Source organism: Saimiri boliviensis, chromosome 12 (genome assembly GCF_048565385.1).
Source record: "Saimiri boliviensis isolate mSaiBol1 chromosome 12, mSaiBol1.pri, whole genome shotgun sequence".
Classification (NCBI taxonomy): domain Eukaryota; kingdom Metazoa; phylum Chordata; class Mammalia; order Primates; family Cebidae; genus Saimiri; species Saimiri boliviensis.
The window spans coordinates 21529228-21652538 of NC_133460.1; the positions used below are offsets into that span (position 1 = coordinate 21529228).

The following is a 123311-nucleotide window of genomic DNA, read 5'->3' on the forward strand; positions in this document are numbered from 1 at the left end:
CAGAGGAACTGGATGAACTTTCCCAGACAATCCAGTGGGATGGCAAATGAAGAGACACCATCCTCGTTGACCTCCAGGAAGGCTCTACACAGGAGCTGGTCCTGGAGTGGAGCTTCCTTCTCCAACGTCACCCTGGAGATGTCTGAGAAAAGATCACTCCAGAATTTCATGGGCTGGGCCTAAAACATTGGCTTGAAGCATGAAATGTCTGCATCATCTCAATCACGCAACTGTTAACTTTCATCCCAGGGAGTATCTGCCCACTTCAGTGTAAAAAGCTTTTTCTATAATTCACCAGAGAAAAATGAAGGCTCCCCATAAATGGAGGCCCTGTTAAACCATGGCCTTAACCCCGCTGTGCCCCAGCACGAGAAGCCGCACAGCAGGGGTGGCTGTGGAGTCAGGCAAGCGGGCAAGCAGGCAAGCAGGCCTGCGTCTGAATTCTGGTTCTGCCATATACTGGCTGTGTGACTTTGGGCAGCTTCCTTAACCTCTCAGAGACTCAATTTCTCCATCTGCAAAATGCGGATGATGATATCCATGCCACAGGGATGCAGTGAGGACTAAATGACATCAGTCACAATGCCTGGTACAGAGTAAGCCTTCAATAAATGGGAGGTGTTATTATTTTCCAGTACAACAAGCCCAACGGTGAAGTCAAGAAGTGAAGAGCTTGGTGAAGGGCCTGGGAACCACCCGAAAGGCTCACTCGCTCTGCTTCTCGGGCAAGGATTCTCCAGGTAGGTTAGGCCACTGGCTCTCCGCGCCAGAAGTCTCCGCGCCTCCACACGGTTCCGTACCGAGAGGCGGGCGCCTGCGCTGAAAGGCCACTGGTCTACGTGAGTTCTCAGGTTGGCCTGTGAGGCTGGCGCCCTGGTGGAAGCGCCTGATGCACGTCCTCGGGTGCAGGAGGTCATCCAGCGCTGGCGTCCCTAAGCCCTGGAGCGCAGGGCTGCTACAGCGCGGCGGTTTCTGCGCGTGCGCAGGCTTCTACGCATGCGTGGACCTCCGAGCGCCACGTCGGCGTCGCGCGGTGCAGCGGAAGGCGCGAGGCCGGCGAGTTTCGCGTGCCTGTCCCTGCCACGGTCCCTGTGCCCTATGGACCTAGAGGCTCAGCACCGGCGGTACTCCGGACTCGGCGCCTGTCCCGGCGTGGAAGGCGCCTCGCAGGGCACACTGGGGCCGCTGGGCGGGTGGCCGTGCGGGTGCGTGAGGAGGTGGGCGAGGCAGCCCAGTACTCGCGGGCGGCTTGGCCTCTTGCAAGGCGGCCTCAGGCGCTGGGTGTGGTCCGAGTTCTGTCCCAAGCCCTTCCCACGCATTCGGGTGCCGGTGGCGAGCCAATTGGTGCTGTGGCCTTAGGTTCTGGCAGGTGTAGGGCCGCTCGCCCCGCAGTTACCGCGGTGGGTGAGCTAGGAAGCTCTTTCCGCCCTTAGGGCACGGGTAGTGGCTGGATCTTGGGGCAACCAAGGGAGGCTTTAGGGGCCTTGGCTTGCTCGGGGAGCCCACTCACCTCCCCTTACCCTGGGGGATCGTCCTGGGTGCCCTCGGGGACTTGCTGCCTCCCCCAGGAGCTCTGGTGTCCGGCACCGCGGTGGAAGTGGGCCGGGCATTTGTTCGGAGGCCCCTCCTGGGCAGGAGCCTCCTGAGGGGCTCTGTCTTCAGCCCCTTTTCGTGGAGGGCTCTCCTCGTCATTCTCACTCCCGAATCCTGTAAGAAGAAAAGAAGAATCTGAGTAGTGTTTCCTCTTCTTCTCACCCCGCTGACTTTCCACCAAGCTGCCCCATTTAGGACTTCTTAATTGCTTTTGCAAGCGATTAAATTCTGTATATTTGACAGCAGGCAGAGTCCTTGTAGGAAACCTATAGAACCTCAGCTTTTGAAATTAGTACTGGGTTTGAATCCCGGTTCCAACCATTACTTGTAGTGTAATCTTGGGCAAGCTGAACTTGTTCAGCTGTAAGACGGAGACAGCGGTAACGGCAGCCTCAAAGGTTCTGTCAGTGTGGTTGGAGTATCCACAGGCCATCAGGGATATGTGAAATTGGAAAGATAAATATAAACCTTTACCTTTAAGAAAATTTTTGGCCAGGCGCGGTGGCTTATCCCTGTAATCTCAGCAGTTTGGGAGGCTGAGGCGGGTGGATCACCTGAGGTCAGGAGTTCAAGACCAGCCTGACCAATATGGTGAAACCCTGTCTCTACTAAAAATACAAAAATTATTCAGGCGTGGTGGCATGCACCTGTAATCCCAGCTACTCAGGAGGCTGAGACAGGAGAATCGCTTGAACTCCGGAGGTGGAAGTGGCAGTGAGCCGAGATTACACCACTGCACTCCAACCTGGACGACAGAGCAAGACTGTCTGGAAAAAATAAAATTTAGAAGAGCACGGTGGTTTAGCCTGTTATCCCAGCACTTTGGGAAGGAGGCCAAAGAAGGATGATTGCTTGGGTTCAAGCCACTAGGCTTGGTGGTTTATGCCTCTAATCCCAGTACTTTGGGAGGCTGAGGTGGGCAGATCATTTGAGGTGAGAAGTCCAAGACCAGCCTGGCCAACATGGTGAAACCCCGTCTCTACTAAAAATATAAAAATTAGCTGGGTATGGTGGTGTGGAACCTGTAATCCCAGCTTCTATGCTGAGGCACGAGAATTGCTTGAGCCTGGGAGGCAGAGGTTGCAGTGAGCTGAGATTGCACCACTGCACTCCAGCCTGTGTGACAGAGTGAGACTCCATCTCAAAAAAAACAAAAGGACCAGCCTGGGTAACGTAGTGAGATTCCATCTTTATAAAATATTTAAAAATTAGCCCAGCATGATGGCATGTGCCTGTAGTCCCAGCTATTGGGGTGGGGGATGGGGTGGCAAGGTGAGAGGATCACTTTAGCCTGAGAGGTCCAAGCTGCAGAGAGCTGTGGTCACGCTGCTGCACTCCAGCCTGGGCAACAAAGCGAGAATGTCTCTCTCTTTTTCTCTCTCTCTTTTAAAGACAGAGTCTTGCCCTGTTGCTCAGGCTGGAGTGCAGTGGTGCAATCATAGCTCACTGCAGCCTCAAACTCCATATCTCAAGTGGTCCTCCCACCTTAGCCTCCCAAGTAGCAGGGACTTAACAGGTGCACATCACCATGCCTGGTTAATTTTTGTATTTTTTGTAGAGATGGAGTTTTGCCATGTTGCCCAGCCTGGTCTTGAACTTTTGGGCTCAAGTAATCTGCCCACTTCAGCCTCCCAAAGTGCTGGGATTACAGGTGTGAGCCACTCACCTGGCCAAGACACTATCTCTAAAAAATTCTTTTTCAACTGTCATCACTGAGTGAGACTTTGCCACCCTACTAACACTTATGTATACCCTTAATACCCAGTTAGTTGTTGGTGCCTAATAGCATTTATCATTAAAAGAACAAGGAGTTCTTGGAGGATAGCTGATTACTTTTTTTTTTTTTTTTTGAGATGGATTCTTGCTCTGTTGCCCATGCTGGATGGAGTACAGTGGCTCCATCTCAGCTCACTGCAAGCTCTGCCTCTCAGGATCAAGCAGTTCTCCCACCTCAGCCTCCCAAGCAGCTGGGATTACAGGCACCTGTCACCATGCCCCCCAAATTTTTTGTATTTTTTTTTAGTTTCACCATGTTGGCCAGGCTGGTGCTGAACTCCTGACCTCAGGTGATCCACCTGCCTTGGCCTCCCGAAGTGCTGGGATTACAGGGGTGAGCCATCACGCCCTGCCTGATTACACACACACACGTATATATAGAGAAAGAGAGAGAGAGGGAGAGTTTTGCTCTTGTTGCCCAGGCTGGAGTGCAATGGTGCAATCTTGGCTCACCTCAACCTCAACCTCTGCCTCCAGGGTTCAAGCGATTCTTCTGCCTCAGCCTCCCATGTAGCTGGGATTACAGGCATGTGCCACCACACCTGGCTAATTTTTGTATTTTTTTAGGAGAAGTGGGGTTTCTCCATGTTGATCAGGCTGGTCTCGAACTCTCGGCCTCAGGTGATTCACCCGCCTTGGCCTCCCAAAGTGCTGGGATTACAGGTATGAGCCACAGTGCCAGGCTGGTAAGGATATTTTCTTTCTTCTTCTTCTTCTTCTTTCTTCTTTCTTCTTTCTTCTTTCTTCTTCTTCTTCCTCTTTTTTTTTTTTTTTTTTTTTTTTTGAGACAGAGTCTTGCTCTGTTGCCTAGGCTGGAGTGCAGTGGTGCAATCTCAGTGCACCACAACCTCTATTTCCCGGGTTCAAGCGATTCTCCTGCCTCAGCCTCCTGAGTAGCTAGGACTACAGGTGCCCACCACCACGCCCAGCTAATTTTTGTGTCTTTAGTAGAGATGGGGTTTCACCATGTTGGCCAGGCCAGTCTCAAAGTCCTGACCTCAGGTGATCCACCCGCCTCGGCCTCCCAAAGTGTTGGGATTACAGCCCTGAGCCACTGTGGCTGCCAAAGATGACCGCTACTAGCTGTAACAATTTTAATCATGCTTAAGTAAAATGTCTGGGAAACGATGTCTTTAAGTCCTTAAAAGTAGAACGTTATGAAAGAGTCTTCAAAAAGGTAATTGTACTCTCTAATAAAGGTAATAACAAAATATAATTTGACAACTATTGTCAGTAGGAGTGTTAATATATAGGCATTTTATTTCTTCTATTTTTCTTCTCTAAGGAATAAATGTAAACTTGTTTTTATCTGTGTAAAAAGGAAAGAATAGAACCAGAGAACTCTGTCCAGTAACCCTGGGAAAAGCAAATCTCCACCATGACTAGACAACACTTATGAATCCGTAAAGTGACCAGGTAGGAGATTTCAGTAGTTTGTTCTGAATAGTAGTTTGATGATGAATTACTCATGTGCCCTAATGAGAACTAACTTAAACACGACTCCTTATCGCCAGTATTTCTTTTTTTTTTTTTTTTTTTTTTTTGAGACGGAGTTTCACTCTTGTTACCCAGGCTGGAGTGTGCAATGGCGCGATCTTGGCTCACCGCAACCTCCGCCTCCTGGGTTCAGGCAATTCTCCTGCCTCAGCCTCCTGAGTAGCTGGGATTACAGGCACGCGCCACCATGCCCAGCTAATTTTTTGTATTTTTTAGTAGAGATGGGGTTTCACCATGTTGACCAGGATGGTCTCAATCTCTTGACCTTGTGATCCACCCACCTTGGCCTCCCAAAGTGCTGGGATTACAGGCATGAGCCACTGCGCCTGGCCTGTCGCCAGTATTTCTTTAAAGTTTCCCAGGTTGAGAAAATAGTTCTCAACTATTATAGAACTATTTTCTCAACCTGGGAAACTTTAAAGAAACATTGATCTTTAGGTCCCTTCACAAAAGATACCCATATAGAAATATAAAATGGTGCAGGTACTATGGGAAATAGGCAAGTTCTCAGAAACAATCCACAATGTATAAAGAACTCCTGCAACTCAACAACAAGAAAAAAACTCAACTGAAAAAATGGCAAATAGTTGGGCACAGTGGCTCACGCCTATGATCCCAGCACTTTGGGAGGCCTAAGTGGGCAGATCACTTGAGGTCAAGAGTTTGAGACCAGCCTGGCCAACATGGTGAAACCCCATCTCTACTGAAAATCCAAAGTTAGCTGGGCCTGGTGTTGCATGCCTATAATCCCAGGTACCCGGTGTTGCATGCCTGTAACCCCAGGCTGAGAGGAGAAGAATCCCTGGAATCTGGGAGGCGGAGGTTGCAGTGAGCTGAGATTGCGCCACTGCACTCCAGCCTAGGCAACAGAGCAAGACTCCATCTCAAAAAAAAAAAAAAAAAAAAAAAAAAAAAAAAAAAGGCCAGGCGCGGTGGCTCATGCCTATAATCCAAGCACTTTGGAAGCCGAGGCAAGTGGATCACGAGATCAGGAGATGGAGACCATCCTGGCCAACGTGGTGAAATCCTGTTTCTAATAAATATATAAAAATTAGCTGGGCATGGTGGCATGTGCCCGTAATCCCAGCTACTCAGGAGGCTGAGGCGGGAGAGTCATGTGAATCAGAGTGTTGGAGGTTGCAGTGAGCCGAGATAGTGCCACTGCACTCCAGCCTGGGTGAGAGTGAGACTCCATTGCCAAAGAAAAAAAAAAAAAAAAAAAAAAAAGCAAAGGACTAGACATTTATCCTAATAAGATATACAGTGGTCAACAAGCACATGAGAAAATGCTCATCACTAATCATTAGGGAAATGCAAATCAAAGCCACAGTGATATCATCTGACACCCATCAGGATGGCTACTGTCAACAGAAAATAAGTGTTTGGTGAGAATGTAGAGAAATGGAAACCCTTGTGCACTGTTGATAGAAATGTAAAATGGTGCAGGTACTATGGGAAATAGGCAAGTTCTCAAAAACAATCTAGCAATTCCAACTGCTGGGTATAGACCAAAAATAATTGAAAGCAAGGTCTCAAAGATACTGGAACACCCATAGCAGCAGTATTCACAGTAGTAAAAGGAGGGAAGGGCCAATTGACAGATGAGTGGATAAACAAAATGTGGTATTAACATACAGAGGAATGTTATTCAGCCTTGAAAAGGAAGAGAGTTCTGACTCATGCTATAACATGGATGAACCCAGAGGACATGTTAAGTGAAATAATCTAGCCACAAAAGGGTAAATACTGTATGATTCCACTTATATGAAATACCTAGAGCTGTCAAATTCATAAAAACAGAAAGTGGAATAGTGGTTGCCAAGGCATGGGTGGAGGGAAGAATGGAGAGTTGTTGTTATTAATGAGTACAGTTTTCAGTTTTGCAATATGAAAAGAGAGTCCTGGGCCAGGCATGGTGGCTCACGCCTGTAATTCCAGCAATTTAGGGGGCTGAGGTAGGCTGGTTGCATGAGCCCAGGAGTTTGAGACCAGTCTGGGCAACATGGTGAAACTCCATCTCTACAAAATATAAAAATTAGCCAGGTTCACATATGTCTGTAGTCCCAACTACTTGAGAGGCTGAATTGGGAGGATCACCTGAGCCCGGGGAGGTGAGGCTACAGAGAGTGATAATGCCACTGCACTGCATTCCAGCCTGGGCAATAGGCTGTTATCTGTTGGGAATCTGTTGCACTAACTGTACAAATCTCTGTTTACCTGTTGTTGTTGTTTTAAATGGTGCTAGGGCTAATGATCAGTGACTCAGGTTTGAAGTCGTAGAACTATGTAACTTGATTCCATGTCTCTGTCTAGATCCTGCCACCTCAGCTTTTTCAGAGACAGTTTCCTTTTTCTTTAGGGTAGAGTAGGATTACAAAATCTCTAGGAAGGTATAAAGATAATAACTGCAGCACTTCGGAGGCCAGGAGTTTGAGACCAGCCTGGCTAACATTGTGAAACTTCATTTCTACTAAAAATACAAAAAATTAGCCGGGCACCTGTAATCCCAGCTACTTGGGAGGCTGAAACACGAGAATCACTTGAACTTCAGAGGCAGAGAGTGCAGTGAGCCGAGACCCAGCCATTACACTCCAGCTTGGGCAGCAAGAGTGAGACTCCATCTCAAAAATAATAATAATAATAACCGGTAGAATTTCTGAAACTCTTGAAAGGTATACAAATTGGAACTCAAAAAGATGTCAGAATAAGAGTAAGAATAATTTGGGAGACTGAGATGGAAAGATCTATTGAGACCAGGAGTTTGAGACCAGCCTGGCCAATATAATGAGATGCTGTCTCTACAAAAAAATTTAAACAAATTATCTAGGGGTATTCCCAGTTACTCAGGAGGCTGAGGGTGGGAGGCAGGGGGTTGGGGAGAAGATCGATTGAGACCAGGAGTTGGAGGCTACAGTGAACCGTAATTGCACCAGTACACTCCAACCTGGGTGACAGAGTGAGACCCTGTCTCAAAGAAAAAAAAAAAAATCAGTGGTTTTTAGAACTTTATAACCAGTTTTGATGGCAGAGTTTTAGTAAATTCTATAATCATTGTATTTATGCTTAAAATTTATGAAGTAGTTGAAAGAACCAGCCATATTGAATTTGTATTTGCAGTTTAAATTATTTAAGATACATTAGTTGGTCAAATTTGTGATCAAAACCAAAATCACCTATGGGAAAAATGGCTTTTAATTTTTTTTTTTTTTTTTTTTTTTGAGACAGAGTTTCGCTCTTGTTACCCAGGCTGGAGTGCAATGGCACGATCTCGGCTCACCACAACCTCCGCCTCCTGGGCTCAGGCAATTCTCCTGCCTCAGCCTCCTAAGTAGCTGGGATTACAGGCATGCACCACCACGCCCAGCTAGTTTTTTGTATTTTTAGTAGAGACGGGGTTTCACCATGTTGACCAGGATGGTCTCGATCTCTTGACCTCGTGATCCACCCGCCTCGGCCTCCCAAAGTGCTGGGATTACAGGCTTGAGCCACCGCGCCCGGCCGGCTTTTAATTTTTTGTTGTTGTTAAATGGAGTCTAATAAATTAAGCAATTAAATGGTGTAGCAGGGAGTGGCTATTTCTTCCCAGCCCAGAAGCATCTCAGATATTAAATAATCTATCATTGTGTTCTTGTGAGGACTTTAAGAAGATGCAGATAAAGCACTTGGCACTGGGCCTGCAACACAGGACATGTGCAAATCCAATTCAAATGAGTTAGTTTATTGAATAGGGCAGGGGATAGAAGCAGGAACAGACATCAGAGAGGCATAGTGCAGAGAGGAGCTCTCCCAGGTATGCTGTCTGGCTGATCAGGTGGCCAGTCAGTCGACTGGCACTGCTAACTGAGCTGCAACAAGGTGCCAGCCACTGGAGACATGATGGTGAATAATTCAGGGACCTACCATTTTTCCTCCTCCATGGACTTATCTCAGGTCCTACTGGCTATTTTAGCCACAAACAATTCCCTACCACACTTTTCCCCTCTGGATTTTCATGAATAGAACGAGGACATTCCAGGCTTGGCTTCTTTCCTGTCCCAGGTTGGGCCACTGGCTTCGCCACAGAACAGCTCAACGGTCTCAATTCAGGGCGCAGGCACTCAGCTAACCTCCACCAATGTGGTTAGGAGCATGGGCTTTGGATTGGATGACAGAGGTTTGAATCCTGACTCAGCTTCTTCTTATCTGTGACATTGGGCAAATAATATAACATTACAAAGCCTCAGTTTTCTTATCTGTATAGTAGGGATAATATTCCCTACCCAAAAGGAATGTGATGTTTAAATGAGATTATGTGAGTGTATATGTATATAGTATACAGATATAGATCAGAGATAGATGGTAGGTAGCTAAGTAGGTAGGTTGATAGATGGTTGATAGATAGATTAGATAAATAGTGGCACTGAGTACATTAGTGGCTGCCATTATTGCCTTAATATTCCAGTTTCTTCAGGGATTGCTCCTTGGAGGATTTTGGATATTTGTTTGTTTGTTTTTGAGATGGAATCTTGCTCTGTCACCCAGGCTGGACTGCAATGGTGCAGTCTCGGCACACTGCAATCTCTGTCTCCTGGGTTCAAGCCCTTCTCCTGCTTCAGCCTCCCAAGTAGCTGGGATTACAGGCATGCGCCACCACACCTGGCTAATTTGTGTATTTTTGGTAGAGATGGGGTTTCTCCATGTTAGCCAGGCTGGTCTTGAACCTCACCCAGCGGATTTTGGATATTTGTTATAAACAAACAGATTAGGCTGGGTGCAGTGGCTCACACCTGTAATCCCAGCACTTTGGGAGGCTGAGGCAGGTGGATCACTTGAAGTCAGGAGTTTGAGACCACCCTGGACAACATGGTGAAACCCTGTCTTTACTAAAAAAATACAAAAAATTAGCCAGGCTTGGTGGCACTCACCTGTAGTCCTGGAAGCTAAGGCAAGAATTACTTGAACCCAGGAGGTGGAGGTTGTAGTGAGCAAGATAACGCCACTGCACTCCACCTTCAGCAAAAGAGAGAGACTCTCAAAAAAAAACAAACAAAAAATCCCAAACAGATTAGATCAGACCAGTGGCAGAATGTTTTTTTCTGGGTATTAATTCATAGTATTTTCAGGAAGTTTTAGCCATTTTATTTCACATTTCCCCCAAATCACAGATAAATCAATAAAGAATGTCAGAAAGATTCTGGGAAAAAAATGTCTCTTTTTTTTTTTTTTGAGACGGAGTTTCGCTCTTGTTACCCAGGCTGGAGTGCAATGGCGCCATCTCGGCTCACCGCAACCTCCGCCTCCTGGGCTCAGGCAATTCTCCTGTCTCGGCCTCCTGAGTAGCTGGGATTACAGGCACGCGCCACCACGCCCAGCTAATTTTTTGTATTTTTAGTAGAGACGGGGTTTCACTATGTTGACCAGGATGGTCTCGATCTCTTGACCTCGTGATCCACCCGCCTCGGCCTCCCAAAGTGCTGGGATTACAGGCTTGAGCCACTGCGCCCGGCTGAAAAAATGTCTCTATAGGCAATAGCCGGGGTGGGCAAGTGGTTGCAATGCACAGGGTGTATATGAGCCCACAGGATCTACTAAGATCAGGGCCACCCACAACTCCCAGAGGCGGGCGCCATTCACTACCAGGTAAACAGAGATCTGTATAGTTAGTGCAACAGATTTCCAACAGATAACAGTACCTTGTTTTAAGGAAAGGGCACCTTTTTTCCATTTAACACAAAGTTGCTAAGAATTTATGAATGAGCTGAAGAACTGATTGTGGTTTCTCTGGAGGATAGAGTGTGTACCACACTTACTTGTCTATTCGGCTAGATTAAGATCTAAGAAACCTGTGGCAGAGAGGGACTGTCTTCTAAATTTGGGGCAATGAATGGGATTCCCTGGTGTGATAGGCAGGATTCTAAAGATGCCCCCCGCCAAGATTCCTGTCCCCTGGTTATTCAGTCGAGCAGTGATCTAGGTCCTCCTACCTTTTGGAAACACTCTTTGTGTAGAATCTAAAAGGAAAGGATTTGGCAGATGTAATTAAAATTCCAAGTCAGTTGATATTAGGATACCGAGATTATCACCCAATCAAGTAGCCATTTAAAAGCAAGGTTTTTGGCTGGGTGCAGTGGCTCATGCCTGTAATCCCAACACTTTGGGAGGCCAAGGCGGGCAGATCACAAGGTCAGGAGATTGAGACCATCCTGGCCAACATGGTGAAACCCTGTCTCTACTAAAAAGACAAAAATTAGCCGGGCGTGGTGGTGCGTGCCTGTAATCCCAGCTACTCTGGAGGCTGAGGCAGGAGAATCACTTGAACCTGGGAGTCAGAGGTTGCAGTGAGCTGAGATCCAGCCATTGTACTCCAGCCTGGCTATAGAGCAAGACTCCATCTCAAAAAAAAAAAAAAAAAAAAAAAAAAAAAAAAAAAAAAAGGTCAAAAGTTTTCTCTAGCTGGTAGTAGAACAGGAAGTTATGAGAGGCATTTGAGGCATTGCTGACTTGAAGACGGAGGAAGCCATGTGCTGAAGAATGCAGAGGCCTCCAGAGAGCTGCCTCTAGCCAGCATCCAGCAAGGAGCTGAATTTGGCTAACAATCTAAATGAGCTTGGAAGTGGATTCTTCCTCAAAGCATCTGGATAAAAGCTCAGCTCAGCCAACACCTAGACTTTGCCCTTGCAAGACTGAGCTGAGATCCCGGTTAAGCCCATACAAAGGGACTTAGGGAACTGTGAGATAATAAATGGTTGTGGCTTTAAACTGCTAAATGTGTAATGATTTGTTATGCAGCAATAGGAAACAAATATATTTGTTTCATGAAAGAGCTCAGCTGGAGAGAACTTGGGAATCCCTCCAGGAGAGGGTTGCATTATGTTGGTGGTGAGAACACATTTTCCCCACTTAAGAAGATAGAGACCTACTGGTGTGACACTACTAACCTTTCCCCACCTCCCGACTTACTTAGGAAGGAATGGAGTTATTAGGAAGGAGAAATGATATATCTATATACTTGTTCCTTCCTCTGTTTTTCCCCTTGAGAGTGAACCTGTTGCCTAAGAACTTAGGTTCGTTCTACACCATCAAATTCCAAGTTGTTTTTCTTTTCTTCTTTTCTTTCTCTCTCTCTTTTTTTTTTTTTTTTTTTTTTTTTTTTTTTTTTTTTGAGACGGAGTCTCACTCTGTTGCTCAGGCTGGAGTACAGTGGCATGATCTCAGCTCATTGCAGCCTCTGCCTCCCAGGTTCAAGCAATTCTTCTGCCTCAGCCTCCCAAGAAACTGGGATTACAGACACATGCCACCATGCCTGGCTAATTTTTGTATTTTTAGTAGAGACAGGATTTCACCATGTTGGCCAGGACGGTCTCAATATCCTGACCTTGTGATCTGCCTGCCTCAGCCTCCCAAAGTGCTGGGATTACAGGTGTGAGCCACTGCGCCTGACTGTCAAATTCCAAGTCTTACAAGGGCCTGTCAAGATCTAGTACTGCCTGTGACCATGGATGGGTAAACATGGTCCAGAACTCGGGAAAAAGAGAAATGTGTTAGTTCTGTTCTCAGTCTGCTAAAGACATACCCGAGACTGAGTAATTTATAAAGGAAAGAGATTTAATTGACTCATAGTTCAGCACGGCTGGGGAGGCCTCAGAAAATGTACAATCATGGCAGAAGGGGAAGGAAACACATCCTTCTTCACGTGGCAGCAGGAATAAGAAGTGCCGAGCAAAGTGGGAAAAGCCCCTTATAAAACTATCAGATCACATAAGAACTCAGTCATGGTCCCAAGAACAGCATGGAGGTAATTGCCCCCATGATTCAATTACCTCCCACCTGGTTCTCCCATGAAACATGAGAATTATGGGGACAACAATTCAAGATGAGATTTGGGTGGGAATGCAGCCAAACCATATCAAAGGATATAATTAATGGTCTCCCTCATCTCTCCCACCCTGGCCAGAAACCACATATAAACATGCAGCCCTGGAAGAATTGACATAATCTGGTCACCTTTGAAAACTTAGAAGAGAGCTGCACCAGTAGACTGACTTGAGGAAAGATGCCTGCCTGCACTTCAAAAGCCCTGTAGGTAAGACTTCCCATTCATGACTTAATAGTTGGATGGTGGTCTGCAAATTTGTTTAGTACTGGTTGTTGTGGACTGAATTGTATTTCCTGCTGCCCACCCCAATTAAGAAGTCCTGATACCTCAGAATGTGACTGTTTCAAGAGGACTTTAAAGTGGTAATTGAATTACAGTGAAGTTGTTAGGCTGGGCTGTAATGCAATATGACTGGTACACTTAAGAGGAAATTTAGACACAGACGTATGCAAAGTAAAGATCACGTAGAGACGCAAGGAGAAGACGGCCACCTACTGACAATGAGAAATGCCTCAGAAGAAGCCAACCCTGCTGAAACCTTGATCTTGGACTTCCAGCTTCCAGAACTATGAGAAAATAAATTTCTGTTGTTTAAGGCACCCAATCTGTGGTGCTTCATTATGTTATACCTAACTAGCGAACACACTGGCCACTAAAGAGGAAACTTGTCTTATACTACTTGCCTCTGTTTGATAGAACCTAATATACTATTCTGACTGCTAATTGTAAATAAAATAATGAATAAAGAAAAGTTACAGCCCATCTAAGGGACTCAGAAACCAAAGGAGAGAAGATCAAGCCAGTCCCTGGATGAAATGGCTTTAACCAAAGTAAAATTGATTGAGGTCTGTTTCAAAAAAAAAAAAGTTACAAGAGCTCAAACTTCCTTGTCACCAATCCTGTTCCTTGCAAATCCATGACCATCCAGCCAAACCATGAGCAACTGCCCATGCATTAGTATAGGTCTATACTTCTGGCTATTTATCATGCCAGACATAGGAAACAAATGTACTACTCAAAATCGCATCCATCGAAAGGCCATGACAGCAGATTATGCAGACTCCTCTGTAGTGAAGGATACTCCAGGAGGTCATAGGGTCTAATGGAGGGAGAGGAAGACAATGTAGCAGGAGTTAGTGTTGGGCAGGCTGACATGGCTCATGCCAGTTATCCCAGCACTTTGGGAGGCTGAAGCAGTAGGATTGCTTGAGACCAGGAGTTGGAGACCAGCCTGGGTAATATAGTGAGACCTTGTCTCTACTAAAAACAAAAAAGTTAGCTAAGCATGGTGGCAGATGCCTGTAGTCCCAGCTATTTGGGATGCCAAGGTGGGAGAATGACTTGAGCCTGGGAGGTCGAGGCTGCAGTGAGCTGTGATCATGTCATTGCACTCCAGCCTGAGTGCCAAAGTGAGACCCTGGCTCAAAAAAAAAAGTTGGTGTTGAAGAAGTCTTGATTCTTCTATGTGTGCTTGCTAGAGGCTGCATGTAGCATCCCTGTTTGCCATGGACACTGAGTGTTACCGGATCTGCTGGAACTTAAGCACCACAGTAGAGCAGCATGTGATGTAAAGCATCCTGGACTTCCTGCAGAGCCTCCTCTCGCTCCAGTCCCTGCTCAAAACTAGCAGCATAGGCTGGGCACCGTGGGTCACGCCCGTAATCCCAGAACTTTGGGAGGCTGAGGTGGCTGGATCACTTGAGGTCAGGAGTTCAAAAGCAGCCTGGCCAACATGATGAAACCCCATCTCTGCTAAAAATACAAAGAATGGTCAGGCATTGTGGCACATGCCTGTAATTCTAGCTACTTGGGTTGCTGAGGCAGGAGAATCTCTGGAACCTAGGAGGCGTAGGTTGCAGTGAGCCGAGATTATGTCATTGTACTCCAGCCCTGGCAACAAAATGAGGCTCTGCTTCAAAGAAAGAAAAGGAAGGAAGGAAAGAAGGAAGGAAGCAAGGAAGGAAGGAAGAAGGGAGGGAGGGAGGGAAGGAAGGGAGGAACGGAAGGAAGGAAGGAAGGAAAACTAGCAGCTTTACAGGTAACCCCATCGAAGAAATATATTGCCTCCAAAATCCAAATAGGCCTGCTAAGCACTGTGCCTGTTTTAGAGGGGAGTAGGTTGCATGAGGTACAACTTGTCTTTCACCTTAGAGGAGATATCTGTATGTACTTGAGTCCACTGAATCCCCAGAAACTTGCGCAGGTGGTGGGTTCTGAAGTCTTGTGGGTTTGTCTCCCACCTTCTAGTTTGCATATGTCTCACTAAGCAGTGAAAGTGTTACTTGTTATTTCCTGCTCGTCAGATCCTATAACATCAACATAGTGACAAGATGATCAAGATCTCTGAAGACTGTATTATGGCAGAGCAGAACTGACAGGTTTGAAGCAACCTGAAGATATATGGTGGCTTTGCCAGCTGAAAGCAAACTGTTTCTGGGGGATGCTACATTTGGTATGGAGGAAAAGCCAGGTTGATAGCTGCATGCCACATGCCAGGGGCATACTGATTTGCTCCAAGAAAGATACTGTATCTGGGAACAGCAGCTACAATTGGAGTCACCACCTGATAAAGTTTATGATAGTCCACAGTCATTCTCTGAGATGCATCTGATGTCTTCACAGGCCAAACTGCTGGGTTAAATGGGTATGTGATAGGTGTCATCACTCTTGCTACTTTTAATTTTTTGGTGGCAGCATTAATCTCTGTGCTTCCCTCAGGAATGTGGTATTTCTACTAGTTTATATTCTCTGTAGGGAGGGGAAGTTCCAGAGGCTTTCGCTTAGCTTTTCCTGTCATATTGGCCTTCAGTCTATCATTCAGAGAGCCTATGTGGGGATTCTGACACTATGTCAGTTTTCACTTTTTTTTTTTTTTAATTTGACGTGTCATCCTTGCACAGGGGCCATGCTAATCTTCTCTGTATCGTTCCAATTTTAGTGTATGTGCTGCCGAAGCAAGCACACTATGTTAGTTTTCAACCAGTTGTCTCAACTCTAAACATCACCCTCTGATACCTGCCCTAAGATTAACGGGCTGGACTTTTCCTGCGTTTCTCCTTGCAAATACCATGATGTTATGCTTTGTTTGTCAGTAGAGGGCGCTGGAGGAACACTGGAAGAAGAAGGGATGCTCTTCCTGGTTCTGGTCCTGTTAGGTTTCATTTTTCTTGCTCTTGCTGTACAGTTTTTCAGGGGCAGATCCCAGTTGTTCTCTGCCCTAGATTCATGTCCAGAGTGAAAGTCCTTGGGGGGGCTCAGAGACCCCAGTTTGCAACCACTCTGCCACGTTCCCTCCCCCATTGTGGACACCACAAATCCCACACCACATGCTGCCTTTGCAGTGTGACTCCTGGCACTTGGACTGTTTTTGCACACCCACCACTGGTCCTGACCCTCATGTGGCTTTCTCTAGCACCGAAGTCTGGCAGAGCAAGCTTCTCCAGTACTTGACTTATGTAGCAGTCTAGTTTTCTCCAGCACTGTGCTCTCACCAAGTGCACTTTCACTAACAGGTAGAAAGCATGGCTTTCTCCAGCACTTGCTTCCTGTATGAGTACAGCTTCCTTGGGCACTGGGCTCTTGCTGAGCTTACATGCTCTTGTGCTTGACTCCTCTAACAGCCTGCCTCTCTTATAGTTACTTTTGCCTGGTATATCTTGTTACTCCTTTTACTTACAAACTATTTATCTTTGACTAGAAAGATGGCAATACAGTCATGTGTTGGTTAACAGTGCGGATACATTCTGAGAAACGTGTCATGGGCAATTTTGTCATTGTGCAGACATCATGGAATGTAGTTACACAAACCTAGAAGGTATAATCTGCTACTACAAGTCTAGACTATATGATAGAGATTATTGCTCCTAGGCTGCAGATGTGTACAGCATGTTACTGTCCTGAATACTGCAGGTGATACATACATATATATATGTATAATACTGTAACATGATGGTAAGTATTTGTATATTTAAACACAGAAAAGGTACAATAAAAATACAGCATAAAATATAAAATGGTATGCCACACTTGTATGCCATGGTAAGTACCTAGGGCACTTAACAGGAATGGAGCCTGCAGGCCTGGAAGTTGCCCTAGATGAGTTAGTAAGTCACTAGTGAGTGAATATGAACGCCTAGGACATTATGGTACACCACTGTAGGCTTTATGAATGCTGTATATATAGGCTACACTAAATTTACAAAAAATATTTTTTCTTCAGTAATAAATTAATTTTAGCTAACTGTAACTTTTGGTGCAAAAGTAATTGTGGTTTCAGACCATGAATTTTAAGTCATTATAACTAGGCTCAAACACATCTTTATTAATCAAAATAGGAACCATTACAATTAACACATTTTTTTCCAATGAGAAATAAGTATGTTTATTCCTGTAGCATAAAAATCTGTGCTTTGGGATTCAGCGAACTCTTGGAGAGCATTTTCTGCACCCTGCTGGTTGTGGAAGCATTTTTCCTGCAAAAGCTGTTGGGATGCTTGAGGAAGTGGTAGTCAGTTGGCAAGATGTCAGGTGAATATGGCAGATGAGGTAAAACTTCATAGCCCAATTTGTTCAACTTTTTTCCTTTTTTTTTTTTTTTTTAAGAGTCAGGGTCTCGCTATGTTGCCCAGGCTGGAGTGCAGTGGCTATTCACAGGCGTGATCCCACTACTGATCAGCACAGGAGTTTTGACCTGCTCTGTTTCTGACCTGGGCCGGTTCACCCCTTCTTAGGCAACCTGGTGGTCCCCCGCTCCCGGGAGGTCACCATATAAAGGAGAACTTAGTGTGGACACCCAATCGGCATAGCACACTACAGCCCAGAACTCCTGGACTCAAGCGATCCTCCAGCCTCAGCCTCCCAAGTAGCTGGGACTACAAGCACCATGCCCTGCTGGTCTCGAACTCCTAACCTCAGGTGATCCACCCACCTCATACTCCCAAAATGCTGGGATTATATGTGTGAGCCACGGTACCCGGCCTCAACTTTTGAAGCGTTGGTTATGTGTTGGTTGTGCAATGTGCGGTTGTTGTCATGGGGAATAGGCCCTTTCTGTTGACCAATGCCACTGCGGGCCTTGCAGTTTTCGGCGCATCTCATCAGTTTGCTGAGCATACTTCTCTGATGTAATGGTTTCACTGGGATTCAGAAAGCTGCAGTGGATCAGACCAGCAGCAGACCACCCAACAGTGACCATGACCTTTTTTTGGTGCAAGGTTGGGTTTGGGAAGTGCTTTGGAGATTCTACTCAGTCCAGCCACAGAGCTGGTTGTTGCCGGTTGTCATATAAAATCCACTTTTTGTCTTACGTCACAATCTGATCAAGAAATGTTTCATTGTCATTGTGTAGAATAAGATCACACTTCAATACAACAATTTTTTTTATTTCTGGTCAGCTCATGAGGCACCTGCTTATCGAGTTTTTGACTTTTCCAGTTTGCTTCAAATGCCAAATGGCCACAGAATGGTTGAGTTCCTTGGCAACTTCTCATGTAGTTTTAAGAGGGTCAGCTTCAATGATTGCTTTCAATTGGTCATTGTCAACTTCCAATGGCCGGACACTATTCTCCTCATCTTCAAGGCCCTCCTCTTCTTTGCAAAACTTCTTGAGCCACCACTGTCCTGTACGTTCATTAGCAATTCCTTCACCAAATGTGTTGTTGATGTTGTGAGTTGTTTCCACTGCTTTATTTTGAACTTGAATAAGAAAATCGCTCGAATTTGCTTTTTGTCTAACATCATTTTCATAGTTTAAAATAAACGTAAAATAAACAGCAGTAATAAGTCATTATAAAAAATAAAGTGAGAAATGCCCTTTAAAATGATGTATAACATAACCACATTTATTTAAGAATGTATTCCAGGTCAGGCACAGTGGCTCATGCCTGTAATCTCAGCACTTTGGGAGGCCAAGGCAGGTGGATCATGAGGTCAGGAGTTTGAGACCAGACTGGCCAATACAGTGAAACCCCTTTTCTACTAAAACTACAAAAGTTAGCCAGGCATGATGGCACTCACCTGTAGTCCCAGCTACTTGGGAGGCTGAGGCAGGAGAATTGCTTGAACCTGGGAAGCAGAGGTTGCAGTGAGCCGAGATCACACCACTGCACTCCAGCCTGGGTAACAGAGTGAGATTCCGTCTCAAAAAAAAAAAAAAAAAGAAACAAAAAGAATATTCCAAAACCAAATGGCAAATTCCAACAATTACTTTTGCACTCACCTAATAACTTCATTACTTTTCTTTTTTTTGAGACAGAGTCTCACTTTGTCACCCAGGCTGGAGTGCAGTGGTACGATAACTGGCTCACTGCAACCCCTGCCTCCCCGGTTTGATGATTCTCCTGCCTCAGCCTCCCAAGTAGCTGGGATTACAGGTACATGCCACCACGCCTGGCTATTTTTGTATTTTTAGTAGAGATGGGGTTTCACCATATTGGTCAGGCTGGTCTCCAACTCCTAACCTCAGGTGATCCACCCGCCTTGGCCTCCCAGAGTGCTCAGATTACACATGTAAACCACCTCGCCAAGCCAAACTTTTTAATTTTTTAAACTTACTGGCTCTTTTGTCAGTAAGCTTACTAATAAGCATTATTACACTTAGCTTACAGTACACATTGTACAGCTGTAAAAAAAATTTCCTTTCTTTATATCCTTATTTTAAAAGCTTTTTCTATTTTATTTAATTACATAATTAATTTATTTTTTGAGGTGGAGTTTCCCTCTTGTTACCCAGGCTGAAGTGCAATGGCACGATCTTGGCTCACCGCAACCTCCACCTTCCGAGTTCAAGTGATTCTCCTGCCTCAGCCTCCTGAGTAGCTGGTATTACAGGCATGCACCACCATGCCCGGTGAATTTTTTATTTATTTTTTTAGTAGAGACAGGTTTTCTCCATGTTGGCGAGGCTGGTCTTGAACTCCTGATCTCAGTTGATCCCCCCGCCTAGGCCTCCCAAAATGCTGGTATTACAGGCATGAGCCACTGTACCCAGCCAACTTTTTCTATTTTAAAAAGTATATTTTTCAGTATTTTAAACTTTTTGTTAAAAACTAAGACACACATATACACACACACACACTAGCCTAGCCTACACAAGATCAAGATAATCAAGATCACTGTCTTCCACCGCTACATCTTTCCCCACTGGAAGGTCTTCAGAGGCAGTAACATGCATGGAGCTGTCATCTTCTATAACACATTCTTCTGGGATCCCTCCTGTAGGACCTGCCTGAGGCTCTTCTTGAGGGACTATCACTCTTTCAGAAAATGTTCATCGTGGTTTGCTTGGTTTCTTTCTTTTTTTTTTTTTTTTTTTTTTTGAGACGGAGTTTCGCTCTTGTTACCCAGGCTGCAGTGCAATGGCGCGATCTCGGCTCACCGCAACCTCCGCCTCCTGGGTTCAAGCAATTCTCCTGCCTCAGCTTTTTTGTATTTTTAGTAGAGATGGGGTTTCACCATGATGACCAGGATGGTCTCGATCTCTCGACCTCGTGATCCACCTGCCTCGGCCTCCCAAAGTGCTGGGATTACAGGCTTGAGCCACCGCACCCGGCCTTGCTTGGTTTCTTTATGTTTTAAATCATACATTTGCTTGTAAACAGATAATGCACCATGAACCTATATTTCTATTAATGAAAACCTTTCAATGTTGGGGTCCATGTTTTCAGCATTTTAAGGAGTTTGTTGAGGTCTACAGTGGTTTCTGCTAAACCCTTCACTGCGAATTTTCTTCTGGGTTTTTTTTCTCCTGCAGTTTCTTTTTTCTCTTGCCTCTTCAGTTCCTGTTCCTGTTCCAACATCTCCTCATTAGTCAGTTCCTCAGGAATTACCTCTAGGTGCTCTACCATGTCATCCTCTTCCACGCTCAGGTTAAAATTATTTGCCACCTCAACCAAAGGTTTATTGATTTTTGACACTTCCTCATCCTTGACAAACACTTTGAAGTCATGGACCAACCTTTTGAGTGTCTTCTTCCGGATGGCATTCATACTGCATGGTGACATCAACCCAAGTCTAAGCAGGCTTCTTGATGCAGTCATAGACATGTTGTAATCCTTCCAGAATTGTCTGTGTCTTCTTCAGCTGCAGCAATCACCTGGGCAAAGGTCCTCCTCAGGTAATAGGCCTTAAAAGCTGCTACACCTCCTTGATCCATTAGTTGAAACAAAGAGGTGGTGTTTGGAGGGGATAGCAGCATCTAGATATTGGGATGAATATCACCAGTAAAAGGAGGATATACAGGAGCCTTATCAACAATAAGCAAAATCTTGACAAATATATTATTCTCCAAATAGCATTTCTGCATTTCTCTGGCAAAACAATTCAAGATTGCATATTGGAAGAGGACCTAGGTCATCTGTGACTTTATTTATTTTTTTATTTTGCCTAGGCTGGGGTGCAATGGCACCATCTTGACTCACTGCAACCTCCACCTCCCGGGTTCAAGTGATTCTCTTGCCTCAGCTCCTTGAGTAGCTGGGATTGCAGGCGCCCGCCACCACACCTGGCTAAGTTTTATATTTTTAGTAGAGATGGGGTTTCTCCATGTTGGTCGGGTGGTCTCGAACTCCTGACCTCAGGTGATCCACCTGCCTTGGCCTCCCAAAGTGCTGGGATTACAGGCGTGAGCCACCGTGCCAGGCCATCTGTGACTTCTTATTGCTCCTGTAGTACACTGGCCATGTACGCTCACTGATATGCTTAAAGGCCCTATGGTTCTCACTGTGTCAGATCACAAAGGGTTTCAGTTTATAGCCTACAACATTGTCCCCAAGGAAGACTGTTACCCTGTTCTTCAAAGCATTGAGACCTGGTATTGACTTGGCCTCCTTATGGTGAAAGTCCTCTTAGGCATCCATTTTCAGAATAGGGAAGTTTCATCCACGTTGAAGATTTTCTCTGTCAAGTAATTTTCCTGCATAATCAGTTTATCTTCTATAGTTTTCAAAAATTCTTCAGCTGGCTTCACATCAGCAATCACAGACTCACGATTCACTTTTCTTTTTTTCTTTTTGGAGACGGAGTCTTGCTCTGTCACCCAGGCTGATGTGCAGTGGCATGTTCTCAGCTCACTGCAACCTCTGCCTCCTGGGTTCAAGCAGTTCTCCTGCCTCAGCCTCCTGAGTGACTGGGATTACAGGTGCGTGCCAACAAACCTGACTAATTATTTTTTATTTTTTATTTTTAGTAGAGACGGGGTTTCACTATGTTGGTTAGGCCAGTCATGAGTTCCTGATCTCAAGTGATCCGCCCATATCAGCCTCTCAAAGTGCTGGGATTACAAAGGTGAGCCACCAGACCCAACCTCACCACCCACTTTTACATTATGTAATTAATAACAATTAATCATTTAAACCACTCAGAACTAGCAATAATTCAGCATAATAATTGGGTCTAGCCTTTTCTTTTAATCACAAGCAGACTTTTGCTTTGGCTGAGATCATCATGGTGCTGAAAAAGCTATGCTTGTGTGTCTAGTCTTCAATCCAGGTCATTAAAGTTTCTCCACATCTGATACAGGCTGCCCTGCTCAAATTTTTTTTTTTTTTTTTTTTTTTTTTTTTTTTTTTGAGATGGAGTCTCACTCTGTTGCCCAGGCTAGAATGCAGTGGCACGATCTCAGCTCACTGCAGGCTCCGCCTCCTGGGTTCAAGCAATTCATCTGCTTCAGCATCCTGCATAGCTGGAATTACAGAGATGTGCCCACCACTACACTTAGCTAATTTTTGTATTTTTAGTAGAGACAGGGTTTTACCATTTTGGCCAGGGTGGTCTTGAACTCCTGACTTCAAGTGATTCATCCAACCTCAGCCTCCCAAAGTGCTGGGATTACAGGCATGAACCACTGCACCTGGCCCTGCCCTTCTTAAATTTTTCTGAGTCTTATTGCCTTCAATGAAGCAGATCCTTTAACAGCTTCTGTTCACTTTGTTCTTGTTCTTTAAGATCATTGCTATGGGGTAGACATGGTGGCTCACACCTGTAATCCCAACACTTTAGGAGGGTGAGATGGGAGGATTGCTTGAGCCCAGGAGTTTGAGACCAGCCTGAGCAACATAGCAAGACCCTATATCTATTTAAAAAGAAAAGAAAGAAAGAAAGAAAAAGATCATTGTTCTGGTGGAATGGGACAATCACCATCACTGATTTTCCACCTTTGTAGTCCTTTGTCATTTTTAATTTTGTTTCCAGGTCAGTTACTTGACATGGCCTCTTACTGGCAATATTAGCTATGGATTTGGTACGCTTAGGGGCCATGATGAACAAAACAACACAAGATTAAATCAAGGACAAGAGAAAATGATGCAGTCAAGAGACTCGGAAAACGTGTAACACAGCATATTGTTTTATAGTAAACTTTTTTTTATACGTAGAGTACACTCTAAAATAATACCAAAAAGTATACTATAAATAAACACATAAACCAGGACAGGTGCAGTGGTTCATGCCTGTAATGCCAGCACTTTGAGAGGCTGAGGCAGGCAGATCACCTGAGGTCAGGAGTTCGAGACCAGCCTGGCCAACAACCTCATCTCTACTAAAAATACAAAAATTAGCTGGGCATGGTGGTGCACACCTGTAATCCCAGTTACTCGGGAGGCTGAGGCAGGAGAATCACTTGAACCTGGGAGACGGAGGTTGCAGTGAGCCAAGATTGCGCTATCGTGCTCCAGCTTGGGCAACAGAGCAAGACTCTGTCTCAAAATAATAATATCAATAGGGATAGTATCATGTAAAAAAAAGTAAAAAAATAATAAAAAATATATAAACCAGTAACAGTCATTTATTATTATCAAGTATAATGTTCTTACCTAATTGTATGTGCTTTAAGTTTGTTTACACCAGCATCACCACAGTCATGTGAGTAAGGCATTGTGCTATGCCATTACCACAGCTCCAGTATCACTAGGAGACAGGAAATTTTCAGCTCCATTATAATCTTATGGGACTACCATTATATATGTGGTCTGTCATTGATTGAAACAATGTTAATGCAGCACATGACTGTAGTTGGATCAAGATTATGATTATTATTTTTTTTAAATGGGGTTTCACCATGTTGGTCAGGCTGGTTTTGAACTCCTGACTTCAGGTGATCCGCCCATCTTGGCCTCCAAAGTGCTTGAATTACGGATCAAGTTTTTAAAAATCCATTATGCCAATCTCTTTTGATCCAAAGTGTTTAGTTCATTTACATTTAGTGTAATTACTAATGAGATAATCACTAATACGATTTTTTTTTTTTTGAGATGCAGTCTCGTTCTGTCGTGCAGGTTGGAGTACACTGAGATCTCTGCTTACTGAAACCTCTGCATCCCCAGTTTAAGCGAGTCTGCTGCCTCAGCCTCCCGAGTAGCTGGGATTACAGGTGTGCACCCTCACGCCCGGATAATTTGTTGTACATTTTGTAGAGACAGGGTTTCACCATGTTGGCCAGACTGGACTCCCAACTCCTGACCTAAAATGGTCCACCCACCTTGTCCTTCCAAAGTGCTGGGTTTACAGGTATGAGCCACTGTTTCCAGTTTAATAAGATTTATGTCTGTCATTTTGCTATCTACATGTCTTCCATTTTTTGTTCCTCTGTTCCTCCATTGCTACCTTCTTTTGTGTTATTTTCTAGTATTCTCCTTTAATTCCCTGTTGTTTCTTTCACTTTGTTCTTTTGAATTATTTTCTTAATTATTTACTGGGGATGGCACTTAACACCTTAACTTAAAACAATTTAGGCTGGGTACAGTGGCTCACGCCGGTAATCCCAGCACTTTGGGAGGCCAAGTTGGGTGGATTACAAGGTCAAGAGATTGAGACCATCCTGGCTAACATGGTGAAAGCCTGTTTCTACTAAAAATGCAAAAAATTAGCTAGGCGTGGTGGTGCACGCCTGTAGTTCCTGCTACTCAGGAGGCTGAGGCAGGATAATCTCTTGAACCTGGGAGGCAGAGGTTGCAGTGAGCCAAGATCGTACCACTGCACTCCAGCCTCGGCAACAGAGCAACACTCTATCTCAAAAAAAAAAAAAAAAAAAAAAAAAACTAGTTAATGTTAGTGCCAGCTTCATTTGAGTAGCATGCAGAAGCTTTGCTCCTGTGTAGTTCTGTTTCCTCTCTCTTCCTTTGTGCTGTTATTGTCATACAAGTTACATCTTTACGTGTTAGAAGTCCATCAACACAGTTTTATAATTATTGCTTTTTGCAGTTGTCTTTTAAAACATGTAAGAGGAAAAAGTTATGGTCAGGTGCAGTGGCTCACGCCTGTAATCCCAACATTTTGGGAGGCTAAGGCAGGCAGATCACTTGAGGTAAGGAGTTCGAGACCAGCCTGATCAACATGGCGAAACCCTATCTCTACTAAAAATACAAAAATTAGCTGGCCATGGTGGTGCAGGTGACTACAATCCCAGGTACTTGGGAGGCTGAGGCAGGAGAATTGCTTGAACCTAGGAGGCAGAGGTTGCAGTGAGCCAAGATTGTGTCATTGCACTCCAGCCTGAGTGAGAAAGTGAGACTCCATGTTTAAAAAAAAAAAGTTATAAACAAAACTTTGTATTTTTTTGCATGTCTAATCATTTTTGGTTAAAAGTAACATTTAAAAACCAAAGTGTGGCAGCTCTGAAAATCAGATTCCGCCCCTCCCCAGGCTCACTCTGTTCGCCCCTCCCCAGGCTCACTCTGTTATTGTTGCTGTGTGTTGTTTTGCTGCAGCTGCTGCTTGTTAAGTGACTCCCTAGACCAGGCGTCCCCAAACTACAGCCCGAGGGCCGCATGCAGCCCCCTGAGGCCATTTATCCGGCTCCCTGCCGCACTTCAGGAAGGGGCACCTCTTTCATTGGTGGTCAGTGAGAGAAGCACAATATGTGGCGGCCCTCCAACGGTCTGAGGGACAGTGAACTGGCCCCCTGTGTAAAAAGTTTGGGGACGCCTGCCCTAGACTAATTCGGTCGCATCTGTGTTCCATTCTGTGTGACCACTGAAGTCTGCTCCATTAGAGCAGCTAGCCCAGTTAGCCTAGTTGTCAGCTAATGATTTGACAGAGATTTTCTTAAATGCCCTTCACGAATGAGTCTCCCAGCTTTTCTGAGGGGTTCTATGTGACTCAGTGTTCTAGCAGGCAGTTTGCAGCACTGCTCTAACCTTCACTTCCTGCTGCCACTGAGCCACAAGGTCAGCTAGAGGTGAGAGTGTAGGGTCTTCTCAGGTCTTTCCTCGGTATGTTCACAACCCTAGACATGCTGGTGACCTAGGAATTCCTGGTTTTCTTTCCCTTTAAGTTTTTCGTCAGCCTGCTGTATCCTCAGCTGGTATTACCACCCTAGGCACTTGTGATGCTCAACAGTTGTCACTGCCTGTTTTTGTTTTCAACAAATGCCCTAGGAATATGGCTGTTAGTAAAGGGAAAGTTCTGAATCAGGTAAAATAAAGACAAACCTCCAGAATAGAGCTTTTCAGGGATTCACAGGATAACTCAAACCCAGACACTTCTCTGGGAAGGGAACTTTTGTTGAGGTTAAACCTGTTCTGCCCTCCAGTGGCTGCTGGTTATCGGTTCTCACGTCTCTAGTTGTGAGGCTCTTAGTTTTCAAGATTGCTGTGAACTGAGGGAGAGGAGAATGGGAGGAGGGCAAGTTAAAATACCACAAAGCTCACTGTCCTTACTAGGATTCAGCTGTTTTTTTTCTTGAAAAACCATGCCTTGGAGGCCAGGCATGGTGGCTTATGCCTGTGATCCCAGCACTTTGGGAGGCCATGGCAGCTGGATCACCTGAGGTCAGGGGTTTGAGACCAGCCTGGCCAACACGGTGAAACCCCATCTTTACTAATAATACAAAAATTAGCTGGGCATAGTGGTGCACGCCTGTAATCCCAGCTACTTGGGAGGCTGAGGCAGGAGAATTGCTTGAACTGAGAGGAGGAGGTTGCAGTGAGTCAAGATTGCACTTCAGCCTGGACAACAAGAGCAAAACTCCATCTCCAGAAAAAAAAAAAAAAGAAAAAGAAAAAAACCATGCTTTGGATTATGTAATAGCTGGCCTTTGGTTAATTTCTAGAGTTCTGAAAAACCTGATTTGGGCAATTTTTGCTAGTGTTCTCATTACTTTTATGGGGGAAAGGATTTTTGGAAGTCTTTGTCATTGCAGAGTATTTCTCTCCTGCTTGCTTTATACATAAGGAGAAACCCTAGGTCTGGTAGCCAGGATTCTGACTCAGTTGCCAAAGTGGAAAGTCCCAGCCTCTCATGCCTTTCCAGACCTAAGTCATTAGTGGACCCAGAGCTCCTTGATTGGAGATAACCAGTCCCCTGGAGGAAGGTCCTTGCAGCATAAATCTTCCAAGCCTTTCCCAAGTGACCTATGGCAATTTACTACGGTGCCTGTGCCCTGAGGAGAGGGAATATCCAGATTCCTTAGAGATTACTAGACATGGGCTCTCAGTTTATGCTTATTCCTACGGATCCAAAATGCCAGTGTTCTCTACCAATTAAAATAAGGATTTAGGCCGGGCGCGGTGGCTCAAGCCTGTAATCCCAGCACTTTGGGAGGCCGAGGCAGGTGGATCACGAGGTCAAGAGATCAAGACCATCCTGGTCAACATGGTGAAACCCCGTCTCTACTAAAAATACTAAAAATTAGCTGGGCATGGTGGCGCGTGCCTGTAATCCCAGCTACTCAGGAGGCTGAGGCAGGAGAATTGCCTGAACCCAGGAGGCGGAGGTTGCGGTGAGCCGAGATCGTGCCATTGCACTTCAGCCTGGGCAACAAGAGCGAAACTCCGTCTCAAAAAAAAAAGAAAAGAAGGATTTAAGGGGGTCAGGTGATAGATGGAATCTTAATTCCAGGCCTCCTTAGTGGGCCCCGCTGTTTCACAGACCCATCCTGTGGTTACTTCCTCAATGCCAGGAAAAACCTAGAATCAACATATTTGGTAGTTGGCATAGTCACTAATGAGACACTCAGAGATAGTGGAAGAAATCCTATGACATGTCAGAAATGTATGAGGAGGAGCCTTGCAGTTACATGTGAAACTCAAGGGCTGATCCAGAAGACCAACATGCAAACAACAGGAGTCCCAAGAAAAAGAACAGGAACAGTGTAGAGGGAAATTTGAGTCTGAAGAGTGAAAAGACTCATATGAGTAAAGATAAGCATCTATACATATCCTGATGAAATTCCAGAAATAGAGAAAAACATCTTACAAGCTTCCAGACAAAAAGATTCGGTTACTTATAAAGGAATGAGAATCCTCTTAAGGGTGCCCATCTACAATGCTACAAGCCAGGAGATAGTAGAATACAGATTGCTAAGCGAAAAGGAACGTGACCAAAGCATCAAAACCAACCAGTGTCATTTCCTAACTAAGGCAAAAGAAAGAGGTTTTCTGGCTTAACAAGAGTCAGTGCATATATTACCTACATGCCCTCTGAGGGATTTTCTTAAGAAAGTTCTCTTGGTAGTGGTTACGAGTTCATGATAATGACAGATGAAGAGGTAAGGTAGCAGAGTTGGCAATGAATTATGCAATTTATATAGAGAGTTCAACTTAAATGGTGGAGGATAGACTGGGAATTTGTACATCAAGTGCTTAGAGACTGTTTTGCAGAGTGATTAATGAAAATCCTAATAGTCCCAGCATGGTGGTTCACACCTGAAATCTCAGCGCTTTGGGATGCTGAGCTAGGAGGATGACTTGAGGCCAGCAGTTCAAGACCAGGCTGGGCAACACAGCGAGACCCAGTATCTACCCCCCAAAAAAAAAAAAAAAAAAAATTGAAAATTAGCCTGGCCCAGTGGTGTGCTCTTGTAGTCCCAGCTACTTGAGTGGCTGAGGCAGGAGGATCCCTTAAGCTCAGGAGTTTGAGGCTGCAGTGAACTATGATTATGTCACTACACTCCAGCCCAGGTGACAGAGTGAGACCTTGCATCTTTAAAAAATAAATGAATAAAAATAAAAGACCAATTCAAGATACTGGCATTAGGACTCTAGGTGGCAGGAATAGTGTTACTCTACTTTTTGCTCATCTGTATTTCTTGACTTTCTACTGTGCACATACATATGGCTTTTATAAGAACAACAACAACAACAAAATCCTAATAAGAGACTAGAACAAAAAAATTGTAAACTATCTCAGTAAAACTCCAAGACTGGGAAGAGTATGAGAGTCAGAAGCATACTAACGGCGGTGTCTTTCAGGGAGTGATAAGGAGGGGGCAAGCATAACATTTTGATGGAGGAGGATTATTTACCATGTATCAATAGACAAAGTAAGCATATGATTGTTAGGAAGAAGATAAACACTAGCAGGTTAGCAAAGGGAAGGCTGGGGTCGGTGGTCTGGGGACAGTGGTTCATGCCTGTAATTCCAACACTTTGGGAGGCTGAGGTGGGTGGATCACTTGAGGTCAGGAGTGTGAGACCAGCCTGGCCAACATGGTGAAACCCTGTTTCTACTAAAAGTACAAAAATTAGCTGGGCGTGGTGGCACACACTTGTAGTGGCAGCTACTCGGGAGGCTGAGGCATGAGAATCGCCTGAACCTGGGTGGCAGAGGTTGCAGTGAACCAAGATCGTGCCATTGCACTCCAGCTTGGCCAACAGAGTGAGACTGTGTCTGAAAAAAAAGGGGGCCGGGCGCGGTGGCTCAAGCCTGTAATCCCAGCACTTTGGGAGGCCGAGGCGGGTGGATCACGAGGTCGAGAGATCGAGACCATCCTGGTCAACATGGTGAAACCCCGTCTCTACTAAAAATACAAAAAATTAGCTGGACATGGTGGTGCGTGCCTGTAATCCCGGCTACTCAGGAGGCTGAGGCAGGAGAATTGCCTGAACCCAGGAGGTGGAGGTTGCGGTGAGCCGATATTGCGCCATTGCACTCCAGCCTGGGTAACGAGCGAAACTCCATCTCAAAAAAAAAAAAAAAAGAAAAAAGGTACAGAGGAAAACATTAATGAAATGTAAATAGTAAATATAAAATAAAGCAGAAAGAAAAAAACTATATTGCTTATTGAAATAAATATGAACAGGCTGAATTGACCTATTATAAGTCAGAGCTTAGCTGGGCGTGTTGTCTCATATCTGCAATGGCAGCAGTTTGGGAGGCCGAGGTGGGAGGATCACTTGAGGCCAAGAGTTTGCAACTAGTCTGAGCAACATAGTGAGATACCTTCTCAACAAAAAATTTGAAAAATAAGCTGGGCATGGTGGTACACACCTGTAGTCCCAATTGTTCAGGAGGCTGAGGCTGGAGGATCACTTGAGCCCAGGAGTTTGAGGCTACCATGAGCTATGATTGTACTACTGCCTGGCCAACATGGCAAAACCCATCTTTACTAAAAATACAAAAATTAGGCCAGGCGCAGTGGCTCATTCCTGTAATCCCCAGCACTTTGGGAGGCTGAGGCAGGCGGATCACCTGAGGTCAGGGGTTCGAGACCAGCCTGACCAAGAAAACCCCATCTCTACTAAAAATACAAAAAATAGCTGGGCGTGGTGGCAGGTGCCTGTAATCCTAGCTACTCATGAGGCTGAGGCAGGAGAATCACTTTAACCTGGGAAGTGGAGGTTGCAGTGAGCGGAGATTGCGCCACTGCACCCCAGGCTGAGTGACAGAGCAAGACTTCATCTCAAAAATAAAAATAAAAATAAAAATAAATTAGCCAGGCGTAGTGGTGCACTTGTAATCCCAGCTACTCGAGAGACTGAGGCATGAGAATCACTTGAACCTGGGAGACGGAAGTTGCAGCGAGCTGAGATCATGCCACTGCACTCCAGCCTGGGTGACAGAACGAGACTCCATCCTCAAAAAACAAAAACAAAAACAAAATAGAGAAAGAGTACTGTACAAGTAGAAGCATACTTAGAGGGCAGGGAACTGCTTTTAATTTTGTTATAAAAGCCATATTTGTGCGTGGTAGAAAGTTAGGAAATACAGATTAACAGAAATGAGAGTAACTTTATTCCTACACCTAGAGAGTCCCACTGCCAACACCTTGAATGGGTCTTTTCTAACTTTTCTTTTTTCTTTTGCTTTTTGTTTTTTTTTTTTAGAGATGGGGCTCTGTTTACCAGGCTGGTGTCAAACTCCTGGCCTCAAGCAGTCCTTTCATCTCGGCCTCCCAAAGTGCTGGGATTACAGATGTGAGCCACTATGCCCAGCTCATTTTTTTTTTTTTTTTTTTGAGATGGAGTCTTGCTCTGTTGCCCAGGCTGGAGTGCAGTGGTGCCATCTCAGCTCACTGCAACCTCCGCCTCCCAGTTCAAGCGATTCTCCTGCCTCAGCCTCCCAAGTAGCTGGGATTACAGGCTTGTACCACCATGCCTGGCTAATTTTTGTATTTTTAGTAGAGATGTGGTTTCACCATGTTGGCCAGGCAGGTCTTAAACTCCTGACCTCGTAATTTGCCCGCCTTGGCCTCCCAAAGTGCTGGGATTACAGGTGTAAACCATCACACTCAGCCGCTCTTTCTTTTCTTTCTTTCTTTTTTAAAAAAGAGACAGGGTCTTGCTCCATTGCCCAGGCTGGAGTGCTGCATCACGATCATAGCTACTGCAGCCTTGAAATTCCTGGGCTCAAGGCATCCTCCCACCTTAGCCTTCCGTGTAGCTGGGACTACAGGTGAGGACAACCACGCCAGGCTAATTTTTTGACTTTTTGTAGAGACAGGGTCTCACTGTGGTGTCCAACCTGGTCTCCAACTCTTGGCCTCAAGCAGTCCTCCAACATTGGCTTCCCAAAGTGCTGGGGTTACATGATGCCTGGCCTTTTTCTGTCTAAGAGTTCAGCATGGACCTAGCACAGAATGGCACCTCCATGATTGTTAAATGAATGAACAAATTATTCCTTGCCCTTAAATTAAAAGATAGAATTAGGTGATCTCTAAGAAAACTTCTGTCTGAAATTCTAGAAAAATAGAGTAGGGCATTGGCTAAAAGCCTAGAATATATATGTGTATAAATACCTGCATCTATCCATCTATCTCATATATCTATATATCTCACCTGTATCTCAATCACTTAGCCCAGGGCCTGCCACCTTAGGAAGACCCAGTAAATGGGAGCCATTGTTACTGTCACATTCCTGTTCCCCAGGGAGGCTCAAGGATTCTCATCTCCTTTTTCCAAACTCCAAGCCCCTCAGCCCAGTTGCTGCTCTAGAAACCTAGGCAGAAAATGGTTCCTTAGACCAGGCCTATGACTCCTGCCCTGCCAAAGGAGTGAGACTCCATCTTTATAAGAACACTCTTGGTTTTTCCCCACGTGGTGGGGTTGCACATGATCAGTAGCTGTTACACTGGAAAGATGGCAGAGCAAGAGCAAAGAAAAATCCCTTTGGTTCCAGAAAATCTCCTGAAAAAGAGGAAGGCTTATCAAGCCCTCAAAGCCACTCAGGCAAAGCAGGCACTTTTGGCAAAGAAGGAGCAGAGGAAAGGAAAAGGCCCAGGTTTAAGCGATTGGAATCATTCCTACATGATTCCTGGCTGCAGACACGTGGCAAGGTGCTCATCAGATGACTAGAAGTGAAGCCTCACGCCTTGGAATTGCCAGATAAACATTCTTTGGCCTTTGTTGTATGCATTGAAAGGATTGATGGTGTGAGTTTACTTGTGCAGAGAACCATTGCAAGACTTCGCCTAAAGAAAATTTTTAGCAGTGTCTTTGTAAAAGTCACCCCCTAGAACCTAAAAATGCTGTGTATAGTGGAACCTTATGTAACCTGGGGGTTTCCAAATCTGAAGTCTGCCCTGGAACTCATTTTGAAACGTGGACAAGCCAGGGTCAAGAATAAGACCATCTATCCAACAGACAGCATAGTGATTAGGGGGCACCTGGGGAAGTTTGGTGTCATTTGCTTGGAAGACCTCATTCATGAAATTGCCTTCCCCAGGAAGCATTTCCAGGAGATCTCATAGTTCTTGTGCCCTTTCCATCTCTCAGTGGTGCATCATGCTACCAAAAATAGAGTGGGCTTCCTCAAGGAGATGGGCACACCTGGCTATCGGGGTGAACGCATCAATCAGCTCATCTGCCAGCTGAACTAGAACCAGGTGCCAAACTGCAATAAATTTTTATCAATAAAGTGGAAGCATGTGTTTTTGGGTTTGGAAAATTTGTATCAAGTATCTTCAGAGAAGATTATTTCCTGTTTTATCTTTAAAAACTGGAAAGGAAGGGTCAAAGAAAAGACAGTAGCTGGCCAGGTGTGGTAGCTCATGCCTGTAATCCCAGTACTTTCGGAGGCTGAGGAGGGCGGATCACCTAAGGTCGGGAGTTCAAGACTAGCCTGACCAACATGGCGAAACCCTGTCTCTATTGAAAATACAAAAATTAGTGGGGTGTGGTGGCCCATGTCTATAATCCCAGCTACTCAGGAGGCTGAGGCAGGAGAATCTCTTGAACCCGGGAGGCAGAGGTTTCGGTGAGCCAAGATCACGCCATTGCACTCTAGCCTAGGCAACAAGAGCGAAACTCTGTCGCAAAAGAAAAAAGAAAAGAAAAAAACAGTAGCTTATATTCATGGCAAGCACCTCTCATCACAGTCCAGTTCCAAGGAAAAATTCCAGCGTGTTCTACATTGGCTGCTGCCTCGTCTGAAATCAGCACATTCCATGAATGAAGGAGTCCTGCTTTGCTGCATCTCCTATCCTAGGGTTTAATGTTGGTAACTGAGTAACTCTAGCATTTGTACACGGCTCTCCAAGACTCCTGCAGCAGTGGACAAGCCCAGGGACATACTGAATCTGGAGATTCCTGGGGCCTTGTGAGAAAGACTTGAAATACACATAGGAGGAAAGGTACAAAAATAAATGTTCACTTGTCTCTGCAAACAACAACAACAAAAAAAAAAAAAACACCCTTTTAATAGTGGTCTTTAAGTTTTATTCTGAGTTGCAAAAAAAAAAAATGAAAAAACCCTGCATTCATTAGAAAATTGGGGAAAGAGTCCAGGTGCAGTGGTCCACACCTGTAGTCCTAGCACACCTGTCCTCCCAGCCAAGGTGGGAGGATCACTTGAGCCCAGGAGTTTGAGACAAGTGTGGCCAACATAGTGAGATCCCATCTTTAAAAAAAAAATTTTTTTTAATTGGCTGGGCATAGTGGCTCACCCCTGTAATCCTAGCACTTTGGGAGGCCGAAGTGGGCAGATCACGAGGTCAGGAGATCCAGACATCCTGGCCAACATGGTGAAATCCCATCTCTACTAAAAATACAAAATTTAGCCAGGCGCGGTGGCTCAAGCCTGTAATCCCGGCACTTTGGGGGCCAAGGTGGGTGGATCACGAGGTCAAGAGATCGAGACCATCCTGGTCAACATGGTGAAACCCCGTCTCTACTAAAAATCCAAAAAATGAGCTGGGCATGGTGGCACATGCCTGTAATCCCAGCTACTCAGGAGGCTGAGGCAGGAGAATTGCCTGAACCTGGGAGGTGGAGGTTATGGTAAGCCAAGATCGCGCCATTGCCCTCCAGCCTGGGTAACATGAGCGAAACTCTGTCTCAAGAAAAACAAAAACAAAAACAAAAACAAAACAAAATTTAGCCTGGTGTGGTGGCACGCACCGGTAATCCTAGCTACTCAGGAGGCTGAGGCAGGAGAATCGCTTGAATTTAGGAGGCGGAGGTTTCAGTGAGTTGAGCCTGGGAGGTCAAGGCTGCAGTGAGCTGTGATCATGCCACTGCACTCCAGCCTGGGGGACAGAGCGATACTCCATCTCAATCAATCAGTTAATTAAAATAAAATAAAATAAAAATTAGCCAAGCGGGCAGGGCATGGTAGCTCATGCTTGTAATTCCAGCACTTTGGGAAGCCAAGGCTGGTAGATAGGAGTTCAAGACCAGCCTGACCAACATGGAGAAACTCCATCCCTACTAAAAATACAAAATTAGTTAGGCATGGTGGTGCATGCCTGTAATCCAGGCAATGTTGTAAGCCGAGATTGCACCATTGCACTCCAGCCTGGGCAACAAGAGCAAAACTATGTCTACAAAAAAAAAAAAATTAGCGGGTCACAGTGGCGCATGCCTGTAGTCCCAGGCATGGGACTTAATACTCAGGTGGATTAAGCAGGAGGACTGCTTGAGCCCAGGAGTTGGAGGCTACAGTGAGTTATCACTGTGTCACTGCACTCCAGCCAGGGTGACAGAGCAAGATCTTGTCCCCCACCACCCCGCCCCCCCCCAAAAAAAAAAACTGAGGAAAGAGATTTTGCAGATAAGGAAGTAGAGTTGGAGAGGGTAAGAGACTTGCTGGGTAAGAGGGTAAGAGACTTGTGGTAAGACATACTTACCACAGCCAAGTATCACCCCTCTCCTTTACATGGCTCTCAACTCCAGATGGTCACGAAGGAGTGGAAAGAGCAGTGGACTCAGGGATGGGCATCTGGGTTCCAGTCCTGCTGCTTCATTCACTAGTTGTGTGCCCCTGGGCAAGTCACATCACTGTCCTAACTTGTCTGTAAAACTGGGAGAATAGCGCCTTGCTGGGAATTAGGACCAGAGAAATTATAAATGTACCCAGCCCAGTGCTGACACATGGTAATTCGGTGGCAGTTGCAGGCCAAGGGAATTGTCATTGCCAGAGGGGCCAGAACTTGGCAGGGGGAAAGGTGTCCTGAGTGGGACATCCAGGTCTCGGGGTGCTCAGACTCTGAATCTCTGGGAAGGGGAATCCCCAATTCTGCTTCCCAAGCAGCTAGAGACTGACTTAGGAGGGGCCAGCATATAGGGAACACTAAAATGTTGCTGTAAACGATGGCTAGAGTTAGCCTCATCTGAACTCTGTGTTTGAGAGTACACACTCTGAAGTCAGACGATGTGGATTCAAATCTGCCTCTACTGTATACTATGGGACAAGTGACTTCACTTCTCTGTGCCTTGGTTTTCTCATCTGCCAAACTAAAATAATAAGAGTACTTACAAAGTTGTTAAGATGATTTATAAGATTATGTATGTGGTGCTCTGAGAATATTCACCTGGCTCAGGCTCAGTGTTAGCTTTTTTTTTTTTGAGACTGAGTCTCAACTCTGTCACCCAGGCTAGAATGCAGTGGAGTGATCTCAGCTCACTGCAACTTCCACCTTCTGGGTTCAAGTGATTCTCCTGCCCCAGCCTCCAGATTAGCTGGGACTACAGGCATGCACCACCATGCCCAGCTAATTTTTGTATTTTTAGTAGAGACAGGGTTTCACCATGTTGGCCAGGCCGGTCTTGAACTCCTGACTTCAGGTCATCCACCCATCTCAGCCTCCCAAAACACTGAGTTTACAGGCATGAGCCAGTGAACCTGGCTGCTATTTTGTTTTATATGGTCCAAAATTATTCAGATAATGCTTGGAGTTAGGATTGAGATTCTCACCCAACTTGAGTGAGGCCCAGTGGACCCTAATCACCCTGCCTGGAAGTGCTTAGCTTCAAGTTTGAGTTGAGTTGAATTGCACAGCTGTCAGAGAGGTGGACTGAGTTAAATCAGTGTTGAACAAGAGCATGGCAGGACCTGGTTGTTTTGCTTATCTTCTATATGCTACAGTTTCAAAAATTAAGGTGTAAAATTAAGCTGTCTCTGGAAAAGCATATTAGTGTTAATCGGAAATGGGCTCTGAATTTAATGGAGTTAAAGCCCACAGGGAAAGAATAAGATGAGGAATAGGGTCTGAGGGGAGGCGGCAGAGTTCTGATGAAGGTGACGGTAAGGGATGAGAAAGTCCTTGGCCAGGAAGGGGAGAGAGGACATCCTGACGAATGCCCTGTGGTTGTGCTCCAGAAAAGTGGCCAGTCCTGAGAGCAGGCAGTGGCCTGACATTCCAGAAACATGGGACCCTATATATATATATATATATCCAGGGAGCCTCAGGCAGAGGTTCTGGTGGCCTCAGGTGGAACAGGACAGAGGTCATGGAGTGTAAGGGTTCCCTGTGGGCTTGGAAAGTGACGCCAGCAGCAACCATAATGAAGCAGAGATCAGACTCTCCTCACCACCAGCATGTGCATGCCCACACACCCTCATTCTCCAGACAGGCAGCACTTCCTGAACTGCGGTGTGCCCTTGAGAGAGGGAGAAAGCCCCAACAGCGAATGAGATGAGATTTCTGTTTAGAGTCATACATTGTTTCATAGAAATATTTGAATATTTGTTAGAAGAGGTACCCAAAACAACTCAGCCAGCCCAGTGCCCACATGTTTTGGGTAGTGGCCAGAGTCCCTCTCAAGCCTGCCAGTCCATTCCCCAACCCCCATCCTACTTCCAGACTTGGTAAGTAGATAGTTTTGCCAATCAGACAGACTTTTGGTTAAGCCTAGCTTCAGTCACTAGCTTTGTGACCCTGGACAAGTTACTGTACCTGACTTCTCTGAACCTGTTTCTTTGTCAGTAAAATCATGCACTTCCTCACAGGAGTGGTCAGGAAAATGCAATGAAAGAATAGGGTGAGGGTGGTTTTCATGTGGTTACTTTTTTTTTTTTTTTTTTTTTTTTTTGAGACAGAGTCTCACTCTTGTCGCCAGGCGTTAGGCTGGAGTGCAGTGGCACAATCTTGGCTCACTGCAACCTCCACCTCCTGGATTCAAGCAATTCTCCTGCCTCAGCCTCCTGGGTGAGGGTGGTTTTCAAACGATGACCTGGAGAACCTTAAATCAGACAATCCAGTATTTGCCAAACTTCATTCATATCCCATCTTCCCAACCTCTGACAAATTTGTGGAGCACCTCTACTACTGTTTACTTAATTTTGTCCTTTAAAAATTAACAACTCACATTTTGATGGAAATTAGGTATATTCAAAAAGGAAACTTTAGTCTCTGCCATAAATGAGAAATTCCTATCATTTACCCTCGAGTCGTAAAAATACATACAACAAAACCAAAACAATGCTATTCATTTCTAGCTATGATTAGAGGCCAGAGCTTTTAGCTCAAGAGGTTGATTTTGTTAAAAACAACAATGAAAACGTTATGTAAGTCAAAAAAAAAAAAGGCCACATAAAGCCTTATAGGACATGTCCAAAGTAAGCAACTCTTGTAGGCTAGAGCTGTAGGAGGAGGAAGGCACGGGAGTTACTGATCATGAGTATTGTTTCTTTTAGGGGTAATGAAAATGTTCGAAAATTGACTGTGGTGATAGTTGGAAAACTGAAAATACTAAGAACCACTGAATTGTACACTTTAAATGGGTGAGTTGTATGGTGTGTGAATCAAATCTCTCAGCAAAAGTGTTATTTTAAAATGTTTATAAGTGGGCTGGGCGTGGTGGCTCACACCTGGAATCCCAGCACTTTGAGAGGCTGGGGTGGGCAGATCACTTTATGCTCAGGAGTTCCAGACCAGCCTGGGCAACATGGTGAAACCCCGTCTCTACTAAAATTAAAAAATTAGCCAGGGCCGGGCACGGTGGCTCACGCCTATAATCCCAGCACTTTGGGAGGCCGAGGTGGGTGGATCACGAGGTCAACAGATCAAGACCATCCTGGTCAACAAGGTGAAACCCCGTCTCTACTAAAAATACAAAAATTAGCTGGGCATGATGGTGCACACCTGTAGTCCCAGCTACTCGGGAGGCTGAGGCAGGAGAATTGCTTGAACCCAGGAGGCAGAGGTTGCAGTGAGCCGAGATCACACCATTGCACTCCAGCCTGGGTAACAAGAGCGAAACTCCGTCTCAAAAAAAAAAAAAAAAAAAAAATTAGCCAGGGATGGTAGCAGGCACCTGTAATCCCAGGTACTCAGGAGGTTGAGGCAGGAGAATCACTTGAACCCGGGAGGCGAAAGTTGCAGTGAGCTGATATCGAGCCACTGCACTCCATCCTGGGAGACAGAGCAAGACTGTTTAAAAAAAAAAAATTATAGATAGCTAGATAGATACACACACACACACATATACATAGAGAAAGCAATGTGTCAAATCCTTTTTTTTTTTTTTTTAATGGAGCCTCCCTCTGTCACCCAGCCTGGAGCGCAGTGGCCTGATCTTGGCTCACTGCAACCTCCACCTCCCAGGTTCAAGCGATTCTCCTGCCTCAGCCTCCCAAGTAGCTGGGATTACAGGCTTGGGCCACTACACCTGGCTAACTTTTTTATTTTATTTTATTTTATTTTATTTTGAGACGGAGTTTCACTCTTGTTACCCAGGCTGGAGTGCAATGGTGCGATTTCGGCTCACCGCAACCTCCGCCTCCTGGGTTCAGGCAATTCTCTTGCCTCAGCCTCCTCAGTAGCTGGGATTACAGGCACGTGCCACCATGCCCAGGTAATTTTTTTGTATTTTTAGTAGAGACGGAGTTTCACCATGTTGACCAGGATGGTCTCCATCTGTTGACCTCGTGATCCACCCACCTTGGCCTCCCAAAGTGCTGGGATTACAGGCTTGAGCCACCGCGCCCGGCTAAGTTTTTAATTTTAGTAGATACGGGGTTTCACCATGTTGGCCAGGCTGCTTGGAACTCCTGACCTCAAGCGATCTGCCTGCCTCTGCCCGCCTCAGCCTCCCAAAGTGCTGGGATTACAGGCGTGAGCCACCAGGCCCGCATGAATTCAATTCTTAATCTCCTTTTAAAGGTTAGACGGGGGGGGGGGGGGGGGGGGGCAGTGGCTCATGCCTGTACTCCCAGCACTTTGAGGAGCTGAGGCAGGAGGATCGCTTGAGTCCAGGAGTTCCAGAACAGCCTGGACAACATACTGAGGCCCTGACTCTACAAAAAAATAGAAAAATTAGCCGGGCGTGGTGACGCGTGTCTATAGTCCCAGCCACTCGTGAGGCTGAGGTGGATCACCCGAGCCCTTGGGAGGTCAAGGCTGCAGTCAGACGAGATTGCACCGCTGCACTCCAGCCTGGGAACAGTGAGGCAGTCTCAATACAAAACAAAGCAAAGCAAAACAAAACAAAACGAAAGGAGGGCGGGGAGAACACTTAAAGACCCCTTAGCCAGGGCCATTATTATTTAACTTCGCCGGAGGAAGCCTGGGTTTCTATCCTTTCCTACTGAGCCGCAGACCTGAGTCTTGACTCTGGAGAAATCACCCCAGCCAGTTTTTCTATCAGTGAACGGAAACAGCGGCTCCTGCCTCGAGAGGTGCAGTGAGAATGAGAAGCGCCGTGCGTGGCGCGCCTGACACGGTCAGCTCGCGGGTGGAGGCCCCCGTCGGAACGTCCTCGCGCGCCGCCGAAGCAGTCGCGCTGGAGACCGGGGATGGCTTTGGCCACGTCTCTGCCGACTGCAGCAGCGCGAGGGAGAGCTGCTCTCCGCGGTTGCAGCGTAGCGCACTCTTCACAGGTCTCAGCTTCCCTAACTGCATGACCGGCAGGCAGTGGGTTCCACGGCGCAGGGGAACTGAAGAAGCCGCCTGCCTCTAGCTCGCTTGGGATCCTCACGCCCCTATGACAGCCGGGGAAACCAAGGCCCAGAGGGGCCACGATGCCGCCCACGGTCCAGATCGCGAGTGCAGACCCTGCAGGAGGGCCCGGCCTAGATGAGGTCTCCCACCGCGGCGCAGGCGAGGCCAAGCGACACATTCCCCCACCCGCGCACTGCCGGCCGCAGCTGGACACAGCGCAGCCCAGCGTACCGCGGGGTCGCCGAAGGGCTCGGCCGCGGCGGGTGAGGAAAACGCGGCGCGCGCCCGCGTCCCAACCGGAAGTCCTCCACCAGCCGCTCTAGCACTCGCCAGGGCTGCGTCGGTGGCCTTAACCCTTTTCACGGCCGCGGCTGCACCGCCTGTCTTTGTTTCCTCGGAGCACCACAAAGGCTTGAAGGGCAGCGGGGCCTGTGGGTGCCGCGCTGCAGACGCCGCCACTGCGAGCACAGCCCTGAGCCAGAGCCCAGGCGCCTCACTGGGCTGGTTTCACCCGTGCTCTCTAGCAGATTTTAAGATACAGACATTAAAACCTCCGCCGGGCCGCGGCACAGGACAGCAGAGTTTTACTTTCTGTTTTTGGCATTGCATTTCCTCCATTTCCTAGAATCCACGTAATAAATACCGCCGGTGATTCCAAAATATAAAGGTTGAAAATGTTTACTTTACAAAAATTTGGTTTCCATACGGCTTTTAAGGGCTTTTAAGGCCATCCGTCCTCTGCACTTGGTTCCCGCTGCTTCTGTGGTTCAAAGATGGATGACCCCAAAGATGAGGAAAAGATTATTGGCCCCTATTTCAGATGAGGCGACGAAGGTCCAAACAGGAGAAGGGACTTGCCCTAAATCACAGGGCAAATTAGTCTGAATCAGAAATAGCTGCATTCCTATCCTGCATCCTGCCCATTCACTATGCCACAGCTGCCTGGGTGCCAGGAAGAACAAAGGAGGGCCAGGCAAGAACGCCATTACCAACTGCAAATCCACAGGCAAATGCAAGAGGATGGAAAGTAAGTTCCTGTGCTCTGCCCTTGTGCTGTCCCCGGTAGGGTACTGGGGTCACCAACCAGGTGTATCCCTGCCTTCACAGCTATGCACAGCGACACCGAGTTAACTGATGGGGGGATTCTGCCACTTGCTGGGTATGCCTATGCCACCAGTGCACTCACTCTGGACCTGGAGAAAGTACTACAGGATGAATCTGGGGAACCACTGGGCCCTCTGTGAGATGGACCTGAGCTAAAACTCCATTGATCACAAGACCTCAGAGATCTTTTGGGTCTCGAGAACAGAATTGGATGCTACAGGAGAAATGTAACCAGAAAAGGAATAGGATATCGCCAGTAGAGAAAGGGAGATGTGCTTGCTTTCATTCATTTATCATTAATGGGCACCTACTGTATGCCAGGCACCACACTAAGGCCCTAGGAAGAAAGAAGTTATGAGAGAGATGCGGCCTTATTCTCACAGGGGAAGTGAGATGAAGGAAGTGAGAAAGAGGAAGTACAGTGACTAACCAGGGACCTGACCTAGTTTGAAGGTCAGGGAACCTTGGAGGAGGTGAGATCAAACCCAAAGCCTGAGATAGGAAAGAGAAGGGGAGGGTGGAGGGAAGGAAAGGGCTTCCTCAGAGGGAGCAAGAGTGCCAACAGCCTGGCCAGCTTCCTCGTTTTAGAAGTTCTGTGCATGAGTTGGAAGAGAGCTTGGGGAAAGGGGCAGGAGAGGTGGGCAGGGTCCAAATCCAGCAGGTGCTTATCTGCATAAGGAACTTGGTGGGAGAACTCCATGGGCAAAAACGTGTGGAAAGGACCAAGCCGCCCATGTGGCTGGAAGTCAGGACATGAGACGAAGATGACTAGAACAGGGAGTAAGGAGGTGGAGAAGGTGAGCAGAGGCCAAGGCTGGAAATCCTGGCTATAAAACTCAGCCATTAGCCTGGAGGCCATGCAAGTGAACAGCAAGAGGACAGTGGGACACCAGGGAGCGGTAGGGATGGTGGGACTGGAGGGCTCAGGCTCCGCCCCCAGGGCAGTCAGTGTTCTGCACCCCCTAGCCCCCCACCTCCTGCCCCATGACCACTCCAGGAGGCAAACTCGGTATCTCAGAACGTCTGCTTTCAAGGGTAGCTGGAGTCCAGATTTCTTTTTTTATTTTTGGTAGATCTCGCTCTGTCGCCCAGGTTGAAGGGTAGCAACACATAGCTCACTGCAGCCTCAACTCTTGGGTTCAAGCAGTCCTCCTGCCTCAGCGTCCCAAAATGCTGGGATTACAGTGTGAGCCACTGCACCCGGCCTGAGTCCAGATTTTTATATGAAATCACTTGATTTTAATGTTTCCAACATGTTCAACACCATGTAAGCCAAACAAATCACATTCAAAGGCTGGTGGCTCCAAGCTTTGCAGCATGTTAGTATCACCTGAGGAGCTTTTCAAAATCCCAAGGCCTTGGGAGGTGGAGGTAGGTGGATCACCTGAGTTTGGGAGTTTGAGACCAGCCTGACCAACATGGAGAAACCTGGTGTCTACTGAAAATACAAAATTAATCGGGCATGGTGGCACATGCCTGTAATCCCAGCTACTCAGGAGAATTGCTTGAACCCGGGAGGTGGAGGTTGCGGTGACCTGAGATTGCACCATTGCACTCCAGCCTGGGCAACAAGAGCGAAACCCCATCTCAAAAAAAAAAAAAAAATCCCAGAGCCCAGGTTGCACAAGATAAAAATGTCTTGGCCTGGGCTGGGGCCGAGTGCAGTGGCTCACACCTGTAATCCCAGCACTTGGGGAGGCTGAGGTGGTGGGTCATGTCAAGCAATCAAGACCACCTGGCCAACATGGTGAAAACCTGTCTCTACTAAAATACAAAAGATTAGTCAGGTGTAGTGGTGTGCGCCTGTAGTCCTAGCTACTCAGGAGGCTGAGGCAGGGGAATCACTTGAAACTGGGAGGCGGAGGTTGCAGTGAGCTGAGATTGCGCCACTGCACTTTAGCCTGGGTGATAGAGCGAAACTCCATTTCAAAAAAAAAAAAAGAAAAAGAAAAAGACTTGGCCAGACGCGGTGGCTCACGCCTGTAATCCCCGCACTTTGGGAGCCCAACGTAGGCGGATCGCCTGAGGTCAGGAATTCGAGACCAACCTGTCCAGCATGGTAAAACCCCATCTCTCCTAAAAATACAAAAATTAGCTGAGAGTGGTAGCAGGTGCCTGTAATCCCAGCTACTCGGGAAGCTGAGGCAGGAGAATTGTTTGAACCTAAGAGGCGGAGGTTGAAGTGAGCTCAGATCACACCATTGCACTCCAACCTGGGCAACGGAGCAAGACTCTGCCAAAAAAAAAAAAATTCTGGGGTGGAAGGCAGCCATTAGAATATTTATATGATTCCCCAGGTGACTCCAATATGCAGCAGTTTGAGAACCAGTACCAGAGACTTATATCCTTTGAGTTGCCAGGCACAGCCATGGAGAACCATGGGAAGTTTTAGAGCAGAGGAGAAGCCCAGTTTAATGTTTAAAGAAAATCAAGGCCGGGCGTGGTGGCTCAAGCCTGTAATCCCAGCACTTTGGGAGGCCGAGGCGGGTGGATCACGAGGTTGAGAGATCGAGACCATCCCGGTCAACATGGTGAAACCCCGTCTCTACTAAAAATACAGAAAATTAGCTGGGCATGGTGGCGCGTGCCTGTAATCCCAGCTACTCAGGAGGCTGAGGCAGGAGAATTGCCTGAACCCAGGAGGTGGAGGTTGCGGTGAGCCGAGATCGCGCCATTGCACTCCAGCCTGGGTAACAAGAGCGAAACTCCGTCTCAAAAAAAAAAAAAAAAAAGAAAATCAGTCCTTAAGAACAGAATGTAATCTTGTGTGAGAAGGGTCCGGAAGCCCCACGGGCAGTGGCAGGATGCTGCTAGGGTGACAGTGATCCACCATCCCAGTTTGCTCAAGACTGAGGGTCTCCTGGGACACGGTACTTGAAGTGCTAAAACCGGGAAAGTCCTGGGCAAACAGGGATGGCGGATGGTGGAATCTTGGTCATGTTACATTCTCCTGATGTAGTTCTGTTTTCCCAGATTTCTAAGGAGACAGATGCCACAGACTCCCCATTCTAGAAGTTCCTGGGAAAAGTCCGTCCATCTCCCTGGGTGAGCCTGTGCCCTCCAGTCCCACTCTCCCTACCGCTCCCTGGTGTCCCACTCTCCTCTTGCTGTTCACCTGCATGGCCTCCAGGCTAATGGCTGAGTTTTATAGCCAGGCTTTCCAGCCTTGGCCTCTGCTCACCTTCCCCACCTCCTTACTCCCTGTTTTAGTCATATCCCTGGGGTGCATTCACCCGAGTCTCTGAGCCCTGGGCTCCACAGGGTGCAGGGAGCTGGAGGCAGGGCCCATCTTTTCTCCACCCAGCAGAGAGGTCCTGGCCTATGGAATAAAATGTAGCAGCAAAAAGGAACAAACTACTGATCCACACAAGAATCTGGATGACCCTCAAGAATATTAGCCTGAGTAAAAGAAAACAGATGCAAAAGAGTTACATACTGCTTAATTCCATTTACATGAAGTTCTAGAACAGGTTCACTTAATCTGTTATTTTAAAACAATCAGGCCAGGTGTGGTGGCTCATGCCTGTAATCCCAGTACTTTGTGAGGCTGAGGCAGGAGAATCCCTTGAGTCCAGGAGTTCCAGACCAGCCTAGGCAACACAGAATGAACCCCTTCTCTACAAAAAAAAAAAAAAAAGAAAGAAAGAAAGAAAGAAAGAAAAAAAGAAAGAAAAAATTAAATTAGTTGGGTGCAGTAGCACATGCCTGTGGTCCCAGCTACTCAGGAAGCTTAGGTGGGAGGATCACTTGGGCCCAGCAGTTCAAGGCTGCAGTGAGCTATGAACTAAAAAACAAAAAAAGAAACACTTTACCCAGTTACTTGGGGGAGAACAGACACTGTGGCATCATTAAAGTCATTTGAACAACAACAGCAAGAACAAAAAGGTTGTGTGCAGTGGCTCACACCTGTAATCCCAGCACTTTGGGAGGCAGAGGCAGGCGGATCACTTGAGCCCAGGAGTTCAAGACAAGCCTGGGCAATGTGGTGAGACCACATCTCTGCAAAAAATACAGAAAAAAATTAGTGAGCTGTGAACATGCCACTGCACTTCATACTGGACAACAGATAAAGACCCTGTCTTATAAAAAAAGTTAGAACAGTGGTTGACTCTGGGGAGCTGGGGTATGAAGGGGGCAGTAGGAACTTTCTGGCCAGTGATAGTGATGTTCTGTATTTGAGAACAGTTTCCTTATGCAGAGGTATGCATTTGTTTTGTTCTGTTTTGTTTTGTTTTTAGAGACCGGGTCTCGCTATGTTGCCCAGGCTGGAGTGCAGTGGCTATTCACAGGCACAATCCCACTACGGATCAGCATGGGAGTTTTGACCTGCCCTGTTTCCAACCTGGGCCAGTTCACCCCTCCTTAGGCAACCTGGTGGTCCCCCGCTCCCAGGAGGTCACCATATTGATGCCGAAGTTAGTGCGGACACCCGATCGGCATAGCCCACTACAGCCCAGAACTCCTGGGCTCAAGCGATCCTCCCACCTCAGCCTCCCAAATAGCTGGGACTACAGGCACGTGCCACCGAGCCCGGCTTTTTTTTTTTTTTTAGACAAGGTCTTACTCTGTTGCCCAGGCTGGAGTGCAGCGGTACAGTCATAGCTCACTGCAGTGTTGAACTTCTGGGCTCAAGCAATCCTCTCGCCTCAGTCTCCCAAGTAGCTGTGACTAGAGGTGTGCAACACCATGCCCAGCTAACTTTTTTTTTTTTAAGTTTTTGTAGAGATGAGGTCTCACTATGTTGCCCAGACTGGTCTCAAACTTCTGGACTCAAAAGATCTTCCTGCCTTGGTCTCCCAGTGAGCCACCACACCTGCAGTATGCATTTGTTAAAATTCACTGAATCGTGCATTTAACACCTATACATTTTACTATATGAATATTTTACATCAAAGAGGAACAGAAAACCTGTAAATGAATACCGGGCTCTAGTGAACAATGTGCATGCAGGCCAAGCCCGCGCAGTGACTCACGCCTGTCATCCCAGCACTTTGCGAGGCTGACACGAGCAGATCACCTGAGGTCAGGAGTTGGAGACCAGCCTGGCCAACATGGTGAAACCCCAATGCTACTAAAAATACAAAATTAGCTGGGCATGGTGGCAAGTGCCTGTAATTCCAGCTACTTGGGAGGCTGAGGCAGGAGAATCGCTTGAACCCAGGAAGTGGAGGTTGCCGTGAGCCAAGATTTCGACACTGCACTCCAGCCTGGATGACAGAGTGAGACTCCGTTTCAAAAAAAAAAAAAAATGGCTGGGCAGGGTGGCTCACACCTGTAATCCCAGCACTTTGAGGCCGAGGCAGGTGGATCACAAGGTCAAGAGATCAAGACCATCCTGGCCAACACTGTGAAACCCCGTCTCTACTAAAAATGCAAAAATTAGCTGGATGTGGTGGTGTGCACCTGTAGTCCCAGCTACTCGGGAGACTGAGGCAGGAGAATCACTTGAACCTGGGAGGCAGAGGCTGCAGTGAGCCGAGATTGCACCACTGCACTCCAGCCTGGTGACAGAGCGAGACTCCATCTCAAAAACAAACTACGAACAAAACCTAATTCTGATTATGCTTTTCTGCTCAGAACCCTCCCTGGTACCCAGAAGAAAAGCCAAGTCCTGTCACTAGCCTCTAAGCAGGTCGATCATAAGTTCATCTGGCCCAGCTTTTGCCTGCCTTCTGGGCATGATGAGTACTGCCCTGGTTTTCGTTCCCCCAGTGTAAAGGATAAAGTGCTTGCCCTGCCTGCAAAGCCCACTGGACCTGAACTCACTCCCACCCCCCGCCTCCGCTCCAGCCACACTGGCTCTCCTTCCCACTGGCCATTCCCTCTGCCTGGAATGCTCTTCCCAGATACTTGCAAGGCTCTTTCTCTCACCTCCTTCCAGCTTTTCTCCAACCACTGCCTCAGTGAGAACCCTCCAACCCCAACTGCCCGCTTAAAGTCGCACCCTGCTCTCTCCCCATCTCTCAAGTTCTCTGCTTTCTTTTTCCAGAGCACTTCTAACTTCCTACTTAGGATATAATTGCCTGAAGGCAGGTGCCATGAGGGCAGGGATTATTTTTGTGTCCTGGCTAATTTTTTTGTATTTTCAGCAGAGGTGGCCAGGCTGGTTTCGAACTCCTGATCTCAGGTGATCCACCTGCCTCAGGCTCCCAAAGTGCTAGGATTACAGGCAGGAGCTACCACACCCAGCTGTTTCTTCCGTGTTCTTTATGCTGCATCCTCAGGTCCTAGAACAGTGCCCAGCAAATAGTAAGTGCACATGAGTACCTATTGCTATGAATAAAGGGAATCTCTGCCCTCCTGGGGCTCCTAGGCTGGTGCTAAAGACCCAAGCAGACATGGACCATTACAAAGCTACAGCCACCGCTCCACAGCACAGCAGAGGAGGGGTGAGAGGCTGAGGGAAGGCAGAGGAAACACCCCAGAAGCTGAGGCTTGAAAACTGCATTGGCATCTGCCAGGTAAAGTGGGAGGGGCTTTCCTGGTGGAGCAGCCAGTGTTAGCAAAACCCAAGGGGTGAGAGACGAGCAGCTGAGAGAGTGGCTGCAGGTGTGGGTACACAGCAGGCTGTGGGCTCCATCCGGCAGGTAGTAAGGACAGGAAGGTTCTAACTGGGGGCAATGGCATGGACAGATTTGGGTTTCTGGAAGATTGCCCAACTACTGAGTGGAGCATGGATTGGAGGTGGGCAAGAGGGAGGAAGGGAACCCCACCAGGAGGCTGTTAGTTTTGTTGGCACCTAGTAAAGCAGCATTGCCCTGAAGAAAGGGGCCAACTGGAGAATTACTTAAGACCTAATAGGACGTGGTGGTTCCTGGAAGGTGACTCTGACTCCTGGTGTCACCATCTTGGCTGGCTCCTGGGATGGTAGGAACAGGTTGGGAGGAGGATGAGGCTGGGTCTCTGGGACATCCCAGTGGAGATGTGATGCAGCCATTTGGCTCCTGGAGTCTGGAGGTGGGGGAAGAACTTAAAAGGCAGAGAATGAGGAACTGTTTATTCAAAGCGCAGGTGGGACCCAGTAGGGAAAGTGTGCACAGAGAAGCAAGGCCAGGGCAAGAGACAGTTCCCGGACCAGGAAGATGGATGGACGAGGGCACAGATGAGAGGAGTCGGTGAGTCCTGGAGGTGGGGCCGAGAGCCAGGGGTAGAAGGATTTTCACGAAGACAGTGTGGACTTGGGAGGAGGTGGAAAGGGGACAGCAAGGTGATAAATAAGGGCTGTGGCTCTGGAGAGACAGCTTTTTAAATTTGCCATATTTACTTTTTTTTTTTTTTTTTTTGAGATGGTGTCTCACTCTGTTGCCCAGGCTGGAGTGCAGTGGCGTGATCTTGGCTCACTGCAACCTCCGCGCCCCACCCCGGGTTCAAGCAATTCTTCCGCCTCAGCCTCCCGAGTAGCTAGAATTAAAGGTGCCCACCACCATGCCTGGCTAATTTTTGTATTTTTAGTAGAGATGGGGTTTTGCCATCTTGGCCAGGTTGGTCTTGAACTCCAAAGTGCTATGATTACAGGTGTGAACCACCATATCCAGCCAAATTGTTGTTGTTGTTGTTGTTGTTGTTTTTGAGACGGAATCTTGCTCTGTTGCCCAGGCAACCTCCACCTTCCAGTTTCAAGTGATTCTCCTGCCTTGCCCCCCTGAGTAGCTGGGACTGTAGGCACGCACTGTCACACCTGGCTAATTTTTGTATTTTTAGTAGAGATGGGGTTTCACCATGTTGACCAGGCTGGTTTCGAACTCCTGACCTAAAGTGATCACCTGCCTCAGCCTCCCAAAGTGCTGGGATTACAGGCATGAGCCACCAGGCCTAGCCCAAACTGGCTTTTAAACCAGGTCAAAGAATGGGTCATAGAGAGGGTAGGGGTATGCCTGGGCCCAGTTTCCTGGGCCCCATGACCAGGACAGAGACAAGAATGGAGGAGACTCAAACTTTGGTTTCTCAACGCTGCTTAGAAATGGACACGCTGTCAGGGGCCAGGCTTCCGTCCCCAGCCTCAGTAAAAGGAAAGTCTCTGGTCTCTATCCCCCTAGTATCCTCATCTGTAAAATGGGTCAATACAACAAAACCTGCCTTTATTGAGCACTTATTACATCCCAGGCCAAGGGCTGTCTCTCCATGTGTTGCCTCATTTAACCCTCAGAATACTGTCACTGACAGGCTGATGTCACTATTATCTCCATTTTATATAGATGAGAAAACTGAGGCACAGAAAGGTTCAGACATTTGCTCGAGGTCATACAACACATGAATGCAGATGCTGAGCTTCAAAGCTGGAACCTGAATTCTGAGCTTTAACACTGCACCACTAACACATACAAGGCACTTTACATCTACAGAGCACTCTCTTCCCTCGGGAGTGGCTGAGGGGAGTCATGAGGTGGCCGAAACACCCAGCAAACCGACATTACCACAAAGAATGGCCCTCCAAAGATGTCCACATCTGAATCCCCAGAATTGGTACATGTGTTGCTTTATATGGCACATGGGCGTTTGCAGGTATAATGAAATTGAGGATCTTGAGATAGGAAGAGTGTCCTGGATTATTTAAGTGGGCCCAGCATCATCACAGGGTCCTTGGAGGAGGGAGGCAAGAGAGTCAGAGAAGATGTGACAATGGAGAGAGAGAGACTGGAAGATGCTGCACTGATTTGAAGATGAGGGAGGGGCCACAATCCAAGGAATACAGGCCACCTCTAGAAGCTGGAAAAGGCAAAGAAAGAGACCCTCCCCTGCCTCCTCTGGAGGGAACTACTGCTGAGACCTTGGTTTTAGCCCAGTAAGTCTAACTTTGGACTTCTCCAGAACTGTAAGAGAATCAATGCCTGTGGTTTTTTGTTTGTTTTTTGAGACAGAGTCTTGCTCTATCACCCAGGCTGGAGTCCAGTGGCGCAGTCTCGGCTCACTGCAACCTCTGCCTCCTGGGTTCAGGCAATTCTCCTGTCTCAGCCTCCTGAATAGTTGGGACTACAGGCACGTGCCACCATGTCCAGCTAATTTTTGTATTTTTAGTACAGACAGGGTTTCACACTGTTGGTCAGGCTGGTCTCGAACTCCTGACCTCAGGTGATCCACCCACCTTGGCCTCTGAAAGTGCTGGGATTACAGGTGTGAGCCACTGTACCCGGCTAATGTCTGTAGCTTTAAGCCCCTATAAGTGTGGCAATTTGTTACAGCAGCGATAAGAAACAGTGACACTACATTCAGCAAGCCTGGCTTCCCTGGACGGCGATGGCTCCACTGTTACCACTGCAGATGGGAAGCATCCTTACATTTCCTTTGTCTGTTTTGACACAGGGTCTTGCTCTGTTACCCAGAGTGAAATCCAGTGGTGCAATCACCACTCACCACAGCCTCGCGTTCCTGGGCTCAAGCAGTCTTCCCACCTCTGCCTCCCAGCTAGCTTGGACTACAGGCACACACCAGTATGCCTGGCTAATTTTTTCATTTTTTATCTCGCCATGTTGCTCAAACTGGTCTCAAACTCCTGGTCCTGCCTGTGCCTCCCAAAGGCCTGGGATTACAGGTGTGAGCCACCACACCTGGCCTACCATTTTTGTTTGTTCGTTTGTTTTGAGATGGAGTTTCACTCTTGTCACCCAGGCTGGAGTGCAGTGGCGTGATCTCGGCTCACTGTAACCTCCGCCTTCCAGTTTCAAGCAATTCTCCTGCCTCAGCCTCCTGAGCAGCTGGGATTACAGGCGCCCACCACCACACCTGACTAATTTTGGTATTTTTAGTAGAGATGGGAGTTTCACCATGTTGGCCAGGCTGGTCTCAAACTCCTAACCTGGTGATCCACCCACCTTGGCCTCCCAAAGTGCTTGGATTACACGCGTGAGTCATGGCGTCCAGCCTGGCCTACCTCTTTTAAATGCTTCTTTAAAGTTCTAATTTGGTCCTCTCTGAACCTCAGTGTCTTTCTTTATTAAAAATGAAAATAGGGCCAATATACATGACTCTACAGGCAGAGTGAGAGGGCCTTATATTACTTGAAGTTACAACAAACCCCTGGGGCAGATGAGGCCTAGTTATTGTTCCCATTGCTCAGATGAACAAACTAAGGCTGAGAGTAGAAACAGCCTGCCTAGCCGGGCGCGGTGGCTCAAGCCTGTAATCCCAGCACTTTGGGAGGCCGAGGCGGGTGGATCACGAGGTCGAGAGATCGAGACCATCCTGGTCAACAAGGTGAAACCCCGTCTCTACTAAAAAAAAATACAAAAAGTTAGCTGGGTATGGTGATGCGTGCCTGTAATCCCAGCTACTTAGGAGGCTGAGGCAGGAGAATTGCCTGAGCCCAGGAGGCGGAGGTTGCGGTGAGCCGAGATCACGCCATCGCACTCCAGCCTGGGTAACAAGAGCGAAACTCCGTCTCAAACAAACAAACAAACAAACAAAAAAAACAGCCTGCCTAGAGCCACGCAGGGAGTAACAGAGCCAGGACTTGAACCAAGGCTGCTGACTTGAGTTCTAGCACAGAGGTTCGTGTCTCAGAGCCCAGCTCACATGCTACCTCCTCAGAGAAGCCTGCCTGGAAAACCCCAGCACATTTCATGTATTCACTCATTCCTGAGGCCGCCGTTGGGACTGTCCTGTTCCCAGTGTTGTGTGAGGACCCCTCAGGAACCCACAGGCTCGTAGACAAGACAGACACACAAACCACGGATTCCAGAACAGCCTGATAAATGCTGAAGCCAGGAGAACGAAGCCCAGGGGGTTGCTGGAGCTCAAAAAAAGGGGAAACTGACTGAGCCTGGAGTCAGGGAAGGCTTCTCAGAGGAGATGCTTATTGAGCTGGGGATAAGTGAGACCCAACAGAAAGGTGGCCAGGCATCCCCTGTGGAGGAGTGGCTTCCTCAGGGGAGGGAATGGGTTGGTCACCCAAGGCCTTCTAGGCCTCTGTGTTATTATGTATGAAATATGAATAGGCCAGGTGTAGTGGCTCACTCCTGTAATCTCAATACTTTGGGAGGCCAAAGCAAGAGGAACACTTGAGCCCAGGAGTTCAAGACCAGCCTGGGCAATATAGTGAGACCCCATGTCTACAAAAAATGTAGCAGGCTGGGCATGGTGGCTCACGCCTTTAATCCCAGCACTTTGGGAGGCCGAGGCAGGTGAATCACCCGAAGTCAGGAGTTTGAGACCAGCCTGGCCAACATAGTGAAACCCTGTCTCTACTAAAAATACAAAAATTAGCTGGGTGTAGTGGCAGGCACCTGTAGTCCCAGCTACTCAGGAGGCTGAGGCAGGAGAATTGCCTGAACCCTGGAGGTGGAGGTTGCAGTGAGCTGAGATTGCGCCACTGCACTCCAGCCTGGGCAACAAGAGCAAAACTCCATCTCAAATAAATAAATAAATAATAAATAAAATTAGCTGGGCATGGTGGCACGTACCTGTGGGACGTCAAGGCTGAGGTGGGATGTCAGGGCTGCAGTGAGCCATGATTGCACCACTGCACTCCTGCCTGGACAACAGAGCAAGTCTCTGTCTCAAAAAAAAGAAAAAAAAAAGAAAAGAATCATGGCCTACCTACCCAGAGCTCTGATACTTGTTAGGCCCAGGTGAGGGCTGAGCTGGAAGAAGAGAGAGGTCCTGGGACTCTCCAAGGAGGAGGTGAAGGTTGGGGAATAGGGCCGGCCTGGGAAGTGAGGGAGAGGCAGGGTCCTGGCTCAAGCCCCCACCCCACTCTGCCTTTCGGTATGACTACAGGAAGGCCTTCTCAGAGCCTCAGTGACCCCATCTGAGCAATGGAGCATGAGACAAAACTGTCTCCAAAGACCCTCCCCAGCCCTGACGGGGAAATGACAGGACACAAAATTACAAAAGGGTCTTTATTTGTAAAAAGCCAAAGGGGCCCCTGGGGCGACAGGACAGGCAGGCCGGCTTCTCAGGGGTCGGGGGTATTTGGGCAGATGCGCTTGAGTGGGGGGGCGCCCTCCGAGTCCTCTGTGTCACCCTGGGCTGCCTCAGGGACAGGTGGCACTGGCTCAAAGACGGGGTAAGCTTCGGGGGCCTGGAGAGGAAGGGTGGACAGGCGTGAGCTCCACCCAACCCAGGCGTCCAGCCTCCGAGCCTCTGCCTTCTCCAAAGCCTCCACTCCCCTCCCCTCCCAGGCGGGGGAGGCAAGCCCAGGGCCAGGTGCCCAGGACGCAGAGGAAGCAGGCACCGAAAACAACCACAGCGACACTGTGTAGGGGAACAAACCTGATATTTGATATTTCTGAAAATGCATCAAGGTCGCCTTGTGAGAAATGTCAGAGGTGTATGAGGGATTTTCTTACACTAATTTTACAGTTAAGATATTTTTTGAAAATACATGGAGGAGCACCGTGATACTGTTGGGCTTTTTATTTTATTTTATTGTTGAGACAGAGTCTTGCTTTGTTGCCCAGGCTGGAGTGCAGTAGCATGACCTTGGTTCACTGCAACCTCCGCCTCCCAGGTTCAAGCGATTCTCCTGCCTCAGCCTCCCGAATAGCTGGGACTACAGGCACGTGCCACCACGCCCGGCTAATTTTTTGTATTTTTAGTAGAGACAGGTTTCACTGTGTTAGCCAGGATGGTCTTGAACTCCTGACCTCATGATCCACCTGCCTCAGCCTCCCAAAGTGCTGGGATTACAGGCGTGAGCCACCGCGCCTGGCCTCTCAGGCTTTTAATGGTCTCAAATCGGCAGTGAGCCAGCCCTCAGCACTTTGTCTCTGAAACACCCTTTCTGTTTCAGTCCCAAGAATCCAGCCCCTAAACCTTCAGCTTGGTCCCAGGTCTGCCTCTCCTCTGGGGTCTCAAGATGCAGGCTCCAAGCCTTCGCTGCCCAGAGCCCTCATTCCCTTCAAGACCCAGGATTCCAGCCTTCTGGCCTTTCTCACCTCAGCCTCCAGCAGTTCTGGAACAGGCTCCTCCTTGGTCAGCATCGGGGGTTCATCGGTGCTGCCTGTAGTTATGGCCCCGGGATCTGGAACATCAAGGTAACAAACATCCCCTGAACAACCACTCTGTGCCAGCAGCACAGACAGTGGGGGAAACAGACGGTCACAGGCCCTAGTCACAGAAGGCAGAGGGCCAGGGAGTAGAGAGGACAGAGCAGGAACCTGGCTGTGCCCCAGGAAGCAGAGGAGGGAACACTGAGGTGGGAGCTCGAGGGTGAGTAGGGCTTGACAGGGTAGACGGGCAGTTTCCTGCCTCTGCAAGGCAGAGGGCTCAAATCCTGACCTTGGGCCAGCTACTTAATTTCTGTGGGCCTCAGTTTCCCCATCGGTAAAATGGGGGTAATGATAGTAATTACCTCATGTAGCCGTTGTGAGGGTCAGATGAGCGGATTCAGGTAAAGCACAGCGGCTGGCACACAGTAAGTGCTTAATAAATCCTTGCTACCATTTTTATATTAGCAAAGGTATACAATATCTAGACCCAGACCCAGCCTACAGACCCACAGGTAGTTTTTTTTTTTTTTTTTCCGAGACAGAGTCTCACTTTGTCACCTAGGCTGGAGTGCAATGGCGCGATCTCCACTCACTGCAACCTCCGCCTCCTGGGTTCAAGCGATTCTCCTGCCTCAGCCTCCAGAGTAGCTAGGACTACAAGCATGCTACCACGCGATGGGGTTTCACCATGTTGGCCACGATGGTCTCAATATCCTGACCTCTTGATCCACCTGCCTTGGCCTCCAAAAGTGCTAGGATTACAGGCGTGAGCCACCTTGCCCAGCCCCCCATCAGGGTGTTCTTAGCAGGGAACCATTAGGTCAGCGGAAAACAGTTCACAAAAGCCCCAAGTGTCAGGCCAAGGAGTCAAAGGCCACAAGAAACCACCTGAAGGATCTGAAACAGAAAAATGACTCCATCAAAATGTGCTTCAGAAAACATGGCTCACACCTGTAATCCCAGCATTCTGGGAGGCCAAGGCAGGAAGATTGCTGGAGCCCAGGAGTTAGAGACCAGCCTGGGCAACATAGTAAGACCCTATCTCTATAAAAAATAACAACACTAATTAGCTGAGTGTGGTGATGCGTGCCTGTAGTCCCAGCTACTCAGGAGGCTGACTGAGCCCAGGAATCCAAGGCTGCAGTGAGCTGTGATCACGCCCCTACACTCCAGCTTGGGCAACAGAGCAAGGCCTTGTCTTGAAAAAAAAAAAAGCAAAGCTTAAAAAATATTAAGGAAAGGCCGGGCGCGGTGGCTCAAGCCTGTAATCCCAGCACTTTGGAAGGCTGAGGCGGGTGGATCACGAGGTCGAGAGATCGAGACCATCCTGGTCAACATGGTGAAACCCCGTCTCTACTAAAAATACAAAAAAAACTAGCTGGGTGTGGTGGCGCGTGCCTGTAATCCCAGCTACTCAGGAGGCTGAGGCAGGAGAATTGCCTGAGCCCAGGAGGCGGAGGTTGCGGTGAGCCGAGATCGCGCCATTGCACTCCAGCCTGGGTAACAAGAGCGAAACTCCGTCTCAAAAAAAAAAAAAAAAAAAAAAAAAAATATATATATATATATATATATATATATATATATATATAAAGGAAAAAGTTGTTCTGGCAGCTGTGTGGAGGTCACTTGAAGAGACCAGCTGGAACCAAGAACCAGTGAGAGATGGGAAGGCCAGGGCCAGGTTAGGGCCTGGGAGGAAGAGGTGCCAACCGATGGGTTTGACTGCATGGAAGAAAGCAAAGCTCGACCAGGCACGGTGGCTCACGCCCGTAATCCCAATGCTTGGGGAGGCAGAGGTGGGTATATCACGAGGTCAGGAGTTAAAGACCAGCCTGGTCAACATGGTAAAACCCTGTCTCTACTATAAACTACAAAAATTAGCCAGGTATGGTGGCAGGCACCTGTAATTCCAGCTGCTCAGGAGACTGAGGCAGAAGAATTGCTTGAACCCAGGCGACAGAGGTTGCAGTGAGCTGAGATCATGCCACTGCATTCCAGCCTGGGCAACAGAGTGAGACTCCATCTCAAAAAGAAAGAAAGAAAAGCAGAGCTGGTTGGGTACGGTGGTTCACACCTGTAACCCCGGCTCTTTTGGAGGCCGAGGTGGGTGGATCATGAGGTCAGGAGTTCAAGACCAGCCTGACCAACATGGTGAAACCCCATTTCTACTAAAAATACAAAAATTAGCTCGGCATGATGGTGCGCACCTGTAATCCCAGCTACTTAGGAGGCTGAGGCAGGAGAATTGCTTGAACTGGGGAGGCGGAGGTTGCAGTGAGCCAAGATTGCACCACTGCACTACAGCCTGGGCCACAGAATGAGACTCCGTAGCTAAAAAAAAAAAAAAAAAAAAAAAAAAGCCGGGCGTGGTGGCTCAAGCCTGTAATCCCAGCACTTTGGGAGGCCGAGGCGGGTGGATCACGAGGTCGAGAGTTCGAGACCATCCTGGTCGACATGGTGAAACCCCGTCCCTACTAAAAAAAATACAAAAAATCAGCTGGGCATGGTGGCGTGTGCCTGTAATCCCAGCTACTCAGGAGGCTGAGGCAGGAGAATTGCCTGAGCCCAGGAGGCGGAGGTTGCGGTGAGCTGAGATCGCGCCATTGCACTCCAGCCTGGGTAACAAGAGCGAAACTCCGTCTCAAAAAAAAAAAAAGAGCTGAGGAGGACCCCAGGCCCAAGATGCTGGCTTACTGGCTGAGTTATTTCTCTGGCTCTTAGCTTCCTCATCTATAAATAGGGATCACAACAGGATTATCATCTTTATAAGGTTGTAGTGAAAACTAAATGAGAAAAAAAAAACATGTAAAGTGGTGGCTGGGTGCCATAGCTCACGCCTGTGTAATCCTAGTACTTTGGGAGGCCGAGACGAGCAGATCACCTGAGGTCAGGAGTTCAAGACCAGCCAGGCCAACATGGTGAAACCTCATCTCTACTACAAATTTAAAAAATTAGCGAGGCGTGGTAGCACATGCCTGTAATCCCAACTACTTGGGAGGCTGAGGTAGAAGAATCACTTGAACCTGGGAGGCAGAGGTTCCGGTGAGCTGAGATCGCACCACTGCCCTCCAGCCTGAGCAACAGAGCAAGACTTGGTTCCAAAAAAAAAAAAAAAGGCTGGGCTTGGTGGCTCATGCCTGTAATCCTAGCACTTTGGGAGCCTGAGGCGGGCAGATTACCTGAGGTCAGAAGTTTGATACCAGCCCGGCCAACATGGCGAAACCCCATCTCTACTAAAAATACAAAATTAGCCAAGTATTGTGGTGCATGCCTGTATTAGCTACTCGGGATGCTGAGGCAGGAGAATTGTCTGAACCTGGAGGTGGAGGCTGCAGTGAGCCAAGACTGTGATTGCACTCCAGCCTGGGCAAGAGTGAAGCTCTGTCTTGGAAAAAACAAAAACAAAAACAAAAAACTACATAAAGTGTGGCACACAGTAAGAGCTCAATAAATACTAGCTGTTGTTATTCCTATTATTAATCACCCCTATGGCTATCACTATTATTTATTCACTTAACAAATAAATATTTACTGAGCACCTACTATGTGTCCCACATTATTCTGAGGATACAGTAGTGAACAAGATCAACATAGGGTCAGGCACAGTGGCTCACATCTATAATCCCAGCACCTTGGAAGGCTGAGACAGGAGCATCATTTCAGGCTAGGAGTCCGAAACCAACCTTGGCAACATAGCAAGACTCTATCTCTACAAAACTCTAAGAATTAGCTGGGCATGATGGCACATACCTGTAGTCCCAGCTACTGGGGAGGCTGGGGCCAGAGGATCCCTTGAGCTCAGGAATTTGAGGCTGCAGTGAGTTAGACTGTACCAGTACACTCCAGCCTGGGTGACAGAGACCTGGTCCCCTGCTCCCCACAAAAAGGAGGCCGGGTGTGGGTATGGTGGCTCACACCTATAATCCCAGCACTTTGGGAAGCTGAAGCTAGAGGATTGCTTGAGTACAGGAGTTTGAGACCACTCTGGGCAACATGGCGAAACCTTGTCTCTACAAAAAATATAAAAATCAGCCAGGTGTCATGGCATATGCTTGTGGTCCCAGCTACCTGGGAGGCTGAGGCAGGAGGATCACTTGAGCCCAGGAGTTCAAGGCTGCACTACTCCAGCCTGGGTGACAGAGAGAGACATTGTCTCAAAAAAAAAAAAAAAAAAAAAAAAAAAAGATCAGTATGGGCCCACCATTCAGGAAACTGACATGAGATGGGAGTGAGGAGAAAGACAAACTAGTAAAACATTAATTTACATGAAAATCTCAGACAGTGTTATGTCATCTATAGATCCTAAGAGGCCAGAGGAATGAGACAGCAGCTACAGAGAAATTCTGCAGGAGTCGGAAGGCTCCTTAAGGAGGGCACACAGGCCGGGGAGCAGGTATAGGGATGAGCTGGTCAGTTAGACTGTGGAGAAGACAGGACTTAGAGGAGAGGGCTCCTGGGAGGTACCTGGTCCTACCTCTCTCTTGGCCCAGCCGTGGGGGCTGAACCTCCTCAGGGACCCCTTCTGGGGGTCCGGCAGGTGACACGGGGCGGCTGGGCTGGGGGGTGCCCCCAGGACTGGGCTCTGTGCCCTTTTGCAGGGAACCTTCCGAATGGAAACTCTGGTTGCTGCTCTCATCTGCGGGAGCAAGAGCCGAGATGGTTGGCCTGAGGTCCCCAGTACTCTCCTTCAGTCCCCACAGCCCGCCACATTCCAGGATCCCTACCTACCATTAAGATCCAGCAGGATGAGAGGGCCACCCCCTCGAGGACTGGCGCCCCTGCCTCGACGTTCCCGGCCACGGGATCTCTCTGCCCCGCCGCCTGCCCGCCTTCGCTCCTGGGGTTTAGAGGATTCGGGTCAGAGCTCTTGCAAAGTCCCACCATACAAATAAGGAAACTGAGGCACTCAGAAGCAAAAGGGCTCGAACTCAGGGAGTGTGGGGCAGAAAAGAGGGAAAACGGGGAGGAGCTGGTAATGATGGTTCCCATCTGTGCTGCTGCCTCTGAGGTCTCAGGGGGAGCTAGAGGTAGAGGCCAGGGTGGGAAGGGGCTTGCCTGAGGTTGCACAGATGCAGGGCCTTGTGGGAACGGCGGTTGCTCACCTCCTCCTGGGGGTCCACCACTGGCACCCACTTGAAGATACGAAGAGAAGTGTCGCCCACAGTCACCCAACGCTTCTCCCTGTGGGAGGGTGGGGGGCTGGGTCAGAGAGGCCTGAAGGGAGACCCCCCCCAGGAGCCAGGCACATCTGGGGGTACCTGCAGAGGTTGGGGAGGCACAGGAGGGTAGCAACAGTTTTGCTAATGGGGCATAGTTACATGGAGAAAGAGAGCCCCGCAAACCCCAAAGCAGAGGCGGTGGGTACCTGTAGAGAGAATATGATTTGGGGCCCTGGCTCTGCGGATCCCTGGGGCACACATGGGGGGCGTGGCTATGGGCCTGGGCCAGGATCAGAGCCCTGAAGATCCTGGGGCGTACTTGCAGAAGGAGTGTCAAAGCTTTAGGGGGTGGGGCACAAACGGGGGCTCCTGCTCTAGGAGGGCACGGCTGGGGACCACGCTTTGTAGACCCCCAGGAGTAGCCAGGGGAACAGAGACAGAGCCCTGTGGATCCAGGGCAAAGCTAGTGGGCGGGGGTACACCGAACACCCGGGGCCCAGAGCTGGCGAGGGCAGCGAGGACGCCTTTGGTGGCGGTGGTCCCGCCGTGTCCCATCCTTGGCCCCCGGGCAACGCTCACCATCTCCGGACCTTCTCGATGGTCGCCATCACCTTCTTGATGTCATCCTTGGCCCGGCTCCGGGTTTCGGCCCGTACGGTCCGGCCGGCCATGCTGGCGGGGCTGGGGCCGGGGCCGAGCCCGCGGCGGGGCCGCCTCCCGTCCGGCGGGCTCAGGCTCGGCGCCAGGCCCCGGCGCCGCTCTCTCGGCCTGCCGTCCCCCCAGGAGTTGGGCGCGCCCTCTCTCGTCCCCAACGCCTCCGCGAGTCCCCGCCTGTTTCCTGCCGCCGCGCCCCGCCCCGGCCAGTCCCCGGAGCGGCCCGGTGGCGCGGGCGGCCAGAGCCCAGGCCTGGAAGCCCGGCCGGCCCCGCCCCGACCCGGGCCCGCCCCCTCGGAGCGCCCGGACGCGCAGCGCCCCCTGCCCGCCGCCGAGTGCCGGAGTTGGGGACGGCTCGGCGACCCGACGCGCGCGGCAGGCAGGACCGAGGCCGTGCGTTCAGACCACGTGGGCGCGGGGTGCGCGAGAGGATCTGTGTCCCGGGCTGGGGGCCCCGCGGTGGGTGTCGGCGAAACGCTGTGTGTGGAGTGCGTGCGTGTGTCCGCCCTCGCCAGGCTCTCGGTCTACACCGCCCAACTTACTCATTCATCCATTCATTCAACAGTCCTGTTAACGAGTGCCAATTACGCGCGAGTCGCTGCGAATACGAGTTCTCCACCCACTGGAATGGCTGAAGTGAAAAAGACCGTCACACCATGTGGAGGCGAGAAACTAGAGCGACTGGACCTCTCGTATTTCTGGGGGAGTGTAAATTGGTAGAGACATTTTGGAAACTGGCAGTTTTCTAATGAAACCGAACATATGCCACCCGTGTGATCCAGCAATTCCACTCCCTAGGCTGTCAACACCCAGCAGAAATGCGTAGGTGTGAGCACCAAGAGGGTGCATGGGAACGTTCAGAGTCCTTTCATAACAGCCCCAAACTGGAAATAACCCATCAACAGAATGGAAAATGAATGACGCCTTACTCATTACCATGCACATAAACACAGCAACGGGAGTGACATGCCCGCTACACCCAACAACATAGACAAGGCGCATGACGAAATCTTGAGTGAGAGAAGCCAAATATAACAGTACATACTAGATGGTTCCATGTGTATGATATTCGGAACCAGAGAAAATAATATGTAGTGCACCAAAGTCAAGATAGTGGTCACCCTTAGGACTGGGAGGGGACGAGGGGGGCCTCCTGAGAGCTGATCCGGTTCAGTTTTGTAATCTGGTGCTGGTTCCCTGGGCATATGTACTCTGAAATTCCATCACATGACTTAAATAAAATGACATTACTTAAAGACAATTAGTGTGTCTTGGTTGACTTTATTTGAGGCTGGCTTGTCAGCAGATAAGACCACGTTAAAATTTGTGTGTGTGTGTGTGTGTGTGTGTGTGTGTGTGTGTGTGTTTCAAGGTGTGGCTGTTGTGTCTGTGAGTTTTGGTGTGACCATGTCCAGAGGTTAAGGGCATAAGGAGTTAGGCGCATTGTTAGGACAGCATTTTTTGAGCCAAGCTGCTTAGGTAAAATCCCAGCTGTGCCACACCCAACTGTGTTACCCTGGACAAGTCACTTATCTCTGTTCCTCATCTATAACATAGAGGTAAGTTAATGTGTGTATAGCTCTTAGGACAGTGCCCGGCACATAATAAATGCTCAATAAATATTTACAGTGAATACGCATGTGATTGTGGGCCCTGCCAATCGTCTGGCTCAATTGCACCTGCTGTGCCCTCTCCAGTTAAACTCTTTCTTCCTTTATTCCAGCAATTGTCTGCTCACGGCAACACACACACCCACGCACAGGAGCGCACCCACACACATGCACGCGAACACACTCACCATCGCACACTTGCACGCACACACGCACGCGCGCGCGCGCACACGTCCCTCTTCCCAGTCCTTCACTCACAAACCCCATTAAGTGCTGCTGTATATGAGCTTCCCTGCAGACCGCGAGCCCCTCAGGGGGCCAGAAACCAAGCACGGATCATCCCTCTGTGCCTTCCTTTCAGTTTACACCAGTTAACGGGGTTGATGCGCCGATGTGACCCTCTGAAGCTTGTTCTCGCAGGAGTGTGTGTGTGAATCTCCAGGATTCTGTTATTAGGCCTGATAAGGTGAGGTGAGCCGTGTATCTGCCTCCCTCCTAGTGGGTGTGACAGTGAGATTAGAAGCTATCTAAGGCAGACCAGGAGATGTATGTCTGGACGAGCGCGCCCCAAGCCTGAGGGCTCCTATAGTGGCCTCTCTGGCAAGCCGCGCCCCAGACTAGAGAGAGGGCCTGCGCATTCCTGTCCTGCCAGCCCCGCAGTTCTCTCTCCTGCCTCCTCAGCTTTCCCCTCAAAGCAGCCCCTGCCTCAGGTCCTAGCCTGAGCCGGCAGCAGGACACTGGGCTACCGCCTAGGCCCCGACATCCCCAGCCCCGAGGTCCTGTCCACGAGGCGGACAAATTGCCTCCCACCTCGGGTCCCTTCCCCCACTAGGCCCCACGGGCGAGGAGCTGAGCTCAGGGCCAAGGAATCCTGTCTGAAAAGGGGAGGGTAGGGCGAAATGTTTGGGGTCTGGGCTCTGATTGGTTGCGGCCGGGCCACGCCCCCAGCCCTTTCCCCTTTCTCCCCCCTCGAAAGGGGGGCGTGGAGGGAGCCGGGATCAGCCAGGGGCCAGCATGAGCCGGAGGGAGGGAAGTCTGGGTAAGGGGCTGAGGGACCGGATGCCGGGTCGCTGAGGGTCGCAGGAGTCAGAGGGGTTGGAAGCTGGGGGTCTGGGTCTCGGCCACCCCAGGGTCCGGGAGGGGAGCGGCCTGGGCGGGGAATAGCAGGGCTCCGGTATCAGGTAACGAGCGAGCGGGTGAGTTGTGAGAAGCGGCAACTCGCTAGGTGAGTTGTTAGAGGAGGCCTGGGGCTGAGGCTTTAGGGACTTGGGCTCAAGGACTTAGATCACCAGTTCGAGCACACCCAGGGGGAGGACTGGGGTCGGGGCTGGGGCAGGACCCCTGCGTCCACTGAGTCTCGGGAAAGAATCAGAGCTGGGGGGCTGGAGGAAGGGGTAGAGTAAGGGAAGGCAGTCTTGGAGTCACAGGAAGTAGTGAGCGGCAAGAGGAGACGAAAGTCTGGATTGCTGAGGATCGCGACTGGTGCTAGGAAACTCCGGAGGGGGCGGGGCGGGGCGCCGGGTCAGGACTACATTCCCCAGCACGCATCAGGTGCGCGCTGTGCGTATCGGGAACTGGAGTCCATCCCGGGGTGTCAGACTGACTCTTTCGGACCTTGATTCGCTGACTGCCCACCTCAGCTTCTTGTTTGAAAGGGGCATCAGAGAGAGAAATGGAAATAGACGTCAGTCTCCCTATCTGTCAAATGGGCCTTCAAGGCACATTCCGATGTGAAGTTCTGTGCTTCGATGATGTTGAAGTCCATTAACAGTCACTGAGGTAGAAATATGTCAGCCCTGTCCCCAAAGAGCTCCCAGGCTAAGGCAAATACACACAGAAAAGAACCATTAAAAGAGCTACTCTGGAGCTCACTTAAATGGCCTTAAGTCGAAGGAAGGAGTTCATTTATAAAGGAGGGGTGATTCTGGAGGCTGCACTGAGGAGGCAGCACAGTCATGCACTGAATAACAACATTTGGTCAACAGATGGACCGCACAGACAATGGCTGTCTCATAAAATTATATGCATTTTTAGCCTTGGAAACATGGCGAAACCCCGTCTCTACAGAAAATGCAAAAATTAACCGGGCATGGTGGCGCATGCCTGTAGTCCCAGCTACACAGGAGACTGAGGCGGGAGGATCATTTGAGACCAGGAGGTTGAGGCTGCAGTGAGCTGAGATGGCACCACTGCACCCCAGTCTGGGCGACAGAGCGAGACCCCAGCTACTCCCCACCTCTCTCTCTATAAATATATAATTTTATGTATTATATATTTCTCTCTCTATATCTATCTATATATTTGTTGCTTTGTGTGTGGGTTTTTTTTTTTTTTTTTTTTTTTTTTTTGAGACACAGTCTCACTCTGTTGCCCAGGCTGGAGTGCAGTGGCACCATCTCGGCTCACTGCACCCTCTGCCTCCTGGGTTCAAGCAATCCTCCTGCCTCAGCCTCCCGAGTAGCTAGGATTCCAGGCTTCCGCCACCATGCTGGGCTAATTTTTTTTTTGTATATATATATATATATATATATATATATATATATATATATATATATATTTTTATTAGAGATGGGTTTTGTCATGTTGGGCAGACTGGTCTCGAACTCCTGACCTCAGGTGATCCACCCGCCTTGGCCTCCCAAAGTGCTGGGATTACAGGTGTGAGCCACCATGCCTGGCCTGTTTGTTTGTTTTGAGACAAGTCTGGCTCTGTTGCCCAGGCTGGAGTGCAGTAGTGCACCCTTGGCTCACTGCAACCTCTACCTACCTGGTTCAAGCGATTCTCCTGCCTCAGCCTCCCGAGTACCTGGAATTACAGGTGCATTCCACCATGTCCAGCTATTTTTTTTTTCTTTTTCTTATTTCTTTTCCTTTCTTTCTTTCTTTTTTTTTTTTCTGAAATGGAGTCCTGCTGTGTTTCCAGGATGGAGTGCAGTGGCGTGATCTTGGCTCACTGCAACCTTTGCCTCCTGGGTTCAAGCGATTCTCCTGCCTCAGCCTCCCAGGTAGCTGGAACTACAGGCCCACGCCACCACACCCAGCTATTTTTTTTGTATTTTTAGTAGACACTGGTTTTCACCATGTTGGCCAGGATGGTCTGAATCTCGACCTCATGCTCTGCCCATCTCGACCTCCCAAAGTGCTAGCATTACAGGTGTGATGGTGCCCGGCCAATTTTTTTTTTTTTTTTTTGAGATGAAGTTTCACTGTCTCATCTGATCTCAGCTCACTGCAATCTGTCTCTCAGGTTCCAGTGATTCTTATGCCTCAGCCTCCCAACTAGCTGGGATTACAGGCACATTGCCACCACGCCTGGCTAATTTTTGTATTTTTAGTAGAGACAGGATTTCACCAGGCTGATCTCGAACTCCTGATCTCAAGTGATCTGCCTGCCTCAGCCTCCCAAAGTGCTGGAATTATAGGTGTGAGCCACCACACCCAATGGTTGGCTATTGTTTGTACAGATAAGGTTTCACCATGTTGGCCAGGCTGGTCTTAAACTCCTGACCTCAAGTGATCTGCCCACCTCAGCCTCCCAAAGTGCTGGGATTATAGGCGTGAGCCACCATGCCCAACCGATATACATGATATCTAATAAAATACATAGATAGGCCGGGCGCGGTGGCTCAAGCCTGTAATCCCAGCATTTTGGGAGGCCGAGGCGGGTGGATCACAAGGTCGAGAGATCGAGACCATCCTGGTCAACGTGGTGAAACCCCATCTCTACTAAAAATACAAAAAATTAGCTGGGCATAGTGGCGCATGCCTGTAATCCCAGCTACTCAGGAGGCTGAGGCAGGAGAATTGCTTGAACCCAGGAGGCGGAGGTTGCAGTGAGCCGAGATCGAGCCATTGCACTCCAGCCTGGGTAACAAGAGCGAAACTCCGTCTCAAAACAAAACAAAACAAACAAAGAAACAAAAAACAAACAAACAAAAAAACATAGATACATGTATTTTAACTATAGCTTTTCTATGTTTTTATTTATTCATTTATTTAGAGATAGGGTCTCACTCTGTTGCCCAGGCTGGAGTGCAGTGACATGCTTACAGCTCATTGCAGCCTTGACCTCCCTGGGCTCAAGTGATCCTCTCACTTCAGCCTGTAAAGTAGCTAGGACGACTGGCATCTGCCATCATGCCCGGCTTGTTTTTGTATTTTCTGTAAAGATGAGGTTTCACCATGACGCCCAGGCTGGTCTCAAACTCCTGGGCTCAAACGGTCAGCCTGAACGTGGCCTCCCAAAGTGCTGGGATTACAGAACATCAGCCTCCTCACTCAGCCCTTTTCTATGTTTACATACACAATTACCACTGTGTTCCAGTTGCCTGCCGTACAGTACCATGCTGTCCAGGTTTGCCGCCTAAGAACCATTGACTGTACGCCACATAGTGTGGGCATGGAGCACGCTGTACCATCTAGGTTTTGCGTAAGTGCACTCTATGTCTGCAACACGATGAAATCGCCTAAGGATGCATTTCTCAGAATGTATCCCCGTTGTTAAGCAAGGCATGACTGTCTTTGAATTTGCCTTTACTAGGATTTCAACAGTGATTTGGGGATAGGCAATACATTTCAGGGAGACCACCCACTTGACAAAGGTCTGGTGCCTCATTTTCCCTCAGTTGGAATGGGACAGACCCTGATGGGGTCAGGAAGGAAGAGACGGCTTGGGAGAGGTGATCAAGGAGCAGGGGCTTGGGCCATCCTCATTCCTCCCACTTTCCCACCAGAAGCCCCCCAGGCTGACTCCTCAGTCTCACTCGTTCCCCACTTGGAGGCCAAGATCCGTCAGACACACAGCCTTGCGCACCTCCTCACCAAATATGCCGAGCAGCTGCTCCAGGAATATGTGAGTGGGAATGGGGGTGGGGCGCCAGGGGCCTGGGGGATGGGAGCAGACATCCAGCGGTCCTCCATCAACCTTTCTCTCAACCTCATTTTCCAGCTGTGGAAATGAGGGCTCCTGAGAGGGACAGCAACTTGCCCCTGGCCACACAGCAAACTGGAAGAGGCCTGTCTGTGACCCAGATGCCATAATGTCCTCTCAAGCTTGAAGGCACCCTCGTCGGTGCTTCGTGTTTGAGACAAGGCCTCGCTCTGTCACCCAGGCTGGAGTGCAGTGGTGCCGTCATGGCTCACGGCAGCCTCAACCTCCTGGGCTCAAGACATCCTCCTGCCTTAGCCTCTCAAGTAGGTGGGACCACAGGCATGCACCACCACGCCTCGGTAATTTTTAAAATTATTTTATAGACACAGGGTTTCGCTATATGGCCCAGGCTGGTCTTGAACTCCTGGGCTCAAGCGACCTTGGTGCTTTAAGTCAGAGGTAGCCTGGAGCAGTGAAGAGAACTCTGGTCTGTACCTCAGGAAACCAAGGTTCTAGGCTCTGTGTGATCTTGGGCCTTGGTCTCTCCCCAGCAGTGAAAGCAGGCAGCTAAACAAGATGAACTGTGAACTCTTCCAGCTGGGATATTCAGGGAGGCCAAGAAGAGATTCCAATCTGGAGCAACAATTCTATCCCAAGAGGGCACTTTTACAGAAGACAGGGATCAGCTGACATCTTTGGTTAGGCAGAGGGTCCTGCCCATGGAAAGAAGACTGTAGGCCTGCCAACTTGTTAATTGTGAGCTTGGGCAGTAACAATAACATTAAAATAATGTAACAACATGGCAGTGAATAGTAGTGTAATAGAACTAGCTTTGGGCTGGGTGCTTTGGCTCACGCCTGTAATCCCAGTGCTTTAAGAGGCTCAGGCAGGAGGATTGCTTGAGCCCAGGAATTCAAGACCAGTCTGGGTAACATAGTGAGCCCTCATCTCTTAAAAAAAAAAAAAAAAAAAAAAAAAAAAAAAAAAAAAATTGGCCGGGCGCGGTGGCTCAAGTCTGTAATCCCAGCACTTTGGGAGGCCGAGGTGGGTGGATCACGAGGTCAAGAGATCGAGACCATCCTGGTCAACATGGTGAAACCCCGTCTCTACGAAAAATACAAAAAATTAGCTGGGCATGGTGGCCCGTGCCTGTAATCCCAGCTACTCAGGAGGCTGAGGCAGAAGAATTGCCTGAACCCAGGAGGCGGAGGTTGCGGTGAGCCGAGATCGCGCCATTGCACTCCAGCCTGGGTAACAAGAGTGAAACTCCGTCTCAAAAAAAAAAAAAAATTAAAGAAAGAAAAGAAAAAATTATCCAGGCGTGGTGGTGTATGCCTATGGTTCCAGCTACTCAGGAGGCTGAGTGGGGAGGATTGCTTGAGACCTGGAGGCTATGTGATCAAACCATTGCTCTCCACCCCTGGCGACAGTGTGAGACCCTGTCTATTTAAAACAAACAAACAAGCAAAACTAGCTTTGTGGTGCTACGAACTTTAGTTCAAATTCCAGCTCTGCCACTTCTTAGGGTAAGTCACTGTATCTCTAGCCCAACTTTTCTTTTTTTTGAAACAGAGTTTTGCTTTTGTAGCCCAGGCTGGAGTGCAATGGTACATCTCAGTTTACTGCAACCTCTGCCTCTGGGGTTTAAGAGATTCTTCTTCCTCAGCCTCCCAAGTACCTGAGATTACAGGCACCCGTCACCACATCAGGCTAATTTGGGTATTTTTAGTGGAGATGGGGTTTCGCCATGTTAGCCAGGCTGGTCTCGAACTCATGACCTCTGGTGATCTGCCTGCCTCGGCCTCCCAAAGTGCTGGGATCATAGGCGTGAGCTACCGCACCCAGCCCCACCTTTATCTTTCATTTGTTCAATCATATGATATTGATCCATTAAGCCCCTGCTCGATGCAGGTGCAGAGGTTGGGGAGGATAGGGAATGGAATGAAGCCCCCTTGGGCCCTGGACTATCTTATATGATTCCCATGAAGACAGGACAGGAAGCTTCCCCATTCATTGTACGGATGAGAAGACTGTGGCTCAGAGAAGGGAAGCGGTTTTGCCCCAAACTGCACAGCTATAAGTGGTAGAGACAGGATTTGAATTCCGGTCTGTAAGGTAATATTAATAAAAGAGTTGACACTTTTCTTGAACTCTTCCTGGGGCCAGCTCCTGTCTTGAACATTTAACATGGTCATAGCTGCCTTATGAAGTTGCTGCTGTTAACAGTTCTTATTTATTTATTTATTGAGACAGGGTCTGACTGTCATGCAGGCTGGAGGGCAGTGACGCTATTATGGCTCACTGAAGCTTTGACCTCCTGGGCTCAAGCAATCCAACCACCTCAGCCTCAACCTCCATTATAGCTGGGACTACAGGCATGCACCACCACGCCCGCCTTTTTTTTTTTTTTTTTTGGCAGAGCTGGGGCAGGTGGCTGGGGGGTGGTCTTGCTATGTTGCCCAGGCTGGTCTCGAACCCCTGGGCTCTAGTGATCCTCTAGCCTTGGCTCCCGAAGTGCTGGCATGCTGGGTCCAGTTTAGGTAGGAAGAAACAGGCATTGGTGTCAAGAGCATGCCACTTTGTTTTGCCCTAAACAGAGCAGCTCTGTTAGGAGGGGTTATCATTCGCAAAATGAGGAAACTGAGGCCCCCAGAGAGCGGGTGGGGAGCCCAGTTAACAGCCCCTCGACCGTGCTCCGGGGCCTGCTGACCCGCCGGCTGTGTCTCCGCAGGTGCAGCTCCAGGGAGACCCCTTCGGGCTGCCCGGCTTCTCCCCGCCGCGGCTGCCCGTAGCCGGCCTGAGCGCCCCGGCTCCGAGCCACGCGGGGCTGCCGGTGCACGAGCGGCTGCGGCTGGACGCGGCTGCGCTGGCCGCGCTGCCCCCGCTGCTGGACGGCGTGCGCCGCCGCCAGGCCGAGCTGAACCCGCGCGCGCCGCGCCTGTTGCGCCACCTGGAGGACGCGGCGCGCCAGGCCCGGGCCCTGGGAGCCGCGGTGGAGGCCGTGCTGGCCGCGCTGGGCGCAGCCAACCGCGGACCCCGGGCCGAGCCCCCCGCAGCCGCCGCCGCCGCCGCCGCCGCCTCCGGGGTCTTCCCCGCCAAGGTGTTGGGGCTCCGCGTGTGCGGCCTCTACCGCGAGTGGCTGAGCCGCACCGAGGGCGACCTGGGCCAGCTGCTACCCGGGGGCCCGGCCTAAGCGCGGCGGGGCAGCTCGCGCCGCCTCCTTGCTCCGGGCTCCGTCTCTCACTCCGCTTCTTTGTCTCTCTCTGCCGCTGTCGGCGTCCGTCTGTTCTCGCCTGTCTCCATTGCTCGGCCTTCTTTGCTTTTTGTGGGGGGAGGGGAGGAGGGGAGGGGACGGGCAGGGTCTCAGTCTGTCGCCGAGGCTGGAGTGCAGTGGTGCGATCCCAGCACTGCAGCCTCAACCTCCTGGGCTCAAGCCATCCTCCCGCCTCAGCCTCCCCAGCAGCTGGGACTACAGACAGGCGACCACAGCCGGCTTTTTTAAGTTTTATAGAACTGAGGTCTCGCCATGTTGCCCAGGCTGGTCTTGAACTCTCGGGCTCAAGCGATCCTCCCGCTCCACCCTCCCCAAGTGCTGGGATTGCAGGCGTTAAGTCACCGCCACGGCCTCTTTATGCTTTGCTTTCCCCATTCTCTTAACTCTCCGTCTGGGTCTACCGTTTTATCGCTCTCACTCCTTTCTCTGCATCCTTGGGCCTACCTCCGTCTCCTTTGGCCTCCCCCTTTACGCAGCTCAGGGAGGTCTCTGCCCTTCTCCATCCCCACCTCCTCTCTCCCTGTGGCTCCATGTGAGTGCCTGTGAACATCTCAGCCTCATCTCAAGGAGGTGACACCTTGTCTCCTGTCCCCCGCTGGCCGTCTCTCTGTGCTTTCCTGGCCACCGGTGTGCCTGCTGGTCCTGTGGGGGGAAGGCTACTCCGCGTCTCAGCCGCCTTCCGCGGGCTCACTCCACCCATATCCTCAGTCTCCCACACCCCATCCCTTTGGGCCTCAGCCCTGTCCCTTTGATGTCCTCCCTTCCTTCAGCCCCTCTGCCCTATTCCTACACACCTCCACGTTCTCCCACGAGATCTGTGGAGACAAAACAAACAACACCTTAAAAGAGTTTTATTTCTGGAAAATAAATTAATTTTTTGTAAATAAAATGTTTAAAAATAAAAAGGAAACTAAAGTTACCTGCATATATAATTGTTGGAGACAGCTTTAGGGAGAAAAGAACCCTTGGGGTGCAGCCTGGTCCCCCAGACATGCCCCAAAAGCCCAGTATAAATAGGAGGTTGACAGCCCCAGGGCAGCGGTGCCCTCTGCCAGCCCAGAACAGGAAGTGGATGTGCCCCAACAGGAAACAGATGTGATGCAGCCCTTAGTTCTTCAAGAATTGGGCTTCCACGGATCAGGAAGTGGTGCCCCTGAGGACAGGAAGTGAAATAGTAGCCCCTGACAGAGAGGCCAACGAGGGGAGCCGATGAACCTCAGCAGGAAGAAGGGAGGCCTATCTGCTCAGAAAGGCAGGATCCTCATAGAGGAAATGAGGTAGACGGAGACAGGAAGGCAGACCTGACCTCCCCAAAATTACCAAAAGGAGAAGGTCTCCGGGAGAGCCTAGGAAGGGGACCAACTGTCCTCTCCCTGTAGGGTGGCAGGTGAAATCTCTTTGGAGAGGCACGTCTTTCCAACCAGGAAGTGGACCCCAGTACCACTGGATGAGTAGCCCATGGAGTGATATCCACGGAGATTGACCCAGACCTGGAAAGCAGGCCAGAGGACCTGGGCAGGAAGGCCCCCGAAATAAGGAATTGAGACCTGGCTTCCAGGAAATATTCCCAGACATGGCACCCAAGCCCCGTCTGCTAGACAAGCTGTATCTCCTTCTCTAGCCCAAAAGCAAGGCAGAAAAGAGGCCATTATGAAACAGGAAGTGCTGCAGCCTCTGACAGGAAGTCCTGCCCCTCTATGCTGGGTACTTAGCCTTGAGCAGAGCCAAGTCCCTCACAGCACGGTCTGTCCAGTGGCCATATTCCCGGGTCACCACGTAGCCTCGACATTTCCTCTCGAAGGCCGAGGCCCCAAAGGCAACAAGCCCGAGAGTATCCTCTTCTGGGGGGATTGGCAGCCCCAGGGCCGTCATGATGGTGGCCATGTTGCCTAGCAGGCCTTGAGCCCTGAGTCTCGCAGCCCTGAGCTGAGCCAGCAGGATGGGACTGCCAGGGTTCAGGTCGCTCTGGTCATCCCCCACGAGCTGGAGGTGCTGGGTCAAGGCCAGGAAGGCCCCCTGGGCAAGTCTCAGCCGTTCCCCATCATCCAGGGCATGCCAGGTCTTGAAGAAGGCCGTGGCAGGAGGCAGGCTGCTGAGCTGGAGCTCAGGGGCTGAGAAGCCAGGGTCACTAAAAGGGCTGCCCTGGTACCGGAGCTGCAGGAAGGACAGAGACAGACAGGAGTAAGAAGACCAGAGCGGTGCCTGGGACTCTGACTTCACGCCTGCGCGCCGAGACTGGCTTCTTCCCAGGAGTCACCACTTGCTGCGTCTCCCGGAGCTGCTGGGATGTCCTGACACAGGGCAAGGGCTCTAGGAGGCTCAGGTGTGTCATTCTGTGCATTCTAGCTTTGCAAGGTGGAGTCACAAGCTTCAGGAATTCCCACCTGGCAGTATTATTATGAAGATGATAGGAAATCATATATATAAAGGACTTAGCAGGTTAGGCATGGTGGCTCACGCTTGTAATCTGAGCACTTTGGGAGGCTGAGAGGGCAGATCACTTGAGGTCAGGAGTTCAAGACCAGCCTGGTTAACATGGCAAGAACCTGTCTCTAAAATACAAAAATTAGCCAGGTTGTGGTAGTGCATGCCTGTTATCCCAGCTACTTGGGAGGCTGAGGCTCAAGAATTGCTTGAACCTAGGAGCAGAGGTTGCAATGAGCTGAGATTACATTACTGCACTCCAGCCTGGGTGACAGAGTAAAACGGTCTTAAAAAAAAAAAAAAAAAAAAAAAAAAAAAAAGCAGGCCGGGCGCGGTGTCTCAAGCCTGTAATCCCAGCACTTTGGGAGGCCGAGGTGGGTGGATCACGAGGTCAAGAGATCGAGACCATCCTGGTCAACAAGGTGAAACCTCATCTCTACTAAAAATACAAAAAGTTAGCTGGGCATGGCGGTGCGTACCTGTAATCCCAGCTACTCAGGAGGCTGAGACAGGAGAATTGCCTGAACCCAGGAGGCGGAGGTTGCAGTGAGCCGAGATCATGCCATTGCACTCCAGCCTGGGTAACAAGAGTGAAACTCCGTCTCAAAAAAAAAAGCACTTAGCACAGAGTCTAATATACAATATAACATCTGATAAACAATAAGGGTGTGATAAGCCATCATTAATTAATATTTATATTAATATCAATGAACATAATTATTACTGTACTATTTCATTATTAATTTATTTATTTTGAGACAGGGTTTTGCTCTTGTTGCCCAGGCTGGAGTGCAATGGCACGATCGTGGCTCACTGCATGCTCTGCCTCCAAAGTTCAAGCAATTCTGCCTCAGCCTCTCAAGTAGCTGGGATTACAGGCATGAGCCACCACACCCAGTCTACTGTAATATTTTAAACCAAGTATATTATTGACAATGTAGTTATAGCCTGGTATCTTTTTTTAAAATCTACAGCATTTAGTTATATTTGCTTATTTTATTTCATTTTATTTATTTGTTTGTTTGTTTTGAGATAGAGTTTCGCTCTCGTTGCCCAGGATGGAGTGCAATGGCGTGATCTCTGCTCACTGCAACCTCTACCTCCTAGGGTCAAGCGATTCTCCTGCCTCCGCCTCCTAGGTAGCTGGGATTACAGGCATGTGCCACCATGCCCAGCTAATTTTTTGTATTTTCAGCAGAGTTGGGGTTTCTCCATGTTGGTCAGGCTGGTCTCAAACTCCCGACCTCAGGTGATCAGCTCGCCTCAGCCTCCCAAAGTGCTGGGATTACAGGTGGGAACCACCACACCTGGCTTTTTTTTTTTTTTTTTTCTTCCTGAGACAGAGTCTTGCTCTGTTACCCAGGCTGGAGTGCAGTGGCACAATCTTGGCTCACTGCAACCTCCACCTCCCAGGTTCAAGCAATTCTCCTGCTTCAGCCTCCTAAATAGCTAGGATTAGCTCAGCTAATTTTTGTATTTTTAGTAGAGACAGGGTTTCATCATGTTGGCCAGGCTGGTCTCAAACTCCTGACCTGTGATCTGCCCACCTCGGCCTTCCAAAGTACTGGGATTACAGGCATAAGCCACCACACCCGGCCTGTTAATTTTATTGCAATCATTAATAAATACTTGTTAATATTTTTACATTTAATCAAGAACCTTCTCCATCAAAGTTCTATCACAAAGTAAGATCACCAGAATCTTTTTTTCCCCCCCCTCTGGAACAGGGTCTTACTCTGTCACCCTTGCTGGAATGCAGTGGTGCAATCTCTCACTGCAACCTCCACCTCCCAGGTTCAAGAGATTCTTTTGCCTCAGCCTCCTGAGTAAAAAAGCACACTTTTACTCCTCAGCTGGGAGTAAAAGTGTGCACCACCACACCTGGCTAATTTTTGTATTTTTGGAAGAGACAGGGTTTGGGCCATGTTGGCCAGGCTGGTCTTGAACTACTGACCTCAGGTGATCTGCCCCCCTCAGCCTACCAAAGTGCTGGGATTACAGGTGTTAGCCACAGTGCTTGGCCCCTGGGACCTTAGTGCACACTGATAGATATCCTAACCGGCAGATTGCCTGGTCCCACACCCCCATTTACGAGTGGAAAAACTGAGGCTCAGGGTGCCCAAGGCTATCCAGGGAATAGTGACAGCTATGGGACTAGAAACTGGGTTGAAAGGTTCAGTAACTTCACACTGGCCAGAAGTCTAGCACAGAGAAAGACCTGCAAATGCCAGGGCCTCCAGGGCCAGGCAGATAGTGTTAGTTGTGAAGAAGGAGGACTGTGATGCCGGGTAGGAGCACTGACCAGTGGCATCCCCATACCTGCTACAGACAGCGATTCATATTCACACTTTGAACAGGAGCTGTATGGACCAAACCAAAAAACAGCTGTGGGTCAGACTCAGCCAACGGGCTGCCAGCTTTAACTTTGAGGGGGTGTGGTGGGCCTGGAGGGGGGAAGAAATTCCACAGACTTGGCTTCAGATCCTTGCACTGCCAGTTATTAGCTCTGTGACCTGGGGCAAATTATTCAGCCCCCCTAAGACTCCGTTTCTTCATCAGTAAAATGGATTATAATTCCACCTCCTAGAATTGTTTGAGGAGTCAGTAAGATAATGGGGGTAGAGGATAGGCACAGTGGCTCACGCCTGTAATCCCAGCGAATTAGGAGGCGGAGGCAGGTGGATCAATTGAGGCCAGGGGTTTAAACTGGCCAACATGGTGAAATCCCGTCTCTGCTAAAAATATAAAAATTAGCTGAATGTGGTGGCATACACCTGTAATCCCAGCTACTTGGGAGGCTGAGACACAAGAATCACTTGAACCCAGGAGGTAGAGGTTGCAGTGAGCTGAGATCGCATCACTGCACTCCAGCCAGGGCGACAGATGATGGGGATAGAGTGCCAAGCAGGCATGGGCCCAGGTAATCAGGCAGCATGAGTGGTGGGAAAGTAATCTTGGCTGTATAAAGCCCTTCTCTCTGGGTGTGTCCTTTGAACCGTCACAGTCCTGGGAAGTCGGCAAAGGCACACTCAGCATCCTATTTTGCAGATGAGGAAGCTGAGACCAAGAGAGGAAGAATGACTTGCCCAAGGTCACCCAGGTGCCAGTGACAGCCTTTGAGTGAGTGTGGCTCTAGTGAACACTGGAGTGTCCCTCTCCCCTCGTCCCCTGCTCATGCCCCTTGTCACTCACATAAGTCTGCAGCAGCGTTGACGTGTTCTTCTGCATGTAGAGGGCCAGGCTGTAGGCTTGACTAATGGGCTCAGCCGGGGAGATGGGGGCTGCTGAGCTGAGGGGTGGTGACAGCAGGGTCAGCAGGCAGAGGCGGGCTGGCAGAGGAAGCCGGAGGTCAGCACCATGGCCCTGACCCTGCCTCCAATTCATTCATTCATCTTTACAACTCCTGAAAAGGGCCCAGCCCTTGTGGGCCTACCTCGATCCTGTGTACCCAAGTCAGTGACAAACCCTCCTGCAGTAGATTATCCTGGCCCAGAACACTGGGAACTCCAGGGTCACTGATTCAGCTAGTTGACATTTTCTTTCTTTCTTTCTTTCTTTTTTTTTTTGAGATGGTGTTTCACTCTTGTTTTCCAGGCTAGACTGCAGTGGTGCTGTCTCAGTTCACTGCAACCTCCACCTCCCAGGCTCAAGTGATTCTCCTGTGTCAACCTCACGAGTAGCTGGGATTACAGGCATGCACCATTATGCCTGACTAATTTTGTATTTTTAATAGAGACAAGGTTTCTCGATGTTGATCAGGCTAGTCTCGAACTCCCGACCTCAGGTGATCCACTTGCCTCGGCCTCCCAAAGTTCTGGGATTACAGGCATGAGCCACCATGCCCGGCCAGCTACTGGACATTTTCACTTGAATATTAGTAAGCATCTCAAACTCAAAATATCCAGGCTTTAATTCTGGAATATTCCCCCAAGCCCCTCCTCTCTCAAGCTCCCTTGTCTCAGGTGAAGGCACTTTCATTCTTCTAGTTGCTCAGGCCAAAGCCATGGTGTGCAATTTGATGTTCCACTTTATTCTTACTCTACACATCCAGTCCCACAGTAAATCCTGTTAATTCTATCCTTTAAAGGCAGACGGTGAAAGTGTGACTTTTTTCCTTCTTTTAGAGATGAGGAGTTGGCCAGGCATGGTGGCTCATGCCGATAATCTTAGCACTTTGGAAGGCCAAGGCAAGCAGATCACCTGAGTTCAGGAGTTCGAGACCAGCCTGACCAAAATGGAGAAAACCTGTCTCTATTAAAAATACAAAATTAGCAGGCTGCAGTGGCAGACACCTGTAATCCCAGCTACTTGAGAGGCTGAGGCAGGAGAATCGCTTGAACCCAGGAGGCAGAGGTTGCAGTGAGCTGAGATTGTACCACTATACGCCAGCCTTGGCAACAAGAGTGAAACTCTATCTCAAAAAAAAAAAAAAATAATAGAGATAGGGTTTTACTCTGTCACCCAGGCTGGAATACAGGGGAGTGATCATAACTCACCACAGCCTCAAATTCCTGGAGGCAGGGGATCTCCCACCTCAGCCTCCCAAGTAGCTGGGACTACAGGCCCATGCCACCACACTCAGTTAATTTTCTTTCTTTCTTTCTTTCTTTTTTTTTTTTTTTTTTGAGACAGAGTCTCACTCAGCCACCCAGGCTGGATGGAGTGCAGTGGTGTGATCTTCGCTCACTGCAGCCACCATCTTCCCAGTTCAAGTGATTCTCCCATCTCGGCCTCTCAAGTAGCTGGGACTACAGGCGCCTGTTTTCATGCTCGGCTGATTTTTCTCTATTAGTACAGATGGGGTTTCACCATTTTGGCCAGGCTGGTCTTGAACTCCTGATCACAGGTGATCTGCCTGCCTCAGTCTCCCAAAGTGCTGGGATTACAGGTGTGACCCACTGCGCCTGGCCAATTTTTTAAATTTTATGTAGAGACAGGGTCTCACTATGTTGCCCACGCTGGTCTCCATCTTTTGGCCTCCTGCCTTGGCCTCCCAAAGTCCTGGGATTACAGGCATGAGCACATGCTGGTATGCTTATCTTAAACGTGAATAGATGCTGCCAAATTGTCCTCTCAAAGATCTGGTCCAGTTTATGTGTCCGCCAACAGTGTGAGGCTGAGAGAGGAGGAGAATGACCTAAGGTCACCAGCCGGGAGCAATGGAGAAGAGAGACAAACCCAGCGCAGCCTCCTTCATTCCCTTTTCCACATTCCTGAGTTCCCAGAGTTCAGAAGCAACTCAGAGAAGCCTGGGAGGGAATACCATTTCATTCCTTCATTTGACAAACTTGGGGCTTGCCCTGGTTTGCACCTGTAATCCCTCCCTTTTGGGAGGATCGCTTGGGCCTCAGAGTTTGAGACCAGCCTGGACAACATACAGAGATCATATCCCGACACAAAGGCTTTTTAAAAAAAATTCTGGGTGCAGTGGCTCATGCCTGTAATCCCACCACTTTGAGAGGTCAAGGTGGGTGGATCACTTGAGGTCAGGAGTTCAAGACCAGCCTGGCCAACATGGTGAAACCCTGTCTCTATGAAAAATATAAAAATTAGCCAGGCGTGGTAGCGGGCATCTGTAATCCCAGCTACTCAGGAGGCTGAGGCAAGATAATCGCTTGAACCCAGGAGGTGGAGGTTACAGTGAGCTGAGATTATGCTACCACACACTGGCCTAGGCAACAGAGCAAAAATTCTGTCTCAAAAAAAAAAAAAAAAAAAAAATTAGCGTGACCTGCTAACATACACCTGTAGTCTCAGCTACTCAGGAAGCTGAGGCAGGAGGACCGCTTGAGCCCTGGAGTTCAAGCCTGCAACGAGCACAGATTCTGCCACTGGACTCCAGCCTGGGCCACGGAGCAAGACCCTGTCTCAAAAAACAAACAAACCACCACCAACAATAAAAGCCACAGTTGGCTCACTGCACCACTGTCTGTCACACTAGCTTTACAATTTACTTAATAGCACATGTATTATGTGTCTGCAGAGCGAAATTTCCATGAGGCCATGGATTTTGTCTGTTTGTTCACTGCTGTCTCCCCAGATGCTTCGAACAGTACCTAGCACATGATAGGTACTCAAGAAATATTTATCAAATGAATGATGAACGAAGCCTTGATGTGGGAGGATTTCCAGCAGGTGCAAAGACAGCTGGGCACCTGAGTCACAGAGAGGAGGGGCTGTCTGGGTCCCCCCCTCCTGCGTCTCTGGGGCCTGGCGCCCCTGCCCTTCACTCACCCAGTGGACAGCTCATGTTCTCTCCTCGGCTCCTTCCTCTCCGCAGCCTCTGGGTCTTTCAGGACACCTGACCTCCTGCCCCTCAGGTGTCTTTATACCTGGGGCTGAGCCCTGGGGCCGCCCAAGAGAGAGGGAGTCACACCCTGGGGAGGGGGACAGGATTGGGCAGGGCCCTGGCAAAGAATGAGAGAAAGACCTGGCCACCAGACAGGACAGGGAGCCGGTGGGAGGACCCGGATGGGGGTGCACGTGTTCCACACGGGAGGTCTGGGACTGGGAAGTCGAAGCCCCAGAGGCAGGAAATAGGTAGGGAAGGGGGCACAGAGGGGACGCCCAGGCCCCTCCAGCTCCCAAACTCGACCCTAAACCCTGGTGGCTGGGAGGGCGGGGGCAAGGGCGGGATGGGGATTATCTGGGGACAAAGGGGCCGCCCTGCTCCCTGCTGTTCAGCACGTCCTGGGATCCAGTTTCCCAGAGGAGGCCACCTCCTGCTCCGCCCCACAGGGACCCAGTCACTTGGCCCAGGCTCCCGAGTTTGGAAAAGGGACAGGAGGGTGGAGTGTGAGCAACATCGTCCACACATGGGTGCACCCATAGGCACAGCAACATTCACACGTCTACACATGCATTGGCACGAGGGCACACAGAGGCGCGAGCACACACTTTCATGTGCTCACTCATTCAGCGGTTAGGGGCCCTTAACTGTGCACCAGTCCCTGTTTTAAGTGTGGGGACAGAGCATGGAACAAGACAGACAAATATCCATGCCCTCATGGAGCTGAAATTTTAGCAGGCATGGTTACATGCATGTGGGATTCTGCCAGGCTTACACACATCACACAGAGTCCCAGACGCATGTATGCACATAGACAGGGGAACACATATTGCACCCCTGGGGGCCCAGCCAGAGGCACCTGCACGGAACAGACATGGGACATGCAACTCATGCCCACATATGTGCACAGACGCACACGGAGCTGGGGGCCAGCAGTCCTGGGATCTGGCCATGTCTCAGCCTCTGATATACTGAGAGATCTCATCCCTCTGCCCAGGCACAACACACTCGGATACACACAAACACCTGAGGCACTGTCCCTCAGGAAAGCCTTGCAGCAGAGGGGCAGGGTTGGAGAGACACGCTAGGTTCTAGTCTCACTCCTGTGCTTCCCCAAACTCTCCATCATGGAACAAATGTTCAGTTCTCATCCCCTGCCCACCTCCTGAGTCAGGCAGTCATCAGTCAGACTCCTACCCTAGCGGGCTGGAATCCTGTTCTACCCTAGCTCCCCTGGTCAGGTGGTGACCTGAAGGTAGAGGGGCCCGCACGGGCACTCAACAGGTATTTTTTTGTTTGTTTTGAGATGGAGTCTCACTCTGTTGCCCAGGCTGGAATGCAGGGGCACCATCTCAGCTCACTGCAACCTCCACCTCCTGGGTTCAAGTGATTCTCTGCCTCAGCCTCCTGAGTTGCTGGGATTACAAGTGCCTACCACCATGCCCAGCTAATTTTTGTATTTTTAGTAGAGATGAGGTTTCACTGTTTTGGCCAGGCTGGTCCTGAACTCCCGACCCCAGGTGATCAGCCTGCCTTGGCTTCCCAAAGTGCTGGGATTACAGGCGTGAGCCACCGTGCCAGGCCCAAAAGAAGTTTTTTTTGAGATACAGGGTCTTGCTCTGTTGCCCAGGCTGGAGTGCAGTGGCACCATCATAGCTCACTGCAGCCTCCACCTCCTGGGTTCAAGTGATCCTCCCACTTTAACCTTTCAAAGTGTTGGGATTACAGGTATGAGCCACTGCACCTGGCCCCAGTAGGTATTAAGAGAACACCTACTGTGTGCCAGCACCAGGGTGGATAATAAGGCAGGTAAAGTCCTTGTCTCACAGGCACACAGTCCAGTGGGGGAGAACAAGAAGAAACATATGAATGAAAAAAAAACACCAAGGTTTCCTAAAATGACATGGTGCTGAAAAGAAGCCCAGACAGGTTGATGCGATGAGCTGGGGGTTGGGAAGACTTAGATAAAGAGCCTGAGGCCCAGAAACGGGCAGCTACTTACCTGGCATCACACAGCAGAGCCAGGGCAGATGCTAGACTCCTGTCTCCAGGTTGGGGTGGTTGTGGGGTTCCAGATCTGAACTGTGAGCTGAAGGAGGGTGGGAGGAGGTTGAGGGAAAAGATGGGTTCTCAGGTGAGGGGTCCTAAACAGGCTCTCCAAGTCTGGGGCCTGCCAGGGCTGCAGGCAGTGATGTCAGGGGATTATAGGAGGCCCATTGAGTTGGTGCAGGCCATGGTAGTGGAGTAGGGGGAAGAGGAGGGGCAGGAGGGGGAGAGCGAGGCAGATACTTGATCTGGAGCTATTCACAGGTGGACGGCATATGTGGGGCAGCCCACCACCACCCACCTTTCTCTGGGGCTTCCCTTTCTTTCTCTTTCCCCATCAAGGTGTTTTTTTGTTTTGTTTTTTTTTGTTTTGTTTTGGAGCGTCTGTCACCCAAGCTAGAGTGCCGTGGTGCAATCTTGGCCATGCAACCTCCGCCTCCTGGGTTTAAGCAAGCCTCCTGCCTCAGCCTGCTGAGTAGCTGGGATTACAGGCATGTGCCATCACACCCTGCTAATTTTTGTATTTTTAATAGAGACGGGGTTTCACCATGTTGGCCAGGCTGATCACAAACTCCTGACCTCAAGTGATTTCCTCGGCTCAGCAAGTGCTGGGATTACAGGTGTGAGCCCCCACACCCAGCCCCACAGGTGTTCTTCACAGCTGGAGTAATTAGCTTCAACTCAGGCCCAGCTTTGTTGTTCAAGGCATCTGTCATCTGTCTCCGCAGAGGTCTGCAGCTCTGCCCCCTCTATCCCCATTGTGCCCCACCCTGCAGGTCAACTTGTCTCCATCCCTGTTTTGATCACACCAGAAGCTGACACCTTGGGAATCCAGCAATTTAGGAGGCAGCAGGCTTTGGTTTAAGTCCTTTGTTCATCTTTCTTTCTTTTTTTGTTTTTGAGATGGAGTCTTGCCCGATTGCCAGGCGAGAGTGCAGTGGCCTGATCTCGGCTCACTGCAACCTCTACTTCCCGGTTCAAGTGATTCTCCTGCCTCAGCCTCCCGAGTAGCTGGTATTACAGGCGCATGCCACTATGCCTGGCTAATTTTTGTATTTTTAGTTAAGAGACCAGGTTTCACCATGTTGGCCAGGATGGTCTCAATCTTCTGACCTCGTAATCTGCCTGCCTCGGCCTCCCAAAGTGCTAGGATTACAGGTGTGAGCCACTGTGCTCGGCGTTTTTTTTTTTTGTTTGTTTGTTTTTTTGTGTTTTTTTTTTTTTGTTTTTTTTGAGAGGGAGTTTCACTCTCGTTGCCCAGGTTGGAGTGCAATGGCACAATCTTGGCTCATCACAACCTCTGCCTCCTGGGTTTAAGTGATTCTCCTGCCTCAGCCTCTTTAGTAGCTGGGATTACAGGCATGCGCCACCATGCCCAGCTAATCTTCTATTTTTTTTTTTTTGAGACAGAGTTTCGCTCTTGTTACCCAGGCTGGAGTGCAATGGCGCGATCTCGGCTCACCGCAACCTCCGCCTCCTGGGCTCAGGCAATTCTCCTGCCTCAGCCTCCTGAGTAGCTGGGATTACAGGCACGCGCCACCACGCCCAGCTAGTTTTTTGTATTTTTAGTAGAGACGGGGTTTCACCATGTTGACCAGGATGGTCTCGATCTCTCGACCTCGTGATCCACCTGCCTCGGCCTCCCAAAGTGCTGGGATTACAGGCTTGAGCCACCGCGCCCGGCCTAATCTTCTATTTTAAGTAGAGATGGGGTTTCTCCATGTTGGCCAGGCTGGTCTTGAACTCCTGACCTCAGGTGATCTGCCCGCCTTGGCCTCCCAAAGTGCTGGGATTACAGTCTTGAGTCCACACGTCCAGCCTCATTTTTTTTTTTTTTTTTTGACGGAGTTTCGCTCTTGTTACCCAGGCTGGAGTGCAATGGCGCAATCTTGGCTCACCGCAACCTCCGCCTCCTGGGCTCAGGCAATTCTCCTGCCTCAGCCTCCTAAGTAGCTGGGATTACAGGCATGCGCCACCACGCCCAGCTAGTTTTTTTTTTTTTTGTATTTTTTTTAGTAGAGACGGGGTTTCACCATGTTGACCAGGATGGTCTCGATCTCTCGACCTCGTGATCCACCCACCTCGGCCTCCCAAAGTGCTGGGATTACAGACTTGAGCCAGCGCGCCCGGCTTTTTTTTTTTTTTTTTTTTTAAGACAGAGTCTCACTCTGTTGCCCAGGTTAGAGTGCAGTGGCGTCATCTTGGCTCACTGTAACCTCTGCCTCCCGAGTTTAAGGGATTCTCGTGCCTCAGCCTCCCAAGTAGCTCAGATCACAGGTATGTGCCACATGCCCAGTTAATTTTTTGTATTTTTAGTAGAGACAGGATTTTGCCATGTTGCTCAGGCTGGTCTTGAACTCCTGGCCTCAAGCAATCTGCCTGCCTCAGCCTCCCAAAGTGTTGCAATTACAAGCATGAGCCACTGCGCCCAGACCCTGCCTTTGTTCTTTGCTAGCTTGGACACATTCCTTAACCTCTCTGAGCCTTAGTTTGCTCCCTTGTCTGGAAACTGGGATAATTATTCCCATGCATGGGTTTTCACTGATTCCACCTGCCAAGTGTCCTGACCCCTACTATGAGGCCCCTCCTGGGCCTGTTAAGGGTTGCACCACTAACACATAATGCCTGCAACCAATGGCAAAGGCTCAATGTCCATGAGCCTATGCCTGGAGCCCAACTCCACACCCCAGTCGCACACGTGCTCCCAAAGAGATCTGGTGCCTTTGCTCAAGCATGACCCAGTGTCATCCAGAAAACCACACAGTGGGGCCCATTCAGGACAGAGGCAAGTGTGCTGGGTGCAGTGGCTCACACCTGTAATCTCAGCACTTTGGGAGGCTAAGGCGAGGGGATTGCTTGAGGCCAGTTCAAGACCAGCCTGGGCAACATAGTGTGACCCTTGTCTCTACAAAAAATACAAAAATTAGCCAGGCAAGGTGGTGTGCACCTGTAGCCCCAGCTACTCGGGAGGCTGAGATGGGATAATTGCTTGAGCCTGGGAGGTCAAGGCTGCAGTGAGCTGTGACTGTGGCACTGCACTCCAGCCTGGGTGACAGAGTGAGATCTCGTATTTTTTTTTTTTTAAAAGGCTGAGCAGGATGGCTTGCACCTGTAATCCCAGCACTTTGGAAGGCCAAGGTGGGAGTTCAAGACCAGCCTGGCCAACACAATGAAACCCCATCTCCACTAAAAATACAAAAATTAGCTGGGCGTGGTGGTGCATGCCTGTAATCCCAGCTACTTAGGCTGTGGCAAGAGAATCGCTTGAACCCAGGAGTCAGAGGTTGCAGTGAGCTGAGATCAAACCACGGCACTCCAGCCTGAGAGGCAGAGTGAGACTCCGTCTCAAAAAAAAAAAAAAAAAGGCAGGTCACAGTGGCTCACGCGTATAATAGCCAGTACTTTCGGAGGTCGAGGCAGGCAGATCACAAGTTCAGGAGTTTGAGATAAGCATGGCCAACATGGTGAAACCCTGTCTCTACAAAAAAATATATAAAAATTAGCTGGGCATGGTGGCGTGTGCCTGTAATCCCAGCTACTTGGGAAGCTGAGGCAGGAGAATTGCTTGAACTTGGGAGGCAGAGGTTGCAGTGAGCTGAGATCGTGCCACTACACTTCAGCCTGGGTGACAGAGCAAGACTCCTTCAAAAAAAAAAAAAAAGGTATTTAAGAAAAAGATTAATAACTTTATCATTTTTAAATGCCTGTTCATTAGAAAAATTAAAGCAAATCATAAATGAACAAAGAAGAAACCAGCAACACACCCTATTTCACCACCCAGGAGTAACTGTGACTGTGTTAACATTTTGTGAGCGTTGTTCCAGACATTTGATCAGATACATAGAAAAAGATTTTATGACAATCAATTAATACTAGATATCCTATTTTTAAAATTATGTTTAACTTTAACAAAAAGAACACAAATAGAAATTTAACTGAAAGAACTGTGGAACTTCACATAAATGTCTCTTTGCCATCAATAACATTTCCTGTTAAGATTCTTCCAAGTTTAAGAAAAAGGATTTGAAAACCATGAAGGATGAATTCATTTTTGATTTTTTTATTTTTTAAAAATTTTATTTGTTTTTGGCTGGCTTTAGCTCAGCGGTTACTTCGACAGTGCCTTCTATGGTGGAAAACAACAACTCTGTGTGGTTCGAGACCCAAGGGCGCTCTCCCACCCTTTAAAAAAACAACAAAAGGGCCGGGCGCGGTGGCTCAAGCCTGTAATCCCAGCACTTTGGGAGGCTGAGGCGGGTGGATCACGAGGTCAAGAGATCAAGACCATCCTGGTCAACATGGTGAAACCCCGTCTCTACTAAAAATACAAAAACTATGCGCACGCCTGTAATCCCAGCTACTCAGAAGGCTGAGGCAGGAGAATTGCCTGAACCCAGGAGGCAGAGGTTGCGGTGAGCCGAGATCGTGCCATTGCACTCCAGCCTGGGTAACAAGAGCAAAACTCCCTCTCAAAAAAAAAAAAAAAAAAAAAAAAAAAAAGAGCCAGGCTCAGCGGCTCACGCCTGTAATCCCAGCACTCTGGGAGGCTGAGGTGGGCAGATCACCTGAGTTCGGGAGTTCAAGACCAGCCTGACCAACATGGTGAAACCCCGTTTAAAAAAAAATTAATAAAAAATAAAAAATATATATTTTATTTGTTTTTGAGGCAGAGTCTCATTTTGTCACCCAGGCTGGAGTGCAGTGGCACAATCTTGGCTCACTGCAACCTCTGCCTCCCGGGTTCAAGCAATTTTCCTATCTTGGCCTGCAGAGTAGCTGGGATTACAGGCACCTGCCACCACACCAACTAATTTTTGTATTTTTAGTAAAGATGGGGTTCCACTATGTTGGCCAGGCTGGTCACAAACTTCTGACTTCAGGTGATCTGCCCACCTCAGCCTCCCAAAGTGCTGGGATTACAGGGTTAGGGTTCGGGGTGAGCCCAGTCCCCCGTGGTGTTCTTCACATCTGGAGGAATTAGCCTCACTCCAGGCCCACCTCTGTTGTTCAAGGCATCTGTCTCCGCAGAGGTCAGAGGTCTGTAGCCCTGCTCCCTTTACCCTCATCCTGCCCTACCCTGCAGGTCAACTTGTCTCCATCTCTGTTTTGATCCCACCAGAAGCTGATATCTTGGGAATCCCAGGAATTTGGGAGGCAGTGGGCTTTGGTTCAAGTCTTGCCTTTGTTCATCTTTTTTTTTTTTTTTTTTCTTGAGATGGAATCTCACTCTGTCACCCAGGCTGGAGAGCAGTGGCTCGATCTGCAACCTCTGCCTCCCAGGTTTAAGCAATTCCCCTGCCTCAGCCTGCCGAGCAGCAGAGACTACAGGCATGCTACTACCACACCCAGCTAATTTTTTTTTGCATTTTAGTAGAGACGGGGTTTCACCATGTTGGCCAGGATGGTCTCCATCTTCTGACCTCATGATCTGCCTGCCTCTGCCTTCCAAAGTGCTGGGATTACAGCCATGAGCCACCACACCCTGCCTATATTTTTTATTTTTAGAGATGCGGTCTCTTTCTGTTGCCCAGGCTGGAATGCAGTGGCTCAATCATGACTCGCTGCAGCCTTGACCTCCCAGGCTCAGGTGATTCTCCCACCCCAGCCTCTAGAGTAGAAAAAGCCTCCATCAGGTGGCACTAACTTCTCCTGGGACCCAGAGGATGCTGTGCTTGTCATAAGGGCTGTCCATAAGTTTTCTAGTTCTTCTCCTTCCAAGCTGTGTTGAGTCAGCTTCTCTTACCCCTTTAATTAGCTATCTTGGCTCACTGTAACCTCCACCTCCCAAGTTCAAGCAATTCTCCTGCCTCAGCCTCCTGAGTAGCTGGGACTACAGGCGTGCACCACCAAGCCCGACTAATTTTTGTATTTTTTAAGTAGAGATGGGGTTTCACCATATTGGCCAGGCTGGTCTGGAACTCCTGACCTCGTGATCCACCCACCTCAGCCTCCCAAAGTGCTGTGGTAACAGGCATGAGCCATTGCACCTAGCCTTTTAAAAAATATTTTGTTGTTGTTTTGTTTTGAGATAGAATCTCCCTCTGTCATCTAGGCTGAAGTTCAGTGGCGTGATCTCGGCTCACTGCAACCTCCACCTCCTGGGTTCAAGCAATTCTCTGCCTCAACCTCCCCAGCAGCTGGGATTACAGGCATCCACCTCCATGCCCAATTTTTTTTTTGGTATTTTTAGTAGGGAGTTTCACCATCTTGGCCAGGCTGGTCCAACTCCTGACCTCTTGATCCACCCTCCTTGGCCTCCCCAGGTGGTGGGATTACAGGTGTGAGCCACCAGGCCTGGCCTCCACCTCCCAAGTTCAAGTGATTCTCCTGCCTCAGCTTCCTAAGTAGCTAGGATTACAGGCACATGCCAACATGCCTGGCTAATTTTTGCACTTTTAGTAGAAACAGGGTTTCACCATACTGGCCATGGCTGGTCTCCAACTCCTGACTCATGATCTGACTGCCTAGGTCTCCCAAAGTGTGGGGATTGCAGGCGTGAGCCACCACACCTGGCTCACAGTGGCATTTAAATAGAGACCTTTGGGTTGGGTGCAGTAACTCACACCTGTAATCCCAGCATTTTGGGAGAACAAGGCGGGTGGATCACCTGAGGTCAGGAGTTTGAGATCAACCTGACTAATATGAGGAAACCCTGTCTCTACTAAAAATACAAAAATTAGCCGGGCATGGTGGCATGTGCCTGTAATCCCAGATACTTGGGAGGCTGAGACAGGAGAATCACTTGAACCCGGGAGGTGGACGTTGCAGTGAGCTGAGATTGTGCCATTGCACTCCAGCCTAAGCAACAGGGGTGAAACTTCATCTCAAAAAAAAAAAAAAAAAAAAAAAAAGAGCTTTCAGAAAGGTGGGAGACTAAGGCCGGTCGAGGTGGCTCACGCCTGTAATCCCACCACTTTAAGAGGCCAAGGCAGACGGATCACCTGAGGTCGGGAGTTCGAGACCAGCCTGACCAACATGGAGAAACCTGTCTTTACTAAAGATACAAAAAAAATCTCTGGACTTGGTGGCGTATGCCTGTAATCTCAGCTACTCAGAAGGCCGAGGCAGGAGAATCGCTTAAACCTGAGAGGTGGAGATTGCAGTGAGCCAAGATCTTGCCCTTGCACTCCAGACTGGGCAACAAGAGGGAAACTCCGTCTCAAAAAAAAAAAAAAAAAAAAAAAAGTGGGAGAGTAGAAAAAATAAAAAATAAATACATAAATAGAGACCTGAAGGATGACTAGTGAACTAGGTGAAGTGAGATGGGGGTGGGAAGGGTATGTGAAGCAGAAGGAACAGGGTAGAAGGCAATCATGCAAGCCCCAATTAAAGCAGTGAGGATGGCCGGGTGCGGTGGCTCAAGCCTGTAATCCCAGCACTTTGGGAGGCCAAGGCGGGTGGATCACGAGGTCGAGAGATCGAGACCATCCTGGTCAACATGGTGAAACCCCGTCTCTACTAAAAATACAAAAATTAGCTGGGCATGGTGGCGTGTGCCTGTAATCCCAGCTACTCAGGAGGCTGAGGCAGGAGAATTGCCTGAACCCAGGAGGCGGAGGTTGCGGTGAGCCGAGATCGTGCCATTGCACTCCAGCCTGGGTAACAAGAGCGAAACTCCTCCTCCTCCTCCTCAAAAAAAAAAAAAAAAAAAAAAAAAAAAAAAAAAAAAAAGCAGCGAGGATAGAGGAGACAGCCAGTCCTCTAGGGAGGGATAGGAATTTCCTGACTGATAAAGCCTGAGCAGCAAGGAGCCTCCTGTCCTACCTTGGGCAAGTCTCTGCCAAGCTGGAACTTCACACTACACTGGCCAGCCATTGACTTTCCTGATAGAAAAACTGCACCCACCAAGTCCTCGCTGGGGCTGGTGCGCCAAACACAGAAGCCAGAGAGAAGGGGAGGGGGCCGTCTCGGGGACAGAAGTGAGCAGGTTTTCTAGGGGAGGAGGAAGATTGAGAAGGGGGGTATGGCTGTTGGCTCACGCATGTAATCCCAACACTTAGGTAGGCCAACGTGGAAGGAACACATGAGCCCGGGAGTTCAAGACCAGCAGGGAACATAGTGAGACCTCATCTGAACAAAAAATAATTATAGTTTAAAAATTAGCTGGGTGTCGTGGCGCGTGCCTGAAGTCCCAGGTATTCGCAAGGCTGAGGCAGGAGGATCGCTTGAGCCCAGGAGGTCGAGGCTGAAGCGAACTATGATCCTGATATGAACTATGATCACTCCAGCCCAGGCGACAGAGGTCTGGTGGCAAGACCTTAAAACACACAAAAAACAAAAAACGGCAGAGGTGAGAAGCAGTCCCGTTTGCATAGGCAGTTGTGTTTAGGCAGAGGCCTCCAAGGCTGACTGGAAATCAGGTAGGCGATAAGCCTGGACAGCTGTGCAGCGCCCGCAACTCCACGTTGCGGAATTCGTGTTTATAAGACTTCAGTCGAATGGAGACTGAGCGCCCCCTAGGAGCAGTGCTCGGTAATAAGACCCCTATGAGAAGTAGCGGGGCGGGGGTCGGCTCAAGCTGGGAGGAGCCTGCCCGTCAATTTTCCTCTCACGGGAGCTAACTGCGTCCTGCGTTATGGAGTCCTGGACTCCCAGAACTGCTGGGCAGGAAAGGACCTTGGAAAGGGATCTACCACAAAGTGCCCCGTGCCAGAGTTGGGCAGTCTGGTGGCAAGAACACTGTCTTGTTTAACGCTCCCAACTGTGCTTGGAGGTGGGGTTCATTATCCCTATTGTCCCCATTTTGCAGATGAGAAAAAGCAGTTTGGTGGCTTACTGTCGCGGAGCGGGGCGGGAATTCTCTCTGACCCCAGGTCCTTGTCCCCGGAGCCCACACGCTTTGTAAGACACTGATTCCCGGAGGTCTGGGGAGCAGGCATCGAGCGCGAGGCGCTCAGACTTTCTAGAGGACAAGAGCGTGAATGTATCTCCGCGAGAACCACGCCCCCCTGGTCCCGAGGAGATTGATGGATTCCTGCTGCCTTCCTTTAAGAGCCCTCCCCTGAAACACGAAGTCTTCGTTGCCTTCCTTTAAGAGCCCTTCCCTGAAACACGAAGTCCTCGTCCCATGGGGAGGCGGACATTCTTTATTCCTGGATCGCCCGACGTCTTTCTCCCCCACCCGCACTGATGCCCACTGGTGACATAAATCCTCCTCCTCCACTCGTGAGTGAAAGTTTGGGACTACACTTCCCGCCAGGCTGTTCCGAAGCGGGCGGCGGGGAGAGGAGGAAAGAGTCTTTCCGTTTCCGTCGGCTCGTATTTTGGCGTGTCCGCCGAGATTCACATTTCAACAGCAACGTCCTTTCTCTGGTGAGCTCTGCAGGAAACTACATTTCCCAGGAGATGCCGGCGCAGAGGTCAAAGGGCGAGGCCGCCATCTTTACCGTAGTCTTCTCCCCCATGTCCCCAAGGAAGAAGTAAGGCGCCTGGACTACACATCCCGTTACGCCGTCGCCCCAGCCTTGCAGCCGCCATCTTTGCCGGTGGCCCCGCCCCATCCCTTTCCATTGTCTCGACTGGAGATAATAGACGGGAGCCGGGAGACTGCAACTCCCGTCAGGCCGTGCGCCGCCGGCAGGGGGATTTCAAGACCACAAGCGGGCGAGGTGCCCAAGGTGGTGGAAAGCGGAGACCGGGAGAGGCTAGGTGGCCTGCCATCTTTACGGTAGTCTCCTCGTCCTCTTGGTTCCGCCATTCTTAAGGAACACTAGAAGGCTAGAAAACTACTAATCCCATCGCACCTCGTAAGATCGACTACTAGTCAGGTGTATGCCCCTCTTCCGCCATCTTGCTTGTAGTCCTCGTTCCTTTTCACCTTTCCATTGTTCCTGACGAGTAGAAATGGCAGCGGGAAGGCAGCAGATGGACTGCGACTCCCGTCAGGTACCACACACGCGGAGGGTTGTGGACAGGAGGGCGTGTGAGTGCCTGGGAAGGAGGTCGGGTCGGGGGAGAAGGCCATCTTGTTTGTAGTCATCGTTCCCGCTCCTTCTCGATGTTCTGTAACTGGGAGCCTCGGGGCAGCGGGACTCTAACTCCCGGCATCCTCAGCTCCCGGCTGGGCACGCCCTCCGCCATCTTCTTTGTAGTTCCCGCTGCGCCCAGCGTCCCATTATTCCCCCCGTAGCAACAGTGGCCGCAGGACTACAACTCCCGTCGAGCCCTGTGCGCGTTCGTCCTGGAAAGTGGAGGTGGTGGAGGAAGGAGGGGGCAGGGGGCGGGGTTCCTTTGGGAGAAGGAGGGAGTGAGGAGGAGGAGGAGGAGGGAAGGAGGAGGGAGGGGAGGGGGAAAGAGAGGAGGAAGGAGGAAGGAGCTGAGGAGGGATGAGAGAGGCGGCCAGGGCCCCGGGCCGTAGCAGCGCGGGGGCGGGGGACCAGGGGGGCTGAGACACCCCAACTGCCCCCTTCCCCTTTCCCTCTCCCCCTCTATCCTTTCCTTCCACCCTCCCCCTTGAGGAGGGGGATTTATTCAAATTTTATTTAAATCCCTATCTCCAGAGGGTCGCGCGCTGGGGGGAGGGGGAGAGGGCGGGGGTGCGCGAGGGCTGGGGGGGCGGGGCCGGAGCAGCTTCCTTCACCCCCTTCTGCGCTCGCCCCGTAGCCGTAGGGCAGGGGGTCGCTGTCCAGAGGCGGGCCCAGGGGAGGGGGGCAGGTTACAGCGACCCCCCCCTCCCCGGGAACCGGCGGTGGGCGGGGCTTGAACCCCGGAAACGGTGGGGGGCCCAGGCCTGGCCCTGGACCCCTGGGCAGTGGGGTCCGGGAAGGGGCCAGTTAAAGGGCCGGGGGCGCTGGGGAAAGGCGGGGCGGGGTGGGGGGAGGGGAGCTGGGACTCGGACCCGGGACTGAGTGGGCCCCGGGCAGAAGCTGAGCACCCTGCGCCCAAGGAGCCCCCGTTGGCCTGGGGGGGCTGAGGGACTGAGCCCCCCAGAGCAGGACCTCCCCCTGGAAGGGCCGCGCCGCAGCCCGTGGGAGGGCCTCGCCCCCGGCGCCCCCCATCTCCACTCGCCGCCGTCCCGACCTCCGCCGGAGGGAGGGACCGAGCGCCCTCGGGGGGCCGTGGACCCCGGCGTTCTGAGCGTTCCGCGCCCCGCGCCGCCCGGCCCCCCCGCTGCCGATGGCCGCCGACCCGCCGGGAGCTGCCGAGAAGGGAGAGATGGCTCCCGGGACACGTGTGAGGTGGGTTCATGCGGCTCCTCCTCACCCCCAGACCTGGGCAGCGCCCACTCCCATTCATCCTCAGCCCGGCCTCTCTGTACCTTCCCCGCCCCCAGCCTCACCCTCTCTCTGCTCCAAACTCATCTCCAGCCCTCCTTCCTGTGACCTCTCCACCCTGGGGAACTGGTCCTCCTTCCTAGACCCTGCTTCCCCTTGAAAGCCCCCACCCCCACCTGCAGTCGCCGCCCTACGGGCCCCTCCCCTGGAGCGCTGGAGGGCCCCTTACCCCCATGGATGGGTCTGGAATTCCCTGGAAAGGGGGAATCTGGGGTAAGCCTGACTGGAAAGAGACCCTCCAGGCTTCCAATTCCACATGGGATCTTGGAGGATCTGCTTTTCATGGGAGGGGGAACCCAAGGGATTCTAAATGATTAGGGATGAAAGCAGCCCGGGAAGCTGGGGAGCGTAGGACTGAGCCCATCCTGAGTTCTGGGGAGATGTCAGGCTGGATTCTAGAATCCCAAGGAATCTGGGAGATTGCCCAGGTGGACCTGAGGGATCCAAGAGGAGGAGGAGGATGTCCTGGAGGAGGAGCCCTGTAGGGAACAAGAGGGGCTGAGATCTTGGGCTGAGAAAGGTCTCATCTGAAGACGCATCTCCGGAGCTGTCAGAGCCCCGGGGAGTTAGGGGGAAGAGGAGATCGTTAGGGACTGGGGGGCAAGGATCTCGCTGGATCTGGTGAGGATAACTGGGTTGAAGGCAAGAGAGATTGGATGACTGCTATGGATGAAAAGGCGGTGGGGGGTGGGAAGGAGAAAAGTATGGAGCTTCCGTCTAGGAATCTGTGTGTATCTGGGAGGTGAATCTGGGCAGTTTACCCAAATGAGGTTGGGGAGAGCCTGGGGTATTTTACACTTGGATAACAGGGGAAGAGTTGGGACTTCTCCAAGCTAACACCACGGACAAGGAGCGCCTGGCCTTTCCAAGGAGCTCCAGTGTGGGGATGGCAGAGGAGAGAGCCTTGGTGTCCCTTCCTGCTCCCGGGGCTGTGGAAGGGACCCTGAGGAGGCGGTAGAGGAGCGAGGCGAGGAAGCAGTTCTTGGGCTCCTCTTGAGCTGCTGCGGGGAGACAGGTCTTAAGTAGAGAATTGGCCCCCAGATACAAAGGAGGGGGTGACCTCCTTGTCCCCCTGGGGGAGAGGGCAGGATCTAGTTGCCAGTGAGTGGAGGGAGCTGCCAGGAGCCTCCCAGGCCAGGGCCCCAGTGGGCCCATCTGACCCTGCCACCATCCACCTACAGCCCTCGGCGTTGCTGACGCCCCCAATGTCGTCGAGCAGCCGGGGGCCGGGGGCCGGAGCGCGCCGACGCCGAACCCGCTGCCGCCGCTGCCGGGCCTGTGTGCGAACTGAGTGCGGGGATTGCCACTTCTGCCGAGACATGAAGAAGTTCGGGGGGCCCGGGCGCATGAAGCAGTCGTGCCTGCTCCGCCAGTGCACTGCCGTGAGTTCTGCCCCCACCTCTGGGCTCTGCCCACCCTTCCCCACGCGCCCCGGCCTGTGCTGTGGAGTGGCCGGCTGTTGACTTGTTCATGTTCTCCCTTATTCACCAGTTTGTGTCAATGTCCATTTTTGTCCTCAGCTCCAAACTGGGGACAGTGTCCAGGTGCGAAGAAGGATCTGACCCAGTCCCCACTTTCAGGCTTTGCCCATCTCTCAGAGTCACACCCCCACAGAATGCCCAGCCCCTCCTCTACTGCTCCCCAAAGGTGCAGGAGGGGACCCATCCCCAGAGCTGGCCCCCTTCAAACAGGTCTTGACCTTCTCTGGCCTCTTCCTCACCCAGGGTGGTCTTGGATTTGAGGCCACACTCACCCTTTATGTGACCTTGAGTAAATCACATTGAATGAACTTCAAGTTCCTTCTCTAAAATGTTTCCTTTGCTGAGTTGTAAAGAGTAAACAATGTCATGGATGCGAGTGTGTCTACCGCAAGGCCCAGCACACAGTAGGGACCAGGGAAGCATGGGTTTCCGCCCTGCCTTCCTCATCCTTTGAGCGTCCCTGGGCTCCAGCACAGCCCCTCCGCAGCAGCCACGAGGAGCCAGCTGCATCCTGCGTCCCCCTCCCCACTCTACCACCTCCCTCTCTTCTTCCTGCTGCTCTTTCCTGGTTGGTGTCTTCACCCCTTAGCCCCTCACTTATTTTCCTTTATGCCCCAACTCCTTGCCTCACTTTTCCTTCCTTGATCCTGCCTCCTCCCTGAGATGACTCAGTCTTACCGCTGTCCTCCCCAAAGTCTCACTGTCTGAGGCTGCCCCCACCTCCCCAGGACTGGTGGCTTCCCTAGTGCTCCCAGGGGGTCTTGCCAAAACCGGGTTTATTGTGGGATTCAGAGCAACTCTTGGGCTGCCCAAGAAGCGACCTCAGTATCACCCCAAGCTGTTGCGTGTCTTCTCCATCCTCGAGTGTTACTGTCCCTCTCCCCAAAGCCAGCTGCAGTTTCAGGGTCACACTGGCCCTGGGTCCAGCTGTAACAGTCACAGGTGGTAAAAGCTACACATCAGTGCCTCTCATGTATTAATCTCGCTCTCCCAAGAGTCCAGCAAAGGAATGATTCTCGGCCCCATTCTGTAGATGCAGAAATGGGAGATTTAAGGAGGTTAAATCGGTTGCTCGAGGTCACACTCCCAAAAGGAGCGGACTCAGGATAAGACCCAGCTTGGCCTGTGGGTGCTGCACCTCATCCAGTAGCTGGCCAGGGTCCCTAGAAGGAAGGGTCTTTCCCCTGTTGCTAGCTTTCAGGGTCCCTGATGTCCCCTCTCCCCCAACAGCCTGTGCTCCCACACACAGCTGTGTGCCTCTTGTGTGGGGAGGCTGGGAAGGAGGACACGGTGGAGGGAGAGGAAGAGAAATTTGGTTTGAGCCTCATGGAGTGTACAATCTGCAACGAGATCGTCCACCCCGGCTGCCTGAAGGTGATGGATGGCCCGGGGACTCTGGTGTCTGGGGTGGGGCAGATTGTCACGGAGCAGGGAGGGGGGGCACCTTGGCTCTGGGCTTCCTGGCGCCCCCCCACACACACACTCGCTGCCCTCTTGCCTACAGATGGGAAAGGCTGAGGGTGTCATCAATGCAGAGATCCCCAACTGCTGGGAGTGCCCTCGCTGCACCCAGGAAGGCCGCACCAGCAAGGTAGGGGCTGGGCTGGGCTTGGGCTGAGCTCCAGGCAGGCGAGGTGGGGGCAGGGGCGGGTAGTGGTTTCAGGGAGCTGTGCGGGTCCTCATCCCCAGCTTCTGTCCCCCAGGATTCAGGTGAGGGGCCAGGCCGCCGCAGGGCCGACAACGGTGAGGAAGGCGCCAGCCTGGGGAGCGGATGGAAGTTGACGGAGGAGCCGCCGCTTCCACCGCCCCCGCCCAGGCGCAAGGGCCCCCTGCCTGCCGGGCCACCAGCAGAGGACGTGCCTGGGCCCCCCAAACGAAAGGAAAGGGAGGCAGGGAATGAGCCCCCCACCCCAAGGAAAAAGGTGAGCCACAGAGAACGCTCACTAGGCCTGGCCTGAGGGATTTTGGGAGCTGTAGTCCTGGCGGGTTCTGGGGCGGGGGAGTGCTTGGGCCTAGGAGCGCGCTCCGTGGGCTCCCTAAGGGCTGTTGGGAAATGTAGTTCAGGAATTGGGTGGGGGAGGATGGAGCATGCTCATGTGGAGGAGCGGGACAGGTGAGGGGAGCTGGCACCGCAGGAAGCTTTGGGAGCCCTGGGTGGGTTAGGCAGGCAGGAGAGAGCATGCTCAGATCATCGCTGCATGGGAGGAGGGAGGGGCTGGAGAGGGCCTGAGGGGAGGAAAGAGATGGAGCATGCTCAGTGGGCCAGGACACTGGGTGCAAGGTGAGCATGCTCAGAGTTACCTCTGGGATGGGGGCTTCTGGGATTTGTAGTCTAAGAGGAGCGCATGGACATTAGATTTCTGGGCCCTGAGGGCCTAATGGGGTCTCTCCCTTCCCCCATATTTCCCTCTCACCCTGGTAGGTGAAAGGAGGCCGAGAGAGGCACCTGAAGAAGGTGGGTGGAGACGCCTGCCTCCTCCGAGGATCGGACCCAGGCGGCCCGGGCCTGCTGCCCCCCAGGGTTCTGAATCCAAGCCAGGCTTTCTCGTCCTGCCACCCTGGGCTCCCTCCCGAGAACTGGGAGGTGTGCCGGGGACCTCCTCCCTCCCCTTTCCACCTCCTTTGCCCCACCCTCCACCCTGCAGCCTGAGACCTGTCCCTTCCTGCTCACCTTGTTCTGCCCCAGCCCCACTTGGCCACGGTGGGCGTCCGGACCCCTGGGATGAGTTGGTGGGAGGGTGGGTTGGATTCAGGCCACAGGAGCCCCTAACTTCTCAAAAACCCTTAGGGCCCATCTGACCTACTTGCCTCATCTTTCCAAGCCTTATTGGGGAGAGAACTGAGTTCAAATTTCTGTTCCACCATTTAGTCTTTGTATGGTCCTGCCAGCCTGAGCCTCAGTTTCTTCATCCGTGAAGTGGGCATGCTGCTGTCTGCCTTGCCCCCTTATCCCACAGAGCTGTACAACTCTAATGAGGTTCTGAAAGGCAGTGAGCTTTGTAAGCCATAAAATTTACCTAGATTTAAGGGAAATAAGGCCCAGAGAGGTTTGAAGATTTGTCCAGGTCACATAGTAAAGCCAGAATTGAGATGTTACTTGGCACAGACACTCAACACAGGAGTCTGCCCCACTGGGTCGAAATCCTGCCCCTGCTGTTTGTGAGTTTGTAACCTTGGACGAGTCACTTTGTGCCTTTAAGCCTCGGTTTCCTCATATCTGAAAAGAGTGATCCAGGCCACCACTGCATTAGAATACTGTGAGGACGGAATGGGGTGCTGCACGTGGGGCCAGACAGTCACTGCTACCGACAGTCACTGTTACCCTCAGTTGTTGGGCAGATGCCTGGTCCAGCTGGGCTGCATCGTAGATGATGAAGCAGGGGCTTCCCACAGCCATCTAGAGTTGAGGCTGAGCCAGGACTCAAAGCAGGGTCTCTCACTTCTGCATTCCCTACTGCTTTTGGAACTGCCTAAGCCATGCAAACCCATAAGGGCTGGAAATTACTTGAATTAGCACCCTTCTGTTACAGATAAGGAAACTGAGGCCCCGTGCCTGGCTGTGACTTTAGCAAGGTCTCCCCCAGTCCAGAGCAGAGCCAGGGCTGGAACTCAGGACTGTCCCTCGGGCCTTTCATCCCCTGGTGACTCCGTGGGGCAGGGGGGTGGGAAAATGTGTCCCAGACCCTAGAATAGCATCAACCCTGTCTCCCTGCAGAAACCAAAGCCGCCTTTGGCCTCTGCAGAGGGCCCAGCAGTGCCATCCCCATCCCCGCAGAGGGAGAAACTAGAGCGTTTCAAGCGCATGTGCCAGCTGCTGGAACGGGTGCCTGACACGTCCTCTTCCTCCTCGGACTCGGACTCCGACTCTGACTCTTCGGGCACATCGCTGAGTGAGGACGAAGCCCCTGGCGAGGCCCGAAATGGGCGACGGCCAGCCCGGGGCAGCTCTGGCGAGAAGGAGAACCGCGGGGGGCGGCGGGCTGTTCGTCCTGGCAGCGGGGGGCCCCTGCTCAGCTGGCCCCTGGGCCCTGCGCCACCACCCCGGCCTCCACAGCTGGAGCGGCACGTGGTGCGGCCCCCACCTCGAAGCCCTGAGCCTGACACACTCCCCTTGGCTGCCGGATCCGACCACCCCCTGCCCCGGGCCGCCTGGCTTCGCGTCTTCCAGCACCTCGGGCCCCGGGAGCTGTGTGTCTGCATGCGAGTCTGCCGGACTTGGAGCCGCTGGTGAGTGTTCTTGACAGGCCTGAGTTCCGTGGCCAGCAGGCTTCCCGCTTGCTGGGTGACCCGCGTTAGGTCTCTGGCCCTCTCTGGGCTTGGTTTTGGATTGGGGATACTTCTCCAGTGTGCCCAGGTTACAGGCCTCCTCCCGTGTTTGCTGTGCGCAGGCTGCTCTGCACTTAACAGGCTCATTTAATCCTCCAGACAACTTTGAGGTAGAGACTGTGGTCCCCTTTTTCAAGTGAAGTTGAGACCTGAGGTCATGTGGAAAGGAAGTGGTGGTAGAACCAGGCATTTGAACCTGGGCCCTCTGGCTCCAGTGCCTTTCCTCCTAATGATGGTGATTATTTACTGAGTGGCTAGTGTGTGCCAGCCACAGCACTGAGTGCCGTCCTGCATTGTCGTTTCTCATACTGCCACTGTCTGAAGACAGCCTCACGACTGGTTCCATTCACACAGAGTTCCATGTGTCGGGCCAACCCTGCTGTCAAAAGCCAGGAGTGAACCTCCTAACTGCTCCTGGCGTCCTTCTGCCCTGGAGCCACCACTAATGCTCTCTGCCCATCCCCCAGCCCCCTAGCCTCTTTCAGAAATGTTGGTCATCCTCCCTAGCCTCTTGTCTTCCTCTCTGATCTCGCCCCCAAGAAAATTCCTTCTTCTCTCTATCAAACTCCCACAGTCCTCCGTTCCCCTCATAGAGTGCGCAGAGGCCTTCAGACTGTTGACAAGCCTTCATTCATTTACTTCATATTCCCGTCAGTTGCTGGGGTGGGAGCAGATAACTGTGTCTGTTTTATCTTCGTGTCCCTAGCAGAGGACAAAGGGCAGTGTAAGTGTCCAAGAAATGTTGCAGTAAACGGGGATATCAGGCTCTTTCCCAGGGACTCGCTGTGGCAGGGACCAGGTGTCCTGTTGAGCACCGCACCCAGGTTAGCGGATTCGACCCTCATAATGGCAGCCCTGTGAGGAAAAGGGGACACCTGAAGTTACAGTACAAGTTCATGGCCGAACTCAAGCTCCAGTCTTCTTTTGGGACAAGGTCTGGGCCACTGATGCCTTCTGGTCCCTGCAGAGATTGTGCAGCCAAAAGTACCAGAGTGTAGGCTCTGGAGGCAAATTGCCTGCGATAGAATCTTTCTTTTAGATGGAGTCTCACTCTGTGGCCCAGGCTGGGGTGCAGTGGCTCGATCTTGGCTCACTGCAACCTCTGCCTCTTAAGTTCAAGCAGGTCTCCTGCCTCAGCCTCCTGAGTGACTGATCAAAACACCTGGCTTTTTTTTTTGTTTTGTATTTTTAGTAGAGACAGGGTATCACCATGTTGGCCAGCTTGGTTTTGAACTCCCGACCTCAAGTGATCTGCCCACCTCAGCCTTCCGAAGTACTGGGATTACAGGCATAAGCCACCGACATGGTTATAGCTGATGAGCTGTAAACCATGAGGCCAGTCACTTGATGTCCTGTGCCTCAGTTTCTTCAGCTGTAACACCAGAGAATCAATGCTCTTGCATAGTGTTTTCTTAAGGTAATATACACAAAGAACTCAAAGAACTAAACGCAATACCTGGGAAATAGGAACTACTGTGAGAGAGAGCCTTCACTGTAGCCAGTATTTACTTAGTTGCAAATAGTTACTGAAAGCACAGCCTGTTAGGCCTCAGAAAACAGATCTGTGCCCTTGAAGAGCCCACAGTTAAGCTGCAACATAGAAGCAGATAGTTACAGAAGCTGCAGGGGATGACACCGCCTCATGTATTAATCAAAGAAATGTTTCCTGTACTAATCAAAGAAATGTTTGCTGAGGCCCCTTCAAGGCCAGCTCTGTGCCTGGAGCGTGGGAGCCAAAACTGAAAGGGACCTGATTTCTACTTCAAGGGGAGATGCATGGCCTGAAGCAGACATAGTGAGAGGCAGCGGCTCCCAGTGTGGGCCCTGGAGTCTGCGTCCTTGGGTTTCACTGACTGCGCGTCGGTGTATGGAGAGCTACCTCTCGAGACCCTAGTTTTCTCATCTGTAGTTATGAATACTCACTTTGTGTGGCTTAAGTGAATTGATTCCTGCAAAGCCCACAGCACAGTGCCTGGAGGGTACTGGACACTCAGTCAGATGACACCTCTCAATGAAAAGGACGAGAGTGGGGCAGAGCAGGGGCCTGTAGGACTTTTTTTTTTTTTTTTTTTGACGGAGTCTCGCTCTGTTGCCCAGGCTGGCTTGCAGTGGCACGATCTCAGCTCACTGCAATCTGTGCCTCCCAGGTTCAAGCAGTTCTCCTGTCTCGGCCTCCCAAGTAGCTGGGACTACAGGCGCCTGCCACCATGCCTAGCTAATTTTTGTATTTTTAGTAGAGATGGGGTTTCATCTGATATCGAACTCCTGACCCCAGTTTATCCACCTTTATCCACCTGCCTTGGCCTCCCAAAGTGCTCGGATTACAGGCGTGAGCCACCTTGCCAGGACTGGGGTTTTTTTTGAGACAGAGTCTCTCTCTTTCTCTCTCTCTCTCTCTCTCTCTGTCTGTCTCTCTGTCTCTCTCTCTGTCTCTCTCTCTCTCTCTCGCTGGAGTGTAGTGGTGCAATCATAGCTCATTGCAACCTCAACCTCCTGGACTCAAGCAATCTTCCTGCCCCAGCCTCCCGAGTAGCTAGGATTGCAGGCACATGCCACTGTGCCTGGCCAATTTTTAAAAGTTTTTTTTGCAGAAATGGGTCTCGCTGTTACCTAGGCTGATCTTCAACTTCTGGCCTCAAATGATCCTTCCACCTTGGCCTCCTAAAGTGTTGGGATTACAGGTGTGAGCCCCTGTGCCCAGCCAAGAACTTTTCAAGAAGTGGAATGGCTCGGGCCAGGTGTGATGGCTTACCCTAGTAATCCCAGCATTTGGGAGGCCAAGGCAGGTGGATCACTTGAGGTCAGGAGTTTGACACCAGCCTGGCCAACATGGTAAGACCTGGTCTCTACTAGAAATACAAAAAAATTAGTCGGCATGGTGGCACGTGTTTATAGTTCTAGCTACTCAGGAGGCTGAGAAGGGGAATTGCTTGAACTCGGGAGGAGGAGGCTGCAGTGAGCCGAGATTGCATCACTGCACTCCAGCCTGGGCAACAAGAGCAAAACTACGTCTCAAAAAAAAAAAAGTGGAATGGCTTAGACTTGGTGACTAACTGGCAATGTAACAGGAGGGTAACTCTCAGGTGAGTTTCTGGCTCAGGAGCCTGGAGGGGCAACAGCATCATTCCCCAGGCTCAGGAGGAGCAGGTTCTGGGAAGGTGAAGAGCTCAGACGACTGATGTTTGTGGTGTGCTCACCATGTGCTGGTCAGATGCTCAGGAGAAAGATACAGGATTGGGAGTTTTCAGCCTGTAGGTAGCAGCTTTGATGAAGAAGGCAAAAGATCAAACATCAGTACTTGTGAGTTAGAGTAAGAGCCTAGCCAGAGGTGTGCCCCCACCCAGGAGAGAGCAAGGCAGGAGGGAATGTGGTAAGCAGAGGAGGATGCTGGTGAGAGGCCGAGGGAGATCAAGGACCAGGAAGTGGTGGCTGGATTTTGCTACCAGGAGGCCTCGGGGTCCTTGGCTGTGCTCTGGGGGTGGGGGATCCAAAGCCAGATTGAAAGGAAATGGTATCCCAGGCAGGGACTTGATTTGTTTGTTCCTGCTGTGTCCTGGTGTCTAGGACGGCACCTGGTGAACTGTGGGCAGTGAGATCATCTGCGCTAAGTGGAGAGGGGAGCAGGATGCAGTGTGGAAGGATGTACAGACGGGGGCGCTGGAGAGGCGTGTGTAGCGGAGAGAGGAGGCTGCAGGCTTTTCTGTCTGCGGCTTCCATCTTCTCTTAGAACTAGGAAGTGAAGCGAAGAGTGAAGAGTGGAGAGAGGGCGGCAGGGAAGGCATGGAGAAGTTGTTGAGTTGCAGGGAAGAGGTTTGGGGCTTTTGAGGGTATGGACAGAGAGAGGGCAGCAGGGAAGAGACTGGAACACAGGGTCATGATGGTCAGGTAGGGCCTGGAGGTGCACAGATTGGAGGATGGTGGAGGCTGCAGGGGGCCACAGGTGGGTTCTTTCTAAGCTGGAGAATGACACCGACGCAAGAGGCAGGGAAAGCGCTAAGAGCCAAGGCATGCCATCGTTCCAGAGAGGTGGGGCTTGACACCAAAGTCCCCTAACCCATCGATGACTCCTGAACTCCAGCCACCCCGCAATGAGTCCTCTCCCACCGAGCCCACCTGCAAACCCTAATTCCAATCCTCAACCTCCCTCTTGCAGACGCCCCTCTCCCCCATCGCAGTCCTGTTGGACATTTGGACAGGAATCGGGACCAGTGAATGTGCCAAGCACTTCCTAAACTCTGTCCTTACTTTGTCACAGGAACCTCTGAAGGAAATACTGTCCTTCGCCCCACTGTCCTGTTTGGGAAGTCGAAGCCCACACAGGGCAAGTGACTCGCCTGAGGACCCCTAAAGCCTGGAGGTGGCAGAGCTGGGATTTAGATCCCCATAGCTCACATCCTCAGCTCAGGGCTCTGTGACCATGACAGTCCGTGGACTGGTATTCCAGCCCCGCCCGTGCCTCTTCTCTCCTCGGAATTCAGGCTCTCCACTCAGGCTAGCTTGATGGAACTCTGCTTCTGCTACCTACCACTTGGTAGTTGTGGGACTTTTGAATACGTTTTTCAACCTCTCTGGGCCTCATTTTCTTTTTTCTTTTTTTTTTTTTCTTGAGACCGAGTGTCACTCTGTCACCCAGGCTAGAGTGCAAGGGTATAGTCTTGGCACACTGCAACCTCTGCATCCCGGGTTCAAGTAATTCTTCCGCCTCAGCCTCCCAAGTAGCTGGGACTGCAGGTGCATGCCACCACACCCGGCTAATTATTGTATTTTGAGTAGAGACAGGGTTACGCTGTGTTGGCCAGGCAGGTCTGAAACTCCTGACCTCATGATCTGCCTGCCTCAGCCTCCCAAAGTGCTGGGATTACAGGCGTGAGCCGCTGCACCTAACCTGCTTCATTTTCTTTAACTGTAAAAAGGAGATGATGATAGTAATATTGACCTCCTGGGCTGCCTGAGGTTCAGTGCTTAATGCATGGAACAGTGCCTGGCACACAGTGAACCCTGGATAATAGCTGGTTAGTAGTGCTGAGGTCACCATGATCAGCGTGACTCTGGTTATGATGATGAGTTCCTGTGGCCTGGGGTTCCCAAAGCTCTGTTTTGTCTCTCCTGGGCCTGGACGAAGGTTCTTCCCCTCCCCCTCCTCTTGTTGGAATAACTGCAGCTTTCCTCGGAGTCTTAGGTCAGGCACTGTCTCCCCCGGAGGCCCCCCCAGCCAGTCTTTGAGGTGACTCTTACCACGCCTCTTGTCTCCTCAGTTACTGCGGACTGTCCATGTCTCCCTGACTGTATAGCAGAAACCTGTCGTCTTTGCCTTCTTTGTGCCTAGTGGTAGCCGGACATTTCAGATCAGTAGGGCCCTCCGTGACTGTTGGTTGCCCCTCTGAGGTTTAACCCCAGTCCGGGTTGTACAAGAGCAGGGGGACTGATGAGCTCTAGCCAAGGAAGGGTGTGGGAGGAGGCACCAGAACTGAGCCCCAAAGGATCTGGGTTGGCATTTCTGGCAGAAGCACAGTGTGTGCCACACTGTGTCGGCATCAGACAGCACTGTGTTTGTAGGTGGGCAGGGGTGTGGCCTGGCTCTTGTGAAGTATGATATGGAAACACAGTTGGAGCCTGTGGGTGCCCCCAGGGAAAGGGGCTCCCTTCCAGCTGTGTGAACTGCGGAAGGGAAGTGGCTTCAAGGAAGTGGTGACAGTTAAGCTGGGAGGTAGTTGTGGCTGGGTCACAGTGGGCAGAGAGAGGTTTGGATGGAGCAGATGTCACCAATTTTCTTGCTCAATGAAAGAGAGCACGGAGGCTGGACCTGGGGGTAGAAGCTGGGTTAGGTGTTAGCTGGTTTTTTTTCCTTTTCATGTTTTGAATTGGAGAGATTTGCAGATGTTTATTAGTTGAGAGGAAGAAATCAGGAGAGGGAGAGGCTAGAATTCCAGAAAAGCAGGGTGAGGGCAGGAGGGCGGGAGGCAGAGGGGTGAAGGTGTTCAGTCTGAAGCCTTGATGTCTGTCCCCTCAGCCTTCTTTAAAACATCACACCAGGGCTGGGCTTAGTGGCTCATGCCTGTAATCCTAGCACTTTTGGAGGCTGAGGCAGGAGAAATCCTTGAGCCCAGGAGTTCAAGACCAGCTTGGGCAACATAGTGAGTCCCCCATCTCTGTTTAAAAAAAAAAAAAAAAAGAGCTGTGGTCTTTTTTATGGCCTATAGCTGAGGCCATACCTGTGGTCTCAGCTATGTGGGAGGCTGAGACAGAAGAACCACTTGAGCCTAGGAGTAAGAGGCTGCAGTGAGCTATGATTGCACCACTGCCCTCCAGCCTGGGCGACAGAGTGAGACCCTGTCTCAAAAAAAAAAACAAAATGACTCACTGTGCCTCTGGAGTAGGCCTGGCAGTTTTCAGTGATACAAAAACATGGCTTAATCCATCTGTGAGTTTTGGAAAGGAAGTCTCTCCATTGGGTGCTTTTTCTAATGCTTTTCGGATACTTGCTTATCTCTCTGTTTAACAGAAGTAGTCTTCAGATAGTAGCCTAAAGCCACAGCAACACCTGGTGCAGATTTAATAACTCTGGTCTGTTTTATTGTGTTTATTTTTAAGATTAACATATTTATGTGAAACAACAGTGGTTTTGAGTGCAAAAAGGAGATGATTCAAAGACAAATTCATGTTGTGCAGCTAAGTGAACAGCAAATACTGGAGCTTGGAAATCACTGCACCAGCCCAGGGCTTCTGCAAAGGAAAGCCTTTCAGAGTCTTGAAGGCTGGGAGGGAGGCAAAAGCAGCTTCTCTTGGGAGGCCAAGGGAAGGATTGCTTGAGTTCAGGAGTTCGAGACCAGCCTGGGCAACATAGCAAGACCTTGTTTCTATTAAAAATAAATAAAATAGCCAGGTGTGGGGACATGCGCCTGTAGTCCCAGCTACTCAGGAGGTTGAGGAGGAAGGATGACTTGAGCCCAAGGAGGTTGAGGCTACAGTGAGCTATGATTACACTACTGCACTCCAGCCTGGGCAACTGAGCAGATCCTATCTCAAAAAAAAAAGAAAGAAAGAAAAAGAAAAGCTTCCTGGGCCTGCTCCTCTCTGCTGCTTCTGAGAACTACTGAACAAGAAGAGAGTTCTCAAACCGAGTCCAAAGGAACTTCAGTGGACTACAAAGTGTTAATAAATTGCCTTGGGCGAGGTGGGGAAGGGTTCCTGGGGAAGTAAGTTTGAGAAGCCCTTCTCCAGTTCACTGCATTTAGATAGTCTGTCAAGGCCCTTGGAGTGCTAGGGTCAGGTCAGGAAAACTGTTTAATGTTCAGGCCACAGTCATCTTTGTAGCTTCAGTACTTGGGACCTATAAGGCCATCCATAATCAGAGTGAATAAATGAAATGCTGTAGATGAGGTGGGGGAGAGTAGTCAGTGGAATCTTTAAGTTGTTAGTAGCTTCATTCATTCATTCAACAAATGAGTGGCTGGGTGCAGTAGCTCTTGCCTGTAATCCCAGTGTTTTGGGAGGCCAAGACAGGAGGATTCCTTGAGGCCAGGAGTTCAAGACCATCCTGGATGACATAGCGAGACCCTGTCTCTACAAAAAAAAAATTGTTTAAAAATTAGCCAGGCATGGTGACATGTGCCTGTGGTCCCAGCTACTCAGGAGGCTGAGGTGGGAGGATTGCATGAGCCCAGGAGGTTGAGGCTGCAGTGAGCTGTGATCATGTCCAGCCTGGGTGACAGAGTGAGACCCTGTCTCAAAATTTTTTTTTCAAAATGTGGAAAAGACAAATCTGCCCCTATGGAATTTACATTCTAGTTGGAGGAACACGGTAATGTAAAAGGGAAGATACTGGATATTGCAGGCAGCTGGCTGTCAAGATGGGGCAGGTGTGCATCAGAGGGTAACGCTAGTCCCCTTGGCATGGCATCAGGCAGCATGCATGGCATTTGTGTATGTGTTGGGCAGCACGCTTTCTCTGCTGGAGGCCCACAAGCTGGAATGAGCCCTTGTGACCTGACAGCTGCCCTATGGGCAGGCAGAGTGGGGACCACTGTCTTCAGTCATAAACGAAGCTTCTGAGGCTCAGGGAGAGGAAGGGACTTGCCCAGGGCCTCACTTCCAGCAAGTGATGAAGTTGGGTCCCAATCCCAGTGTTCTTGGCCAAGGCCAGGTGCTTCTGACCACCTTGTTGTCTGTGTGGTCAGGAGAAAGCTGGGGTGCACCCATGAGCTGGGGAGCCTGGGAAGCGTGGGCTGCTGAGAGCTGAGGGCTGAGGTCTCTGTCTCCCCACTGTGGCGGGCAGGTGCTATGACAAGCGTCTGTGGCCTCGGATGGACCTGAGCCGGCGGAAGTCACTGACCCCGCCCATGCTCAGTGGTGTGGTTCGCCGCCAGCCCCGTGCCCTGGACCTCAGCTGGACAGGTGTCTCCAAGAAGCAGCTCATGTGGCTTCTGAACCGACTACAAGGTAGGGTGGATGGTGCGGAGTACAGGGTGGGGACAGGCCTCGAATGGAGTCCTTACAGCACCTGCCCCCTGACCGCCCCCTCTCCCTGCAGGCCTGCAGGAGCTGGTGCTCTCTGGCTGCTCCTGGCTCTCCGTCTCTGCCCTGGGCTCAGCCCCACTGCCAGCCTTGCGGCTCCTGGACCTCCGCTGGATCGAGGATGTTAAAGACTCCCAGCTGCGGGAGCTGCTGCTGCCTCCACCAGACACCAAACCAGGTGCAGCTTCTGTTTGCTTTTCTGGAGAATGGGCTGGGCAAGGACAGGTTAGGAAGCCTCTCAAGTTTCTTCTGACTCATGCTGGATGGTAAAGTATTTGAAGAAAGGAAAGAACGCATGAGTTTGAATAGGAGGGCCCTGGTTGGGTATAATTCATTGATTCACTCACCTGCTGTGTGCTTTGAACTGAGCCGCCTTGAAAGGGACAGGGTTTTCCCAGGGACCCTGAGACCCAGCAGTTTGATGGAGCAGGAGGCCCATATTGGCAGAGGGGGATGCTGGGAGCAAAGGCCATCTCTCTTCATCTACTTAAATCTCATCATCCTTCAGACCTGGGTATAAATGCCACTTCCTCCAAGAAGCTCTCCCTGATCCAACCCCACATTGAGCTCAGAGTATCTCTCAGGGTCTCCCTGAGGGCAGGCGTTGGCTGCTCCCCGAGCACCTTCTCAGTGGCTGCTCAGCTGATAGCTGTTGAATGAATAACTTGAATGAGCAGGCAATCAGGATAGGAGAGGTCTAGTTTGAGGAAAGATTTCCAAAAGGAGATTTGGAGTGCAGTGACATGATCTTGGCTCATGGCAACTTATGCCTCCTGGGTTCAAGTGATCCTCCCACCTCAGCCTCCTGAGTATCGAGGACTACAGGCGTGTGTGCCACCATGCCTGGGTAATTTTTTTGTAATTATTGTAGAAACAGTTTAATCAAGTTGTCCAGGTTGATCTTGAACTCCTGGTTTCAAGTGATCTGCTCACCCCTGCCTTCCAAAGTGCTGGGATTATACGCATGAGCCACTGTGCCCAGCCAAAATAATCTTTTTTTTTTTTTTTTTTTTTTGAGACGGAGTTTCGCTCTTGTTACCCAGGCTGGAGTGCAATGGCGCGATCTCGGCTCACCACAACCTCCGCCTCCTGGGTTCAGGCAATTCTCCTGCCTCAGCCTCCTGAGTAGCTGGGATCACAGGCACGCGCCACCATGCCCAGCTAAATTTTTGTATTTTTAGTAGAGACGGGGTTTCACCATGTGGACCAGGATGGTCTCGATCTCTTGACCTCATGATCCGCCCGCCTCGGCCTCCCAAAGTGCTGGGATTACAGGCTTAAGCCACCATGCCTGGCCAAGAATCTTTTTTTTTTTTTTGGAGTTCGTTCACCACTCTCTTTCTTAGTTCCCTTCCTTCCATCCTGCCCCCTCCACAGCACCCCTGGAAGGGGAGTGGAGAAGAGAGAAGCAACAGGATTTTTCCTGTACTGTAGATGAGGCACTGGAGGCCCAGAGGATGGAATGACTGCTGCAGGTCACCCAGTCAGGCCAACGCACTCAGCCATTGTCTACCCTTACTGGAACTGGACTGAGCTGGAGAGCTATGGGTGGGGAGTGAGGTGGGCATTGGAAATGGTGCATCCCAGGAGGTGGGAAAGTGCTGGTTGGCCCATCTCCTCCTGCCGGAATTCAGTTCAGCTCAGCTCAGCTCTTTATCAGGAGCTCATAAAGGAGGGCCTTTTTTTTTTTTTTTTTGAGATGGAGTCTTGCTCTGTTGCCCAAGCTGGAGTGCAGTGGCACCATCTTGGCTCACTGCAACCTCTGCCTCCTGGATCAAGCAATTCTCCTGTTTCAGGCTCCTGAGTAGCTGGGAATTACAGGTGTCTGCCACCATGTCTGGCTAATTTTTGTAGTTTTAGTAGAGACGGGATTTCACCTTCTTGGCCAGGCTGGTCTCGAACTCCTGACCTCAAGTGATCCACCCACCTTAGCCTCCCACAATGCTAGGATTACAGGTGTGAGCCATTGTGCCTGGCTGTTTTTCTAACTTTTAAGTTCAGGGGTGTATGTGCAGATTTGTTGTATGGATAAACTTGTGTCATGGAGGTTTATTGTACAGATTATTTGGTCACCCAGGTATTAAGCCTATTACTCACTGGTTATTTTTCCTGATCCTCTCCCTCTTCCCACCCTCCTCTGGAAGGCCCCAGGGTATGTTGTTACCATCTATGTGTTCATGTGTTTTCATCATTTAGCTCCCACCTCTAAGTGAGAACATGCAGTATTTGGTTTTCTGTTCCTGCATTAGTTTGCTAAAGTTATGGCCTCCAGCTCCATCCATGTCCCTGTAAAGGACATGATCTTATTCTTTTTTATGGCTGCATAGTATTCCATGGTGTACATGTACCACATTTTTTTTATTCGTTCTGGCATTGATGGCCATTTAGGTTGATTCCACGGCTTTTGCTATCGTGAATAGTGATATACATCTTCAAACTCTTAAAGGCCAGGCTTAAATGGCACCACCTCACTGAAATCCTCACTGATGCCCACTCCTCCCTGCACAAGCCAGAAGTGACTTCTCTTTCCTCTGCTTTCTTCCTTGGGCCTTTCCTCCTTGGGCCTTTAGCTGTGGCCCAAGGTTGAGGGCATCTGCAAAGCTATCCCCTCTCCAGGCCCTTGGCTCCTCAAAGACAGGAGGAAGGATTAAGATTTAGGGCTTGCAAAGTCAAGTGCCCATAGAGGTGGCCTGGGAGTAACAGAAGTGATGCATTGGTGCAGGACATTAGGGAGTGGCATCTAGCCACCCAGCTCCACCCACTCATCATCTGGTGGGAAGGAGTGCCTAGTGAAGCCAGATCTTAGGATTTTTCAAGGAAAAGCTCAGTATATAAATTTATTTATAAAAATGTCTTATTTGTATCATTAGTCATTAAGGACATTTTTAGCATGCTGCAGACTCCATAAAACGTGTTTGGAGGGCAGCCTCATGGTTTGTGCCATCTGATCTATTACTAGTTTATCTCAGGGCTAGGCTGGTGCCTCGGAGGCAGACAGCACTGTGGTAAGAGTTCAGACTCAGCATCACCAGGCCTGGGTTTCCTGGCTGTAAACAGGAATGATGATCAGAGATCTTGTCTCCCAAGGCTGTGGTTCTGGGGACCAGCAGCATCCATAAAACTGGAGAACTTGTTAAAAAAGCAAATTCTGGGCTGGGTGCAGTGGGTCACGCCTGTAATCCCAGCACTTTGGGAGGCCAAGGTGGGTGGATCACTTGAGGTCAGGATTTGGAAGTTGCAGTGAGCCGAAATTGCACCACTGCACTCCAGCCTGGGTGACAGAGCAAGACTCCATCTCAGGAAAAAAAAAAAAAAAAAGTAAACTCTGGTCAGGTGCAGTGGCTCAGGTCTGTAACCCCAGCACTTTGGGAGGGCGAGGCAGGAGGATCAAGGCTGCAGTGAGCTACAGGGATGTCAAGGCTGTAGTGAGCGATGATTGCACCACTGCACTCCAGCCTGGGTGACAGAGCAAGACCCTGTCTCAAAAACAAACAAACCTGTAGACCTGCCTAAACTCGGGATGGGACCAGCAGTCCCTTTTAACCAGCCCTTCCAGGGACTTTGAAGCCTCTCTAGTTTGAGAGCCATTGGCATAGATGAAATGTAGACCATATTCTTTGGATGCCAAGATGAGGGCTGTGAGCACTTTAATCCTGCAGATGGGGGAGCAGGGAGCCTCTGAGCTCAGACCTGAAAACCAGGGATGGGGGACACAGGGTAGGCAGAGTCTCTTGGGCAGGGCTGCTTGTGGAATGTGGCCCAGGTGTTTAGGGGTGAGGGAAAGGAGTTACCAGCTGAGGTCTTACAGGAACTGGGATGTTCTACCAAGAAGGGTGGACCTCTTTGAGGTTCCCTGAGAGAGTTTTTAGCAGAGGAGGGATGCTGTCTCATTTGTATTTGAGATTACCTTTCTGGATGCCAGGAAGAGCAGAGAAGTGAGGCAGGTGAGGAGGCTGGACCAGGAGTTCAGGCATGAGTGGTGTTGACCCGGAGTGGTAGCCAGGGAGGAAAGAGAGGCTTCTGGGCTGGGCGCGGTAGCTCATGCCTGTAATCCCAGCACTTTGAGAGGCCGAGGCGGGTGGATCACGAGGTCAAGAGATTGAGACCATCCTGGTCAACAAGGTGAAACCCCGTCTCTACTAAAAATACAAAAATTAACTGGGCATGGTGGCGTGCGCGTGTAGTCCTAGCTACTCGGGAGGCTGAGGTAGGAGAATTGCTTGAACTCAGGAGGCGGAGGTTGCGGTGACCCGAGATCGTGCCATTGCACTCCAGCCTGGGTAACAAGAGCGAAACTCCATCTCAAAAAAAAAAAAGAGAGGCTTCTGGTGGGGACTTACTGACCATGGAGGGGAGGGAAGTGGGAGAGGGACCTGGATGGTAGACCCTTCAGGGATGTCATGTGTCTGATGAATCAATGAACAGAAATAAACTGAATACCTACTGTGTCTCAGTTGCTGGGACTGCAGCAATGAACACAAATTCCTGCCTTTGTAGTACTGACAGTTTTGTGGTTGAAGAGAAAGATTAATAAGAAAAACATATATATGGCTGGATGCATTGGCTCACGCCTGTAATCCCAACACTTTGGGAGGCCGAGGTAGGTGGATCACGAGGTTAGGAGTTTGAGACCAGCCTGGCCAACATGGTGAAACCCTGTCACTACTAAAAATACGAAAATTAGCTGGGCATGATGGTGTGCACCTGTAATCCTAGCTACTCAGGAGGCTGAGGCAGGAGAATTGCTTGAACCCAGGAAGCGGAGGTTGCAGTGAGCCGAGATTGCACCGTGGCATTCCAGCCTGGGTGACAGCAAGACTCCGTCGGGGGGTTAGGGGGGAATAAGGAAAACGTCAGACAAATGCATATAATATGTCAGATGGTGAGAAAAGAGGAAAAGATGCAAGGAAGTGGTAGGAGTGTGGTGAATTACATTAGTTTTTACGTTGCTATAAAGAAATACCTGAGGCTGGGTAATTTATAAAGAAAAGAGGTTGAATTGGCTCAGAGTTCTGCAGGCTATAGAGGAAGTATGGTGCCTGCATCTGCTCAGCTTCTGCGGAGGCCTCGGGGAGCTTTTACTCTTGTTGGAAGTGAAGCAGGAGTCGGCATGTCACATGAAGAGACAGGTAGCAAGAGAGGAGGGGAGGTCCCTACTCTTTTTTTTTTCCCTTGAGATGAAGTCTCCCTGTGTTGCCAGGCTGGAGTGCAGTGGTACGATCTCGGTTCACTGCAGCCTCTGCCTCCTGGGTTCAAGTGATTTTCCTGCCTTAGCCTCCTGAGTAGCTGGGATTATTACAGGCATGCGCCTCGCCACACCCAGTTAATTTTGTATTTTTAGTAGCAATGGGGTTTCACCATGTTGGCCAGGCTGGTCTTGAACTCCTGACCTCCTGATCCTCCTGCCTTGGTCTCCCAAAGTGCTGGGATTACAGGTGTGACCCACCGTGCTCAGCCCTCTTTTTCTTCTTTTCTTTCTTTTCTTTTCTTTTCTTTTTTTTTTTTTGAGATGGAGTCTCACTCTGTTGCCTGGACTGGAGTGCGACGGCACGATCTCATCTCACTGCAACTTCTGCCTCCCGGATTCAAGTGATTCTCCTGCCTCAGCCTCCCAAGTAGCTGGGACTACAGGCACCAGCCACCATGCCTGGCTAATTTTTTTTTTCTGTGTTTTTGTATTTTTAGTAGAGACAGCGTTTTACCATGTTGGCCAGGCTGGTATTGAACTCCTGACCTTTTGATCTGCTTGCCTCGGCCTCCCAAAGTGCTGGGATTACAAGCATGAGCCACTGTGCCTGGCCAGCCCTCCTTTTTTTTTTTTGAGATGGATTCTCACTCTGTTGCCCAGGCTGGAGTGCAGTGGTGCAATCTCAGCTCACTGCAGCCTCCATCTCCCAGGTTCAAGGAATTCTCCTGCCTCAGCCTCCTGAGGAGCTGGGACTACAGGCACCCGCCACCACATTAGGCTAATTTTTGTATATTTAGTAGAGACAAGGTTTTGCCATGTTAGGCCTGGATAGTCTTGAACTCCTAACCTCAAGTGATCTGCCTGTCTTGGCTTTCCAGAGTGCTAGGATTACAGGGGTGAGCCATGCCTGGCTGAATATTGTAGTTTCAAATACAACATGGAAGGCCTCCCTGAGGAGGTGATATGAGCAGTGGACAGATGAGGTCAGGTCGTAAGGGTGTTTTGGAGAAGAGCAAGTCACAGAGTGCAGCAGGTCACTCACTTATGTGGGGAGCAGGTGGAAGGGAGATGGTCTGGATACCTGAGCACAGGGATGGGAATGGTCAGGAGTGCTTAACTTTCATCTGTCTGCCTAGGGCAAACAGAGAGCCGTGGGCGGCTACAGGGGGTGGCAGAACTGCGCCTGGCAGGCCTGGAGCTGACAGATGCCTCCCTGCGGCTCCTGCTGCGCCACGCACCCCAGTTGAGCGCCCTGGACCTGAGCCACTGCGCCCACGTCGGGGACCCCAGTGTTCACCTCCTCACGGCCCCCACATCCCCCCTCCGCGAGACCCTGGTGCACCTCAATCTTGCTGGTAAGCATGATCCCCCGTCTGTCCTGCTGGCCTGTGGGTCCCCACGGCCAGTGCTCACCCCTTGCTCACCTGCCTGGTCTCAGCTGCCACCACCCCTTCCCCAGGTTGCCACCGCCTAACGGACCACTGCCTCCCGCTGTTCCGCCGCTGCCCACGTCTACGCCGCCTAGACTTGCGCTCCTGCCGGCAGCTCTCACCTGAAGCTTGTGCCCGGCTGGCGGCCGCCGGGCCCCCTGGCCCTTTCCGCTGCCCTGAGGAGAAGCTGCTTCTCAAGGACAGCTAGTTGGGCGCCCCCCACCCTCCCCCGGACTCGGCCGGAGCCTGGACCTCCGTCTTCATTTCACCCCTGCTGGGAGGCCAGGTTCCCACCTCATGACCCCCGGGATTCCTGAGTGATTCCCGCCCAGGGACTCAAGCCAGCCACCCCCTTCTTTCCCCCTCCCCCTGCACTGATATCTCTGGGGGTTTCTCCTTCCCATGTCCTCCCCCTGCTACCTGCTTCATTGTCCATCCCCTGGGGGGAGTGGGTCAGAGGTACTGGAGGGTGCTGAGCCGAAGGGACGGTGGGAGGGGGGTTATGGTGCAAGTGTTAGTGGGGGAGAATGGGGAAAGGACGCACACAGGATGTGGGAGCCAGGGGCTGGGGGAGGTGGAAGGGGCGGGGGGCGGGGCAGACAGCAGACCACCAAGGGTTCAGGGAACAAAGACCAGTTACGTGATTGGGGGTTGGGTGGGGGGGGCCACAAAGGGAAACCGGAGGAGCAATTGGGGAACCAGGTGTCAGAGGTAGGGGAGCCAGGGGCAAACCAGGGCTGAGCGGGAGTTGGGGACGAGAGCAGGTGTGGGGACAGCAGTACCCCCTTGGGGGTCACCTCTCTCCTTTCCCCCTCCCTAGGCTTCAGTTCCTTCCCCCTGACCCTGACTCCTTGAACGTCACTGAAAACGGCAGCTATTGCAAGGAGTGGGGGCCGCGGGCAGCCGCTCTTCAGCTCGTGGCCCAGGGGAGTGGCGAGGGGCTCCCCAACCCCCTGCCTGCCTCTCCGCACAATACTTGAACATTCATCTGTACTGAAGTGTTACTTGAACCGGGGGAACCTCGGACCTGGGGGAGCCGGAGTGTAAGGGGACTGGACCAGCTTGGACTGAGACCTGAGACCGGGCCGGTGGGTGCCCGCTGAGACTGCGCCACCCCCCCAGGCTCGCTCTTGTGTTACTGTATTGAGTGGCGGCACCGCTGGACCTGCATTAAGGCGGGGGCGCCAGCCCAAGGATGGGGACGATGGGACTCCTCCAGCTTGGCTCTTCCCACTCTTTCATCGTCATGGAAACTTGTATCCCATTTGTCCAGGGAACTGCCACTCCTGGTTGCCATGGAAATAGCAGCCAACGGACACCTCCCGAAGCCAGTGCTAAGGCTGAAAATGGCCCCTCTTAGTTGCCATGGGAATCTAGTAACAGACTCTCCTGGCCCTCCTCCCCCGCCCCTTCCTCCATCGCGGGGTGGGGCTTCGGGACCCGGGGGAGGAGCTGGACCAGGCCCCGCCCCTCCACGCGGGGCTCGGGGTGGGGGCCGGGGCTTACCAAGTAGGGGAGGGGAGGATCTATCCACATACCTCAGGTAACAGGGAGGTGCGCGGGTGGGGGGAGGGATGGGCGGACCAAAGGCCGGAGAGGCGGGGCCTGGGGATCGCAAGAGGCTTGAGGATGGGGCCGCTTAGGGGAGGGAGGAGGCAGCCCGGCGAGAGGCAAGTGGGGGACCCAGCCGGGCTGGGCCCCTGGGCCCCGAATCTGTACAATACGGTTTGCTATAAAACTCAAAATCTTCCAGCCGGGGCCGCTGAGTTCGTGTGTGTGTCTGCCACGTCGGGGTGTGGGGGTCAGGGCGGGGAGGGGCCCCTGCGTTTCCTACAGATGAGTGGGTTCACCTCTCCTGGGTTCATTTTGGGAGGGATTTGGAAGTGGACACCCGGGGTGACCAGGTGTACCTTGGAGTGGGCTGGGGCTGGCAGGCGGCTCGGTGGGGTCTGGGCGCTTGGATGATTGATGTTCTTGGTGGGTGGGGGTCGCGGGGATCTCTGCCGGCCCGGGACTACGGGGGCCCGGTCCCCGGCTCCACCCCATCATGTGGCCGGCCCGGCTCCGCCTCTGCTCTAGTTCCTGTTTCGGCCTCCGCTGCCCTGCTCCGGCCCCTGGGACTCCCCGCAGACGCTTCTCTTCCTGCTCCGCTGGGGCCGCTTCTTTCTGGGCGCCCTCCTCCTGCAGCCTGCTCGCCCTGCTGGGGGATGGGGCCGTCCCCGGGCTTGGGCCGTCCAGACTGGGGCCCCCGAGGCGCCTCGACCCCGCAGTGACAGTCCGGCCCGCCTGGTGCCACCGTCCCCAGGATGAAGGGCGGCGAGGGGGACGCAGGCGAGCAGGCCCCGCTGAACCCGGAGGCCGACAGCCCTGCGGGCTCGGCCACGTACCCGGAGTTCGTGCACCGCGGCTACCTGGACCTCATGGGGGCCAGTCAGCACTCGCTGCGGGCGCTCAGCTGGCGCCGTCTCTACCTCAGCCGGGCCAAGCTCAAAGCCTCCAGCCGCACGTCTGCCCTGCTCTCGGGCTTCGCCATGGTGAGGGGCGGGGAGGGGCCACACAGGGTGGGGCGAGCACGTGGGGGGCACAGGTCGGGGGCTGAAATAAATAGATCCCAAGGGAGACGGGGCAGAGGAGAGGGAGAAATGGGCTTTCGGGGGTCAAAGGGAAAGGAACAAGGTCCCAAGGGACTGAGCAAGTCTCTTCTTACGGATGTGTGTGTACAGGGGATTCCAGGAGATGGGGTCACCGGAGGACACAAAGGTCCCAAAGGTGTCATGGGGGAATGGGGTGAAAAAATCACCAGTGTGGTTGACTGCAACGATGAGGCAGAGTGGTCCAGACAGAGCCTGTTCCTGGCAGAAGTGGTTCCTAAGTCCCAGTGCCAGCTTCAAAGGCAAGTCAGCTGGGTGGGGAGGGCTGCATCAATCGTCGGGGGGCTCGGGACGGATCAGCTAGGTGGAAGGGTCTCACAGCTGAAGGTGGGCCCGTCCCAGGGAAGGTGGCCACTCTCCAGCAGGCCCAAGGGATGCTAATATCAACCAGGAAAACTTTGACAAAAGATGACGCCCGGGAGGCAGCCGCTGGGGAAGGAGGCTGATTAAAAAAAAAAAAAAAAAAAAAAAACTGATAAGCGATTCTCAAGTTGATAAACCGCAGGTGCGGGAGAACCGTGTCAGCTAACGGTCTGTCCCAGTGGTGGCCTCACAGGAAGTGGGACGGAGGAAGGTCCCAGGGTAAGGATCAGCAGACACAGTCCTGGCTCCTCCCTGCTTGTGGACAGCTGTGTGACCCTGGACAGGCTTCCACCCCCCTTGCAGGCCAGTGGGAAACTGTGAGATCATGGAGGGTGCGCCTTCTGTAGCCCGCCAAGTACCTGCCCCAGGGTGAGCCAAGCATGTCAGAGCAGGCCATGCACCAGGGATGGCTCAGACTAGCCTGCTAATTGGATAGGTGTGGAAAGAAAAGGTCTTGCCTCTGGGCAGCAGCCCTGCCGAGGGCACTAAAGATGGAGGCTGGCGAATGAACTGGCACCCAGGGTTGCTGCTCTGTTAGTCTGGGGTTTCCCCACCATCACCCCAGGAAAAAGGAGAAAGTGGCTGCAGGAGGTACTTTGGGGATCGCACTCCTATGGGGGTGGATATCAGAGGCAGCTGGGGTGGGGACCATGGCGCTAAGGGATCTAAGCTAGTTCCTGCCCCATCTGTGCCACAGCCTCTGTATTTGAATGATGGCAGGGAAACTCTCTAACTGTAAGGGGCATCATAGGCCTATGGTCTTCTACATGGGGTCCCAGAATCCACAGACTAGCTTACCTTTCCTGATGGGGGCATCACCTGGGGACAGGGCATTAGCTTCCCTGCATCTGCACAGCCTGCAGAGGGAAGGGAGCAACCACCCAAGCTGAGGGAGGTCAATCCCCTGGTCCAGCTTGTTCCCAAGGAGACAATCTGGCTGCAGCAGTATGTGCCGGTTGCTGGGGTGACAGCTTAAGGGCCCAGGCATTCTCCGCAGGAGTAAGGGGCTGGAGGTTTAGGTTCTGGGAGCAAGACTGGCCACATTCCTAGCAGGAGAGACCAAGGCTGGGCTGGGCTCTGGGAGAAACCAGGACTAAGCCTGGCCCAGATCCCTGTCTGTGGAAAACACCTCTTGACACCTGCCATGGCCCAATTTCCCAAAATACTCAGCCCTGTTTTCCTACCTCCACCCGCCAGCCTCTGCACCTGCCTTCTCCTTTCTTCAGGCCCAGAGCAATCGAACAGGCTCTACATGAACCAAGGATAGAGAGAGAGTGGGATTCCGAAACTCGGGTGGCTGCGTTAGAATAATATTATAAAAATTGTGCCAGGCGCGGTGGCGCATGCCTGTAGTCCCAGCTACTCGGGAGGCTGAGGTGGGAGGATCACTTGAGTCCAGGAGTTCTGTGCTGTAGTGGGCTATGCCGATCGGGTGTCTAAACTAAGTTCGGCATCAATATGGTGACCTCCTGGGGCAGGGGAGCACCAGGTTGCCTAAGGAAGGGTGAACCAGCCCAAGTTGGAAACAGAGCAGGTCAAAACTCCCGTGCTGCCGGGTGCGGTGGCTCAAGCCTGTAATCCCAGCACTTTCGGAGGCCGAGGCGGATGGATCACGAGGTCGAGAGACCATCCTGGTCAACATGGTGAAACCCCGTCTCTACTAAAAATACAAAAAATTAGCTGGGCATGGTGGCGTGTGCCTGTAATCCCAGCTACTCAGGAGGCTAAGGCAGGAGAATTGCTTGAACCCAGGAGGCGGAGGTTGTGGTGAGCCGAGATCGCGCCATTGCACTCCAGCCTGGGTAACGAGCGACACTCCATCTCAAAAAAAAAAAAAAAACAAAAAACAAAAAACAAAAAACAAAACAAAACAAAAAACTCCCGTGCTGATCAGTAGTGGGATCGCGCCTATGAATAGCCACTGCACTCCAGCCTGGGCAACATAGTGAGACCCTGTCTCTGAAAAAACAAACACTGTATCTAGTTGTCACTAAGCACCAAGCACTGGACTCAGTGCTTTTATGTACATCATCTGTTATCCTATGAAGTGAGTACTGATACTCTGACCATTTTACAGATGAGGAAACTGAGAATCAGAGATAGTAAGACGCCTGCCCAGGGTCGCACAGCAAATAAGTGGCAGGATTTGAGCCTAAGCAGTCTGGTTCCAGAATCCAAATTTATTCATTCCTAGAATAGGGTCATCAACTCAAATGTTTGCAAAGGGACAGGCAGGTAATATGGATGCTAAGTTGGCTGGATAGGGACTAGCAAGCAAGACCCCATGACATTGGGGGTGATGGCTCATGCCTGTCATCCCAGCACTTTGGGAGACCAAGGCAAGAGGATCACTTGAGTCCAGGAGTTCGAGCCTGGGCAACATAGCAAGACTTGGTGTCTATCAAAAAAAAGAGAGACCCTATGACCTTTCCAAGGGGAGAAGCCATGACTGATTCGAGCTGATAGTTGCTGTGCAGGAACATGGGCTGAGTGTGGCCAGATCTTCCAAGTTTTCAAGGGGATCTGGAAATAGGGATATAAGAACTCTCTTGAGTTTTAAAAGTTGGCAACTTCTTCCATTAAAAAAAAACACACACTGTGTGAGCCAAGCAAAACATGTCTGTCTGCAAGCTGGCGGTGGTCCACAGGGTGCCAATTTGTAAACTCTGTCCTCCGACTTTAGCTTTCAGTAGAGCAAGAACAGCAAACATGTACCTAGTGCTTCCTTTGTGCCTGGCACTGTTCTTAGCATTTCAGGTATGTTTCTTTTCTTTTTTTTTTTTTTTTTTTTTTTTTTTGAGACAGTCCCACTCTCTCATCCAGTCTGGAGTGCAGTGGCGTGATCTCTGCTCACTGCAACCTCTGCCTCCTGAGTTTAAGCAATTCTCCTGCCTCAGCCTCCTGAGCTTCTGAATAGTTGGGATTACAGGTGTGCCACCACACCCTGCTAATTTTTGTATTCTTAGTAGAGACAGGGTTTCGCCATGTTGGCCAGGTTGGTCTTGAACTCCTGATCTCGATCTTGGCTTACTGCAACCTCCGCCTTTCTGGTTCAAGCCATTCTCTTGTGTCAGCCTCCCGAGTAGCTGAGATTACAGGCATGTCCCACCACGGCCAGCTATTTTTTAATTTTTTATTAGAGATGGGGTTTCTCCATGTTGGTCAGGCTGGTGCTAAGATTATAGGCGTGAGCCACCATGCCGGGCCATCCAGCCCTCTTGATAGGCAGGTGGGGAAACCAGAACAGAACAGAGCCTTTGCAAAGCTGTTCATTCATTTACTCAACAGAGACTGACTGTCTCTGCTTTCTGCCAGGCACAGTTCTAGGTGCTATGGATATGTATCAGTGATGTATCCCAATAGGCAGGGAAAACCTCTACAGTTGAGGAGGTTATGGGCACTCAGTCCATCCCTCTTGTCCTCGCAGGTGGCCATGGTGGAGGTGCAGCTGGAGAGCGACCACGAGTACCCACCAGGCCTGCTGGTGGCCTTCAGTGCCTGCACCACCGTGCTAGTAGCTGTGCATCTCTTTGCACTCATGGTCTCCACATGTCTTCTGCCCCACATTGAAGCCGTGAGCAACATCCACAACCTCAACTCTGTCCATCAGTCACCACACCAGAGACTGCACCGCTACGTGGAGCTGGCCTGGGGTTTCTCCACTGCCCTGGGCACCTTTCTGTTCCTCGCTGAGGTTGTCCTGGTTGGTTGGGTCAAGTTTGTGCCCATTGGGGCTCCCTTGGACACACCGACCCCCATGGTATCCACATCCCGGGTGCCCGGGACTCTGACACCAGTGGCCACCTCCCCTAGTCCAGCTTCCAATCTCCCACCACCCTCTTCATCCATAGCACCATCCCAGGCTGAGTCAGTCTGCCCACCCCGGCAAGCCTGTGGTGGTGGGGGGGCACATGGGCCAGGCTGGCAAGCAGCCATGGCCTCCACAGCCATCATGGTACCTGTGGGGCTTGTGTTTGTGGCCTTTGCCCTGCATTTCTACCGCTCCTTAGTGGCACACAAGACTGACCGCTACAAGCAGGAGCTGGAAGAGCTGAATCGCCTGCAGGGGGAGCTGCAGGCTGTGTGAGGCTGGTGTTAGCCACCGCTGCAAGCACTGCCTCCCTCCGGGGTAGACCTCAAGGGCCTACAGACCTCATTCCTCCCATCCCCCGGCTGGAGCCACTTCCAGTGGCCACTCTCAGGTAGAGGTCAGATTCCTGCCTGCAGGGTCCTTTGGGCCTTGGGGCAGCTCCCACATTCCCTGGGATTTTCCCCATAAGTCTGTCCCTTGGGTTTTGCAAGCTACTCTGCGCCTGGGCTGGCCTCAGTTGAAGGGTCATGCAGTAGATAGAGGAGAGGCGGGGAGACCTTGTGGGACCTTCGGTTGTGACCTCAACCACCATTTCCATTCCTATACAGGATGTGAAGGTCAGAAGGCAGCCAGCCCATGCTTTAATTTTTTTTTTTTTTTTTAAGACAATCTCCCTCTGTTGCCCAGGCTGGAGTGCAGTGACACAGTCACAGCTAACTGTAGCCTCAACCTTCCAGGCTCAAGAGATCCTCCCACCCCAGCCTCCCAGGTAGCAAGACACTGGTACTATAGACACACACTGCCACACCTGATTAATTTTTTTCTTTTTCTTTTTTTTTTTTTGTAGAGATGGGGTTTTGCCATGTTCCAAGGCTGGTCTCAAATTCCTGAGCTCAAGTGAACCTCCTGTCTCAGCCTCCCAAAGTGCTGGGATTCCTTCCTTTATTTTTGTAGAATCTATTTTTATCGTTGGCATTTTTGGGGAAGATTTTCTCCATCCCTAGATTTTGATGCGTTCCACATTCCACATTCTTGCTTTAGTTGTTGCAGAGGGATTTGGGTGTTTCTATCCCAGGCATTGGTCTGGCTTTTCCTACGATGAGCCTCCCTATCTTTGGAGGTTCAAGCTCCCCTGCTTCCCCCACCGTGGTGACCTGCGGCCAATCACAGGAGGGATGGTGCCTGACCCACTGCCCTAGCCCCATGCTATGCACCAAACTTGTTCTCCCCTTCCTGGGCCAGGGCTGGGGTCTTTAGAGACAGCCTGTGCACCAGGCCTGACTCCTTAGCAAGAGTTGGGTGAGGAGGTTTTAAGGGAGAAGGTCCAGTCCTTAGCCGTTGGAACACAGAGTTCTTCTGACAGTGAATTTGGATGCACCTTGTTTTGCATAATAAATCGTGTTTCACAGATGTCCCTGTTGCTGTGAATGGAATGCAGGGCAGGACTTCTTAGGATAACTTGACTTGTTTCAAAGAGCTGGGTGGTGGCAAGTTTGGGTGGGCAAGACCTGAGAGGGGAGTGGGTTCCAGGTGTGACCCTACTAACAGGGACCAAATGATAACAGGGGCCAACAGCTTCTGAATGGGGAGAATTATTCCAAGGCTACAGGCTTTGAACTCTTGTCCCTGAGTTCATGGTCTCTATCTCTTCCACTGAGTATTTGTTTTCTTTCTTTTATTTTTATTTTTTTGAGAGAGTCTCGCTCTGTCACCCAGGCTGGACTGCAGTGATGCGATCTTGGCTCACCGAAACATCTGTCTCCTGGATTCAAGCAATTCTCCTGCCTCAGCCTCCCAAGTAGCTGGGATTACAGGTGTGTGCCACCACACCTGGCTAATTTTCATATTTTTAGTAGATTTTTAGTAGACATGGATTTTCGTCATGTTGGCCCAGGCTAGTCTCTCTCAAGCTCCTGATCTCAGGTGATCCACACACCTTGGCCTCCTAAAGTGCTGAGATTACAGGCATGAGCCACTGCACTCAGCCCTCCACTGAGTATTTAAGTTTTTCTTTCTTTTTGAGACAGAGTCTCACTCTTTTGCCCAGGCTGGAGTGCAGTTGTGTAATCTTGGCTCACTGCAGTCCTGACCACCCAGTTAGTATCTTTTTTTTTTGTAAAGAGGAGGGTCTCACTATTTATTTATTTATTTAGAGACAGAGTCTTACTCTGTCACCAGGCGCCAGGCTGGAGTACAGTGGCATGACCTTGGCTCATTGCAACCTCCGCCTCCCGGGTTCAAGCAATTCTCCTGCCTCAGCCTCCTGAGTAGCTGGGACTACAGGCACACACCACCACGCCCAGCTAATTTTTTTGTATTTTTAGTAGAGACGGGTTTCACCACGTTGGCCACGATGGTCTCGATCTCTTGACCTCTGCCCACCTTGGCCTCCCAAAGTGCTGGGATTACAGGCATGAGCCACCGTGCCTGGCCTGGGTCTCACTATGTTGTCCAGGCTGGTCTTGAATTCCTGGGCTCAAGTAATCCTGTCGCCTTGGCCTCTGAAAGTGCTGAGATTACCAGTGTGAGCCACTGCACCTGGCCTCAAATTTCTTTCTTGAGCAACTACCATATACTAGGGGCCCTTCATAGGTTATCTTGTTTAACTCCCACAACACCTCAAGCAATAAGTCTTTACCATTTTCATTTCAGAGATAAGGAAACAGGCCCAACAAGGCTGAAGATCTTGCCCCAAACCACGCAGCTAGTCCATGAACCTGAACTTGGACTATCCTTTTTTTTTGAGACGGAGTTTTGCTCTTGTTACCCAGGCTGGAGTGCAATGGCGCGATCTCGGCTCACCGCAACCTCCGCCTCCTGGGTTCAGGCAATTCTCCTGCCTCAGCCTCCTGAGTAGCTGGGATTACAGGCACGTGCCACCATGCCCAGCTAATTTTTTGTATTTTTAGTAGAGACGGGGTTTCACTGTGTTGACCAGGATGGTCTCGATCTCTTGACCTCGTGATCCACCCGCCTCGGCCTCCCAAAGTGCTGGGATTACAAGCTTGAGCCACCGCGCCCGGCCTTTTTATTTTTTAATTTTTTTTTATTTTTTTTTATTTTTTGAGATGGAGTCTTGATCTGTTGCCCAGGCTAGAGTGCAATGGCTCGATCTTGGCTCACTGTAACCTCTGCCTCCCGGGTTCAAGTGATTCGCCTGCCTCCGCTTCCTGAGTAGCTGGGACTACAGGCGCCCACAACTGCACTCAGCTAATTTTTGTATTTTTAGTAGAGACGGGGTTTCGCCACGTTGGCCAGGCTGGTTTCGAACTCCTGACCTCAAGTAACCTCGGCCTCCCAACCTACTGGAATTACAGGCGTGAGCCAACGCCCCTGGACTGAACCTGGACTATCTTTACCCCTCACATGGGAATCTCTCTCTTTGAGAAAAAGAACCAGTGCCTTTAAACTAGAACAGAAAGGAATCTGATCTCAACACCTATGCCTCCACATAAATTAATTTTTTCAGCCTTATTTTCCTCAAAATTTTAGAGTCCTAATCTTTTATCTTGTGATGTGAGACCTTGGATACGTCTCCTTTCACCTTTTGCTATTACTTAAAATGGTGAATCTGCATAAAACCGGCGCTAAGGGCCTTTTCCGCACTGTTAGGATGTCTACAAATTGACAGCCAAGTTTAGAGGAAGACTCTGACAGAGAGGTCAATGCTTTGCCCAAGGTCACATAGTGAGGGCCTAATGTACACATACATGGAGCCTAGGGCATCCTCAGCTCAGGAAGAGGGGCCTCCTGAGAGTACCTGCGTCCACCCAGGATAAAAAGGATGCCCAGCCTCAAGGCGACCTCAGCCCGAGTTCCAGGTGTAGGCCTGGGCCGGTGCTGCCCTCGTGCGGAGGGATCCCGTGAGCTTAGCGTGCCACAGCCGA

At 50.6% G+C, this 123311-nt stretch overlaps 5 protein-coding genes, 2 long non-coding RNA genes, 1 other non-coding gene and 1 pseudogene across 15 annotated transcripts; 6 read left to right on the plus strand and 3 right to left on the minus strand.

The window, feature by feature from the left end:
- The first annotated feature begins 651 nt into the window (after positions 1–651).
- LOC141580557 (uncharacterized) lies at positions 652–13816 on the plus strand. Its single transcript, XR_012512772.1, has 3 exons — positions 652–740; positions 4691–4785; positions 12800–13816. It is a non-coding gene; the product is annotated as an uncharacterized LOC141580557 (long non-coding RNA).
- On the minus strand, positions 730–60123 carry BCL7C (BAF chromatin remodeling complex subunit BCL7C). Of its 4 annotated transcripts, none has more exons than XM_074382032.1 (6): positions 59800–60123; positions 59164–59242; positions 58790–58898; positions 58536–58697; positions 54008–54093; positions 730–1707 (listed from the first exon to the last, which is right to left on the minus strand). In XM_074382032.1, exons 1-6 carry the CDS (start codon positions 59889–59891, stop codon positions 1507–1509), a joined length of 729 nt encoding a protein of 242 aa, XP_074238133.1. In that variant the 5' UTR covers positions 59892–60123; the 3' UTR covers positions 730–1506. The 4 variants fall into 4 exon arrangements, with proteins under 4 accessions (XP_074238133.1, XP_074238135.1, XP_074238134.1 ...); XM_074382034.1 differs by lacking the exon at positions 730–1707 and adding an exon at positions 14792–22790 and having other exon boundaries at positions 59800–60122; XM_074382033.1 differs by lacking the exon at positions 730–1707 and adding an exon at positions 43854–44752 and having other exon boundaries at positions 59800–60122.
- Positions 15577–15683, minus strand: LOC120367531 (U6 spliceosomal RNA). Its single transcript, XR_005581899.1, has one exon. It is a non-coding gene; the product is annotated as a U6 spliceosomal RNA (small nuclear RNA).
- Positions 31972–32770, plus strand: LOC120367375 (ribosomal protein uL30-like; annotated as a pseudogene).
- An 82-nt stretch (positions 60124–60205) lies between the features above and the next one.
- Positions 60206–61130, plus strand: LOC141580556 (uncharacterized). Its single transcript, XR_012512771.1, has 2 exons — positions 60206–60333; positions 60440–61130. It is a non-coding gene; the product is annotated as an uncharacterized LOC141580556 (long non-coding RNA).
- A 1337-nt stretch (positions 61131–62467) lies between these two features.
- On the plus strand, positions 62468–70537 carry CTF1 (cardiotrophin 1). Of its 2 annotated transcripts, none has more exons than XM_039478167.2 (3): positions 62468–62523; positions 66218–66336; positions 69086–70537. In XM_039478167.2, exons 1-3 carry the CDS (start codon positions 62499–62501, stop codon positions 69545–69547), a joined length of 606 nt encoding a protein of 201 aa, XP_039334101.1. In that variant the 5' UTR covers positions 62468–62498; the 3' UTR covers positions 69548–70537. The 2 variants fall into 2 exon arrangements, with proteins under 2 accessions (XP_039334101.1, XP_039334102.1); XM_039478168.2 differs by having other exon boundaries at positions 62472–62523; positions 66221–66336.
- Positions 70538–71323: 786 nt separating this feature from the next.
- Positions 71324–89864, minus strand: LOC101039706 (cardiotrophin-2). The gene is made up of 4 exons (XM_074381569.1): positions 89837–89864; positions 89164–89289; positions 75245–75381; positions 71324–71782 (listed from the first exon to the last, which is right to left on the minus strand). The coding sequence occupies exons 1-4, from the start codon at positions 89862–89864 to the stop codon at positions 71324–71326; spliced, it is 750 nt and encodes a 249-aa protein (XP_074237670.1).
- A 44-nt stretch (positions 89865–89908) lies between these two features.
- On the plus strand, positions 89909–114357 carry FBXL19 (F-box and leucine rich repeat protein 19). 4 transcript variants are annotated; one of them, XM_074382038.1, is made up of 11 exons: positions 89909–90272; positions 92842–93042; positions 94372–94515; positions 94646–94732; positions 94845–95063; positions 95564–95596; positions 96857–97368; positions 105743–105906; positions 105998–106159; positions 112306–112524; positions 112629–114357. In XM_074382038.1, the coding sequence occupies exons 1-11, from the start codon at positions 90231–90233 to the stop codon at positions 112805–112807; spliced, it is 1962 nt and encodes a 653-aa protein (XP_074238139.1). In that variant the 5' UTR covers positions 89909–90230; the 3' UTR covers positions 112808–114357. The 4 variants fall into 4 exon arrangements, with proteins under 4 accessions (XP_074238139.1, XP_074238138.1, XP_039334095.1 ...); XM_074382037.1 differs by having other exon boundaries at positions 89910–90272; positions 95564–95725; XM_039478161.2 differs by lacking the exon at positions 89909–90272 and adding an exon at positions 90656–91564 and having other exon boundaries at positions 95564–95725.
- Positions 114358–114576: 219 nt separating this feature from the next.
- Positions 114577–120835, plus strand: ORAI3 (ORAI calcium release-activated calcium modulator 3). Its single transcript, XM_003930059.4, has 2 exons — positions 114577–115133; positions 119041–120835. The coding sequence occupies exons 1-2, from the start codon at positions 114906–114908 to the stop codon at positions 119698–119700; spliced, it is 888 nt and encodes a 295-aa protein (XP_003930108.2). The 5' UTR covers positions 114577–114905; the 3' UTR covers positions 119701–120835.
- The last annotated feature ends 2476 nt before the right edge of the window (positions 120836–123311 follow it).

What these genes read in the sequence shown, in the direction of transcription:
- BCL7C (XM_074382032.1), bottom strand. Translation starts at nt 59,891, where the DNA reads ATGGCCGGCCGGACCGTACGGGCCGAAACCCGGAGCCGGGCCAAGGAT. An exon ending in ATCGAGAAGGTCCGGAGATG is followed by an intron (nt 59,243 to 59,799) that starts GTGAGCGTTGCC and finishes ACCCTCCCACAG; the next exon opens with GGAGAAGCGTTGGGTGACTG. An exon ending in CAGAACTGCTGGAGGCTGAG is followed by an intron (nt 1,708 to 54,007) that starts GTGAGAAAGGCC and finishes TTCTTCTTACAG; the next exon opens with GATTCGGGAGTGAGAATGAC.
- CTF1 (XM_039478167.2), top strand. Translation starts at nt 62,499, where the DNA reads ATGAGCCGGAGGGAGGGAAGTCTGG. An exon ending in CCGGAGGGAGGGAAGTCTGG is followed by an intron (nt 62,524 to 66,217) that starts GTAAGGGGCTGA and finishes CTTTCCCACCAG; the next exon opens with AAGCCCCCCAGGCTGACTCC. An exon ending in AGCAGCTGCTCCAGGAATAT is followed by an intron (nt 66,337 to 69,085) that starts GTGAGTGGGAAT and finishes GTGTCTCCGCAG; the next exon opens with GTGCAGCTCCAGGGAGACCC.
- LOC101039706 (XM_074381569.1), bottom strand. Translation starts at nt 89,864, where the DNA reads ATGGCGGCTGCAAGGCTGGGGCGACGGC. An exon ending in TCCCGCCCCGCTCCGCGACA is followed by an intron (nt 75,382 to 89,163) that starts GTAAGCCACCAA and finishes TTCCTCTGCCAG; the next exon opens with CCCGCCTCTGCCTGCTGACC. An exon ending in CAACGCTGCTGCAGACTTAT is followed by an intron (nt 71,783 to 75,244) that starts GTGAGTGACAAG and finishes TCCTTCCTGCAG; the next exon opens with CTCCGGTACCAGGGCAGCCC.
- FBXL19 (XM_074382037.1), top strand. Translation starts at nt 90,231, where the DNA reads ATGGCAGCGGGAAGGCAGCAGATGGACTGCGACTCCCGTCAG. An exon ending in CCCCCACCCCAAGGAAAAAG is followed by an intron (nt 95,064 to 95,563) that starts GTGAGCCACAGA and finishes TCACCCTGGTAG; the next exon opens with GTGAAAGGAGGCCGAGAGAG. An exon ending in TGCCGGACTTGGAGCCGCTG is followed by an intron (nt 97,369 to 105,742) that starts GTGAGTGTTCTT and finishes TGTGGCGGGCAG; the next exon opens with GTGCTATGACAAGCGTCTGT.
- ORAI3 (XM_003930059.4), top strand. Translation starts at nt 114,906, where the DNA reads ATGAAGGGCGGCGAGGGGGACGCAGGCGAGCAGGCCCCGCTGAACCCG. An exon ending in TGCTCTCGGGCTTCGCCATG is followed by an intron (nt 115,134 to 119,040) that starts GTGAGGGGCGGG and finishes TTGTCCTCGCAG; the next exon opens with GTGGCCATGGTGGAGGTGCA.